Consider the following 144,179-nt stretch of genomic DNA (forward strand, 5'->3'; position numbering starts at 1 on the left):
CAACTTTAGAACAGATGACGGATAATCTTCTAAGTCACCTGAAGTGGACGATGTGTTTTTGTTATTTAGATGACATTATAGTGTTCTCAGAGACATTTGATGGACATGTAAAAATACTGAGCGCCGTCCTTAGGTGTCTCCAACAAGGCAGACAAACTTAATCCAAGAAAGTGTCTCTTTGGAACAAAAGAAATCAAAATACTTGGACATCTTGTGTCAAACGAAGGTGTGCGGCCAGACCTAGAAAAGGTGAGATCTATAACGGAATTTCGTATTCCTAAAAGTATTAGAAAAGTGAGAAGCTTCCTCGGATTATGTTCTTATTATTGTCGTTTTATCAAAGGCTTTTGTATCAAAGCCGGCCACTCCAAGAGTTGTTAAAATCCGATGCTAAATTTATCTGGGGTGGTTCTCAATAAAATTCTTTCGATGTGCTGTGAAAAGCTCTGACGACTGACCCTGTAGTTGGTCTGTATGATGAGAGAGCGTCACAGAACTACACACAGATGCCAGTGGGTATGGGATCGGTGCTGTTCTGGTGCATATTTCGGATGGAAAAGAGAAGGTTATAGCCTATACTTCTAGGACACTTACAAAAGGCGAGAGAAACTACTCAACTACATCAACAGAATGTCTTGCTGTGATCTGGGCCATGTGCAAATTTCGACAGCATCTCTATGGAAGGCCATTCACAGTTGTTACAGACCAAAATTCACTTAGTTGGTTGACAGGTCTTAAGGATCCAACAGGACGACTCGCCAGGTGGGCACTATGTCTTCAAGAGTATTACATTTCCATAGTATACAAAAGTGGAAGAAAACACCAAGATGCCGACTGTCTCTCAAGAAACTCTGTGCAAAACTATCAAGACTTTGATTAAGATAGTGACTGTCTCGCTGCACTCCAGGATCTCTCTGCTGAGCAGAAGAAGGACGCCAAGTTATTTCAAATTATGCTTGCCTTAAATCGGTCAAAGGATGTAATGCACATGCGCTGTTCTACAGAAGTTCCATGACACACCTGAGGCCGGACATTTGGGATTTATTAAGACACACAATAGGATCCGCAATAGACTTTTCTGGCCAAATTTATTTAGGAGTGTCCGTCGCTATGTGTCGCACTGTCGAGAGTGCCAGAGGAAAAAGGCAATTCCTCAGAAACCAGCTGGCCGACTCATACCAAATCCACCAGCCGAAGCGCCTTTCTAGCGTGTTGGGACTGACTTCCTCGGATGATTTCCAACGTCTGCTAGTGGCAGTAGAAGTTTGTTTGCACTGATTATCTGACACCCTATGCCATTAAAAAAGCCGTGAAAACAGCCGAAGCATTGACGCAGCCAAATTCATAGTAGAAGACGTTGTATTAAAACACGATGCCCCAAGGTGGTTAAATACGGATCGAAGGAAAGTTTTTCAATCGAATCTTGTGACAGAGATAAACCGTCGGTGCAACGTAACTCATCACATGACGACTGTCTATCATTCGCAAACTAACGGGCTTACTGAACGCCTTAATAAGACCTTGGCCGACATGCCATCAATGTTCGTCATGTTGAGCAGAGCAACTGGGATGAGGTGCTACCTTTCGTGACGTTTGCCTACAACACCGCCAAACAAGACGCCACAGGATTTACGCAATTTTTCTTGGTGCATGGGTGTGAGGCGACTACGACGATGGACACTGTGTTCCCGTTACATCCTGATGACGTGGACGACGACCACATCGGCCAAGTGTTAACCAGAGCTGAAGAAGCTCTGCAGTTAGCTCGACTCCGCACAGTGCAGGCTCAAGAAAACGATCGCCGAAGGTATGACGCGAGCCACCGCCCTGCTGTCTACCGGCCTGGTGACCTCGTCTGGATCTTCACTCCTGTTAGAAGTTCCTCAGGTGCTACTTTGGACCTGTTGTCTGATGTTACTTATGACGTTCGACCCGACACAAGACGACAAAAGATCACAGATATGGTCCAAGACCTTTGAATGAAGCCCTATAAGGATTCTGCAACCCAGGGTAAATTCGAAGCTGGAGCAACAGGCAACAAGCGGAAAGGTGACGAAGAGGTAGCGGCAATGGAAGTTCTAAGAAGATCACCGCCAGGGCGAACATCAGTCTTCGGGAGTCGGAGTATGTAGGAACGATGGTTCGTTGTCGGACTAGGATTGCGTACACCGAGACGCTGAAGTAGGGAGCAATGTCGCAGAAGAAGCTTAGTAGCAGTCACCGTGGTGTAATGGTTATGCTACTAGGCTGTTGTATGGAAATTTTAATTTCTATATTCGGTTCGAGTACATTCTAGAAGTATCCACAAATGTCAAGAATCATCGTACTGGAATGTTCTGTAACTGTATGTATACCGTATGTGTTCTGGTCGGAGGCAGTTCGCTCCGCGCTCTTGTATGTAGAAATGCTGTATAAACATTCGTTAAGTGAAATTAGTGTTCGTCATTCATCCAATTACACCTTCTTCTACGTTACAATATTCTTGTGGCAGCTTATTGAAAATGGATGCAACAGAATATTGCAAACATTTCTGCACAAGACAAGGCACTGCATTCGAAGAACAGTTTGGAATTTTGCTTAGTACTATTTAAGTGAAAGCTGTTAGCTGTTAGGACTAAGCTGATGTTGTTAACTACAAAAGACATTAAAGAAAATATCTATTGAGAGACCATGTCAGAATTTCCCGACTACTGAACATGGAACAAGAAATTCGCTAACTTACAACACATATTGTTCGATCCGCCCGTTTCTGAGCCAAAGAGTTACCAAAAAAATAACTCCATACAGCATAAGCGAATGAAAATAAGCGAAGTAGACTATTTTTCGTTTCGAACTATCACTTATTTCAGTTACTGTTGTAATGGTAGATGAAGTAGCATTGAGTTTCTGAACAGAATCCTGAACATGATATTTCCACGACAGATTACTAATGTATCTGAGCACCACGCATCACAGGATTTTCACTCCGGTTTCAAATTCGAGACCGATCGATAGTTTAAATCAGAAATCGCCCTCGTACGAACATGGTATCCATTTACAAGCCACTGGTTCTGATGTAACTTGTAACTGTCATGTGGTAATGGTATCATGTGACGTACCAAACAGTTAACGAATTACACTAGAAAAACGATATTGTCTTTCATTTGATTTATTTTCTCCCATTGTTCAAATGGCTCTGAGCACTACGGGACTCAACTGCTGTGGTCATCAGTCCCCTAGAACTTAGAACTACTTAAACCTAACCAACCTAAGGACATCACACACATCCATGCCCGAGGCAGGATTCGAACCTGCGACCGTAGCAGTCGCACGGTTCCGGACTGCGCGCCTAGAACCGCGAGACCACTGCGGCCGGCATTCTCTCCCATCTTCTGTTACCCTTTCTGCAGAACCAGGTCAATTCTGGTGATAAGTCCAATGGCTATCTTGTCCAGCATGTTGTTGTTATCGGCTTCACCAATGCCTCATGGAATTTAACCAAGAGTTGGCCAGGAGTAGGAGCACAAACATCAACAACCCACTCTTAGCTTTCTGATCTCCATTACACACGTAACTGACATCATATGTCTTCACAGTTAGGAATCTAAAGGACTGCTGTGGCTACTCCACTGTGCCTCTACAACATATCCATCTCGTGAAACCGGATATCCAAGTAGGCCCAGGCTTCTATTTTGTAATGAGATGACGCAGCAGTGCGTTGAAAGAAATCTACACTCCTGGAAATTGAAATAAGAACACCGTGAATTCATTGTCCCAGGAAGGGGAAACTTTATTGACACATTCCTGGGGTCAGATACATCACATGATCACACTGACAGAACCACAGGCACATAGACACAGGCAACAGAGCATGCACAATGTCGGCACTAGTACAGTGTATATCCACCTTTCGCAGCAATGCAGGCTGCTATTCTCCCATGGAGACGATCGTAGAGATGCTGGATGTAGTCCTGTGGAACGGTTTGCCATGCCATTTCCACCTGGCGCCTCAGTTGGACCAGCGTTCGTGCTGGACGTGCAGACCGCGTGAGACGACGCTTCATCCAGTCCCAAACATGCTCAATGGGGGACAGATCCGGAGATCTTGCTGGCCAGGGTAGTTGACTTACACCTTCTAGAGCACGTTGGGTGGCACGGGATACATGCGGACGTGCATTGTCCTGTTGCAACAGCAAGTTCCCTTGCCGGTCTAGGAATGGTAGAACGATGGGTTCGATGACGGTCTGGATGTACCGTGCACTATTCAGTGTCCCCTCGACGATCATCAGAGGTGTACGGCCAGTGTAGGAGATCGCTCCCCACACCATGATGCCGGGTGTTGGCCCTGTGTGCCTCGGTCGTATGCAGTCCTGATTGTGGCGCTCACCTGCACGGCGCCAAACACGCATACGACCATCATTGGCACCAAGGCAGAAGCGACTCTCATCGCTGAAGACGACACGTCTCCATTCGTCCCTCCATTAACGCCTGTCGCGACACCACTGGAGGCGGGCTTCACGATGTTGGGGCGTGAGCGGAAGACGGCCTAACGGTGTGCGGGACCGTAGCCCAGTTTCATGGAGACGGTTGCGAATGGTCCTCGCCGATACCCCAGGAGCAACAGTGTCCCTAATTTGCTGGGAAGTGGCGGTGCGGTCCCCTAAGGCACTGCGTAGGATCCTACGGTCTCGGCGTGCATCCGTGCGTCGCTACGGTCCGGTCCCAGGTCGACGGGCACGTGCACCTTCCGCCGACCACTGGCGACAACATCGATGTACTGTGGAGACCTCACGCCCCACGTGTTGAGCAATTCGGCGGTACGTCCACCCGGCCTCCCGCATGCCCACTATACGCCCTCGCTCAAAGTCCGTCAACTGCACATACGGTTCACGTCCACGCTGTCGCGGCATGCTACCAGTGTTAAAGACTGCGATGGAGCTCCGTATGCCACGGCAAACTGGCTGACACTGACGGCGGCGGTGCACAAATGCTGCGCAGCTAGCGCCATTCGACGGCCAACACCGAGGTTCCTGGTGTGTCCGCTGTGCCGTGCGTGTGATCATTGCTTGTACAGCCCTCTCGCAGTGTCCGGAGCAAGTATGGTGGGTCTGACACACCGGTGTCAATGTGTTCTTTTTTCCATTTCCAGGAGTGTATAAATATCACATCTTCAGACTGAAGCGGCTGCAGCACATCGTCTAACAGCTCCAGATAATGGGCTGCTGTTAGTTTACCCTGAACGAAGAATGGTCCAGCGGTACGAGAATCCCTTATTCCACACCACACCATCACTTCAGATGCGAAAACTGTCTGTCATGGGTGTATAGTGTGAGGGCTGGATTCTGACCAGCATCAGTAGTTCCGTTTTACACTGCTGACTAACAATAATGTGAGCACGTGTCAGAAAAGTGCGGAAGAGTGTGACTGATTTTCTAGAAGATAGCGAAAGGGATGTAGTGACAAGCCAACTGCAGCGCAGTGGTCAGCTGCGCTTGTTTTCGCGGTTGATGACTCATGATGGCCGGTCTGGGTGGCCGAGCGGTTCTAGGCGCTACAGCCTGGAACAGCGCGACCGCTACAGTCGCAGGTTCGAATCCTGCCTCGGGCTGATGATGCAAACAGTCCGATCGAGCTGGTCCCACAGATATATGATATTGTTTAAATTCGAGGAGTTTGGAGGCCAGGGGAGTGTACTAAACGCATAATGGTGCTGTCCAATCCACTCATGTAGATTGCAAGCTGTTTGATGTGTTGCATTATCCTGCTGGTAGATACTATCGTGCCGATGAAGAACCAACTAGATGTGTGGGTGGACAACGTTCCCACTCAGTCCACTCGGTCGGCGTCCAGTTACGGTATCGGCTCACAAATTCCAAACTCCGCCGCCCGTGAACAGCTGTCAGCATCGATGCATAACTCGGACGCCTAATGGTGAAGTCCATAGCAGCTGCATTCACTACATTCGCTGATCAATTCCAGTCATTTCACTACGAAGGAGGTACACGGCTCATGTTACCTGTTGTTCAACCATGCCTACCGCTTTTCGATCGCGTCCGCATTGTTACTTTTTGCTTGGAAGGGCTCTCGACAAGGAAAGGGTCCAGGCGTCTCGGAGTGAACCAAAGCGATTTTGTTCGGACATAGAGGATATATAGACAGACAGGAACTGTCGATGACATGCCTAGTTCAGGCTGCCCAAGGGCTACTACTGCAGTGGATGACCGCAACCTACGGATTATGGCTCGGAGGAACCCTGACAGCAACGCCACCGTGTTAAATGTTGTTTTCCGTGCAGCCACAGACATCGTGTTATAACTCAAACTGTGTGCAATAGACTGCATAGTGCGAATCTTCACTCCCGACGTCCATGGCGAGGTCCATCTTCGCAGCCACGAGAACGTGCAGCGCGGTACAAATGGGCCCAACAACATGCCGAATGGACCGCTCAGGATTAGCATTACGTTTTCTTCACCGATGAGCGTCGCATATGCCTTCAACCAGACAATTATCGGAGACGTGTTCCGAAGCAACCCGGTCAGGCTGAACACCTTAGACACACTGTCCAGCGAGTACAGCTAGGTGGAGGTTCTCTGCTGTTTCGGAGCGGCGTTATATGGGGACACCATACGCCACTGTTGGTCATGGAAGGCGCCGTAATGGCTGTACCATACGTGAACGCCATCCTCCGACCGATAGTGTGCAACCATCCTCTGACTGACAGTGTGCAACCATATGGGCCGCATACTGGCTGGGCATTCATCTTCATTGACGACATTCGCGCCCCCATCCTGCACGTCTTGCGAATGACTTCATTCAGGATAACGACATCGCTAGACTAGTGTGGCCAGCATGTTCTCCAGACATGAAGCCTATCGAACACGTCTGGGGTATATTGAAAAGTGCTGTTTATGGACGGCGTAACCCACCGACCACTCTGACGGACCTACGCCGAATCGCCGTTGCGGAGTGGGACAATCTGTACCAACAGTGCCTTGATGAACTTACGGGTAGTATTCCACGACGAATACATGCCTGCATCAATGCAAGAGGACGTGCTACTGGGTATTAGACGTACCGATTTGTACAGCAATCTGGACCACCATCTCTGAAGTGCTCGCTGTATGCTGGTACAACATACAATGTGCGGTTTTCATAAGCAATAAAAAAGGCGGAAATGATGTTTATGTTTATCTCTATTCCAGTTTTCTGTAGAGCTTCCGGAACTCTCGGAACCGAGGTGATGCAAAACTTTTTTTGATGTGTGTACATTCGCACTGCATGTGCGAAGTGTGCAGGTACACCATCGTGTTGGTACCGCATTTGCTGTCACACATTGAGTGGAACATGTTCCAACAACTCTGGAAGGGTTTCTCGCAAAAAATATTAAATATCTGTTGGTATTCAATTAGTGGGGAAGAAATGTTTGGACCAATCAAGCTATCGCCTACTAAGACGGTCCAAATACTTACTGACAAGCGACTTTGATGACAACGAACCAAGGCGGCGTGCGGATTTTCCCACACGTGTTGATTGTAGTTGTTGTTCATACTCTCTTCAGTAAAGAATGCCTTATCCATAAAACGTACACGGTCCACAAAGTCAGGTCGAATGTCATACTTTTACAAAAACAACTGGGAGAAATCTGTTTGAAAAACAAAACGTCTCTGCTAAGGGCGTGAAGCTTCTGAAGGCGGTAGTAATCCAAATGATCTTCATGCCACACAAACCAAATTGTGGAATGGCTTACATCCATTTCACGTGCAGCACGGTGAGAGCTTCTTGAGGGTGTGTATTCCAGCTGTGGTAACCCCTCCTCTTCAAGCCCTGGTGTATCCACTGTGGGTTGTCGACCGCGTCCTTCATCCTCTCACACCTGCTGCGCAAAATGAATACTGTCTCAGCATCTTCTTCCTGTCGGTTAAATTTCGCGTTTCTAGCACGTCATATTCGTGGTGTAGCAATTGCAATGGCCAGTAGTGTACATATGTAACATTTCGCATTCGTAGCGTTGTTTTCGGCTGAGAAAAAAAAAAGTGGTGCATTGATTTCTGGGAAACCCTCGTAGATTACGCTACCTGTAAGAAGAGAGAAAAAGAAAAGAAGGAGATTCTGTCAGAGCATAAAAACTTCTTGAGCTAATTTACCTTTTGTAACGAACTACATTGCTGTATATAGAATAGTTCTTTAGAAAAAAATTTTTTTAATCGTTGATGCTCATCATGTACATTCAAGGAAGTTGCAATTCGAACGTCGTCCGTTGTAGGGGAACTCACCCAGTGCCACGTACATCGTTCACGTGGGACACTCATCAACATGAATACTCTGCATATCACATTCAAGTGCCGAAAGTTAAGCGGCGGCGATCGCACGATGGGGGTGGGACGCCGCCTGTGGGATTCTCAGCTGACGTGGCACGCGGCTGTATCTCGTGCCCCTGGACTTCGCTCCCGCGGTGACGTCACGAGAAGCGACGCCCGTGAGGTCTGGCAGAGCCGCGGGCAGTCGCTTCTTGGAGCAGCAGAAGCTCGCAACTGGCCACACGTGCAGTAGTTATCAGCGACAGCGACAGGTATGCGACATAGCGCGGCGCTGCTGCAGCTGCCAGCAAGCGTGTCGAGGCCCAAACGGTTGCGGGCGGTTCCCGCAGTCGATACCTGCATTGCTAATCCGGCAGCATACAAAAAGCCTGCCTCGCACCGAAGTCAATGGAGGCATACACAACGAACGAGCATTTCCAGACAGTACGCCGGTGTTCGCTACCGTTCATTACAATCTGTGAATTAGCGTTTACAGTATCGCAGTGGTTTTAACACCTGAGTGCAATCTGGTATTAGCAGCACTCCCCCCTCGCCAGCCGCTTTTTAAAACTTTTAATTTTCAAATGACGAAACTCAACTGGTCGAGAGCAGATGAAAGGGAGGCGGGAGGAGGGACCGATCGTCCCCCTTCCCTTCCTCAGGAGTTGAAACTAAATTAAAATCAGATGGTAATTTCGGTAAATATGCGCCAAAGTTAAGCAGGCAAATTTAAAGTCTTGGACAGTGGATTGAGTCATTTAATTTAGTATTCTCTGAGCCACGTTAATTTGTCTGCCCGAGAGAATGTACTACTACCTGCACCAGTACCTCCTCCTGTTCGAATTGTGGGCGCCAAATCGTGGCAGGGCTTCCCCATCTGCCCCTGCTTTGCCCCTATTGTTCTCATTGCTGCTATTGTTAGACTGCCTGCCCAGAATTCAGAGGCATATCCTAACAGGTAGGGCGTCTTCACTTTGTAATGGTTCTTTATTTACGTGACCATTACGGCGCTCCAACTCCAGTTCTCGATACCAGTAATATCGTATTACTTTTCTCCGAAGTAACAGACATATTTTTGTGACAATATACACATATCGTTAATGTATAGGTACTCTAACGTATCGATATATAACAGTGATAGAGTTTTTGCGTGTATTCATTTCTGTGAGAGTGTCACATTCTTTTGACTTACTTGTAACCGTTTTGGCGCGAATGCTCACAGAGCAGTCTTTGCAGAAGTTAAGTTGTTATTTCCCTGTGTAAAAGAGCAGTCAAGAGGAACTTAAATATATGAAGATTGATACAAAACTGTTTTCTTGATGATGTGACAATTAAGAAGAAATATATGTGAATTTAAGAGAAGTTTAATAAAAATGTGGATCGTGAACACCAAGTCAAAAATTATTTCTACAATACCATTGTTCTGACCTGGGATTGTTTGATCATTAAGAATTTCCTGAAAAACGCATTTGTTAGGCCTACAGATATTGCTAAAATACAGATCTGGACCTTCTAGCAGTCAAAGTGGAATCACCCTAGAGTCAACAAGATGAGCCGTAACAACTTCGACGAAATCTACGTGGGAATGCTTTCAACATAAGTGCCAAGATTAATGACTTTTTTACAGTGACTTTATTATTTCCATTCTGACGATACCATCCACAGTCAGTAACTTTGTTGTTGCGTGATAAAGCGAACATATGCTGAGTGAGCAACATTATTAATCTGATTACTAACCTACTTTACAAGTGGTGGTATTGTTAGAACGCGAGAAGTGCTTTTCTGCAGCGCCCGCGCCTTAAACACAGCGTGACGCGGTACGCCGCCATTGACAACAGTTGCCGCTTTTGCTGCGATCAGCTTTTGATGCTACCGCGACCGCTGTTGATCCGTAGCTGCTACTGCTATGCTGACGTCACGTGCCGACTTTTCATAAGCGAGAATACGAGGCGTGGTCTCTTAAATGCGCCACCGAGTGGTGTCATGTGGAGGCCGCTGTTGGAAACAACGTTCCGCCAGCGGTAGCTCAGTGTGAAGGGGACTTTCGTCTTGACAGTCTGGAGTTTTTCATATTAGTGCGACATGAAACAAGTTTCAAAATTATCATCTTTCTTCTCTAAAAAACAGAAGACAACATGTCACTCCTTCCCTATTATGGTGACCAGTGCTTTTTGTTTCTATATTGATTAATTTCGGAATTAATTTTAGTAAAGTAACATTTCTCGTCCATGGTGGGCTGTTTTTGTCGCTGCGACTGTAAAGTTAAATTAGGAAGTACAGAGAATTTGTAAGGTGTCAGGCAAATCCAACACCTTCCATGAAAACCTTGACATGATAGCAAATACGGCAGTGTATCACATTAAATTAACCAAAGTAATACGATCAACGAGTGAGCAAATGGAATACCACAGACTAACACAACAATGCCTAAATGCATGTCATACCTTCCCACCCTGAAACAGACGCAGTTCCGAGGGGAGAAAACGAGAACAGGAGCCTAGAGTAGAACTGTGTTAAGCTAGAAAGCCCTACGATAAAGGACAGACACCCACATCGCCAGCCGACCGCCAAGACCACCCTCAGCCCATGTTAAAAGACAGAACCCTCCAGAAGAACAGTATAGATCTTACGATAACACTAAAAGGACCACACCAGCTGGAAGTTTTAGCGTGAGACTATACTCGTCTCTGTTATGTTGCAAACGTTAAAAACATTGCCCCACCACGAAAAGTATAACATTTTTCATTGGATAGCCAGAATTTTTGTAGGTGGAGCTTAAGGTTAACTTTGAGACTCTGATTGGTCAGTTGAAACCACAGCTAGATCGCTTTTCTTAAACCAACTTCTGTAAATTGTAGTAAGGAGAAGTTAGAAAGAGTTGCTACCGAGACGGCGAGGTGTGTGGAGCTGCTCCGCCCGCCGCCCCCTGACGCTGCCTAACCACCGACAAGGTAATAGACGTACGCGACGCCGCATAAGAGTCATAAGGATTCACTCAGAACTGTAGAAGTCTCATCTGTTACGCCCCCTTTTTACGTAATACTAGTGTCGATCGTCAATTAAACTTCGTGGTATTCACATTTCCTATTAGAAGTTAAAAACCTGAGACGGGATGATTTTTCTGTTATATAATTATTGAGAAGCCACATCAGCCACTGTAATTTACGACAAGTTAAATAAAGTAATTAAAGATAATTGAGGGTCACTGTAGACTATTTTGATAGTTTTCTCTTTTATGAACCTTAACTTAAACTTAGATTATAGATGTGATATGGCATAGGTCATCCTTAGATCCATTGTAGAACTTGGAAACCGATTCAGGGAATATTAGTTCACATTTTTGTTGAACGCAGTTGGATTTTATCATCCTGTATTAAAATATTTCCTTTTATCAATAGTGCAATTTATAAACAATGTTTTGTGAGTAGAATAAAAATTCCAATGGTAAACTTTACTACTTTCTCGATGTTATTTTACCAGCTAATTAAAAACAGGAAAGCCTTGAACCCCTTCCACTAAATTTAGTCAGTATTAAGATTCTTTTACATCGAATGCAGTGGAGCTGACGCTGAAATCATTAAGCATTTGATTATATCATCGCGAGTCTCAATGAACTCATCTGAACTCTACATGTCTACATGGCTCCTTACCAGCAACAGGTCCCAGGTTCAAACTAGGCAATTCCCTAAAAAAAACATTCTCAGAGCGTCGTTGCGTAGAATGTTAGTTATTTTGTACATTAGTCTTTTTACTTGATAAGCACGAAGTATTTTGATGTTCACCCATCATCTTCAGGTAGTAAATGGATCAAACTAGTTAATGAATCTAAGTTAGTTTTACTGTATTTACTTAGGCAGCGAAAAGTGTGTCTTCGCGGATAGACGTAGTACTTCATGAACTGAGTCGTCTTGAGCGAACGGTAGTGTATATTTCCTTGAATTTTTCTGAACGTGTGCACCTGGATCAGAATTCCAAAGTGCTTTGACAGCGAAGCAGAGTCGATAGTGGAGGGGCGATGTCGTATTGAGTTCGCTTTACACGCTTTACAGGATCGAAATATCCTTCTGCCTTGACAAACGCACTCCTGCTTTTAATTTGTTTATATACTCTGTGTTAACTAAAGACTTCATGAGCTTGTTGCTATTACCAATTATAGAAGAGAAGTTACTCAGAAAAAGTCAGTGAATGCTACACATTTCTAGAATTTTAAAAATTTTCTGTCTAAAATAAAACATTTTTGGAATTGTCTCATATTTTTGAAGATCAAAACAGCTTAAAACAGTGGTTTTTAAACATCTTTAACTTTCAAGGAGAGTACCCCTGGCCTCCTTTCTCTTCTAGGCCACCGCCCCCACCCACAAATTTCACTAATCTGCCCCTGTATGAGATATTTACTTTTTGTAGGAGTTTTATTAAACCACGAACTAATGTATCAATGAGACAGTTTGTACTGCTTATCTCTAACCACGCTCCAAGTCCATTCATTTCGTTCTTTCTGTTTCCATTCTTATCATAGACAAAAATCTACTTTCACATCAATAACTCTTGAGTGTCACGTTTCATTTTCATGTGTTATATTCGAGTAAAACGGATGTTAGAATGAATAATGAAGTGACTCTCAGTATACAGTGAGTGGTACGTACAACTCTTTGTCAGAAAAGAAAGCTAACTGTCCACAGTGAGGATAGATACTTCGTACAAAACGTATTTCCTCTGCACTACTCAGGCATCTCCTAGCGGCAGTTGCTTCATCCAGACCTGCACCCGATTTAAAATGAACCAAGTTCAAATATATGTTCTATACTTATTGTTTGTAAACCACTTGATTGCTGGATTACTTACTTCTCGATTGGCTGAATTGAAAGACTTCAGATTACTAACGCTTCGTGTTTGACCACTGTCACTAGTAATACACTACCGGTCATTAAAATTTCTACACCAGGAAGAAATGCAGATGACGAACGGGTATTCACTGGACAAATATATTATACTAGAACTGACATGTGATTACATTTTCACGCAATTTGGATGCATAGATCCTGAGAAATCAGTACCCAGAACAACCACGTCTGGCCCTAATAACGGCCTTAATACGCCTGGGCATTGAGTCAAACAGAGCTTGGATGGCGTGTACAGGTACAGCTGCCCATGCAGCTTCTACACGATACTACAGTTCATCAAGAGTAGTGACTGGCGTATTGTGACGAGACAGTTGCTCGGCCACCATTGACCAGACGTTTTCCGTTGGTCAGAGATCTGGAGAATGTGCTGGCCAGGGCAGCAGTCGAACATTTTCTGTATCCAGAAAGGCCCGTAGAGGACCTGCAACATGCGGTCGTGCATTATCCTGCTGAAATGTAGGGTTTCACAGGTATCGAATGAAGGGTAGAGCCACGGGTCGTAACACATCTGAAATATAACGTCCACTGTTCAAAGTGCCGTCAATGCGAACAAGACTTGGCCGAGACGTGTAACCAATGGCACCCCATACCATCACGCCAGGTGATATGCCAGTACGGCGATGACGAATACACGCTTGCAATGTGCGTCCACCGCGATGTTACCAAACACGGATGCGACCATCATGATGCTGTAAACAGAGCTTGGATTCACCCGAAAAAATGACGTTTTGCCTTTCGTGCACTCAGATTCGTCGTTGAGTACACCACCGAAGGCGCTCCTGTCTGTAATACAACGTCAAGGGTAACCACAGCCATGGTCTCCGAGCTCACAGTCCATGCTGCTGCAAACGCCGTCGAATTGTTCGTGCAGGTGGTTGTTGTCTTGCAAACGGCCCGATCTGTTGACTCATGGATCGAGACGTGGCTGCAGAATCCATTACAGCCATGTGAATAAGATGCCTGTCATGTCGACTGCTAGTGATACGAGGCCGTTGGGATCCACCACGGCGTTCCGTATTACCCTCCTGAACCTACCGATTCCATATTCTGCTAACAGTCATTTGATCTCGACAAACGAGAGCAGCAAAGTGGCGATACGGTAAACCGTAATTGCGATAGGCTACAATCCGATCTTGTCAAAGTCGGAAACGTGATGGTACGCATTTCTCCTCCTTACACGAGGCATCACAACAACGTTTCACCAGGCAACGCCGGTCAATTGCTGTTTGTGTATGAGAAGTTGCTTGGAAACCTTCCTCATGTCAGCTCGTGTTAGTTTATCCACCGGCGCCAACCTTGTGTGATTGCTCTGAAAAGCTAATTATTTGAATATCGCAGCAAATTGTTCCTGTCGGTTAAATTTCGCGTTTGTAGCACGTCATCTTCGTGATGTAGCAATTTTAATGGCCTATAGTGTAGTAATTAATTATAACACTGTTTACAGCAATATAGTAGCAAATATGTTGTTACTGTTGTGTTGTGTTTCAAAGTACACATAGTCAATAAAGAAGCGATTTTTGGTGCACTGCTGGAATACCAAGAATGTGGAGAAGAAATTGTCAGAAGACATTTAGCACTTGGTACGTGTCTCACCCTTCCTGCCATAGATGCATGGTGCAAAGTATAAAGTATGTGTTTAGGGGGTGGGAATGTGAAGAAGATAACGTTGATATTTCCGTCTTCCTGTAACTTCTACTGCATGGCATCACTCACTAATAATAGAATTTGAAGAGAAGTAATTATTGTTCTTATGCACTCAGTATTAAGAGCCTTCAGTATTTACGAAAGTAATAACAATCTTTTAAAACTAGTTTTGAGACTGACGCACAAGGGAACCCTCTTGGTTTCTGCCCCTCAAAAAATTTCATTTTCTAGTTCAGGAGACGACTATCCCCCAGGTTGGTAACTGCCGCACGACAGGGAACGTAATAGAACACGTTGTAAATAACAGAGCCTGTGAGCACTGCGTTACTGTTTCTCGCAGCTAATAATCGGCAAGCAGGACGCAACACACGCACAAACAGACAGTTTCAGTTTTCCTTTTTCGATTTCTGCTGGCAACTACATTCCAGTCGAAGCAACCAAACGAAAGCACACTTCTAAACGAAACAGCAATCGGACATGGGAAAGCACCATAAAACGTAAACTACGAGTATCCTACTAATAAGAGGCACAGATGTTGGTGCTTTACTTACAATGATTAGTATTTGTTGGTTAGATGCTGGTGTTAATTGTACTGCACTTTACACACTTAGCCACAGGTAACACGTTACACATGCTTTACAAAACGTAAATAAACAAAAGACTATGGCTAAAAATACGTCAAAGATTTGGTATTAGGACAGAGATTCTCTTTCTTCAGCTTTCGTAATATATACTGGTGTCAGTAAGTATGTATATATTTCTCTATTGTAAAATAACAGTCAGTTTGTAAGATAATACAACTACAATTTTAGCAGCGCAGTTTCGACTGATATTTCATTTGTCTTTTGCTTAACTAATATTGATCATCGCTTATGAAATTAACAACAAATCTAGTTTTGTAGCCCACCTAGCACAAAACAATCATTCTGTTATAAACATCAAAACAATCCTCCATATCCTACACATGGCACTCAAAATAATAAAAATGGATCTCCTTGAACAATTACAAATATTTGCTAATAAGAATATATCTCCCCACACCATCTTAAATGAACAAACAGGTTTAGCACATACTCCATTCTTACAAAATTTCAAAGAATCATTACATTTGAAACCCCAAATAACTCAAGAAAAAAGAAAAAAAACGAACTCCGCCCTCCCCTCTCTCTCTCTCTCTCTCTCCCTCCCACATTGGTATACCTCGTCAGCACTGTCTTTCTCCTTCTAGTACACACACCCAATGTCCTCCTCTCACAGACAACCCAGCTTAACAGTTCTTTATTAAGAAAATAAATAACTAAAAAGTAAAATTAAAAAATTAAAAAAAGTATTGCTATGATGTTCATTGTTAATTTCATAAATGAAGATCTATGCTAGTTAAACAAAAGAAAAATGAAATTTCAATCGAAATTGCAATGCTAAAACCGAAGTTTTATTATCTTCCAAACTGATTGTTCAATAGATTTTATAAATATCACATGCCAATTTTTCCTTATTACTACGTGTTATTTTACAATAGAGAAATAGATACATACTTACTGACGCCATCATATATATTTAGAGAGCTGAAGAAAGAGAATCCCTGTCCTAACACCAACTCTTTGACGTATCGTTAGCCATACTCTTTGGTTTATTTACGTTTTGTAAAGCACGTGGAACGTGTTACCTGTGGATAAGTGTGAAAAGTGCAGTAAAATTAACGTCACTGGAAAACATTCATTATGTTATCCGGAATACTGTGTACACCAACATCCAACCAACAGATAGTAATCGCTGTAAGTGAACCAACAAAATCTGTCTCACAATGTGAATAGTTTTAGCCGTACTCAGCGTTAACATGTTTCGTTTATACATCTTTCCACAGCTGCACGACTCCCACACTGCTGCAGAAACTTAATGTGTGTGCCATTTGATGATGGATAACTAAGCAGTTCAAAACCGGTAGCGGAATAATAAAAGGTTGAAGGACAAAACGAAAGGAGACTGACTACAGTAATTTCAAGAAACCTACGTTATTTAGTATCTGATTTAAAGTATACAGACAACTATTAGTAGAAATTCATCTACATCTATATCGTACTCTGCAAGCCCCCAAATGGTGTATGTCGGAGGGTACTTTCGGTACCACTAGCTAATCCCTCCAATCCTGTTCCACTCGCGAATAGTGCGTGGATAGAATGATTGCCTGTCAGCCTTTGTATTGGCTCTAATTTTTCGAATTTTCTCCTGGTGGTCAATATGCGAGATATATGTGGGGGGAAGTAATATGTTGTCCGACTCCTCCTGAAAAGTGCCATCCTGAAATTTCAATAGTAAATCTCACCGTGATGCACAAAGTCTCGCTTGTAGCGTCTGCCAGTGGAGCTAGTTCAGCATTCCCGTAATTCTCTCTCGCCAGCTAAACAATCCCGTGAGGAAACGCGCCGCTCTTCGTTGGATCTTCTCTGTCTCCTCTATCAGTCCTACCTAATAGGGATACGAGATAGATGAACAATACTCAAGAATCGGGCGAAGGAGCGCCTTAAAAGCCACTTCTTTCGTGGATGAGTTACATTTCCTTAAGGTTCTTCCGATGAATTTGAGTCTGGTATCTGCTTTTCCCTCTATCTGTTTTATGTGGTCATTCCACTTGAAGTCGCTCTGGATAGTTACGCCAAGATATTTCACGGCAGACGACGTCTCCAGCTGTTTGTCATCAATAATGCAGCTGTACAGTAGTGGATTTCTTTTTCTGTGTATGCGCAATATGTTTCATTTATTTACGTTCACGGCCAACTGCCAGACCCTGCACCATTCATCAATTCTCTGCAGGTAGTTCTGCAAATTCTTACTATCTTCTGGCGTTGCCACTTTGGTATAGACAACTGCATCATCTGCAAATAGCCTTAAAGTGCATCCGACGCTTTCTACCAGATCATTTATATACATTGTAAACAGGAACAGTCCTATGACACATTCCTGTGCTACTCCGTATATTACCTGTACATCTGTCGATTTTGTTCCGTTAAGAGCGACGTGTTGAGTTGTGTCTGCAAGAAAGTCTCGAATCCAATCGCAGGTATGCTTCGATACTCCGTAAGCTCGTATTTTTTCCATTAAACAGCAATATGGGACCGTGTCAGATGCCTTACTGAAATCAAGGAACTCGGCATCAACCTGAGCGCCCTTGTCCACTGCGCTATGGATCTTATGGAGGAACAGACGAAGCTGAGTTTCGCAGGAACTCTGTTTGCAGAATCCATTTGGATTTTTATAGAGGAGATGTTCATTTCCCAAAAACATCATAAAACATGTTCCGTAATGCTACAACAGATTGACTTCAACGATATAGGTCTATAAGTCTCTTACGGCTTTTCTTAAAAACGGGAATGACCTGCGCTTCTTTCCAGTCGTTGGGTATCTTTCGTTGCTCAAGCGATCTACGATGAATTCCCGCTAGAAGTGGAGCAAATTCTTTCGCATAATCTTTACAGAATCTTATAGGTATCTCATCTGGCCCTGACGCCTTTCCACTACTAAGCGATTGTAGCTGCTTTTCAATTCCACGATCGGTTATCTCACTATCGGCCATTTCTACGTTCGTACGACGATTGAAAGGAGGGACAATGTTACGATCTTCCGCTGTGAAACAACTTCGGAATACGGAATTCAGTATTTTGGCCTTCTCTCTGTTATCTTCGGTGCCGGTGTGGTCGCTGAGAGAATGAATAGATGGTTTCGACCCTCTTGCTGATTTTACGTACGACCAAAATCTCTTTTACTCAGGTCGGTTGACAACGTCTTACTTTCAAAATCAGTGACCGCTTCTCTTCGTTCAGCTATTGTTTGTCAGTTGGGTTTTTACTTCTCTTGAATCTGAGATGAAGTGCTCTTTGTTTAGGTTTTCTAACGCTGCTATTAAACCGTGATGTATCTTTCCATCCCTTTTAATTATGACCAACCAGTATTTGTTTACGTGTATGTACAATAAAGCCGATGACCCTCGAGATGTGCGACATTCCAACACCGCTGCGAATCGCATGCGGTTGATCGTGATCACGAGATTGACGCTTGAAATCTGTCTCGTATTTGCTGGATTTATAACAATATCAGTTGTACCACGAGCATTTTGTTTCTGTAGTTGCCATCACACTGCATTCGCTGACACTTTTCTGTAGATGAATATTAAGCACAGCGGTCGGTTCCGGTTGGTTTCTTGTATTTGGGTGAGAAGTTATCTAACCATCGCTGTACGCTGTACTGGCGTTAGATATAGCAGATTTAGACACTGGTCATGGGCACATGAAGCAGGTGAGCACAAAATATGTCTGATTACCTATCAATAACACTTGCAATGCCGTCGACGCCTGACGAGTAAGTATCTCTCGGGAGCAGAAACCCATTCCTGTCGCCCGATATCACGCTGCCTGCGAGCTGCGCTAGAGGCAGAGTTTGTTCCTCAAACACTGTCCCCAGACGGCCGTCCACATCAGTCGAGCACCTTACCAAAGTAGACCGCACGAGTTTGGACGTAAAGCGTTCCCTCCTTAGAAGGCACTCGACAGTGTCCACAGTGACTAGGGTCGTTCGAAAAACGTCGTCATTGTTTTCCGTTCGTCTTATCGTCATGTAGGAACAAGCCTCGCGTGACATTCGTCTTTTCTTTTGCTCACTGGCCAAAACTAACCAGCACACGTATGTTCCACATCTCGACGGTTTACGCTTAAAACGTTTCATGCCATTGCTCGTCCAGTGCTTAGATTCCATGGATCCATTCTTTTTAGTTCAGTGCATGTGATCCATTATAGAAAAATGACGCTATCGATCTACGTTTATACTCCGCAAGCCACCTTAAATGTATGGCGGAGGTTACTTTATGTACCAGTAACACTTCTCCCCTCTCCTGTTCCAGTCATGAATGGTTCGAGGGAAAAACGATTGCTGGTAAACGTCAGTATGAGCTCCAAACTCTCTAATTTTACCATTACGCTGATGATCCCTTACGACAGGGGGGAAGCAGTATATTGGTTTTCTCTTCTAAGAACATACGCTCTTGAAACTTGTAGAGCAAAACAGAGGGTGATGCAAAATGTCTCTCTCTCTGCGACTGCCGCTGGAGTTGCTGAGAATCACAGTGACGTTTTGGTGTTAACCAAATGAAACTGTAACAACACGTGCTAGGTCTTTTTCACATGTTCTGAAAATTTGTGATCCTCTAGCACTCAGCTAGGGCACGCCCGAAGCTACTTTTACGTCTGCAGATTTCTCTACATTCAGAATGACATGTTGCGTTCTGTTTGCTAGAAGTTTTTCGGTCCAACCACACCCTTAACCTTTGTTCCAGACTCTCGTATTTCGTTCATTATGCAGCAGTGTGGAAGTGCATTGCACGCCAGGTCCAGCGGCTTTTCCTATATTGAGCTATTTCAGTTCCTTTTTTTCCTCATGGTCACTTATTTCGATATTTAACACTTTGAGATTCCAGTACGACCTTCCTCAATAAAGCCGTTCTGGAGTTTAGAACCGCGGCCTCCTCCGTGTCATCCCTCCTGTAGAGGCAATTACAGTTGTAAGGTGGCAGAATAAATGGTCAGATTCGCATCTTACATGAGACCTCTACAAATCACAATGAGAAGGTGAAGAGGACACCTAACGTAAATCGACGGTTATGGGAACATTTGCCAGCAGTATGTAATGCAAAAAGGGATGACAGTCATTTGACTGTAATTAACACATTATTCCTATACAATGCAAGTCTCTGAGTGGAAGGTAGAACAGGGAACGCGAGTCGAGTCGCTTTTAGTTTTGAAAAGCCAGCTCCACAATGGCATACCGAAACGTGCTGCCGGAGTTATGTCGGCGACCACTTAAGTGGGAAACAGGAAAGAGGATAGCTACCCTGGGCCAGGTGATTCAAGCTGGAGAACCACCTGTAGCGAGGGAATCGGTACAATGGCAGAGAAGAAGCTTTAGAAAACTGCGTTTCGTAATTCCAACGGGAGACGAACAAAAGCAAGTGACACATTTTCGTCCAGTGAGTGCGACACACGGAAAGGTCAATGTACTTTAGGCGTCTAGAATGGGGACAAAACGTCCGATTGGCGGAAATACACTAAGATGGAGAAAACTACTGAAGTTTCGATGCAGTTTGATAGAAGGGACGTTGCGATTCGTAGAGGGTGTTTCTACAAAATGAGAGGAACGCTTCTATTGGACGGAGAAGCTGTGGCGTGTAAAAGGAACCCAAGTGGAGGGAGGCAGTTCTGCCACGAGCAGGACAAGAGAGAATTTTTGAATGTGGACTCTTCTCTGAACTGGCGTCAAGTGTAGAACGCTCCGTACGACGTAGAGAAGAAATTGGTGTGGACACTACGTTCACAGCGGCTGCACTCCAGCTAAAATTAGCTGCAGCAACATTTAGCTCCAGTTGTGGAGAAACGAACCGGCGAAATTAGTTAATTGTTATTGCGAGAACTGAGAGGGCACTATAATATGCACGCTGCTCCAACCATGTGCGTGTATATCGCCACATAAAAAGACTAGGGCTGAGTACATGTTTTTTCGCATAATGAGAAACATAGGGAAAGTTTCTGCTGGAAAGTTCAGCAAAGGCCAGATTCGTTTTGTAGGAATTTCAGTGGGAGAAAGCGCAGCTTAAGGTAAATACCGCATACAGAGGTGTAAACTTTGCTGGTTCACCAGCTTGCGTCCACTGTAAACTCGAGTACCTTGGGTAATCTTGCGCACAAATTTGTCGCTTGACTAACCATCCACCGTAGACTTGATTGTCATCCTAAATAGTACCGAACTTTGAACCGGAATCGGTCGATTTTCGTAGTACTGACCAACACCATAACGTATGTGTAGTAGCAATTTTGTCAAGAAACGTCCAATTAAACCTTCATATTATTGTGCTTAGGAGTAACGTAAAGAAACTTCCATTTAAACTTTCATAATATTGTGCTTAAGATTAATGTTCTTTCTGAGAGTTAATATTTAACATTGTTGTGTATAAACTTATTTCATTTTTTGATGATGGCAAGATGCGTTATCAATTGCGCTGTTTTATGTTAGCGAGTTAAAAACTGTGTGAAAAACTGTAATTTGTTGAAAAAAAAACCGGCAACCTTGTACAGTCATAGACTGTCTGGATGGAAGACTTCGACTCGTTTACTGATTTAAAGACCAAAACTTAACGTCTTATTTTCTCAGACAGATGTTCGATGAACGCAGAGGAATAGTGCACAGTCTTCGTTGGACCGGAACAATGCATTTATCAAACAGGCTGCCACGAGAACAATAAAAATTGGAATTATGTTCTCTGGTCACGTCTGTTACTCTTCCGTATGAACATTTACAGTCCCAGTAGGGCATACACGAGATTCTTCGAGGTCTGCTGTTATGTCTTCTTGATACATCTACACTCATATTCCTTAAGCCACAGTCCGGCGCACGGCGGAGGGTACTTTGCGTCGCTGCCGGCCGTAGTTGCCGTGCGGTTCTAGGCGCTACAGTCTGGAGCCGAACGCGCGGTACGGTCGCAGGTTCGAATCCTGCCTCGGGCATGAATGTGTGTTATGTCCTTAGGTTAGTTAGGTTTAAGTAGTTCTAGGCGACTGATGACCTCAGAAATTAAGTCGCATAGTGCTCAGAGCCATTTTTCTTTTTGCCTCCCTACCAGTCGTTTCCTCTTGTTCCACTCGCAAACGGCGCGAGGGAGAAACGGCTGTGTACTCCCTTATGCTTCAGTACGACCCCAATTTGTGATATCACCTCTTCGGGTCCTTACGCGAAATGTACGTTGGCGGTAATAGAAACTTTCTGCAGTCAGCTGTAAATGCCCCTAGTCTAAAGCTTCTGAATAGTGTTGCGCGAAAAGAACCTTAACAGGGATTCACGTTTCGCTTTACGGAGCATCGAATCTACCTGTCACAATTCTAGCTGCTCGCCTCTGAATTTCTTCGATGTATTCCTAAGACGGCTACTGAGATTGTCTCCTATGCCGTTAATATAGATCAGGAACAAGAGAGGGGCTATAACACTTCCTTGGGGAAAGCCGGTTATTTATGTTTTACTCGATGACTTCCGTCTATTACTACGAACTGTAGCCTTTCTGACAGGAAAGGTAGCAGCACCGCGGCTCCTGACTGAAGTGCCTAGAACTGCTCGGCCACATCGGCCGGCCATATGTATTTCATGGGATCTATTCTTTCTTATGCAGTTCACCTGAGGATGCTGTTTTAATGCAGCGAAAACGGTTGTGGCAATAAACACATCACCAATTACAACTGCGTTGTGTTTCACTTTACTTCCATTCATCATGGCTTTGATATCGAACGGGAAATCCCAGTAAACGACATAGAAAGCAGACATCTGGAGTGTGCCGTTGCTGCAGAGCTACTCAGTGTGGTCTTGATAAACAGAACCAGTTCTGCACTGGCGTCACGAAGAAGACAAACTGAGAAATTTTTTTTGAAAAAGACAGCCCTCAGTCGTGAACACAATTAATTTGTAACCTAGGTTTCGGTGTCACAAGGGACATCTCCTGCGGACAAAATTAAAACTAAATGTTACACCATAACGTACCAAAAAATACGAAAGCTGCGGTCATACCTGACAGCGTCAGATAGTCAGAATTAAAATAAAATGCAACAGAGGTGCAAGCCACTAGGCGCTGCCATGTGTCCTCTGCTACAGGCAACACAAAACTGAAACATCATGTGACTTGTGCGTCACGGCAACTTCAAGACAATACCGCCATCTGGTGGCTAACTGGTAAAACAAGCTATTTTGTAACCATCTCTCGTAACTGTAGAGAGGGAAATAGACAAACACCTGAACGGTGTACATGAAGTAATTACAATAGCGGGGTACTACATGATATAAAATACGACAAATGAATGACTGGCTGTAGTTCAAAAATTCCAGAATAAATGCGTAGAGAAGACATATACGAAATAATTAAATGTTATTACTGCTTGCTATAATAGATACGTTATAAAAAACCAAAAAAGTTTCTTTTATTTACGTATATGAGCCGTAAAAAGTAGAAAGAAAAGGTATCTCTCAATCTGCAAGAAGTAGTTGGTACATCAAAGTGTTAGATCTCGTCAAGCAGCGGCTTTATACCACTGAAGTAACTTCTCCCGCGCAACTGCATCTGCTCGCTGAGAAAAAGTCCGTCATTCGAAAGTAAATGTCCGTTGTGGCACCGAAACCAAGGTTACAAATTAATTGTGTTCGCGACTGAGGGCTCTGTTTTTCAAAATTTTGTATTATACAACAGTCGCTTATTGACAGCCATGTTAAAAGCCTGCAATCCGAATGGTGCTGAGACGGTGCCCCGTGTTGCAGGATGGACCCCTCTGGCAAGGTGGCGCTGATCACGGGGGCGGCCGGCGGTCTGGGCAGAGCCTTCAGCAGGGCGCTGCTGGCTGCAGGAGCCAAGGTGAGTCTCTGCTTCCTCTCACACCTCACTTACAGCTGCAGCCTGAGCACTGTATGGCTAAAGCTATCACTGCCTTGTTGTACCACCTGCTCTATGTCATTGTCCTCTTAGATCTCTTCTTTGTCGCTAATGTTTCCAGGGGCAAAGAAAATCTGTCAGAATGTTTGCTTAGAAGTAAGAGAGAGCTTGGAGCAGCTAATCTTGACACATAAAATACCAGCGCTCATATATAAAAAAAGAAAAATACGGGCAAGTACGAGAAGGACTCGCACGCCAAGGGTTTCGTTCAAACATAATTACGTATACAGACAGTTCAACCATTCCCGGAACCGAGAATGTCGACGATTTTTGCTTGTTATCGGTACCGAAAAAGACAAAATAATGTCTACCATCGCTGAGGAAAAGGGGTCTTAACAGACGGAGAGAGAAAAGCAGTCAGATAACAAATGACAAAAACACTTTGCTTCGTATGATATAATTATAAATCAAAAATTTTCCGATTTTACTCTTTTACTTGTACTGCGAGACTTGTCTTTTATCCAAATATGATGACTCAAGGCCAACGGGAAAACCCCCTACAGGTTTTGATGAATGGTTTCTTGAGTATGGAAGTAACAGTATCTTTTGATTGCGTTGACTTAGAAGCTTACATTTATTACACCGCCAAGGGACAACAGACCTTAGTATCTCACATAAATGTCAACTCCATACGTCAGTCCGTTCCTGAGAAGAAGGGTCTTAACAGACGGACAGACTGACAGATAAAAAAATGACTTATTTGTGTGTCATATAATTACACATTGACAGTTTCTGAATTTCTTTCCTTTTGTTGTACTGTAAAACCTTGATTCCTGCAGAATTTAACTATATGGGTTTCAATGAGTTTGAGAGCATCAAAATGTGTGAATTAAATGGCCGCATCTTTCGATTGCATTGACTTAGAAGCTTCATCTTTTTACACTGCAAGGGGCGATAGACCTCAGTAGGCGACATAAATTTCAAGTTCCCTGGTTAAAAGGGTTTTTAACAGACAGGCAGACGGAGGGGTGGCCAGTAAAATGACACTGTCGGGGTTCTGTTTTTACCGATTGAGGTCTGGATCCCTAAAAAAGTAAAGAAAAAAGAGCATGGAGACTATGATGTGCCAAGGGAAACAATTAAAAACGAAATAAAAGTAAATAACATGAATTTACTTACTGGATGTATGCATGAATTACTTACAGAATATATTCGATGGCAGGATACAAAGGAGAGTGCTTACAAATCGTTCGTGTGCTCCATGTTAGAATATTACTAAAACTGTGGAACTAGAACCAAATTATACTGACGTCGGACACTGGGCATATACGAAGAAACGTGGCCCGTATGGTCACAGGTTTAAAATTTCCAAGCAGAAAATGTGGAACAACCGCTGACGACAGGTGCCAGCTATTCCGTGAAAGCCTACCCACAAACTTTCAGGAAACAGTATTAAGTGAAGAGTCTAGGTATATTATCAGTCCTGTACGTATCTTGATCGCGAGAACAGAGGTATCTAAGCAGCCATTCTTCCCACGCTCCATATCGTAAGTAGAACGAGAAGAAACTTCAACATGAAATACCTTGCTAAGGAAGAGGAGGAGGAACTTAGTGTTAACGTCCCGTCGATATCGAGGTCGTTAGAGACAGAGCATGAGCTCGGATTAGGGAAGGATGGGAAAGGAAATTGGCCGTCTTCTTTCAAGGAAATCATCTCGTTGTTTGCCCCAGGTAATATAGGGAAATCGCGGACAACCTAAATCTGGATGTACGGATGGGAGTCTAAACCGTCGTCCTCCCGAATGGGAGTTCAGTGTACTAGCCACTGCGCCACCTCGCTCAATATTACCATGCTAAGCGCCCTCTTCAGTGTTTTGCAGAGTACGGATGTAGAAATATATCCATAGGAAGACAGTTCCTGAAAATTAGAACAATACTGTAAGTTTTCTGCTTCACAAGATCGTGGATAGACGTGACTATATGTCTGTCAGTCTCCCCTCCCATATGAAAAGCATATAAAAGACGTTATACGAAAATCCAGCAAGGGAAGAGAAGTGAATGTAGCACTTTACGGGTGGGAACTTTTGTGTTGTATGGTTGTCACTGTAGTCTTGCACCATGTGAAGCAAGGATAGCATTTCGTTTGGTGGCCAGTATCCCCTTGCTATAACACAAACACATACATGTGTTAACAGGGTTCTTTATTAACTGAAACAGGAAGCTACTTAACTTGAGATAGTCGAGTAGTTGTGGTACAAGCTCTTCCGTAATACTCCACGTCAGCCTTACTGCTGGTTGTAATGGTACTTGAATTACGTAACCGTTACGGCAGCTCACCTGAACCTCTCGATACCAGCAATAATCTACTGCATTTCTGTAAAGTAGTTAACATATTTCTGAGATATCATTAAGATTTGATTTCATTAATGTAGAGGTACTTTGATACATCGATATGCTTATGTTGCAATGATATAATTCTTATGTGTATTCTTTCTTTTGCCACTATGATCTTTGATGAACTTCTAACTCTGATTTTTGGGCGCGTAAGCGATTATTAGTTAGTTAGGTAGTAGTTAGAGAGTCGGACCTAGAGAAAGTCAAGTCTTGGACCTCATGTTGGAAAGACGGACATTGTAGTCAGCTTATAAAATGTGAACTTTAACAGTGAGGAATATGTTTTCAAGTATGTTTTGTACTGTGAAGTGATGTTTTGTGTGTTACGTGATACTGCAGCAAGAGTAATAAAAAAGAATTGTAACTTAAATTCGACGTGCTGATTATTTTTTTACATCACCATTGTCCTGTAAAAGTATAATCTTCAAGAATGGTTTGTGAAACACATCTATAAAATTTTTGAATATAGCAGAATAAAACCTAGACCTCTTTGCATCTGAGGTTAGAATCATCACCATCTAGATTTTCGACGATTGAGCCATGATTTTACAACGAGATCAGCGTGGGAAACACGAAAAGATGAGTGCCTAATTTATTAATTATTACATGAATTGACTTTATTGACTGTGCTCTAATGACACCTGCCACATAATAACTTTGTTGTTGTCCGAAAATGCAGTATTTAGCAGCGTGAGCAACACCACATTCATTATCAAATTTTGACCTTTGTTGTGGTAGGGTTGTTAGATGGTGAAGTACACTTCTGCTGTGCACACTAATCTGCTCTCTATGTGCTGCCTGAGACTGATTGACTGTCTGCGACTGCACTGCTCCTGGTGACTCGGTGACTCACTGGATGGCTGACTGGGCCCTCCGATCCATGGCGGCCACCTAAATACTGGCGGCCGACAGGGCGTTGGCGGCGTGTTTCTTGCGAGTCTGTCTTTGGCCTCTCTCCTGACAGTCGTATGTGCTGCCTGAGACTGATTGACTGGCTGCAACTGGACTGCTACTGGTGACTGGACTCGGTAACTCACTGGATGACTGACTGGACCCTCCGATCCGTGGCGGCCATCTAAATACTGGCCCCTGACAGGGCATTGGCGGCGCGTTTCTTGCGAGTCTGTCTTTGGCCTCTCTCTTGATAGGCGCGTTGCTTGCGCCTCCTATCCATCTTATAGCAACCTTTTTGCCACCTGGTGTGCTGGCTACAGCTTGTGCCAGCACATCCCCCCCCCCCCCCCACACCAAAACGCCGCACCATTGTCCTGTAGTGAGGCTGCGAACGATAGCAGAGAGGGAGGCAGGCAGGACGTGGTGCGTAGAGAGAAGCCTGAGCCGTGGCTTTGGCGGACGACGTTCACCCGACCACACTCCACCATCTTGCTTGCAACAGGAACATCCTCCAAAAAACTACTTCCAGGGCTCACGTTCAGGCCTGAGGGTGTTTCCTGGGGCGACGGCGACGACGGCTTCAGGTCCATTGGGTCGGAGAGCAGCGACGGCGGGGGCGAGGGCGCATCGTCCATCCGCTCCTCCTTGGGTGCCCTTGTGGCAGCAGCAGGCGGCTGCGAAGGCCGCGCGGAACAGTGAGGCCGTGATTCTGGGGGAAGAAAAGCTGCAGAATCACAGAGCAAGTGACATGCGCGAATTTGTTCTGGTGGCGGCGCTGCGAACCATCCAGACCTGCAATCGAAGTGCCAATGCGTTCCTGGATCACGCCTCTTTCCCTGCGCTCACAGTTGTCGTAAACCTGGAAGAGAACAACATTGCGTGGCGAAAGCGATACTTGCGGATCATATTGTCGGCGTCGGATGCTGCGGTGGATGTGTCTAGTGTAGCAGCGTCCGATGACAGCTGCCAAGCAGAAGTTCCGCTGGTGATGGTCGTGTCGTGGATCGGAGCGATAGGAGGCGAGAAGGAACTGCAGTGCCTGTTCCCGTGTGTGGGTGGTGCAAAGCTTGGCCATCTGTTGCTTGAACGTGCGTACGGAGCGTTCTATGTTGGACTGCGGGTGAAACGGAGTACTTGTTAGATGATGAATGCCGTTGTATTCACAAAACTGGTCAAAGTCACGTAAAGTGAGCTACGGTCCGTTGTCTAACACAAGTATTTCTGGCAACCATTCTATGAAAATATTGAGGACAATACTTGAATGGTGCTATATGATGTGGTAGAGTTCATAGGCACCGCAAATGAAAACTTGCTGAAAGAGGCTAGCACTACGAGCAAACGAATGTTTCAAAATGGCCCTGCAAAGTGAATGTACACTCGTTACGATGACGCTTGAGTCTCAGGCCGAGCTGAGAATGTCTGTGGCGGAGCGGATTGATTCTCCGAGCATGCGTGACACTGACATCTGTTCAATGTTTGCGTCAATGACCTGCCAAGTACAATGCCGTCACGCTAGCTGTTTCGTGCGAACCATTACCCAATGTCCTTGGTGCAGCAATCGCATCCTTCTGCAGCACTTTGGGAATAAACACATACGATTCTTCAGTGCCATTTTGAACTAGAATCGCGCCCTGTCGAACTGAAAGCTTACGCCGACATGCAAAATATCGGCGTAAACTGTTCTGGATATTGTTCAATGAACGAGGTCAAGGCGTGCGAATGTAATGCAACAAAATCTTCAGATCACGATCTGCCTTCGTGACATGTGCAACTTTTCTGTTGTTCAAGGGAAAGTTTGCAACAATTCAGAGTCCTGCACGTCGATTTGACAAGAAAATGCGGCAGATGCATCAAAATCAGAGTGTCGGCCAGTCGGAAGCCGAGATAGGGCGTCTGTATTGCCATACTCTGCCGTAGGTCTGTACACAGTTTCATACTGATACTACGAAACCAAAAAAGTCCAACGTTGCAATATTTGAGCAGTGCGTCTAGGAACCGGCTTTTACGGATGAAACCAGGACTGCAAAGGTTTGTGATATGTCACTAAATGGAACTTGCGACCGTACAGATAGTGATGGTATTTTGTCACACCATACACAAAAGCGAGAGCCTCTTTACTCATTTGACAATTATGGCATCGAGTTTGAGTTAACAACTTTGAAGCAAAAGCAATGGGTCTGTCTTGTGTTCCAATTCTGAGCGAAAGCACAGCGCCAATTCGTTAGGCAGAAGCGTCGACATGAAAAACTACTGGCTTGGCAGGGTCTAAATGCACTAATCATCTGTCACTAAGCAAAGATTTTTTGAGTTTCTGAAATGCTTGTTGACAATCTTTAGTCCACACAAAAAACACATTTTTCCGACGCAAGGGATGCAATGGAGGTGCGATTTGAGCGGCTTTCGGTATGAACCGAATGTAGTACGTCATCTTGCGTATTACTGACTGCAGTTCAGGCATATTACGAGGAACAGGCAGTTCACGAATCGCAGTCAAATGAGATTAGAGGGGATGCAAACGCAGACTATGACTTGACCTAAATACCATAGTTCAGTTCGAAAAAAGTGTCACTTTTTGAGACGACACTTGAGTTCTGCTTCTGACAACACTTGGGAAAGAGTATGCAACATGGCAATGTGTTCCTCTGGTGTACGACCTGAGATGGCAATATCGTCAAGGTTCTTTGAACAAAACGGCACTTTTGCAGTCAACTGTTCCAAGTAACATTGAAAAATGTTGGGTGCGGGTGCACTGACGAAGGGAAAACGCAAATACTTGAACAGTCCTAAGTGTGTATTTACAACAAACACTTTTGTGATATCATCCAATAGAATTCGCAAGTAGGCATGACGCAAAAATATATCTTAGAAAACCGAGCGATGTGGCGCAGTGGTTAGCACACTGGACTCGCATTCGGGAGGACGACGGTTCAATCGCGTCTCCGGCCATCCTGATTTAGGTTTTCCGTGATTTCCCTAAATCCTTTCAGGCAAATGCCGGGATGGTTCCTTTCAAAGGGCACGGCCGATTTCCTTCCCTGTCCTTCCCTAACCCGAGTTTGCGCTCCGTCTCTAATGACCTCGTTGTCGACGGGACGTTAAACACTAATCTCCTCCTCCTCCTCCTGTATCTTAGAAAAGTAACGTCCTGCGCCAAGCCTATCCGTGGGTTCCTCAGGACGTGGTAACGGATAAGTCTGTTCTGTGAGTTGACTGTAGACGTGAAGTCAACACAAATGCGAATGCGACCAGAAGGCTCAGGCAACGAAGTGAGAGAACTTGCCCACTGTCTAGCTTGAATGGAACCAATTACACCATTATCTTACAATTCTTAAACGAATTGGAACGAGGCGGGCCCGAGAAAACGTAGTCTGTTTATTGCCTTTCAATGAAACATGCGCTACCAAGTTATTAGCAATTCCCATTCCGTCTGAAAATACTTCAAGAAGTTCTTTAAGCAAGCTAGCGACACTGTCTTTCGGTGCAAAAGCCAATATGGAAAGTACATCCTCGTGGATGCTAAGTCCAAACAAATCAAAGGTATCTAAACCGAAAATGTTCTCACTGTCTCTGGATTTCAACACAGTAAAATTCGCTGTCCTAGTGTGAGATTTATAAGTGACGAGCAAACTGAACTGTCCAAGAACTGCAATTTCATGTCCGTTGTAAGCGGTGAGGTGCCTGCTAGATTTAGAAATGCGTGGTGGACCTAACTGTTCGTGCGTGGCACGATTAAGCAAAGTTAGTGAAGCACCTGTGTCTAACTGAAGGTTCACATGCTGGCCAGCAATTCGTAATGACACAGCATTGGGGCGAGAGGTAGGCACAACCTTAATCTTACTTTTGTGAGAATCTGTTGTAGGTTTAGAAAACACAGCGTTCACTGCGTGTGCAAGAGCCTGTTTCTTCTGGGAGCGGGCAAATTTGGCGTTTTTGTGCCACTGCAAACAAACTGCCTGGACATGGCCTTTCGTTCCACACGTGTAACGCGTTGCATTACGTGATGTGCAATCCTGTCTTTTATGGCGAGCAAAACATCTAGGGCAAGGCTTCACCAAGTTCACAGGTGTTTTCGCCTGCTTACGTGGCTGTTCGCACACTTGTGGCTGCTTGGGGCGACTCGACCCGGCAAATCAGGGCCTGGTCAAAGCTATCAGCCGCTATGGCAGTCGAATCGTATTGCTCTAAGATTTGCAAGACTTGGGGAAGTGATGATGATGTTTGGTTTGTGGGGCGCTCAACACGCGATTATCAGCACCTGCACAAAGTTCCAATTGTTACACAATCCATTTATTTCACAATCCAATCTAAACGCTGTTGTGATGAAATGAGAAGGAAAATGCAAACACCCAGTCCCTGGGCAGAAGAATCCCCCAACCACGCCGGGAATCGAACCAGGGATCTCATGATCCAGAGGTGGCACTTGGGGAAGTGATGGATGAGAGCATTCCAAGATCTGTTACCGTACTCTGCTATCTGGAACATTGAATGTTATTGCATCACGAATCATTAAGTCACTGTAAAACTTGCCACAACTAGACTTAGATTTATACTTGCTAGTCATGCTCGTTAGTTTTGTGTACCACTGACGGTACGACTGTTCCGGCTTTTTCTGCTGCAAGCGAAAGAACTGATATATGGCTGCAGCTACTTGGACTTGCTGGTCATAGTACTTGGTTAATGCAGCGATTACTTAGTTAGATCTGAGTTCGTCGGAAGAAGCAGCTGGAAACAGTTTCTGTATTAACTTGAACGCTGGGGACTTCCGAATCGAAAGAAAGTATTGTAGCTTTACAGAACGTTGAACTCGATGGGGTTCACAATGTGCTTGGAACTGTCTCAGGTACTCGGCCGTTGCTCTTCCGTGTCGTTAAATTGCTGCCACGGTGGTATGCTGGTCGGCGGCACTTGTTGAGTTGGTCGGTTTGTCTGTTGTGCGGCCGACGCGGCATGTGGAGCCAGTAGTTGTTGCACCGTCCTCAGCGAGGTAGCGATTTGTTGGCTCTGAAACTGAAAAAATTGTTTTCGATCCATCGCATTGCCCGCCTGCAGCTGACGCGCGGGGGGCAGCGGGTGGGGGAGAAAAGAGAAAATTGATTAGTTCTGCAGCTCCCCTCCTGGAATACATGCAAGAACACGACAATAAATTAGCAATTAGAAACGAGCACACCTGCAAGCTAAAACTCAACAGAAGCAAGCAAAATCTACTGCAGTGAATTACACATGTCGCCAGTTTTTGTATCGTCTGGTTGTCACTGTAGGGTTGTACCATGGGAAGCAAGGAGAGGATGGTGTTTGGTGGCCAGTATCGTCTTCCTATAACACAAATGCATGCATGTGTTTACAGGGTTCTTTATTAACTGAAACAGGAAGCTACTTGAGATTGTCGAGGTGTTGTGGTACAAGTTCTTCCATAATAGCCTCACTGCTGGTGAAGTACTGCTGTGCACGCTAATCTGCTCGCTACGTGCTGCCTGAGACTGGGAGTCTGACTGTCAGAGACTGGACTGCTACTGGTGACTCGACTCGGTGACTCACTCGATGACTAACTGGACTTTGTGGTCCGCAGCGGCGATCTAAATACTGGTTGCTGTGAGGCCGTTGTCGGCGAGTTTCTTGCGAGTCTGTCTTTGGCCTCTCTCCTGACATACTTGCTTCAGCCTACTATCGATCTCCTCGCAACCTCTTTGCCGCCTGGTGTGCTGGCGGCAGCTTATGTCAGCTCAGGAAAGTAGTTATAGAACGGATGACTGAATGTATGTTACTCCTCTGGTAATACAAGACTCTGAGAACACTCTTGAGTCAGAATAAAAAGAATGCTGTACTTACGGACATGGACAAAGAAAGCATTGATCATAATCTAGTTGGTATGTCGAAGAAAAGAGGTGACGACTGAAGTTTTATCCTCGGCATCATCATACTGGGATTGTGTTATCAAGGAGGCCACATATATCTGTACTATAGACATTCTTTTCAACAGGGATGCGAGATTTCGTCTAAGCTCAGCCCGGGTTCCAGCATGGAGCGCCATTAAATTAAAACGGGAGAAACAGGAACTTCCGATTTCTGACGCGTCGCACTGCATAGCAGGAATCGATTCAGCAGCACCTGTGCACGTGCAGAAGACCTGTTTTCGACTCCCGGAAGGGGACTCAACTATCGCTTCCGTCATCAATCTGTGAGCGCTTCTCCGCGCTTGCCGGATCTCTGCTTGTGACCCTGAGTACCGCCAGTCTGATCCTACAGCAGTGACGGCAGCAGCTACCACCACGTCATGGTGTGACACCGTTTCTTCGGTGAAATACTGCACGACCTGCAGAGTGTTGTCTGGCGGCATACCCGAGAAATTCATTTGCAAAAATATATACCTCACTTATACAGCTCGCACAAGACTTCGCCAGGACAGCGAAGAATTCGAAAACATGATTCAGGCAAGGAGATTTCGTGCCACCATGACTATTCTCAGCAGTACTAGATCAACTTTTTTAGAACTTAAGACTGAGCAAAGAATGAAGGAATATGGATTCGTGTAAATAGATCTGAAAACACCATCGTTCTCCAAACGGCATGATTCTTTTGCCTCTAGTGCAAATAAATTTCAAAATGAATGAAAAAGCTTAATAGATCAATGAGTACGTCATGGAATTGAAAATTTATGTCTAATCGAGACTGGATTCCGAATTTCCTGCTTTACATGAGCGCTCGCTGTTAAGTGTTGGATTCTCTGAGCACACTTCCAGGTCACCATCTGGAGACAAGATGGTACACTCAGCGATGAAACATAGCCAGAAATATCTACTCTTAGAGTATGTGTCTAATAGTGTATTTTAATACGACAGTATGCAATCTTAGGCAATTTATAACACTTAAAACACCTGATAATGGGACTTTGAAGCCGAAATCATGATTGTGTGAGTGTAAATGTAACACTGTAAATAAACAACAGTGTAATGGCGGTACTGACTTTGAAGAAATATATTAAGACTTTTCCCCCCCGCATTATGAAAAAAATTATTATTTGTTGCTTTAGTTGCAGCTTGATTTCCTATTGATAGATTTGATTGTTGAAATATATACAGACACGAAAGATTTATAAATCTGTCGTTCTTGAGTACAGTGTCTATTCAGAAGGTGTCGAGCCCTGGCCAATATGAAAGTCTGGAGATGTTGTTGAAATGGCAAACACACAAATAGAAGCTCTGTGCATGAATGTTTGACCAGCCGCTGGAGGTCCGGAAAGGGGATGCTTGCACCACATCGGCAGCGGCGTAACTGTCCGTGGCAGCGCCCTCGCGTCGCGGTGGCGGCTGTAGGAAATGCGGGGCCGTAACTGGCGGCGCGCCTATTTTGAAGTGCTGCAGACAATGAAGTACACTACTGGCCATTAAAATTGCTATACCAAGAATAAATGCAGATGATAAACGGGTATTCATTGGACAAACTGACATGTGATTACATTTTCACGCAATTTGGGTGCATAGATCCTGAGAAATCAGTACCCAGAACAACCACCTCTGGCCGTAGTAACGGCCTTGATACACCTGGGCATTGAGTCAAACACAGCTTGGATGGCGTGTAAAGGTACAGCTGCCCATGCAGCTTCAACACGATACCACAGTTGTGTCTGGCGTATTGTGACGAGCCAGTTGCTCGGCCACCATTGACCAGACGTTTTCAGTTGGTGAGAGATCTGAAAAATGTGCTGGCCAGGGCAGCTGTCGAACATTTCCCGTATCCAGAAAGCCCTGTGCAAGACCTGCGACATGCGGTCGTGCATTATTCTGCTGAAATGTAGGGTTTTGCAGGGATCGAATGAAGGGTAGAGCCATGGGTCTTAACACATCTGAAATGTAACGTCCACTGTTCAAAGTGCCATCAATGCGAACAAGAGGTGACCGAGACGTGTAACCTCATACCATCCCGCGGAGTGATACGCCAATATGGTGATGACGAATACACGCTTCCAATGTGCTTTCTCCTCGATGTCGCCAAACACGGATGCGACCATCATGATGCTGTAAACAGAACCTGGATTCATCCGAAAAAATGTTTTGCCATTCGTACACCCAGGTTCGGCGTTGAGTACGCCATCGCAGGCGCTCCTGTCTGTGATGTACCGTGAAGTGTAACCGCAGCCACCGTCTCCGAGCTGATAGTCCATGCTGCTGCAAACGTCGGCGAACTGTTCGTGCAGATAGGCGTTGTCTTTGAAACTTACCCATGTGTTGACCCAGGGATCGAGACCTTTCTGCACGATCCTTTACAGCCATGCGAATAAGATGCCTGTTATCTCGACTGCTAGTGATACGAAGCCGTTGGGAGCCAGCACGGCGTTTCGTATTACTCTCCTGAACCCACCGATTCCAAATTCTGCTAACACTCATTGGATCTCGACCAACGCGAGGAGCAATGTGGCGATACGACAAACCGCAATAGCGATAGGGTACAATCCGGCCTTTATCAGTCATAAACGTGATGGTACGCATTTCTCCTCGTTACACGAGGCATCACAACAACGTTTCACCAGGCAACGACGGTCAGCTGCTGTTTGTGTATGAGAAATCGGTTGGAAACTTTCCTAATGTCAGCACGTTGTAGATGTCGCCACCGGCGCGAACCTTGTGTGAATGCTCTGAAAAGCTAATCATTTGCATATCACAGCATCTTCTTCCTGTCGGTTAAATTTCGCGTCTGTAGGACGTTATATTCGTGGTGTAGCAATTTAATTGGCCAGTAGTGTAGCACTAATGGCCATAGTTTTGCTGTACTCGTGAGAGTTCGACACAGGGATGCTGAAGAAACTGAACTAGTGAACACCTGAAGATGGGTGCAAACTGTCCCGTGGGAGCCTACTCGCAAAGTTTCAAGAGCTAGCTTTAATTGATGAATGTACACATATACTACAGCCGCGCGGGATTAGCCGAGCGGTCTACGCGCTGCAGTCGTGGACTGTGCGGCTGGTCCCGGCGGAGGTTCGAGTCCTCCCTCAGGCATGGGTGCGTGTTTGTTTGTTCTTAGGATAATTTAGGTTACGTAGTGTGTAAGCTTAGGGACTGATGACCTTAGCAGTTAAGTCCCATAAGATTTCACACAGATTTGAACATTTTTGAACATATACTACAGCTTCCAACTATCACGGGCGTGGTGACCGCGAGGACAAGATGGGACTAATTATAGTTTCGAGGCGTCCGAACACTCATTCTTCGCGCGCTCCATACCACAATGGAAAAAAGAAGCCCTATTAACTGATACTATGGCAAATACCTTCTGATATTCACTTCACAGAAGTCTTCAGAGCAAGTGCGTGTGTTTTAACATTAACAGCGGCAACTATTTATTTACAACGTACACAAAATTGGTACGTGTTTCAATGTCTTACTGTCCTTCACCATAGTCATCAGCGCTGGGTATAACCCGTTGCCAGCGATGTGGGAGTCGTGGGAGATCCTTAGCAGCGCCAGCTGTGTTGATGCTCGAATGTAGCGGTGTGTTGCCTGACGAATCTCTCAAACAGTTCTGAAGCGAATGGCATGAAGTTCGTTCTTCAATTTAGGAATCAAGTTGAACTCACAACGGCTTATGTGTGGCGAGTCCGGTGGGTGTGTAGCACTTCCCACCGCCATCGATCGAAAAATTCGGCCACAAATTCCGCTGTATGAGTCCGAGCAGTGTAATATAAAATGAAGTGCGGCTGTTGCACAACGTGTCGCCTCTTCTTTCTGTTGATTGGCAGCAGGCGGTGTTCCAAAAATGAAGAGCGTAGAGAGAGAAGCCGCCCAGCCTTGTGTAGGACGATGCTCGGGCGCCTACGATCTGGCTGATTTGTTCGGTCGATGACGCTGTACCATCAGCCAAATTCCCCAAACGTAAGCCCTTGTGACTTCAATCTGATTCCTAAACTGAACGAAACTGAGCAAGGCATTCGCCTCAGAACGGTTACAGGAATTCGTCAGGCAACAGACGGCTGCGCTCGAACAACCCAGACAACTGGCGGTGCTAAGGGTATACCACGACTTCTGCGTCCTTCACAACAGGTTATACACTACACCTGTATGCGTGTCAGTTGTTAACAAATAGTTAGCCCTACTAACGTTTAACTCTCGTGTGTACATGTAGATGTAAATGGAGATCAGTAACAATGAAAGTTAGTCAGGTCTGGGGTTTTGCTCACATAAACTAATGACTGAGCCGGCTGCTTGGGTGCGGCAGGAAATCCAAATTAGAGTTCCGATGCTTTCTGCTTCGCGCTAGAAATCAACTTTCTTTTGCAGATCGTGGCGTCAGACGTTGACGAGGCGGCGGGGAAGAAAGCCGTGGAGGAGCTGGAGAAGCTGTTCGGAAAGGGGAAGGTCGTCTTCGTCAAAGCTGACGTCACCAACAGCAACTCGCTGGAAGGTTAGCGCCCCCTCTCTGGAACTACTGGAGGTGTCTTCCAGGAGGCCTCCAAGGCTCTTCCTCTTACAGATTCTACTGCTCACTCTGCATAACGCTAGCATAGTAAACTGTCCTATCTTCCAGTTTGGCTGCTAAATAACATTTGTCAGCACTCTAATTGTTTTTCAAGTGGGACAGGCTAGGTACACAAGTGTAATTCTTTCGATTACTTCTAGCTACCCATGCGGAAACCATTACCTGTGTGATCTTCTATCCAATTCCTATATAACAACTTTTTTTTCCACGTCGTGTGCTTCTACTTACTGTCGCTTACTGAGGTCGTGATCAATGCCAAATGCAACGCAACCTCTTCCCTAGTGTGTTGGAAAATTACATTTAATATTTTATAAATGTTTGTTTTGCAACAGTGTGGTTAACAAGGGCAAGCAGGAAGTCTGATGCAAAGTCGGGATACTGCTGATACAGTAATTACGGTAGTAAAACAGTCCCTCAGCGACACACAGAGCTCTCCTCAGTATCAAACAGTTCATAAAGTTCGCAGCTACCTTACGGTTTACCGCACGAAAAAGGTACTTACTCTGCCACTGAAAAATTGCACCGTAGAGAAAGGAGGACTGACTGCTGCAGAACTCCAGCGTGCCAACACAAGAGAATACTACCTCGAGCGACTTCAGGCACACTTCGCTGCCCTCTGCTTTGTACAGGGCGGCCAAAATAAAACAGGCCTGGAAAACATTTTTGGAACCCAACTCAAAAAGCGCGGATGATGTAAGTTGCCAAAACTATTTTCCGACCCGGATGCAGGTGACGTTGTCTACCTTACGGCGCATGACACACACTGGTGTGCAGATCTTAATGACGAAAGTAACTTCCGCTTGATGTGTCACTGCCGAATAACGTAGCTCCATGAATTTCGACCACTCATAGATAGAAAGAATTGCTACAGTACAGCAGAGAAGGTAACTGAAAGAAGTAAGAAATGCGACGGGGGAAAATGACATTTTTCTTCAAGACAATAATTTCACTGAAGTCACTACGATTCAAGATGGTCCCGTGACATTATGGACTGTTGTTGTGGTCTTCAGTCCTGAGACTGGTTTTATGCAGCTCTCCTTGCTACTCTATCCTCTGCAAGCTTCTTCATCTCCCAGTACCTACTGGAGCCTACATCCTTCTGAATCTGTACAGTGTATTCATCTCTTGGTCTCTATCTGCGATTTTTACCCTCCACGCTCCCCTCCAATAATAAATTGGTGGTCCCTCGATGTCTCAGAACATGTCCTACCAACCGATCCCTTCTTCTAGTCAAGTTGTGCCACAAGCTCCTCTTCTCCCCAATTCTCTTAAATACCTCCTCGTTAGTTATGTGAGCTACCCATCTAATCTCCAGCATTCAAAAGCATTTCAAAAGCTTCTGTTCTCTTCTTCTCCAAAATATTTATCGTCCATGTTTCACTTCCATATATGACTACACTTCATACAAATACTTTCAGAAACGACTTCCTGACACTTAAATCTATACTCTATGTTAACATATTTTTCTTCTCCAGAAACGCTTTCCTTGCAATTGCCAGTCTACATTTTATATCCTCCCTACTTCGACCATCGCCAGTTACTTTTCTCCACAAACAGCAAACCTCCTTTACTACTTTAAGTGTCTCATTTCCTAATCTAATTCCCTCAGCATGACCCGACTTAATTCGACTATATTCCACTACCCTCGGTTTGCTTTTGTTGATGTTCATCTTATACCCTCCTTTCAAGATTTAGCAGAATGTGTGATCTGTACGGACGACAATGCAACGTTCTCCTCTACGAGTGACGAGGTTGGTCAGGAGTTCTTGTGGTAGGGCGTTGCTATATCCTTCCACCAGTGTTTTGCAACTGCTGCATGCTCGCTGGTGGATGTGCAGGTCCTGCAGTGGGTCTCCGAAGCGCATCCCACACCTGCTCCGTGTGATTAGGAAGAGGGAACGGGCAGAACAGGCCATTCACCGATTAGCTAAGATCTCCGCCATATGGGCAGTACGATGCAGTCTCACATTCTCATCCATGAAAATGAATTCAGCATCCAATGCAGCCCTGAAGAGACTACACGAGTAGGCCTATGCAAGCTGAACGCTGCAGTCTCCCCCACTGTTACTACCGTTACTACAATTATTACTCCCACTAAAACCACAATACGCCGCCGAAGTTGTCGTCACATACATAAAATTATATATTTCCAAAATAAAATGCTTTCGGCTGCATATGAACTTTTACAGGCAAACGAGATTTCAAATCAGATCTTCAGTCGGACGTCTACAAGACAGGAAACGCATACTATGTTAACAAAAGTATCCTGACACCCCCAAAAACATACGTGTTTCATATTAGGTGCATTGTGCTGCCACCTACTGCTAGCCACTTCACATCAGACACCTCAGTAGTCATTGGACATCGTGAAAGGGCAGAATGGGGCGCTCCGCGGAACTCACGGACGTCGAATGTCGTCAGGTGCTTAGGTGTCACTTGTGTCATACGCCTGTACGCGAAATTTCCACACTTCTAAACATCCCTAGCGTTACTGTTTCCGATGTGATAGTGAAGGGGAAACGTGAAGCGACACGCACAGCGCAAAAGCGTGCAAGCCGACCTCGTCTGTTGACTGACAGAGACCGCCGACAGTTGAAGAGGGTCGTAATGTATAATACACAGACATCTATCGAGACCATCACACACGCTTTCCAAACTGCATCAGAATCCACTGCAAGTACTATGACAGTTAGGCGCGAGGTGGGAAAACTTGGATTTCATGATCGAGCGGCTGCTCATAAGCCACACATCACGCCGGTAAATGCCAAACGACGCCTCGCTTGGTGTAAGGAGCGTAAACATTGGACGATTGAACAGTGGAAAAACGCTTTGTGGAGTGACGAATAGCAGTACACAATGTGGCGATCCGATGGCAGGGTGTGGGTATGGCGAATGCCCGGTGAACGTCATCTGCCAGCGTGTGCAGTGCCAACAGTAAAATTCTGAGGTGGTGGTGTTATGGTGTGGTCGGGTTTGTTATGGAGGGGCTTGGACCCCTTGTTGTTTTGCGTGGCACTATACCAGCACAGGCCCACATTGATGTTTTAAGCACCTTCTTGCTTCCCACTGCTGAAGAGCAATCCGGGGATGGCCACTGCATCTTTCAACACGATCGAGCACCCTTCATAATGCAAGACCTGTGTGCGGAATGGTTACACGACAATAACACCCCAGTAATGTATTGGCCTGAACAAAGCCCTAACGTGAATCCTATACAACACCTTTGGGGTGTTTCCGAACGGCGACTCTGTGCCAGGCCTTACCTATCGACATCGATACCTCTCCTCAGTCTGGCACTCCGTGAAGAATAGACTGCCTTTCCCCAAGAAACCTTCCAGTCCCTGATTGAACGTATGCCTGCGAGAGTGGAAGCTGTCATCAAGGCTAAAGGTAGGCCAACACCGTACTGAATTCCAGTATTACCGATGGAGGGCGCCGCGAACTTGTAAGTCATTTGCAGCCAGGTGTCCGGATACTTTTCGTCACATTATGATAAATAAGTATCTGTCCTAACTATCTACTCTCTATAACAACCAATATGAAATACTCACATGTCAGTAAAACAATCAAGTCCTGATGCAGGAAGGAGACGTGTCGCAGAATCCTGTACTAATGCCCCGGGAACGGAAGCATTAATTCTGAGTATTGCGATATTGTGGTACCGTATGAAGACATCATTTCAAATAGGCCGCAGAAAAAATAAAATAAAGTGCGCATGGGCTTCCTGAAATAAACCGTTAATCACTATTTAGCAAGTATTGAGAAAAAAGAATTTTTATTTACTTGAGATAAGATGAACTTCTTAGCCAAGAATGCTTCTAAACAACCTTCATAGTTCATTATATGTTTTGACAAGCATGGCTACAATCTTCAAATCTCGATAGCAGGTGATTACATGTCGCCTATACCAGTTGTACAAGTTGTTGTTTTTGTGGTTTTTAGTCTTAAGACTGATTTGATGCATTTCTCCAAGCTACTCTATCCTCTGAAATCCTTTTCAACAGCTACTGCGACCTACACCCTTCTCAGTCTGCTTATTCGATTCATCTCTTGGTCTCTCTTCTCTCTCTACGATTTTTATCCCCCACACTTCCATCCAGGACTACGTTGGTGATCCTTTGATGTCTCAGTATGTGTGCTGTCAACCTGTCGCTTCTCTTAGTCAGGCTGTGCTACAATTTTCTTTTCTCCCTAATTGTGTTCAGTGCTTCCTTAATGTGATCTACCTATCCAATCTTCAGCATTCTTCTTTAGCACCTCATTTCAAAAGCTACTATTCTTTTTCCAAACGGTTAATCGTACATGTCTCACTTCCATCGATGGCTACACTCCATACAAATACTTTCAGAAAAGACTTCCTCATACTTAAATCTATAATATTAACAAATTTCTCTTCTTCAGATGCGCTTTTCTTTCCATTGCCAATCTATATTTTATATCCTATCTACTTCGGACGTCAATAATTCTTTTTCTGTCAAAATAGCAAAACTCGTTTCGTAATATAATTTCTCAGCATCACCTGATTCACTAAGACTACACTCTGTTATCCTTTTTTTTGCTTTTGTTTATCTTCATCTTACATCCTCCTTTCAAGACACTGTCCATCCCCTTAACTACTCTTCCAATTGCTCTGCTGTCTCAGACAGAATTACTACGTTTTTATTTCTTCTCCCTGGACTGTAATTCCTACTCCAAATTTTACTTTGGTTTGCTTTACTGCTTCTTAAATGTACAGACTGAATAACATTGGGGTTAGGCTACAATCCTGTCTCAGTGCCTTCTCAACCACTGCTACCCTTTCATGCCCCTCTGCTCTTATAACTGCCTTCTGGTTTCTGTACAATTTGTAAATAGCCTTTCGCTCACTATATTTCACTCCTACTATCTTCAGAATTTCAAAGAGAGTATTCCAGTCAACATGCTACACAAGTACTCCTTCTAAAACATTGTTGGGTGTGTGAGGCACGAGATGAACGATGCATGGGCTAGTCTAGGCTAAAACCACAATAAACATAGTCACTCGCCAAATGCTCGTGTCTCATACCACTCACTACTGTGCATTTCATCGCAGGCAGGACACGGCTAGACTCGCCAGACAGGCTGCAGTGAAGTATGTGGTATCAGATACGAGCTTTCTGCCAATTACTTTGTGTATTGTGAACTTGACTTGCCGCTGCATCGTGCAGCTCGTCCCTCACATACCTGGCAATGGTTTAGAAACAGTACTTGTACAGCTGGTACAAGAGACACGTAAAAACCCTTTATCGAGATCTGAAGATGGTAACCATGATTACGAAACCCCATAATCAACGACAAAGGTTGTTTACAAACTGTCTCGGCTAAGAAGTTCACCTTCTTTCAAGTAATTATTACAGATCGTCCCTTACAACTCAAGATGACTAAACTAAGGATTTTTTAATTTCATTATTAATTCACAAACAATTGTTTCCTCTAAGGAACTGTTACGCTGCAGTAATTAACTAATGATGATGTCTAGAAAAGCTTAATGCATAACTGGCTAGTTAATGGATTATTATTTTTAGTAATAAAAAGAAGATAACTAATATTGTTGGTCTTATATGGTTTTGGCAGTCATCACTTGAGCAAAGTTATATTTTATAAAAAAACATCACTAATAACTGCAATCAGTATAACCAATAACTTTTTTAGATCATTAAATAAATTGAAACGTTGAAGAAGTTATTTTTCCCTGTACTTTATAAATCTGCGTCATGTCCTCTACACTATGTTCAAGAACTCTGTCGATGTGTGCTAATGAAGTATAGGAAGAGACTTTTTTCAAGACTGATATTTCTCAGGAAACACTCCCTTTTGCATAACTTTGTTAGGCACTTCTTTTTCGTGTCACATATTGGCATAATCTCACGATAAAGACCTTGTTAGTCAATATTTATGTATAATTTATGATCTAATGAGTTCTAATCTAATAATTTATGATCTAATGAATGATTCTAACTGTACTCGAACACTCCTGGTTTGTATTTTTGGCATAAAAAACATTTCATTTTAGCCAGTTAACTTTATCTCCCTGACTGCTAGTATTTCTGTTTTAGCAGTGGAAGCAGAAGATTTATAGAAATTCTTGATTGTTATATCAATCCAAGCATAGCACAATGCATCGTATGGCTCACGAATTTTATACATAGTGAGACTGTATGTACAAATTTTCAAACTGAAGTTCATAGGACTTACTTCATTTGAAAGTATTTAAAAGATGGGTTGTAAATAAATTGTGAGATACTTACATGTATTGCCTACTTTACATTATCGTTTAACCGCAGCTTGTACGTGATGCATTCATTTTTGGATGGAATATGATCATTATGCTCTGTCTCCAGTGCCTGATTTTCTTCATTACTCCTCACTCACACGCTTCTGACAGTAATACTTTGTACATTAGTAGAATCTCAGAATGTAGTTGAGACAGAATATTCTTCTGTAAGTTATTTCACTGAATGGCTTGAAATATTTGTATTCTTCCTTGTACATACTATATATTTTAGACATCCTTGGTTTGAGGTCTAAGTCCAGTCGTTTTGTGGATTTCCTTCAGTAGTAAGACTCCATTGTAGAAACTGTTTCTATGTGTTCTTTAGCTGTCTGTGTAACACCTGATTTTTGCCTTTCTTGCCATTTCCTATCAAAAGTCTTCTCTCACCTTTTCCTTTATGTACAGTACCAATGACATCAGCTAATATACATAAAGTTAAAAAAAATACTTCTTGCAGACCCTGACTTTCTTATTATTTTTATTTGAGTACTATACAATAGAATCTTTACGTTGTTTCAGTGGCTGATCACTAATTCACTTCATGCCAGAGGAACACTCATTGTATCACCAAGCATAAAATCATCTGCCATATATAATCGCAGTCGCAGAAACTGCTACAAAAGGAGAGGCACATTTCGTCTGAAAAACTTTTGTTGCCTTTGTATCTACATCTTTCATACAGTTAATTGGCACTGGTTTTTAAATTTGAGTTTTAATTATATTTTTTTCCATCTTTTGGGATAACTTTTTTCAAACTTTTAGCGTTGTTACTCTCTTTTACAGCATTGATTTGTTTACTCAAGAGATGTGTATCACTGCAACTTGGTTCATAGTCAGGATCCTAGACGGAGCGATCAGAGTCAAAATGGTATTCTTCTGCACTGTGCTTATCATTCCACTAAAACAATCCCAACCCTGTCCCTCCCCCCCCCCCCCCCCCCCCCCCCGCACCCTCCCTTCCCTCCTCCATACTCAGAAGATACAGTTTCTGCTTTGATTTGTTTTCGGCTGTTGTAGGGGGCCTTAATCGTATACTCCGCTTGTGAAATATGCTCTGCTTTCAATTGATACATTTGAATATTCACAATCATTTCCTTGAAAGAAAAATGCGAAATAAAAATGATTTATGCATATTTAAAATATCAAAGTATCGTAAGAATTCAGTTCGTGTTTAGAGTAACATTTTGTTGATTACTACCAATTTTGTCTATTGTGGGTATCTTTCTCTTGCCCAATGACACATGCAGGGCTCCTGTTGAAAACATTTTTCCCAATTATACGCAGTGTGAGCTACTGGCATGATGCTACTGCACTCGCTGAACTCTCAACGGCTTCTGTTCCAGTGGGCGTTCTGCTATTCGTGCATGTAAACTAAAATAATGTTACTGATGTAATATTGTTCAAGTAATGGACATTATTACGTGACAACTTTAGATCACCTGCATTGTTGCTGACTGTTAAGAATACGATAAACAGATTTACCAGTGCCTGTTAATGATCTTTATCCTAGATCTCTTTCAAATTACATGCAATAATATTTTTATCCATCTGTTTAGGTATTGTAATATTATTGAACATCAATTTTAGATCATTTTTCTGGTAGCTGAGGCTAAGGAACACTAGCTTACTGCAGTCTACTTATAAAATATATTTCCGTCGTAGAGTGTATCTTTTTCAGCTGGTGTCCAATAAGTTCACGTCATGGATTATTGTTGTTCAAATGATTTTATCAAGCCTATCAGCAACGTGCACGGAAAATCGTTTAAGTGAACCTAAATAATTTTTTCTGAGCTGTGTTCAACTATGCACTTAACAGATTACTGTCACGTCTCTTTAACTTCTTAGAGTGAAAATTGTACTTCACTAGTTTTTTCAGGATGAAACATACTCATTTTCTGATATGGAATGGATCAACAACCCAAAATTGACTGAATCTGCACTTAACTTTCTCTTGCAGTAAGCCAACATCTGTTGTGTTTGTATGTCAACATGTCGAGACTTTTTTTAATGGTGTCCGTTTATTGTTGTTGCAGAGGCCTTCAAGGCAGCCAAATCCACATTCAACCGTCTGGACATTGTTATCAACAATGCAGGCATCATGAGAGATTCGGTTTGGGAGAAGGAAATCGACATCAACGTGGTAAGTGGGAGGCACTGAAGAAGGACCACTACGCAGAAGTGGTGGACTTTACAGAGTATGATTTCTACACTATGTGACCACACATAAGGAAAACGGACATTAAGGAACATGTGAAAAATGTTGCTGAATGTTTCATTTCTTTACAGCCACATTTTTTTTTTGTATTTGCACATACGGGTTAAAACATTATCATTACCTGCTTAACAGCATGCTGGTCCACCTTTGTATCGCAATACAGTAGCGATTCGGCATGGCACACTTTCTACATGCACTCAGCATGTTTCTGGAAGTATGTCACACGTGATGTCTACCAACAGGTCACACAAATCCTATAAATTGCAGGCTGGTGCTTTATGAGCACGGAGTAGGCGAGTGATAACATTCCAGGTATGTTCCATCAGGTTCCGTTAAGAGGAATTTTGTGGCCGCTTCACAAGCCTGCAGCCGGCCAGTGTGGCCGTGCGGTTCTAGGCGCTTCTGTCTGGAACCGCGTGACCGCTACGGTCGCAGGTTCGAATTCTGCCTCGGCCATGGATGTGTGTGATGTTCTTAGGTTAGTTAGGTTTAATTATTTATAAGTTCTAGGCGACTGATGACCTCAGAAGTGAAGTCGCTTAGTGCTCAGAGCCATTTGAAAAAAATGTTTTTGCACATGCCTGCAATGCTTCTAGACGGTGGTCATGATATTTAGCCTCATCAGCGTACGTAGTTACTAGGAGGGTACTGTCGCATCGTATCTCTGTTTCTATACACTATAGCAACCATTGCCAACCTTTCGTGATCCACGAGGCTGATTCACATACTTATGCTCTAGGGCTGCCTAGTCACGTGACGCTAAAGCAGCGCTCCTAACTCATGAAGACAGAACCATAACATTCGTGAATAATTTTTCTTTTTCGTGGTAGGGGAAAGTCGTGCAGTATAGGTCAGGCTAAGTTTTTTAACTTTACTGCACATCTGTTGTCACTAACCGCAATTTCAATGCACTTTTGTCTTACCAAAAGAAATGAATAGCACAGTGTAATGCTCTTTATTTTTTATTTATAGTTCTTAATTACATCGAAAGTAAAAGAGCTACAATCAGAAGGCGTGTAGAAGGTGTCTTGTAGTATCGGCTATTGTCTTTTCTGTGATAATATCATTTGTTAATTATACACTGAAATCATACTAAAACAATATTGTTATTGTTATTATTTATGCTCAGTTTATCATTGTTTAGCTCATTGTTGTACGGACATCACAAATGAAATACAAAACATTCTCCTGATCCACACATCCAACATGTGACCAGCTTCTACTGTACATTTGGCACATACTTGTCTAGGTAATGTATTTAAGTAATTAACATTGCAACATAGCGAGATAAGCCATTGCAAATGTGAAGTGGTAGTAGATTAATATCCAGTGTAACAGACAGAAGTTTGAATGCAAACATGCATTGTGTTGCACCGGTGCCGAATGCCAGTTTGTGGACTGGAGTTCCTTGACCACTGCACTTGGTCTGTCAGTACAGGGTCGATGAATGCTGTTTGTGGATGATGCTAGAGTTGTCGGCTGATGAGGTCTTGTATCTGCTCGACTGGAGAGAAATCTGGTGATCGAGCAGGCCAGAACAACATATCGACACTTTGTGGAGTATTTTGGGTTACAACAGTGGTACGTCGGCGAGCGTGTTGGAAGCTCCCCTTGGAATTCTGTTCATGAATGGCAGCGCAACAGGTTGAATAAGCAGACTGGCGCACAAATTTGCAGTCGGAATGTATGGGACAAGGGTGCTCCTACTGTGATACGATATCGTGCCCCAGACCATAACTCCACGTGTAGGTGCAATGTATGTAGCATGGAGACAGGCCCTCAACTTGCCTCCTTGTAACCAACATACGGCCATCACTGACACCGTGACAGAACCAGCTTACATCAGAAAAGACAACAGACGTCTACCCTCCCCTACAATGAGCTCACGCTTGACGCCACAGAAGTCGCAAATGGCGGTGGCAGTGGAACACATGCTACAGTGCGTCTGGCTTGGAGCAGTTCTTGAAGTAACCGATGTGTAGCAGTCTGTTGTGACACTGTGGTGCCAAGCGCTCTTCAGATTGCAGCTGCAGATGCAGTAGTATGCACCAGAACCATTCGCCAGACACGACGCTCTTCCTTCTTGGTAGTGCAACATGGCCATATGTCTTTTTGCGTCCATACATTCTGGTGGCTACCGATGCCAGTAATGTATAGTGGTTATTTTCCTGCTAAGTCTTCCTGCAGTATCACAGAAGGAACAGCCAGCTTGTCGTAGCTCTGTTACATGACCCCGTTGAAACTCAGTGAGGTGTTCCTGACGGCGTCTTTGTCGCCTAAAAGGCAAAAGATCAACTCACCACGTTCAGTCTTAAATGTAACAAACGCTCACTACCGTTACAACGTGCATTTAAAGCAAACCTGATTTGCATCCTCATAGTGGCGCTACCAGCGCCTCTTTTATGGGACTGGCGAGAAATCTGAATGTACGTCATCTTCCAGATGTGGAAACACGCTTGCCAACTTTCGTTTATGTTGCGAAACTCGTCCTCAGAGACACGAATATTTTCCGATAGTGTAATCTCTATAATGGTTTTTTAATGATCTGTCTGTTGCCAAAAGTAAGTTTATTTCCGACAACCGTCAAAAGTAAGAAATTTGATTTCATAAAATATTTAATGTTTTCAGAGATGAACTGAAAATACAAAGATATGGATTATCAAGATATAATGGGAAAAATGTAATTTGATAAATGATATTTCGACTGATAGTCGTCATGTACCAGAGTAGTTCCGTAAACTTCCTTTCCTGCGCTAACCTCTTCATCTCAGAGTAGCACTTGCAACCTACGTCCTCAATTATTTTCTTGACGTATTCCAATCTCTGTCTTCCTCTACAGTTTTTGCCCTCTACAGCTCCCTCTAGTACCATGGAAGTCATTCCCTCATGTCTTAGCAGATGTCCTATCATCCTGTCCCTTCTCCTTATCAGTGTTTTCCACATATTCCTTTCCTCACCAATTCTGCATAGTGCAACGTAAGGTATACAAACTTCAAAGAAACATCGAGAGAAAGAGAGTGGTATCGAAAGGTCCAGGTGAAATAGCTGTATCTTCATGTGCTTCTAAACGGATGTCACAAAAGTATACATTCGTTTCAGAGCCCAGATATCTCTAGCCTGCCTATGTTTGTTTATTTTACTGCTTTATATATTTCTTTAATTTTTCCTTCTTTCGAAAAACTCTGACAATAATCTGCAGTCCACACTTTAGTAAAAGATGATTATCAAATGTAGAGTAATACGGAACTACACCGTGCTTCAGAGAACTTGGCACCATCTTCCTGCTGTCAGCTGAGCAGTCTGTGCCTCGCCCTAGAAACCTCTCAACCCTCCCCCCCCCCCCCTCCCTCCCCAGGGGCTGGAACAACTAAATTACAACACTAGAACTCCTTGTCCAGTTCTACAACACTTTCGCGGTGACCAAACAACCCCCTGGCAAATCGTAGAGCTCTTGTTTGAATCCTTTCTATCTCTTGAATTAATTCAATTGGTAAGCGCTGCAGATAGCCTTACTCAGAAAATACCAAGGCTTGCTAGCAATCAGAATTCAGTACACAACAGTCGCAGATCGACGAACATTACCCAAAAGTTGTCAAACAAGGTTTTTGTGGGCGGGCTCTTTCGTGAGCCCACTGTGCTTCTTTAGGGTTCTTCCAGAGACGGCATTTGCGTTCTCAGCGACTAACTTGTGTAGCCGGTCTGTCTTAAATCATTCAAGACAGAAACCACATTTATACCTCAATCCATACTCTGAAAATCACTACGAAGGACATGGCAGAGGGTACTGTGCGATGCATTGCGTCTCTTTCATGTATGGAGCGCAGGAAGAGTAAATGATTGACTGCTTTGCAAATAGCCTAATTCTCTCTTTGCACCCCCTCCGCACGTAAATTTAGTCTATGCACCAAAGAAGGCCTCTGAAACATGCCGAAATGTCGGATATACGTTACTATTTGCACGTCTTAAGTATTTTATAAGATGATGTAGCAGTACGCCAAGAAGGGTTTTATACAGACTGACACTGCCTGCCTATTCATTTACATCCCTTGACGCTTTAAGAAATCTCATTTCAATTCCTTGTATTTTTCTGGTCTTCTATTCAATACGCAGGATTCAATTCCATATAATACGATTCGCAATGCAACTGTTTTATAAAATTCCAGTCTTGTTTATTTTCTTGTTTTATGATTTAAAGCTCCTGTTGCGGAACTGGTCTCTGCTTTGAGGAGGACTGGTACTGGCCTGAGAACATACACACTTTTCGAAAAACGTCTTTAGTTTCCAAATGGCCATCGAAAGGAGAAAAAATACAATTTCGCATCCAGAGGGTGAAGCTCAGTCCCACTCACAGATACACATAATACATCCACCCTCTTGTTCAGACAGTAGCAACACAATTAAGAAGAAAATACATGTCAGTCTAAAACAATCACTGTCCAAGCTCATGCCTCAGTTAACATCAACCGGCACTGAAGATGCCCACACATAATTCTTACACAAACGTCTTTAATTCAAAGCAGAGCGCTGGTCAAGCTCCAGCGTCAGTCACAACAAGGTGCGTGTCGGTATTGGTGGTGTAACTTCAGTCACTATGAACCAGTACAACACAACCACTGTCCTAGGTTCAGAACCAATTACTGTTACTACCAAGGAACGAGGTGGGGCCAACGGATGCAACACGTAAACAAAACATAGACATTCTCGAGACACGACTACTCGCAGCTTGTACTGGCCCACATGCTCACACGATCGCCGGACATCGGTTTACTTCGACAATTTCTGCATGTCTCCCTCCCACCCCACCACCCCTCCTTCCACCCCCACCAGGCCACAAGTCTTCATCAGCTAGTCTCATTCGGCCTCACTAACAATCTTAACGCTTCTTCTGAAAACAGTGCTGACCCAAGGGACAAATTCAGGCGGCCTCTACAGCAGCCCATGACATGCACCTCAACTCTGCTCCACCAGGCTGTGTCCGCACGGCCACCGTCTCCGAAGCGACGTTTTCAAGTCACTGCAGACGCCGCAGATCACCAGCAGAACACGGCAAACGCCATTACCCAGTTTCTCAGGAACTTCGCTCGGTGGAAGAGGAGTCAAAATAAGCGAACACGTTTCTCGACTTATCCGTAGATACTCGACCGTTTCTGAAAGGAACGACGGTCAAAGATTTCGAGGAACGTTATGTGTCTTTTTCCGCAACGATATTCTCAGACCGAATGATGGCTCAGCGGGTACCGTCGTCGCTTCTTCATTTTACACCCCGCGATCGAAACCAGATTGTTATTTCTACTTTTGTATTTCATTTATATACCATCTTCGTAGAAAGTTACCTCACGATGTTTTTTTAAGTGTCTATAGGTATAACGTTGTCCTTATTCGTCTAGCAATTGTATGTCAGATTAATGACTTTTTAAAAAAATTGTTTTCGGTAAAATTCCTGTAGTGTATCTTGACTAATAATGAATTACAAGTGCCAGTTTTCTGGAAAGTGATTCGTTACGCGTGATTTGCTTCGAAATTGTTGCCAAAACGTGGAATCGGACGGACTCCAATATGGACGACACAGTAATAAGCACCCCTGGAGTAGGGAAACAACTGAGAGATTTGAAAGCAAATAAATCATCAGGTCTGGGTGACCTCCCAGTTCGGTTTTACAAAGAGTACTCTATGGTATTGTCCCCTTACCTAGCTTGCATTTATAGTGAGTCTCAAAGTCACAAGCTATTGGAAAAAAGCGCAGGTGACTCCTATAGCCGGCCGCTGGTGGCCAAGCGGTTCTGGCGCTACAGTCTAGAACCGCGCGACCGCTACGGTCGCAGGTTCGAATCCTGCCTCGGGCATGGATGTGTGTGTTGTCCTTATGTTAGTTAGGTTTAAGTAATTCTAAGTTCTAGGGGACTTTTGACCTAAGCAGTTGAGTCCCATAGTGCTCAGAGCCATTTGAACCATTTTTTTTACTCCTATAAATAAGAGTAAAATAAACGACCCGTAAAGTTACACGCCAATATGCTTAACCCCGGTTTGCTGCAGAATTCTTGAACATACTCCAAGTTCGAATACAATGAACTTTCTTGGGACTGAGAAGCTTATTTCCACGAATCAGCATGGTTTTAGAAAGCATCGTAGTGCTAAACTCAGCTTGCTTTCATCTCACGCGAACTGCGGATGAAGGGCAACATGCAGGTTCCATATTTCGAGATTTATGGAAAGCATTTGACACGGTGCCCAACTGCAGGCTGTTAATGAAGGTACAAACATACGGAATAAGAGTTCTTAAGCAATGTAACCGAGTAAGTCGTCCTCTGCGACGAGTGTTCAGCAGAGACAAGGATATTGTCAGGAATGCCCCAGTGAAGTGTGAGAGGACCACTGTTGTTCTATATATACACTCCTGGAAATGGAAAAAAGAACACATTGACACCGGTGTGTCAGACCCACCATACTTGCTCCGGACACTGCGAGAGGGCTGTACAAGCAATGATCACACGCACGGCACAGCGGACACACCAGGAACCGCAGTGTTGGCCGTCGAATGGCGCTAGCTGCGCAGCATTTGTGCACCGCCGCCGTCAGTGTCAGCCAGTTTGCCGTGGCATACGGAGCTCCATCGCAGTCTTTAACACTGGTAGCATGCCGCGACAGCGTGGACGTGAACCGTATGTGCAGTTGACGGACTTTGAGCGAGGGCGTATAGTGGGCATGCGGGAGGCCGGGTGGACGTACCGCCGAATTGCTCAACATGTAGGGCGTGAGGTCTCCACAGTACATCGATGTTGTCGCCAGTGGTCGGCGGAAGGTGCACGTGCCCATCGACCTGGGACCGGACCGCAGCGACGCACGGATGCACGCCAAGACCGTGGGATCCTACGCAGTGCCGTAGGGCACCGCACCGCCACTTCCCAGCAAATTAGGGACACTGTTGCTCCTGGGGTATCGGCGAGGACCATTCGCAAGCGTCTCCATGAAGCTGGGCTACGGTCCCGCACACCGTTAGGCCGTCTTCCGCTCAAGCCCCAACATCGTGCAGCCCGCCTCCAGTGGTGTCGCGACAGGCGTGAATGGAGGGACGAATGGAGACGTGTCGTCTTCAGCGATGAGAGTCGCTTCTGCCTTGGTGCCAATGATGGTCGTATGCGTGTTTGGCGCCGTGCAGGTGAGCGCCACAATCAGGACTGCATACGACCGAGGCACACAGGGCCAACACCTGGCATCATGGTGTGGGGAGCGATCTCCTACACTGGCCGTACACCTCTGGTGATCGTCGAGGGGACACTGAATAGTGCACGGTACATCCAAACCGTCATCGAACCCATCGTTCTACCATTCCTAGACCGGCAAGGGAACTTGCTGTTCCAACAGGACAATGCACGTCCGCATGTATCCCGTGCCACCCAACGTGCTCTAGAAGGTGTAAGTCAACTACTCTGGCCAGCAAGATCTCCGGATCTGTCCCCCATTGAGCATGTTTGGGACTGGATGAAGCGTCGTCTCACGCGGTCTGCACGTCCAGCACGAACGCTGGTCCAACTGAGGCGTCAGGTGGAAATGGCATGGCAAGCCGTTCCACAGGACTACATCCAGCATCTCTACGATCGTCTCCATGGGAGAATAGCAGCCTGCATTGCTGCGAAAGGTGGATATACACTGTACTAGTGCCAACATTGTGCATGCTCTGTTGCCTGTGTCTATGTGCCTGTGGTTCTGTCAGTGTGATCATGTGATGTATCTGACCCCAGGAATGTGTCAATAAAGTTTCCCCTTCCTGGGACAATGAATTCACGGTTTTCTTCTTTCAATTTCCAGGAGTGTATGTAAATGATTTGACGAACAGGGTGGGCAGCAGTGTGCGGTTGTTTTCTGACGATGCTGTGGCGTCCGGCGAGGTGCCGAAGCCGAGTGACTGTAGGAAAATACGAGACGACTTAGTCCAAATTTCCACCTAGCTCTAAATGTGGAAAAATGAAAGTCAATGCCGATGAGTAAGAAGAACAAACCTGTAAAGTTCGGACACAGTATTAGTAGTATATGAAGACAGTAACTGTTCTCGAAAGAACAGACACTATTGATGAGCGTCCAGCTTTCTCTAGAATAATTGATAATTAATTGAAACCCTCAGCTGCCGACAGGTAGTGTTGATATACCTCGACGAGGCCAGTTGAAAATGTGTGCCCCGACCGGGACTCGAACCAGGTACCTCCTGCTTACATCGCAGACGGTCTATCCATCTGAGCCACGTTTTTTGTCGAAGTTTTATTTATTTATTTCTTTAATTTTTATAACATTTTTATTTCATTACAAAGAAAGATCCTACAACTGCCATAGTCGTGCGTCCGAGTCGTGTTCTCGTCTGTTGGGAGGGGTTCCCCCCCATTCCGCCCATAGAGGATCAACATGCTCCAGGATTCTTCATTTTCAGCGTCTCATACCCGGAACGCCCCAGTGAGCAGGAGGATCCGCAAATAATGAACCTAAATAATTTGCGAAACGAGTTCTGTATTTCGGGTGGCGGCTGAAAGCTGCATGTGTTGTCATCAATAGGGACCAAAAGTCGAGTGTGCCTTTGGGAGCATCGCAAAATATGTAGTAAAGGGCCATGCCTTTTAGCCAGTTAACGGCGTTCGTTCTGGTTGATGGAAAGTATACGTCGTCGGGGCGCAATATTTCATCAGGGGAGACTGACTGCGGCAATCGCCGCAAGAGTAACGCCAGCGTGCGCTGCATCAGTAGCCAGGACTCGCTGGTCGCGGCACAAGTCAGGCGGTGTGCATCCGAGTCAGCGACTGAGCATGTCGGACACAAGGGGTCCTCCGTCAGATGTATGCAATGTTGCCTCTGACGAGTAGCGAACTTCCCATTCACAACCACATACCACAATGAACGCACCGTCGTAGGTAGAAAAGGCGTGTGTACCGTTCGCCACACGGTGTTCCAGGCAACTTCAGGATGTCTGTGGACGACCGTACTTAGAGGTTGCCGCTGTTGATAGAGGCGATAATAGTCTTTTGTGCTGGGCTTCCGTGTCGTCGGAAGTTCTGACCGTAAGTAGCTGAAGTCAATCAAGAACTCTCTGATGTGGGTGAGTGCCGGTGAAATGTGTCCTACAGAAACCGGGGGATGCAGAGAGTGTGGTGCCACTTCCGCTATCAGGGTGCCCGTCATAGTGGCGTGGGCAGAGGTCCACTTGCGACGCATAGTGTTGAGATAAAGCGATCGCGCACGGTTATATACATGAATTAAACCGATACCGCCAGCCCGCTGCGGTAGTGTCAGGGTGGCGTATCGGACTTTTAAAACAAGACCGGTGCTTACGAAATGTCCATATGCTGCTTGAAATCTGTCGGCCATCGTAGCCGTCAAGGGAAGGATATGCGCAAAATAGTTCAGTTTTGAGACAAGATATGTGTTGACATAACGTATTCTGAGTAGCATATCCAAGCGACGCAGTTTGTTGTCCTGCAGCAGAGCACGTGTCTGGTGTAGGAGCCGACGGTACGTAGCCGCCGCCGTGCGGCGGACATTGCTATAGAATTGCACTCCTGAACACTTGAGTACGGGCACCTTGTCAAAGGGCACCGCCGTTGTGTGGGAAAGCCCCCCTCCGACATCCATGTATTTTGTCTTCTTCACGTTAATGACGCTCCCAGCGACCGCTCCGTACTGGCGTAGCCACTGTAGCGCCATATGCATTTCATCCTCTGATCTGGCCAGGAACACCACGTCATCGGCGAATGCACCACAATGAAAGGTCACGTCCCGCAAGGAAATACCAGATAATCGCTGCCGTAGACCATGTAAAGCTGGTTCAAGCGCTGCAGCAAATAATATACCCGCCTGATAACCGTTGACCACCATGCGGGAGCGCGCTCCGTGGACCAGTCGAAGGACCACCTGTGCAGACTCCGGAGAGAGGCCCATGTGTTGAAAAACTGCGCGTAAGAAGCCGTGGTCGACGCGGTCGAATGCGTGGTCAAAATCTACGGCGACAAGGGCGCTTCGTATTTTGCAGGTCGCCGTCAAAGCAATTACGTCGCGGTATGCTCCTAACGCCGTATGAATGTTGCTGACACCACCTAAACATGTCTGATAGGTGTGGATGGCTTTCCCGATAGCGGTGTGGAGGCGCGCGCGGAGGATACGGGCGAAGATCTTGTAGTCGTTGTTGAGGAGTGTGAGTGGGCGAAAGTCCTGCCACCTACAACCACCATTCGGTTTCGGTACTGGGATCAAGATGCCTTCTGTGAATTCTGTGGGGACAGTGAAATCAGGGCGGATCAGGTCTTGAAACATTTGGAGCCACTTGTCACCCATTAGGTGGTAAAAAAGTGAGGTAGAATTCCAGGGGTAAACCATCCTGTCCAGGCGACTTGTTCGGTGCTCCACGTGCCAAGGCCGATGTCAGCTCGTCGGGTGTAATGGGCAACAGCAGACTATCATCGGGCGCCACGTCCCGAGGGGCGGGAAAATCGTGCAACAGCTCGTCATAATCACGTACATTTCGCGGATCTTCCATATACAAGGTCCTATAATGTCTGGCGAACGTGTGCTCGATGTCCGTTTGTGTCACTGCGCGGCCGCCCTCCTCCGTGTTTACCGCCGTAATGAGCTGACGTTTGCGGTGGCGCCTCTCGCACACAATGTGATAAACTGACGCTGTTTCGTTGGGGATACAGTCTTGCACTCGCGCACGGATGCGGACACCTTCTAGCTGCTCTGTCCTGATGCGAAGTAGACGAGCTTTGATGCGTTGTACGGACATCTGACGTTCGGGAGACGGTGGTTGCGTCGCCAGCTCACGTAACGCTGTATAGTAAAATTCCGATGTTGCCCTTTGCCAGTTCGATCTGTCACGCCCGTAGACCATCAAGGTCTTTCGGAGTGCAGGTTTGACACATCCCAGCCACCACAGCAACGTGGAAGCATACATGTGCAGGCGCCTGATACATCGACGCCACGTGTCAGTGACTGCTCGCCGACACACTTCCTCGCGAAGGAGGGAGGCGCTCAGCGTCCACGGGCCCCTGCTGCGTCTTGTGTGTTGTCGGGGCAAGGTGACAGTGCAGATGTACGTGAGATGGTCCGTGAAGGCCGTCGGCCAGAGTTCTGCATCACGGGTTGCTGTGCACAGGGCACGCGAGACGTATATCCAGTCCAGATGACTGGCAGAATGGCTGGTAAAGTGCGTATATCCACTCTGGGTCCCATGATGTAAATGTGTCGTGGAGCGCGAGGTCATGTACAAAGCTTGTAGAGCCGGACATGGGACGTAATGCGGTATCTGGTCCTCGGGCCGCAGAACACTGTTAAAATCGCCGCCCACTATGTAATGGTCCATATTTCATTGCAAAAGTGGGGCTACCTCCTCCGAATAGAAGACATGCCTGTCACCTCGGTGCGAATTACCGGAGGGAGCGTAGACGTTAATGAGGCGGACTGCGCCAAGTGTGAGTGCGATGCCTCGCCCGTTCGGCAAGTACGTCGCGTCCGTCGCGTCTATGCCATCTCGGAGAAGGATGGCCGTTCCTCCTGCCCCATCGCCTACAGGTAGGCTGTACGTGGTGTAGCCATATAGGTCTAAACGCAGCTCGGACCTCCTGGAGAAGGGCAAGGGTCTTGACAGTGGAGTGGACACCATTTACATTGACTGTTCCCACACGGTATGACTGAGACATATCAAGTGGCGGAGGCAGTGTGCCGGTGCAAGCCCATAGTGATCTCACACACCACACAGCCATCCATCAGCACGCTGTGCATTACTGTGCCGTATGAGTCCCTGACTGGCAGAGCCCTCTGGGCTCAATGTCAGCCATGGGCTCTGGTGGAGATATCGATGTGTGCTGTGCATCATCTGCCTCCATATCGTCTGCCCAATCACCAAGAGACGATTGTGATGTCATTGGGTGCTAGTCGCTTTCACAGGAGCCCACATTTTGGGAGTCGACGCAATGCGGCTCGTTTTCTGGGCCACCAGATTTAGGAGTGTGTTCCTTGTCTTCAGGCACCTTCTGGTGAATGATGCCACTGGAGTCCGTTGAAATTCTTGGCGAGTCAACGAAGTCGATGTTTTCCGCCGGCTGCACATCCCTGTCCTGTTCTTCAGCTGACAATCGCCTCTTCTTGTGTCGCTTGGGTGATTTTTGCCTTCGGATCCGAGATTCGACATCCACTGGAGGGCGGGGCTCGACACAGTCTCGGTCGCTAGGAACCCCTGTGTCCGATCCCGACAGTGACGGTGGCTGGGCGCCCACGACGCTGCGGTGGCCAGAGGCTGTAGGAACCTCTACACCGTTGGGGTGCGTCGTCGTCGACGGCGCTGACTCTCAAACGGAACTGGCAGCGGCTTGAGGAGGTAGCATGTGTTGATCATTCATCACATCATGTCGTGGCGCCTCCACATACGTTAGCGGGAGAGAGGTCATAGTGGATCGTTGGGGAAGTTCATTGCGGGGCACCTGAACGAGGCGTCGCTGCAGACACTCAGTTCTAACATGGCCCTCCTGGCCGCAGCCCGAGCAGGTCCTCGGTTGTCCATCATATATAACAATTGCGCGGCAGCCACCAACGAAAACAAACGATGGAACGTGCTTCTTAAGTTCTATGCGCACTTGTCGTACCCCGTTAAGGACAGGGTACGTTTCGAATGTGTTCCATTTCTCCTCTGTGTGACTCAGAACTGTGCCGTATGGCCGCAGCGCATCAACGACTAGGTTGGCAGGAACTTCGAACGGTAGTTCAAAGATCCGCACGGTACGCACCCCCAGACCAGCATGGTCAACTCCTACCACGCTCACGTTACCGTCTGCGTGACAGAAGCGAAAGCCGTTTGCAGATCTTTGAAGTAATCTGTCGCAGGCCGCTTCGTCAATCAGTTTGAGGTACACTGTGCTGGTTACAATAGACAGATGAATTCCTATCAGTTCTTGTGGTTCTATGTGCATGATGTCTCGTAGAAACCGTTCAATTTCATGGGCCTTCGGTCTCGTGTACGATGCGTTGAACGTTAGCTTGATTGTAGCTTTTCGATATGAGAACGCCATGTCGGGTGGGTGCAGGTACTATACGGCAAGAGAACTACGCGACCGCGCGCTAGCGGGTAAACAACAACACCTGCGGAGCACTGCCCAGCGCGCCGAGCCCGTCCGCACGATATCAGGGCTGACAGCCGACTGCCACTGGTCAATAGTACATATTCCTTCGAAAACAGTTACTGTCTTCATACAGGGTGTTTCAAAAATGACCGGTATATTTGAAACGGCAATAAAAACTAAACGAGCAGCGATAGAAATACACCGTTTGTTGCAATATGCTTGGGACAACAGTACATTTTCAGGCGGACAAACTTTCGAAATTACAGTAGTTACAATTTTCAACAACAGATGGCGCTGCAAGTGATGTGAAAGATATAGAAGACAACGCAGTCTGTGGGTGCGTCATTCTGTACGACGTCTTTCTGCTGTAAGCGTGTGTTGTTCACAACGTGCAAGTGTGCTGTGGACAACACGGTTTATTCCTTAGAACAGAGGATTTTTCTGGTGTTGGAATTCCACCGCCTAGAACACAGTGTTGTTGCAACAAGACGACGTTTTCAACGGAGGTTTAATGTAACCAAAGGACCGAAAAGCGATACAATAAAGGATCTGTTTGAAAAATTTCAACGGACTGGGAACGTGACGGATGAACGTGCTGGAAAGGTAGGGCGACCGCGTACGGCAACCACATAGGGCAACTCGCAGCTAGTGCAGCAGGTGATCCAACAGCGGCCTCGGGTTTCCGTTCGCCGTGTTGCAGCTGCGGTCCAAATGACGCCAACGTCCACGTATCGTCTCATGCGCCAGAGTTTACACCTCTATCCATACAAAATTCTAACGCGGCAACTCCTCAGCGCCGCTACCATTGCAGCACGAGAGACATTAGCTAACGATATAGTTCACAGGATTGATGACGGCGATATGCATGTGGGCAGCATTTGGTTTACTGACGAAGCTTATTTTTACCTGGACGGCTTCGTCAATAAACAGAACTGGCGCATATGGGGAACCGAAAAGCCCCATGTTGCAGTCCCATCGTCCCTGCATCCTCAAAAAGTATTGGTCTGGGCCGCCATTTCTTCCAAAGGAATCATTGGCCCATTTTTCAGATCCGAAACGATTACTGCATCACGCTATCTGGACATTCTTCGTGAATTTGTGGCGGTACAAACTGCCTTAGACGACACTGCGAACACCTCGTGGTTTATGCAGGATGGTGCCCGGCCACATCGCACGGCCGACGTCTTTAATTTCCTGAATGAATATTTCGATGATCGTGTGATTGCTTTGGCCTATCTGAAACATACAGGAGGCGGCGTAGATTGGCCTCCCTATTCGCCAGACATGAACCCCTGTGACTTCTTTCTGTGGGGACACTTGAAAGACCAGGTGTACCACCAGAATCCAGAAACAATTGAACAGCTGAAGCAGTACATCTCATCTGCATGTGAAGCCATTCCGCCAGACACGTTGTCAAAGGTTTCAGGTAATTTCATTCAGAGACTACGCCACATTATTCCTACGCATGGTGGATATGTGGAAAACATCGTACTATAGAGTTTCCCAGACCGCAGCGCCATCTGTTTGTTGACAACTGTAACTGCTGTAATTTCGAAAGTTTGTCTGCCTGAAAATGTACTGTTGTCCCAAGCATATTGCAACAAACGGTGTATTTCTATCGCTGCTCGTTTAGTTTGTATTGCCGTTTCACATATACCGGTCATTTTTGAAACACCCTGTATATACAGTTAAAGGCTACGCAGCCATTGGACTTCGTCTGTGAGAATGCGCACAGTTTGCCCGAACTCTTACGGAAATCGCCAAAGTGTGCTCGAGTAATGAATGGATGGGCAAATATTTACTAGGTACATTACATAGGTAGAATTGTGGACAGTTGGGAATGTGGGTCTCACGGGAAGCGTGCAGTGGATAAGTCTCTGCAGTCCCGCTATTCATCTGTGTCCTCGGTGGCTGTGATGGATAAAGTATCTGTCATGTAAGCACGAGGTCCCGATTTCGAGTCCCGGTCGAAGCACACATTTTCAGCTGTCCACAACGAGGTATATTAACACCACCTGTTTGCATCTAAAGGTTTCAATTAATTATCAAGTATTAGTACTGTTCTGTTTGACACAGCCCAGTCGTTTAAATATATGGGCGTAACGTTGCAAAGCGATATGAAATCGAACGAGCGTGTGAGAACTGTGGTAGGGAAGGTGAATTTTCCACTTCGGTGTATTGGGAGAATTTTAGAAAAATGTGATTAAAGGAGGCCGCTTGTAGGACGCTGGTGCGGCCTATTCGAGTGTTTGGGGACCGTAACAGGTCGGATTGAAGGAAGATATCGACGCAATTCAGAGGTGGGCTACTAGATTTCTTAACCTATTGGTAGGTTCGAATAAGACGTAACAGCTGAGAACATGTTTCGGGGACTCAGATGGGAATCTCTGAAGGGAAGGCGACGTTCTTTTCGAGAAACGCAATTGAGAACAGTTAGAGAAGCGGCATTTGAAGCTGACTGCCGAACGATTGTACTGCCGCCAACATACACTGCTCGTAAGGAGCATGAAGATTAGATACAAGACATTAGGGATCATAGAGAGGCATATAGACAGTCGTTTTTCCCTAGCCGTATTGGCGAGTGTAACAGGAAACAAAATGACTAGCAGTGGTACTGAGTACCCTCCGCCACACACCGTACAGAAGCTTGCGGAGTATCTACGTAGATGTAGGGGTAGGTCTTCAGCAATGTTAACGACGTTTCTTTCCCGAGTAAGATTTGCAAGGAGAAATGTCACTTGGCAAACCTGCCTTGGCGCGGCGCTCCTGATGTTCGAAAGACACTACTGCCATTAAAATTGCTACAACTCAAAGATGACGTGCTACAGACGCGAAATTTAACCGACAGGAAGAAGATGCTGTGATATGAAAATGATTAGCTTTTCAGAGCATTCACACAAGGTTGGCGCCGTGGCGACGCCTACAACGTGCTGACACGAGGAAAGTTTCCAACCCATTCCTCATACACAAATAGCAGTTCACCGGCGTTGCCTGGTGAAACGTTGTCGTGATGCCTCGTGTAAGGAGGAGAAATACGTGCCATCACTTTCCGACTTGCTGCTCACGGTGGTCGAAATCCAATGACTGTTCGCAGAATATGGAATCGGTGGGTTCATGAGGGTAATACGGAACGCCGTGCTGGATCCCAACGGCCTCGTATCACTAGCAGTCGAGATGACAGGCATCTTATCCGCATGGTTATAATGGAACGTGCAGCCACGTCTCGATCGATGAGTCAACAGATGGGGACAACAACCATGTGCAAGACAACAACCATGTGCACGAACAGTTCGACGACGTTTACAGCAGCGTGGACTATCAGCTCCGTGGCTGCGGTTACCCTTGACGCTGCATCACAGATAGGAGTGTCTGCGATGGTGTACTCAACGACGAACCTGGGTGCACGAATGGCAAAACGTCTTTTTTTCGGATGAATCCAGGTTCTGTGTACGGCATCACGATGGTCGCATTCGTGTTTGGCGACATCGCGGTGAACGCACATTGGAAGCGTGTATTCGTCATCGCCATACTGGTGTATCACCCGGCGTGATGGTATGGGGTGCCATTGGTTACACTTCACGGTCACCTCTTGTTCGCATTGACGGCACTTTAAACAGTGGACGTTACATTTCAGATGTGTTACGACCCGAGGCTCTACCCTTCATTAGATCGCTGCGAAACTCTACATTTCAGCAGGATAATGCACGACCGCATGTTGCAGGTCCTGTACGGGCCTTTCTGGACACAGAAAATGTTCGACTGCTGCCCTGGCCAGCACATTCTCCAGATCTCTCACCAACTGAAAACGTCTGCTCACTGGTGGCCGAGTAACTGGCTCATCACAGTACGCCAGTCACTACTCTTGATGAACTGTAGTATCGTGTTGAAGCTGCATGGGCAGCTGTACCTATACACTCCATGTAAGCTCTGTTTGACCCAATTCCTAGGCGTATGAAGGCCGTAATTACGGTCAGAGGTGGTTGCTCTGGGTACTGATTTCTCAGGATCTATGCACCCAAATTGCGTGAAAATGTAATCACATGTCTGTTCTAGTACAATATATTTGTCCAATGAATACCCTTTATCATCTGCATTTCTTCTTGGTGTAGCAAAATTCATATGACTTTAAGCACTATGGGACTTAACTTCGGAGGTCATCAGTGCCCTAGAACTTAGAACTAATTAAACCTAACTAACCTAAAGACATCACACACATCCATGCCCGAGGCAGTATTCGAACCTGCGACCGTAACGGTCGCGTCCTTCCAGACTGAAGCGCCTAGAACCGTTTGGCCACTCCGGCCGGCTGGTGTAGCAATTTCAATGGCCAGTAGTGTATTTGTGTTTCGAGTGTTTCTACGATCGACACTCAAGAGAATGCAAGCAAATCTTTCTGAACAATAAACGTATAAATAAAATGTAAGAATTATTATAAGAAATGATATGAGGTTTGAAATACCAGAATACGAGAATTTAAACAGATTGCAACCACTCAACAGACCACACATGCTCGTATATTATATAATTTTTGTGAAATATGATTGACGTCGAAATCTTTGAGCATCGATTTTCCAGAAATGGTCGAGCATCTAGGGAAAAAACCTGGACAGGGGTTCGCTCGTTGTGACCCCTCTTCCATTGAGCTATAGTTGCATGGAAACCCCTGATATGGCACCTGCCGTCTTCTCGTTGTCAGCTCCAACCGACGCCTCTCCAGGTCCGGCCATAGCGCTACCAACGGTTACGGCGGCGGAGGCATCAGTTACAGTCGCTAGCTCTTCAGACGAAGCCAACAGCCACGGGAATTTCAACTTAACTGCGTTCGTGGTGACGGGCTGTACCGTCACAGTTCTGTTAACTGTTTCACATAAACTTCTACACCTACTCAATCTGCATAGCTTCTTCGCATTCATACCACATTTTACATCCAGTATAGTTAAAGTTTTTCCAGAGCGGTCTAAGGCGCTGCAGTCATGGACTGTGCGGCTTTTTCCGGCGCAGGTTTGAGTCCTCCCTCGGGCATGGGTGTGTGTGTGTGTCCTTAGGATAATTTAGGTTAAGTAGTGTGTAAGCTTAGGGACTGATGACCTTAGCAGTTAATTCCCATATGATTAAATAAAAAAAAAGTTTTTCACATGTTCATTTGTTTTTTCATGATGCTCTTAGCTCTTACTGAATATTTTCTACAAAACGGACTTTATTTAGATTTACTAGAAGGCGTTGTGATACTCCTCTATATTTAATTACCTCTGCTCTAATTCTATGTCGTAATACTAATCAAACGCGTTACATACTTTTCTGTATTATTTAATGTTTGCAAAGATTTATACGCTATCTGCCGGCCGCTGTGGCCAAGGGGTTCTACGCGCTTTAGTGTGGAAACGCTGCCGCTACGGTCGCAGGTTCGAATCCTGCCTCGGGCATGGATGTGTGCGATGTCCTTAGGTTAGTTAGGTTTAAGTAGTTCTAAGTTCTAGGGGACTGATGACCTCAGATGTTAAGTCCCATTGTGCTCAGAGCCATTTGAACCATTTATACGCTATCTGCTGATGGCCAAGAATATCATATTCTATGTTAGTAACGTATTGGTCCCATGCTTGCTGCCGGGCTCTGTTCATTACCCCATTAGTGCCATCCCTGATCTGTTTATAGATTTGTTTATTTTCCACGGTAGGCTTTGGAAGATAGGCTGTTTGTTTTTCTTGTATTGCTTCGGAAATTTCTATTGATCAAATTTTTAATCCACGGCTTCGACGATATTTCTGTTAATTTCCAAATGATGCATTTGTTCCTTATTTGTTACGTTTTCATTATTTCTCCATTCTTCTACAATTGTCTGCAAGACAGCTAATTATTCTAATTCTTTTCTTGATATATTGTGATAGAGACCCTTAATGCTTGCTGGCCGCGGGGGTCTCGCGGTTCTAGGCGCGCAGTCCGGAACCGTGCGACTGCTACGGTCGCAGGTTCGAATCCTGCCTCGGGCATGGATGTTTGTAATGTCCTTAGGTTAGTTAGGTTTAAGTAGTTCTAAGTTCTAGGGGACTGATGACCACAGCTGTTAAGTCCCATAGTGCTCAGAGCCATTTGAACCATTTGAACCTTAATGCTTACATTGTCGAGTCAATACCCTTTGTAGATATATTCTTGCTTCTGTATTGTAAAAGCTTTCTTCTGCTTCCGTTTGACATATGACAAGATAGTGATTACTCCTGATATCCATACTTGGTGCATAGTCTTGTATCTTTTACTTTACTTTGTATCATTATCTGTACTAATAATGAAATTGTAAAACCGCTCGTATTTCCAAAACTACTAGAACAATTTTCATGGGCTTGTAGAAATATATACCATCAGTCGTTATTTTTGAAAATTGTAGCTTCTTCCTCAAGCCCCACTACATGGAACGTCCACGGTATTCCAGCCACATATGTACATATCACAGGAACCACTGTAGTAACTGGAATCCGCAGAAGTTTTTCGGACAGTGTGTGTTCACCGCACAAGTAGCAGCAGTAGAAAAGATTTTCATGAGATTTTCACAGGCGGCGCCAGTGTAGGTTGAGGCATAATGTTTTCTAGAATTTTACTTGAATTAGAGAAATACAGGGTGATCAAAAAGCCAGAATAAATTTGAAAACTGAATAAATCACGAAATAATGTAGATAGAGGTACAAATGGGCAAACATGCTTGAAAGGAGATGGGGTTTTATTAGAACAAAAAAAAAGTTCAAAAAATGTCCGACAGATGGCGCTTCATCTGATGACAATAGCAATAATTAACATAACAAAGTAAGACAAAGCAAAGATGATGTTATTTACAGGAAATGCTCAATATGTCCACCATCATTCCTCAACAATAGCTGTAGTCGAGGAATAATGTTGTAAAGCATGTCCGGAGTTATGATGAGGCATTGGCGTCGGATGTCGTCTTTCAGCATCCCTAGATATGTCGGTCGATCACGATACACTTGCGACTTCCGGTAACCTCAAAGCCAATAACCGCACGGACTGAGGTCTGGGGACCTGGGAGGCCAAGCATGAAGAAAGTGGCGGCTGAGCACACGATCATCACCAAACGACGCGTGCAAGAGATCTTCCACGTCTAGCAGTTTGGGGTAGTTCTAATACAACCCCATGTCAATTTTTACCATTCTATCTACATTATTCCGTGGTTTATTAAGTTTTCAAATTCATAGTGACTTTCTGATCATCAGGTATTTTTACCCTTCGAAGAAACTAATTATCCTTGAACTTTATCATATTTTTCAACTGCTTTTATCGATCGACATGCTGTAGATAATACGATTCAACATTACGAATATAATGCTTATACAACCCTCAGTGTGTTTAATGCATATATCGACAACATAACGTAAGAAACTAACGGAAAAAATCACATCGCCTATGATAGTTAATTTAGAGTTGTGAAATTTCGGGAATAAATTTCTCTAGGTACCACATTTACGTGGTTAACATTGCAAGATCACAGGTTAATGTAAGCATGGGATAAGACACGGTAAATGTGAAATGCTAGTACTTTAATAATGGTGTAACGACCACAATGTTGAATGCCAGCAAGCAAAAGTGCCGGGTGTCAGTTTGTGGGGTGGCGTTACATTGCTGTTACACTTGGTCGGTCAACGCAGGGACAGTAAGTGTTGATTGTGGACGATGCTTTGGTTGTCGTCCGCTGATGTCTGATATGTGCTCCACTGGAGTAAATCTGGTGATCGAGCAGGCAAAGGCAACAGGTCGACACTCCGTAGAGCATTTTGGATTACAACGGCGCTATGTGGGCGAGCATTGTCCTGTTGGAAAGCATCCCCTCGAAAGCTGTTGATGATGGCAACACAACACGCAGAATCAGGAGATTGGCGTACAAATCTGCAAGTAGGATGTGTGAGATAACCACAAGAGTGCTTCAGACCGTAACTCCAGGTGTAGGTCCAGTGTGCCTACAGACAGATTGGTTGCAGGCCCTGAACTGACCTTCTTTTGATCAAGACACGGCCATCACTGGATCCGAGGCAGAACCAGCTTTCATCAGATAATACATCAGACCTCCACCCTGATCTCCAATGAGCTCTCGCGAGATACGACGCAAATGGCGGTGGTGTGGAGTCAGTGGAATGCACGCTACAAGACTTCTGGCACGCCGCTGTCCCAGAAGTAACCGTTTTGTAACAGTTCGCTGTGTCACTCTGGTGCCACCTGGTCTTGAAATTGCTGGTGCAGGAACAAAACGATGCGTCTGAGCCACAAGCTGAACACGGTGGTCTTACCCTCTCGCAAGTGCCACGTGGCCATATGGAGCACGGTCTGTATGTGACCGTACATTCTCGTGACAACCGCTGCAGCAACCTCTGAAATAGTTACACTCCTCCCAAGTCTTTCAGTAGTATCGCAGAAAGGTCAGCTTCTCGTAGCTTTATTATGTAACCCCCCAACAAAAAAATTCCGTAACCTACCAATAAAAAATGTGACTAACCTCCTAATAAAAAAATGTGTCTGATATATATAAACTTTCAATAATTAAGTGACTGTGAATCTAAGCTGGTAAATTTGGACGTCAGGAGTGCTGCATCATGGCCCTGAAAGATCATTCTGAATAAATTGAAAATTCTTACCTCAATAAGGTGGCCGGATAACGCGTATGTATTTGCTCCTATAAGAAATTTTTCTGGCTCAGCCCAGTGAAATGCTGGCCGATATATTTTTCATGTATAAAAAGAACAACAGATTTTTTTTACAATAATCGGGGTGACCATGGATTGGAGAAATTAGTAAATTCTTTAAACTGAGATGAATGATTATCAAAAGTTATTTTTTTATAAGAAAGATTATTATTAAGAGATTTTTAAAAACATTTACATGGGACTCGATATAACAATAGTACATATGCGCGAGGCTGCTTTTACCTTATACTACAACGCTCAACCATCGCCATCGCTCGTTACTACTTACTCCTACTGCTACACAGTTCCTACTGCAGCCAACACTGCTCTTCGGTCTGAGATTCTCTTATAGCTTACATATCGCAGGCAGCGTGTGAGCAATCCATCGAAATTACATATGGTCGAGTGCGCTAGCAATAAATTCCTTAGTCATGGACCTCTTACAATTACACAACCTCGTTCAAACTCAGTGTGATGTTGACAATGGCTAGTTTGTCGCCTTAAAGGCGCTGTGTCTAATATCAACTCACAAGTCCAATCCCAAAGGCAACTATCGTTCATAACCGTTACAGAGCGTACTTAAAGAGAACCTGATTTGCGTCCTCGTAGTGGTACTATGGCGCCTCTCTTATGCCACTGGCGAGATATTTTAATGGACATCGTCTTTCAGAAGTAAACACACGCCTACAGACTTTCGTTTATGTCGCAGAACTCCTCCTTGGCGTTGCGAGTTTTATTCGTCAGTGTATATGCGGCAGTTAATCTATCACGTTTTCAGTTCTAAAATGCTGAACCGATTTTTATGAAATTTGTTATGGAGAAATCTTGAACCCTGAGGAAGAACACAGGCTACTTTGAAAAGTAAAAGAAAATGAAAATTCGACGCTTAAAAGGGTGATGTAGGGGATGAAACACGTCCTTTACGTCAGTGAACGACTTTACACCATGTTAAAATGTTATTAAATTTGTTGCCTACTGTACACACTGTATAATGTCTAGCTAGTTCAATATCACAATGCCTGGATGAACGCGCCTGCACACGTCCAACCGGCCGCTGCGGCCGAGCGGTTCTAGGCGCTGCGCGACCGCTACGGTCGCAGGTTCGATTCCTGCCTTTGGCATGGATGTGTGTGATGTCCTTAGGTTAGTTAGGTTTAAGTAGTTCTAAGTTCTAGGGGACTGATGACTTTAGATGTTAAGTCCCATAGTGCTCAGAGACATTTTGCACACGTCCGCCTGCATGTACTCCGTCGTGTGTTCTGGTGGTTGTAGGGGTTGGGGGGAGAGGGGCAGGTGTATCGTGCTATGCTTACCCCAACTGGCACACACGGAGAGCCGCTGACGCTATTGCAAGTGTAGTAGTCTACTTACTCAGCATCACTCAGCACAACAAAACGAATGATATACGAGTGTAGCTGGCAGTAACAAATAGTAGCAAATATTTGTGGCCGTCCTTGGATTAGTTCTGTGGGTATTGGCAGGTACGGCGGATGCTGGTTTTACAGGTGCCTTCTCCAAGATTCTAGGGTACAGTAGTTCCGATATTGCCTGAGTGTTTTAGAATGACAGAAGAGATCCTGTGCGGTTGAACACGTTTGGTGTTTTGTATGCTCCTACAGAAGGGCGTGGTGCACGGCATCCTGCTGGCGTACAAGTACATGGGCAAGCAGAACGGGGGCGCCGGTGGTCTGGTGGTCAACGTCTCGTCCGTGTCAGGTCTCGACCCCGTCCCCAATATGGCCATCTACTGCGGCACCAAGCACGCCGTGTGTGCCATGACGCGCTCCTACGGGGTGAGTACGCGCAGTATATGTACAACTTCTGAGAGTGAATACTTTTGACATTTACTTTGCAAGAATTGAACTACCTCAAAGGCAGGGCTAATAAATTTCACAGTACTGCTATGTGTATCCAGCATGCCACATTCAAACATTTTACAGTTAAGGTGGCCATGTTTTCTATGGTGTGTCTAGGAATTCTGCATACTCGGTTGGCTTGACAAACAATCAAACAACTAGTATAAATGAGTTTTATGATAACAAGACATATAAAATACACTCCTGGAAATGGAAAAAAGAACACATTGACACCGGTGTGTCAGACCCACCATACTTGCTCTGGACACTGCGAGAGGGCTGTACAAGCAATGATCACACGCACGGCACAGCGGACACACCAGGAACCGCGGTGTTGGCCGTCGAATGGCGCTAGCTGCACAGCATTTGTGCACCGCCGCCGTCAGTGTCAGCCAGTTTGCCGTGGCATACGGAGCTCCATCGCAGTCTTTAACACTGGTAGCATGCCGCGACAGCGTGGACGTGAACCGTATGTGCAGTTGACGGACTTTGAGCGAGGGCGTATAGTGGGCATGCGGGAGGCCGGGTGGACGTACCGCCGAATTGCTCAACACGTGGGGCGTGAGGTCTCCACAGTACATCGATGTTGTCGCCAGTGGTCGGCGGAAGGTGCACGTGCCCATCGACCTGGGACCGGACCGCAGCGACGCACGGATGCACCCCAAGACCGTAGGATCCTACGCAGTGCCGTAGGGGACCGCACCGCCACTTCCCAGCAAATTAGGGACACTGTTGCTCCTGGGGTATCGGCGAGGACCATTCGCAACCGTCTCCATGAAGCTGGGCTACGGTCGCGCACACCTTTAGGCCGTCTTCCGCTCACGCCCCAACATCGTGCAGCCCGCCTCCAGTGGTGTCGCGACAGGCGTGAATGGAGGGACGAATGGAGACGTGTCGTCTTCAGCGATGGGAGTCGCTTCTGCCTTGGTGCCAATGATGGTCGTATGCGTGTTTGGCGCCGTGCAGGTGAGCGTCACAATCAGGACTGCATACCACCGAGGCACACAGGGCCAACACCCGGCATCATGGTGTGGGGAGCGATCTCCTACACTGGCCGTACACATCTGGTGATCGTCGAGGGGACACTGAATAGTGCACGGTACATCCAAACCGTCATCGAACCCATCGTTCTACCATTCCTAGACCGGCAAGGGAACTTGCTGTTCCAACAGGACAATGCACGTCCGCATGTATCCCGTGGCACCCAACGTGCTCTAGAAGGTGTAAGTAAACTACCCTGGCCAGCAAGATCTCCGGATCTGTCCTCCATTGATCATGTTTGGGACTGGATGAAGCGTCACCTCACGCGGTCTGCACGTCCAGCACGAACGCTGGTCCAACTGAGGCGCCAGGTGGAAATGGCATGGCAAGCCGTTCCACAGGACTACATCCAGCATCTCTACGATCGTCTCCATGGGAGAATAGCAGCCTGCATTGCTGCGAAAGGTGGATATACACTGTACTAGTGCCGACATTGTGCATGCTCTGTTGCCTGTGTCTATGTGCCTGTGGTTCTGTCAGTGTGATCATGTGATGTATCTGACCCCAGGAATGTGACAATAAAGTTTCCCCTTCATGGGACAATGAATTCACGGTGTTCTTATTTCCATTTCCAGGAGTGTAGTTAATTTTGAATCAGTCTTCTTCAGAATAGACAAACACAGGTAATACTTCTGAGACTGCTATTAACAAAAGTCTAGTCAACTGAACTATAGTGACTGCTGATCTCTAACTGAGCTACGTAGAGATTCTAATGAACAGGCTACGATGCATCAGCTAACGTTGAAACTGTTATCAAAGTGGGTTGCAACCAGTCGGTCACGGCGCTTATGTCCTTTTCATCTACATCCACATTTATACTCCGCAAGCCACCCAACGGTGCGTGGCGGAGAGCACTTACCTCCCTTTTCTGTTCCAGTCACGTATGGTTGGCGGGAAGAACGACTGTCTGAAAGCCTCCGTGCAATAGATTCGATACCTCATCCAGAAACGCACCCTCTCGAAACCTGGACAGCAAGCTACACCGCGATGCAGAGAGCCTGTCTTGCAGAGTCTGCCACTTGAGTTTGCTAAACATCTCCGTAACGCTATCGTGCTTACCAAATAATCCTGTGACGAAACGCTTATCTGGTACGGATCCCACAGTGATGAGCAATACTCAAGTTTAGGTCGAACGAGTGTTTTGTAAGCCACCTCCTTTGTTGATCGACTACATTTTCTAAGGACTCTCCCAATGAATCTGAACCTGGTACCCGCCTTACCAACAATTAATTTTATGTGATCATTCCATTTCAAATCGTTCCACGCGCGTACTCCCAGATATTTTACAGAAGTAACTGCTACCAGTGTTTGTTCCGCTATCATATAACCATACAATAAAGATCCTTCTTTCTATGTATTCGCAATACATTACATTTATCTATGTTAAGGGTCAGTTGGCACTCCCTGCACCAAGTGCCTATCCGCTGCAGATCTTTCTGTATTTCGCTGCAATTTTCTAATGCTGCAACTTCTCTGTATACTACAGCATCATCCGCGAAAAGCCGCATGGAACTTACGACACTATCTACTAGGTTATTTATATATATTGTGAAAAGCAATGGTACCATGACACTCCCCTGTGGCACGCCAGAGGTTACCTTAACGTCTGTAGACGCCTATCCATTGAGAACAACATGCTGTGTTCTGTTTGCTAAAAACTCTTCAGTCCAGCCACACAGCTGGTCTGATATTCCGTAGGCTCTTACTTTGTTTATCAGGCGACAGTGCGGAACTGTATCGAACGCCTTCCGGAAGTCAAGGAAAGTAACATCTACCTGGGAGTCTGTATCTAATATTTTCTGGGTCTCATGAACAAATAAAGCGAGTTGGTTCTCACACGATCGCTGTTTCCGGAATCCATGTTGATTGCTACATAGTAGATTCTGGGTTTCCAAAAAGGACATGATACGCTAGCAAAATACATGTTCTAAAATTCTACAACAGATCGACGTCAGAGATATAGATCTATAGCTTTGCGCATCTGCTCGACGACCCTTCTTCAAGACTGGGACTACCTGTGCTCTTTTCCAATCATTTGGAAACTTCCGTTCCTCTAGAGACTTGCGGTACACGGCTGTTAAAGGGGGGGGGGGGGCACGTTCTTTCGCGTACTCTGTGTAGAATCAAGAATCTAGGCGCCCCTGCTGCTGCGTTGTCGTCTTGGAGAGAGGTCGGTCAGCATGCGAATGGCTGGCCTCTTCTCACAGCCATCTTTCCTCTGTCGTTCGCGACTGGGATGCCGGCGCTGACTTTACACTGTAACATTCCTCTCCCCCCCCCCCCCCCCAAGCGACGGACCGTCACCTTATATGGAACACAATAACGGGAGGGGGGTAGGAGAGGGGAAGGCGGGAGAGGCAGAGTCGTGGATGGACCGGAAGCAGTGACTGCAGGGGACCTTAGACTTCCGGTCGTACCCGCCATCCAGCCTTCGCTCTGGTGGAAACGTCCCCTAGAAAAACCACCTGAGGCCCATAACCAGATGTAGAAGGCGTCGGCTGCTGCCGCGTGGGCGGGTCCAGCTCCAATGGTAGCACGGGAGGAGGCGAAGGCTGCGTCTCCACGCGGTTCTCTCGCGGTGTCGTGATGACTCCCTCTGGCGGCTGCTGTAGCAGCGCTGTCCTCTGGATCCGTGAATCTGGGGTAAGAGACACAGAAGGGTCACCGTGCACATGACAGTGGCGAGTTTGAGTGTGATGCCGGCGCTGCAATCCACCTGGGCCTGAAATGAGATACATGCGAGCGCCAAGTCGACGGACGATCTCGCCTCGCGCCCACTGTGTGCTGCCGGAAAAAAACCCTGAAGTACACAATACCATTCGGCTCGAAGCGATACTTGCGGCCTTCCTATTGGCGCCGGTTGCTGAGGAGCGTGAAGCAGGTGGAGTAGTGTCTAATGGCAGCGGCCCTGAAACAATTCCGCCGTCGATTGTCCATCTCGTGGGTGTGAACGATAGGAGACAAGTAACAGTTGCAGTGCTTGGTCCCTTGTGTGTGCGGTGCGACGTTTGGCCATCTGCTGCTTGAAGGTTCTCACAAAATGTTTCTCTTCGCCCTTTGACTATTTTACTTTTTAATACCTTTTCTTAGAGAATTTACTTTATTTGCTAGCGATGCATCAAGAACATTAACACGTTTAATCACACTATGTGGGCGTAGAAGTAGTTGCCAATGGCTAACTGATGAACAAATTTAAAAAAAATTTATAAATGGAAATTTTAGTGCCAAAAGTCATTTTTAACAGATTTAAAATTATAATCAATAAGCACCCTGTAAATATTAATTTACAATTTATTCAGAGGCAGAAATAGCAGTTTTTTTATATTATGAGCTTATGGGCCGAGAAGCTTGCCGCTGCCTTTTAACACGGCCGTATTCACGACCGCTCACAACAACCTCTGAAAAGTACACTGGTGCAAATCTGCAAGACACAAGTTTACTTTAAACTAAACATTTTTACAACTCACACAAACACATAAACTATGCACCCCGCAAGAGGGATGGAAATGGTACAAGACACTCACATTAAAAATTATTTCCCACCGTAAGTGCAACTTATTTTTAAAAGAATTCTTATGGTGGAAGGGTGGCAACTTTATATACTAAAATGACCATTTAAATAAAGTCCATGAAATGCAGTTTTACATAAAATGTACCAACATGCTCTACATTTCACATATACCACCTCGCAATGTGATAGACAAGATAAAAACATATTCAGGAATTCGGCCGTTACCCCTCAAGCAATAAATTCGTTAACATCGAATACGACAAACATGACAGAGGCAGCAATTAACTTACGGTAGACCGCCAGACAGAACTAACTGCCTAACAAATGCGGACGAGAGACAGACGAGCAAGCTGGGTACAAGAGACAAACCAAGAAAACAAGTAGAGTTTAACAACTAAACGAAACAACGTATCACGAATCACTTCTAATAAACTGCGATGTTTGGCGAAGACCTGGCGCAGAACCCCCAAAACGCTCTCCCGAACCGTCCGCTGCCAGCCGCTTTAACGGACGCAGGAAGGCGCGCCGATCTCCAGTCTCACGGCGTCGCAGCTCGCACCGACCAGCGTGGGTTGACTCCTGTTACTCTCGTGTGGGCCGCGAAGTCTCTACCCCTCGCTATACGGCGCGGCCCACTGGACTCACGTGGCGACCTCACATGCGCCGACACTCAAGACGTACAAGTCATCTAGTATCTCAGTGCGCGACCGACCAACCTATCAATCCAACCGCCAATGACCGTTGCCTGAGCAACTCGAGCAGACTGGCGGCCTAACACATACTAGCACTCCGGACGACAGACAGACACTGACTGTCCCACACTTACCCGGTTGACCAACTGACCAGACTCGCCGACTCAGACTGACCCCTTGCCCAGCTGATAGCGCACCTTAAATGCACGCGAACAGATAACACCAGAGGGAGACACCAAAGCTGCGATTGCCAAAGCGGCTCCACCGCCAGAAACAGAGGGCGACTGCTTTACACTACGCGCTGCGGCGAGCTCTTCAAAACAGCATATTTTACCACGACTCAACTATGGATGGTACGGTGCACTTCTTAGATGCTGTATGCCACTGCATTCACAGAATGTTTCGAATTCATTTGACGTGAACTGAGAGCCGTTGTCCGACATTATGTCTTCAGGCAAATCTTCGAGGCAAAACATTGACAACGCCTGAACTGTAGTACGTGACGTCTTTGAGTTCATTGGCACACCAAAAGGAAACCTGCTATAAGCGTGTACCACAATCAACCAACGAATGTTCCAAAAAGGACCCACAAAGTCTATGTGCACACATCGCCATGGTGATTGCGACTTAGGCCAAGCAGAGAATTTTTGTGGCGTAGCGGACTGATTTTCGCACATGCGAGGCTCTGTGTGTCATCTGTTCTATTTGGGTCTCCATACCCTGCCAAGTACAGTGTCGACGCGCTAACAGTTTCGTACGAACAATCACCCAGTGGACACAGTTGCTGAAGTTGTCGTGTCCTGACATAGATGGGAGAGGGAGAAAAGGGGTTACTGGTCAGTCTGAGCTCCCGAGCGCTACAGAGTAGAAGTCAGAAGGACAATTCACAGTGAAGGCGTTTGATTGTTTTTTCTATCTGAGCCAACACTGTATAATATAATAAAATAATGAAATGGATGATAATAAAATGTTGAAATGCGTGGCTTTTTAAAATGTATTGAATTACTGAGGTTAATTTTCCGGCATGAATGACAAGCACAATAAGCTGAGGTATGCCTGGAAATAAGTCGTATTAGTTCATATTATTTTGCAGTGTGAAGTAGTTTCTTTATCCGCTGTAGATTTGTGCTTACCATTCTTTATAATGCTACGTTTTGTCGCCGTGTTCACCTTTGAAGTCTTGACCGTGTTCCCATAAAGCTTATCGGATCTTCGTGATTTTTCAAAGTACACAGGTGGGCTTCAGTTCTTGTAATTATTGTACTATTTGAAATAACAACTCACACGACCTTCCTGTTAATAAAACAATACTGTATGTTTCTAAACGGTGCACATATGAAATACATACTCCTCACTTATTGATAGCGACCCTAAAATGGCGGTCTACAATTACTCGCTAGAAATGGCGTGCTTCTCACTCGTTCACTAACTGAGCGCGAATCCTGCCTTCCTCCTACTGGCACCAGAAAAAATCCTCTGTTTTTTAACAACTGAAAGTCAAAAATATATGACGGTAGGCATAGGCTCTGTGATGGGCTACCGCTTCATTTTCTCTCTTTGCCTTTAAAGAAGACGAAAACATAAAGGAAATGCAAAAGGTTTATCACAACTGGTACAGGCATTTACTAGAAATGCAGGTGATGAGACTTGTTAGGGAACTCGTTGTGGAGACTCTTTCACAAACAGGATTTTGAAATAGTTGTTTTTTCCAGACAGGACTAACTGATACACTGGAGGCTAGTTCTAAGGTTAGAAACAACACGAATAACACTGTCACAACAGAAGCCAGTGCAGAAGTACCAGGAGTGGATGCTAGCCACAGTAGCAAACACTAGCAGCATCTTAAGGCAATAACTTAGTTGCAAAACAAAACGTACTGAATGTGAGACTGTTCGCTGAGGCACTCCAAGTGAGAGAGCAGACCTACGCGGAGCTGGACCGAGGCAGGAGTCAACGGACGCGGATTCGGCGCACAGATCGTCTGACTGGGAACTCCGCCAAAATGCGGAATCTCTGGGTTTTAAAGAGTAGCGTGGGGGCACTGCTTTTCCCACTTAAAGCCACCCAGCCAATCCCGTAGGTCTCTTGCAGGTGCCTGCCAATGGTGGTTTAGTTAGGTCCCCTCTACTGCTCCTAAGGCAGGAATGTTAATGCAGTTGCACTAAGTCCGTATTTGGTATCAATATTGTTCAGCTGAAAGCTAAACGTAACTGCTCTGCCAAATAAAGCTTGCAACATTATTGTCATACGTCATTTAGCCCCGCCCCTCGGGCTCCCCGGAGTAAGGACAGCTAGGTCAACCGTTTTTTGGCGTTTTCGCTCTCTTTCTAATCCTTGTGAGCCTAATGACGTTGCTGTTCTCAGGGCTGGTATCAAGCTGGCTTTATACGCTAGTACGTGCCTGTTGGTTACAAAGTTCCACTGTGGCAATCTACCACAGCGTCTAGACGACATATGAAGTTACATGTTAATTTCTTGAAGAGTAACTACCGCCCTGGGACCGCGTCTGGGGGCGTCTGCATTTTCGCAGGGCTCTCTTCTTAAGGTTTACTTCATGTAACAATATCTCTCCTAGTTCCGTCTGCCCTCAGCATCGTCTCTGCTTACGCGCCTTGGAGCGCCTGTGTTCCTTTCTCACAGCTTCAAGATAACATTAGAGTAGCAACACTTCTTTTTCAAAGCTTTGGGAATCAACACACGTTACTGTCCAGTGTCAGGCTGAAAAGAATCACTACTTACCGTATAGCGAGGCTATGCTGACTTGCAAAGTATCGGCGCACTGCAGATTCCTTTGTGCTATGCAATGAGCGAGGACAAGATGTGAGGATGTATTTTAACAAGATGTTTAAATCTGTATCAGCTTCCGTGGCCTGTGCAATTTTACTGTAGTAGAGGAAAAGATTGAAGTAATTCAGAATCTTGAGAATCGATATGACAACAAGAAAGCAGAAGCTTCAAAGTCGGTTATCAGGGCAAATCTGAAGACGTGGAAGTGCGTCCGCTTAACCACGTTGAGCTGTCGGGCGATACATAATCTCGTACTGGTATTGAGACAACAACAAATCTTTGCAATTTTTGGGCAGTTCGTACAGGAACCGGCTTCATCAGATGAAACAAGGACTGCAATGGCTTGTGATCCGTTACTAAGCAGAATTTCTCCTATACAAATAGTGGTGGAATTTGATGGCACCATACACAATAACCAACGCCTCTTTCTCTGTTTGTGAATAGTTACACTGAGCTTTGGACAACACTTTCAATGGGGAAGAATATGCATGTCTATATCACCAAATCTGTGCGAAAGCACTGCACCGATTCAGTAAGAAGAAGCAACTTGCAACCCAACTGATTTGTCAGGATCAAAGTGAACGAAGCATCGATCACTGGGCAATGCATCTTTACGTTTTTTGAAAATCTTCTTGTCACTCATCCGTCCAAAAAAAGGGGACGTTCTTGCGATGCAATGGAGCAGCGATTTGTGCAGCATTCGGTATGAGCCGAATAGAATAGTTCATTCTCCCTACAAGTCACAGCAATTATGTGACATTGAGAAAAACCAGCAGATCACGTATGGCTAACAAATGTGACTGAAGAGAATGTACACCTGGACCGTTCATGACATGACCAAAATACTGCAACTCAGGTTTAAAAACATCACACAGTCTACAGTTTAGTCCCGCATTAGATAACACACGAAACAAGCACTGAGATTTGTAATGTGTTCTTCAGGTGTACAACCTGCTACGACAATATCGTCCATATAGTAGGAACAGTTGTGCAGTCAACTGTTCCAAATACCGTTAGGAAACAGCAGTGGCGGAAGCACTGCCAAAAGGCCAACGGAAATATTTGAACAAGCCACACACTTTTTGAGATTCTTCATCGGACAGTATTTGAAGATACGCGTCCCGCAAAACAATCTTTGAAAAGTAGCGTCCGGCGCCTAATTTATTCATAAGAGCCTCTGTGTGTGGCAATGGATAATTACAGTTTATGAGTTGACCGTATACCTAAAGTCAACACAGAGGCGAATGCGAACTGAATATTTGGGGAGCAAAACCAGTGGACTTGCCCACTGACTAGGTGAAATGGGCGCAATAACTGCGCTATCTTGCAACTCTTTAAGTTCAGCAGCAGCTTTGTCCCATTGCTCGCCAAAATTTCGGTTGAGCATTTTCTGTCAGCGTAATGCGTGCAACAAAATTGTTAGCTTTGCCCAAACCTTCAGAAAAGGGTTCCGGGAAGTCTTTCAAAAATGATTCAAATGGCTCTGAGAACTATGGGACTTAACTCCTGAGGTCATCAGTCCCCTAGGACTTAGAACTACTTAAACCTAACTAACCTAAGGACATCACACACATCCATGCCCGAGGCAGGATTCGAACATGCGACCGTAGTAGTCGAGCGGCTCCAGACTGTAGCGCCTAGAACCGCTCGGTCACCACGGCCGGCCGGAATTCTTTCAGCTAGCTAGGTACACTGTCTTTTGCATTGAATGCAGACACTGAGAGAACATACTCCTGAATGTTAATGCGAAACAAAGCAAACGAATCAAGACCAAATATGTTCTCACAATCGCGTGAGTGTAGCACAGTGAAAATCACTGTTCGCGTATGCTAGCGATACGTGGCATGTAAAGTACATATTCCGAGAACGTGAATGTCTTGTCCATTATAAGCTGTCAGTTGCGTGGTTCTTTTAGACAGGCATAGGGAGCCTAGCAATTCATATGTGTTTCGATCAGCACTGCAACAGAGGCACCCATGTTCAACTGAAATATCTCACGTTTTTTTCTCTTAAGATGCAAATGAACAAAAAGTTTGTTGGAATGGTGTAGCACTGAAGAAACTGTTTGCTTGGTAGTTTTGCTAATGCCTGCAGCACGCTTTGAATGCACTACATTGATGAGATGGACTTGTGACTAGATTTTCGTGAGCGGGCAGAATTCTTATGTTTCTTCTGTTGCAAACATTTGGTTTGTACGTGATCTATCTTCATGTACATCTACATCTACATCCATACTCCGCAAGCCACCTGACGGTGTGTGGCGGAGGGTACCCTGAGTACCTCTATTGGTTCTCCCTCTATTCCAGTCTCGTATTGTTCGTGGAAAGAAGAATTGTCGGTACGCTTCTGTTTGGGCTCTAATCTCTCTGATTTTATCAAGCTCTCTTCGCGATATATATGTAGGAGGGAGCAATATACTGCTTGACTCTTCGGTGAAGGTATGTTCTCGAAACTTTAACAAAAGCCCGTACCGACCTACTGAGCGTCTCTCCTGCAGAGTCTTCCACTGAAGTTTATCTATCATCTCCTTAACGCTTTCGCGATTACTAAATGATCCTGTAACGAAGCGCGCTGTTCTCCGTTGGATCTTCTCTATCTCTTCTATCAACCCTATCTGGTATGGATCCCACACTGCTGAGCAGTATTCAAACAGTGGGCGAACAAGCGTACTGTAACCTACTTCCTTTGTTTTCGGACTGTATTTCCTTAGGATTCTTCCAATGAATCTCAGTCTGGCATCTGCTTTACCGACGATCAACTTTATATGATCATTCCATTTTAAATCACTCCTAATGCGTACTCCCAGATAATTTATGGAATTAACTGTTTCCAGTTGCTGACCTGCTATATTGTAGCTAAATGATAAGGGATCTTTCTTTCTATGTATTTGCAGCACATTACACTTGTCTACATCGAGATTCAATTTCCATTCCCTTCATCATGCGTCAATTCGCTCCAGATACTCCTGCATTTCAGTACAATTTTCCATTGTTACAACCTCTCGATACACCACAGCATCATCTGCAAAAAGCCTCAGTGAACTTCCGATGTCATCCACCAGGTCATTCATGTACACTCCTGGAAATTGAAATAAGAACACCGTGAATTCATTGTCCCAGGAAGGGGAAACTTTATTGACACATTCCTGGGGTCAGATACATCACATGATCACACTGACAGAACCACAGGCACATAGACACAGGCAACAGAGCATGCTCAATGTCGGCACTAGTACAGTGTATATCCACCTTTCGCAGCAATGCAGGCTGCTGTTCTCCCATGGAGACGATCGTAGAGATACTGGATGTAGTCCTGTGGAACGGCTTGTCATGCCATTTCCACCTGGCGCCTCAGTTGGACCAGCATTCGTGCTGGACGTGCAGACCGCGTGAGACGACGCTTCATCCAGTCCCAAACATGCTCAATGGGGGACAGAACCGGAGATCTTGCTGGCCAGGGTAGTTGACTTACACCTTCTAGAGCACGTTGGGTGGCATGGGATACATGCGGACGTGCATTGTCCTGTTGGAACAGCAAGTTCCCTTGCCGGTCTAGGAATGGTAGAACGATGGGTTCGATGACGGTTTGGGTGTACCGTGCACTATTCAGTGTCCCCTCGACGATCACCATAGGTGTACGGCCAGTGTAGGAGATCGCTCCACACACTATGATGCCGGGTGTTGGCCCCGTGTGCCTCGGTGGTATGCAGTCCTGATTGTGGCGCTCACCTGCACGTCGCCAAACACGCATACGACCATCATTGGCACCAAGGCAGAAGCGACTCTCATCGCTGAAGACGACACGTCTCCATTCGTCCCTCCATTCACGCCTGTCGCGACACCACTGGAGGCGGGCTGCACGATGTTGGGGCGTGAGCGGAAGACGGCCTAACGGTGTGCGGGACCGTAGCCCAGCTTCAAGGAGACGGTTGCGAATGGTCCTCGCCGATACCCCAGGAGCAACAGTGTCCCTAATTTGCTGGGAAGTGGCGGTGCGGTCCCCTACGGCACTGCGTAGGATCCTACGGTCTTGGCGTGCATCCGTGCGTCGCTGCGGTCCGGTCCCAGGTCGACGGGCACGTGCACCTTCTGCCGACCACTGGCGACAACATCGATGTACTGTGGAGACCTCACGCCCCACGTGTTGAGCAATTCGGCGGTACGTCCACCCGGCCTCCCGCATGCCTACTATACGCCCTCGCTCAAAGTCCGTCAACTGCACATTCGGTTCACGTCCACGCTGTCGCGTCACGCTACCAGTGTTAAAGACAGCGATGGAGCTCCGTATGCCACGGCAAACTGGCTGACACTGACGGCGGCGGTGCACAAATGCTGCGCAGCTAGCGCCATTCGACGGCCAACACCGCGGTTCCTGGTGTGTCCGCTGTGCCATGCGTGTGATCATTGCTTGTACAGCCCTCTCGCAGTGTTCGGAGCAAGTATGGTGGGTCTGACACACCGGTGTCAATGTGTTCTTTTTTCCATTTCCAGGAGTGTATATTGTGAATAGCAACGGTCCTACGACACACCCCTGCGGCACACCTGTAATCACTATTACTTCGGAAGACTTCTCTCCATTTAGAATGACATGCTGCGTTCTGTAACCAATGAACTCTTCAATCCAATCACACAACTGGTCTGATAATCCATATGCTCTTACTTTGTTCATTAAACGACTGCCACAAGCACAACATTGTGCTTGCCTGGACGGGCAATCTTGGCATTTGTGCCGCGAATAGTGGTGGTGGTGTGTTCGAAGACGGCAAAGCCACTGTTCAAACAGCCACATGGTATAGGACTGGTTTTGTAAGCATGAGTTTGAATTGTGGCATCCTTCTTGGCCACCACAGTTACCAGATATCAATATTGCTGAGCCTTTGTGACCTCCTTTGTACATAAGCATGCGTGGTGACTATCCACGTCTGGTATAAGATTCCCTTGAAAGCTGTACAGGACCTGTGTTTAACTATTCCGGGACTACTGGTTGCTATTTTGAATGCCAACAGTTTTTATGCAGTGTAATAGGTGTGCTAATATGTCGTGCTCTTGGAGTTCCCGTACTTTTGCCCACTCCGCTGTACGTCAACTCGTGAGATTGCATGTTTGGTGTGCAACTTAATCCACAATTCTGGAAGTTGTATCACCATTGACAGTGTGCATGACTGTACACGAGGGTGGGCCTGTGACGTGTTGTGTTGTGTTCCAGGACGAGCTGCACGTGAACCAGTCGGGCGTGAAGATGGTGGCGCTGTGCCCGGGACCCACGGACACGCCGCTGGCGAGAAACGTGCACCTCTACTGCCTACACGAGTACGCCAAGGAGCCGCTGCTCGACGTCATGGCCGCCTTGGGTACCCTCTGCACGTACGTACCACTTCGTTATTCAATTTTGTTGGCGTTCGTGGTACCTACACGAAGCTAGCGCCATGTTACATTGATAGAAAGTATGATTTTGCCATTAAACATACATTAGCGCGTACAAAGTACTTGTTAATATGGTCTCCAGTTGCGGGTGAGATTTTTCATCTGTGAGTAGCAACTGCAACTGATATCCACGTGTATCTGTTAACTCTACTCAAGCTTCGGTCTCCCTCTAACAGTTGTTCACCTCCACCCATTCCTCCATTTCACATCAGGTGATGACCCCTCATGGTGCGACAGGCTATAAAACACTGTCCACGCCATACAAACCTGAATACCACACCGTTGCTCGGTTACTGATGGAAAGGCTCCTTCGTGATGGACACCGAGCAATGAGGCCCTATGGGGTTCTAACATTCATGGTGGTGTCTGTTTGATCTATATCGTGTCTCCCTACCACTTTCGCGCAACGACGCTCTGAGCGTGTTTTTTAGGGAATTGACTAGTTTCAACCTGGGACCTGTTGCTGCTAAGGAGACGCCAGACCACACATGACATGTAGAATTCAGAAGAGTTCAGTGAGACTAGCGATTTTATAACCAAATACTTAATGATTTCAGCGTCAGCTCCACTGCACTCCCTGTAAAAGAATCTTAATACTAACTAAATTTAGTGGAAGGGGTTCAAGGCTTTCCTGTTTTTAGTTAGCTGGTAAAATAACGTCGAAAAGGCAGTTAAGTTTACCACTGGAAATTTTATTCTACTCACAAAACATTGTTTATAAATTGCAGTATTGATAAAGGGAAGTGTTTTAATGCAGGATGGTAAAAACCAACTGCGTTCAACAAAAATGTGAACGAATATTCCCTGAGTGGGTTTCCAAGTTCTACAATGGATCGAAGGATGACCTATGCTATATCACATCTATAATCTAGGTTTAATTTTTCACAAGAGAGAAAACTATCAAAATGTTCTACAGTGACCCTCAATTATCTTTAATTACTTATCTAACTTGTCGGAAATTACAGTGGCTGATGTGGCTTCTCAATAATTATATGACAGCGAAATCATCGAGTTTCAGATTTTTACTTCAAGTGGCAAATGTGAACACCATGAGCTTTAATTTACGATCGACACTAGTATTACGCAAAAGAGGTGTAACAGATAAGACTTCTGCAGTTCTGAGTGAAGCTTTATGCGCTGTTATGCGGCATCGCGTGCGTTCATTACCTTGTTGGTTGGGCGGCCGGCGCAGCAGCCATCCAGCTCGCCGTCTCGGAACTAACTAACTTCTTCTAACTTCTCCTTACTACCATTTACCGAAGTTGGTTTTTAAAAAAACTATCTGGCTGTGTTTTCATCTGACCAATCAGGGTCTCAATGTTAACCTTAAGCTCCGCCTACAAAAATTCTGTCTATCCAATGAGAAACGTTATACTTTTCGTGGTGGGGCAATGTTTTTAAAATTTGCAATGTAACAGAGACGCGAAAAGTCTAGCCCTAAATTTTGCAGCTGGTGTGGTCCTTTTAGCGTTATCGTAAGACATGTACTATTCTTCTGGAGGGCTCTATCTTTTAACATGTTCTGGGGGGTGGTCCTAACGTAACAGATACGCGAAAAAGTCTCACGCTAAAACTTGCGGGTGGTGTGGCCCTTTTTGTGTTATCGTAAGATCTGTACTGTTTTTCTGGAGGGCTCTAGCTTTTAACATGGGCTGGGGGTGGTCCTTGACGTAACAAAGACGCGAAAAAGTCTCACGCTTAAACTTGCATCTGGCGTTATCTTAGTGGTTAACTGGCGACGTGGGTGTCCAGTCTGTCCCTTATCGTAGGGCCTTCCAGCTTAACACGGTTCTGCTCTCCTCTTCTGTTCTCGTTTCTCCCTTCGGAACTGCGTCTGTCTCACGGTGGGAAGGTATGACACGAATTTAGACATTCTTGTGTTGGTCTGTGGTATTCCATTTGCTCACTCGTTACTCGTATTACTTTGGTTAATTTAATGTCACGATTTATTCGGAGCTATGGTACATATTACGGGATTTGCTTATCATGTCAGGGTTTTCATGGAAGGTGTTGGATTTGCCTCACACCTTACAGGGTGATTATGCAGGCTTTCCCGCCGTAATAAGTCTTGAAAGTCTCTTCGGGTTTCCGGCCGATCCTAAAATCTACTTGACTCGAAATTTCGGCGATCAAACTGGTCGCCATCTTCAGGAAATGCTGCTTCTGCTGATGAGTCCCGCTGAGAACTGACGCCAGGTTGCAAATCGACGTCCTATATAGGCCACCGTTCAGTACACGGCGCATGCGCCGCCAATCATGGTTGCTGCCCTCCAAGACAGGGAGGTGGCGCCGCCCTGACTGAAACTCTGCTGACAACGATATATCACAATCAAGGCCGCACCGGGGAACGTTCAGTTTTGATGCGAGATAATACAGGATTCCACGTCTTGCTAAGAGGAAACCCATTGTCTCTGCTGATTAAATTATCAGCCAACCTAATTTCAACCCCCTCTTTATAGACACTGTTCCAAAAACCGGAAATGTTGGCAACTATCAGAGTTTCATCAAATTTCATACTGAGTCCCTTATTTCGGCAGTGTTCTGCTACCGCCGTTTTTTCCAGCTGTAGTAGTCTCGTATGACGGCGATGTTCCACACACCTGTCATGCACTGTGCGAATCGAACGGCCAATGTAAGCTGACACGGAATTTTGTACACACCGGGTTTCCTAAGCCCCAAATCATCTTTCACATAGCCGAGCAGAGCCCTAACCTTAGAAGGTGGACGGAACACGCTCTTAATGTTAAAATTCCTTAAAATTCGTCCAATCTTAAACGACAAGCCTCCAGCATAAGGAAGGAAGGCCACAGGTCTATGTTCCTCTCCACACACCTCCGGAGATGGTCCAAACACCATAGTCCGACGAACCTGCTTCTCGGTGTATCCATTTTCCTTGAGAACAGCCATCAAATGCTCAAGTTCTTGAGTTAAGGTGTCTGTGTCAGAAATGGCATATGCTCTCCGTACCAAAGTCCTAAGGACACCACTGCGCTGATGTGGTGGATGACACCTCTTAGGATGCAGATAACAACCTGTGTGTGTCGGCTTTCGGTGAACACTGCGTCCCAAAGTACCATCTGTTTTTGTTTTTTTTATAAACCATAACGCTTAAAAATGGAAGCACCCATCATTTTCAACCTCCATAGTAAATCTGATATGGGGATGAAGACAGCTGAAGTGGTCCAAAAATCTGTTAAGAGCATCACGTCCATGCGGCCAGACGAAGAAGGTGTCGTCCACGTATCTCCAGAGACCCAATGGGATTCACGTGGATGACTGGTTGTGTACACAGAAGGTTCCCAACACAGGAACTTCCTTGACTGTTTGGTCATATTTTCCATTCGAATCTTCAAGATGCACCTTTCCCCTAAGTATACTGTATTTTCCCCAAACGTTCACGTGATGAAGCTCTTTCAGGGCAACCAATTTCTCATCTGCTCCTATTCCCTTAGTGCTCTACAATCGCTGTAACACACGTACCCAGAAGGGAAAATACTCCACCTCATACATGACCAACTGTACGTCGTACAGCGGCAGGGTAAGATGTAATAGTTCTGATCACCGGGGCACATGGAAATTCAGGGAAATGAATACGCAGACAATACCGTTAAGGAGACCTGCAGGGACTGTGACGTTACACAGTGCCCCATTCCCCTGCAAGCTGTGCGTTTGATGGCGCTTGGAGATCCACGCTGTTGTGGGAGGAGTAGTGTCTGTCAGAGGCGAACAATAAGCAGCGGTTCTTGAAGCCAATGATCTAGCCATTGCTTTCCTCACATCGCTCACTGCCCACCTCTGAATTGGGCAATGCGGCACGTCCTCTAATGCATGGATTTTTACACTGTCAAGAGAGCCCCCAATATTATTCACTGTACGGCACATTCTAACTGAGTTTATTTTATTTTGTGACAGTGAGAAAGATGTAACTTTAGATTGGGGTCTGCCCTCTGTTTTGGTTGATAAGATGAGTGTGGTGGTTTTAAAGTTTGTGACGTGCCTGGACTCCAGTCTAAACTTTCTGGCTCGAGATTTTAACCTGTTGCAGAGTGGCTGGCTCTTCCCTATTCTTTCTACTACATTTTTCTCTTTTTATTGTATCTGACAACGTAATTTTTGTTGTTTTGTGTGTAAGTGGGTTTGTGTGGGGGTGTGCGCTTTGTGTGACTGTGTGTGTGTGTGTGTGTGTGTGTGTGTGTGTGTGTGTGTGTGCACAGTTTTAGGACGTTCTTTATGGTTTTATCTACAATTTCCGGTTTAATTACTTTTCGACCTATGTCCAAAGTTCTCTCTTTAAATTTTAGCATGGGCGCTAAATACCTTGCCATCGTGTGACCACACTACCACACCATCACCATCATCGTCTCTTCCGTTCCGTCCAGTCGCACCACACATTTAATTTACTTACCGATTCAGTTCAGTACTCCTGCACTGGATATGCGCTGTGCCTTTCTAACTTCAAGCATTCCTCTGGAATACTGCATTTCTCAGCCTTCTTTTCTCGTCTTGTCAGTACTGTTTATCGTCCACGTATTGCTTGTTTATAAAACTGATTTCTAAACGAAAACTTTCAGGGAAAGTGTTCCAAACACTTCAGTTTATGTTAGATTTTAAGAAATTTCTCTTTTTAAGTTTTCCTTGTCTCCAGACTAATAGATTCTACATACCAACTTGAATATTCGTTTGGTTGCAGTCTCATAAATTCTGCGCACAAACTGCAATACTCGTTTGCTACCAGTTTACTGTGAGAAGAATATCAACAAAAACTGAGTGCTAGCGAGACCGGATAATGCGACAACTATCGCACAATCAGCATAACATCTCATCGATCCAAGTTGCTGACTCGAATAATACACAGACGGATAGGAAGAAGCTGACGATTTGTTACATAACTGCGTCCTTAAGGAAGATACAGGCACCAGAGTGGAAGTTCTGACGTAACGATTGATAACGGTAACTAGACTAGAAGTCAAGAAACAAACATCTCACTGAAAGCAGCATAACTTGGAAACTACACAACTAGCCATTAAAATTGCTACACCACCAAGATGACGTGCTACAGACGCGAAATTTAACCGACAGGAAGAAGATGCTGTGATATGCAAATGATTAGCTTTTCAGCCGTTTCACACAAGGTTGGCTCCTGTGGCGACACCTTCAACGTGCTGACATGAGGAAAGTTTCCACCAAATTCTCATAGACAAGCAGCAGATGACCGGCGTTGCCTGGTGAGAAAAGTTGTTGTGATGCCTCATGTAAGGAGGAGAAATGCGTACCATCACGTTTCCGACTTTGATAAAGATCGAATTGTAGCCTATCGCGATTACGGTTTATGGTATCGCGATATTGCTGCTCGTGCTGGTCGAGATCCAATCACTGTTAGCAGAATATGGAATCGGTGGGTTCAGGAGGGTAATACGGACCGCCGTGCTGGATCCCAACGGCCTCGTATCATTAGCAGTCCAGATGACAGGCATCTTATCCGCATGACTATAACGGATCCTGCAGACACGTCTAGATCCCTGAGTAAAAAGATGGCGACGTTTGCAAGACAACAACCATCTGCACGAACAGTTCGTCGACGTTTGCAGCGGTATGAACTATCATCTCGGAGACCATGGCTGCTGTCACCCTTGAAGCTGCATCACAGACAGGAGATGGTTCAAATGGCTCTGAGCACTATGGGACTTAACATCTATGGTCATCAGTCCCATAGAACTTAGAACTACTTAAACCTAACTAACCTAAGGATAACACATAACACCCAGCCATCACGAGGCAGAGAAAATCCCTGACCCCACCGGAAACCGAACCCGGAAACACGGGCGCGGGAAGCGAGAACGCTACCGCACGACCACGAGATGCGGGCACAGGCAGGAGAGCCTTCGATGGTGTACTCAACGACGAACCTGGGTGCACGAATAGCAAAACGTGATTTTTTCTGATGAATCCAGGTTCTGTTTACAGCATCATGATGGTCGCATCCGTGTTTGGCGACATCGCGGTGAATGCACATTGGAAGCGTGTACTCATCATCGCCATACTGGCGTATACCCGGCGTGATGGTATGGGGTGCCATTGGTTACACGTGTTGGTCACCTCTTGTTCGCATTAACGGCACTTTGAACAGTGGACGTTACATTTCAGGTGTGTTACGACCCTTGGCTCTACTCTTCATTCGATCCCTGCGAAACCCAACATTTCAGCAGTATAATGCTCGACCGCATGTTGCAGGTCCTGTACGGGCCTTCCTGGATACAGAAAACATTCGACTGCTGCCCTGGCCAGCACATTCTCCGGATCTCTCACCAACTGAAAACGTCTGGTCAATGGTGGCCGAGCAAATGGCTCATCACAATACGCCAGTCAATACTCTTGATGAACTGTGGTAGCGCGTTGAAACTGCATGGGCAGCTGTACCTGTACACGCCATCCAAGCTCTGTTTGACTCAATGACCAGGTGTACCAAGACCCTTATTACGGCCAGAGGTGGTTGTTCTAGGTACTGATTTCTCAGGATCTATGCACCCAAATTGGGTGAAAATGTAATCACAGGTCAGTCCTAGTATAATATATTTGTCCAATGAATACCCGTTTATCATGTGCATTTCGTCTTGGTGTAGCAATTTTAATGGCCTGCAGTGTGCTAGAGGTATTGCGTCCTGGGTTATTGCAAAACGCTTAACAGTTGTTAATGTTTGCTTTTTGTTATGCTAGAATTTCACTGTGTGTCCCACCTGTCACTCACAGAGCATTAAGGCGGCATGAGAGCTATGCAACGTACAGGTCAGTACTGCGGCGTCAACAGTTTTGCTTCATTGATTCGTGCAGGAAGAGTAGCTGTGTCACTGACAAGTGTTGTGTACACGCGCGCCTTGATGTAATCCCACGAAAAGAAATCTGTAGCGTCACATCTATAGGACGCAGAGGATATGCGATTGGACGACCCAGGTGGCTCTCAGGAAACGCGTCACTCAGCACACTCACACCTTGAATCGTCGAATAGTCAATGTGGGGTTGCGCCATCATACGGGAAGACGATACATGGCCGCAGCTCATCGAACTTTGAAAAGCGATATCCATTGCAGCATGCCTAAGTAAACGTTTCCTATACCATTTTCTCTGTGAAGAAAAAATGGGCTTAACCTGTCATGAATTAGGACCCACCAAACACTAACCGATCTGTTCACGTGAGTTGCGTGCGTTTCTGGAGCCCCAAATCCGAACGTTGTGATGATTCAAATGTTTACAAATGTGGAACGTTGCTTCATCTGGGAAAAGGCACTTTTCCAGGTACTCATTGTCAGCCTCTGTAGGGAGCAGCTTGGAACACGCTAATGCGTACCGCAGAGAACCATCGTTTGGCTGCAGTGCATGGGGCATTTGGATTTTGTAAGCAAAGGCGTAACGGCTTTTGTAAGACGTTATGGACAATTGACCGTGCTTTCCTTATTTCGCGTGAAGCGCAAAGTAGTGACTTCTCCGGGCTGCGTGGAAATGTAATTTGCCCTCTGTCGACACGTGCTTGAGGCGCTGGTGATGCCCACTTAGAGGAAGATGTTGCACGGTGCCTGTCTCTTTTAAAGTGTTTCAACCACCACATTGCGCTTGTTTCTGACTGTGGTGTCTTCCCATACTGGTGTTGATAATTCCGCAAAATCGTTCTCGCAGACCTGGATTCAGCGTACCAGATGTCACATTGCGCCTTATACTAATCTGTCTCCTTCTTGATGCAGTCCAAGTCAAATCTGCCGGAAATTGCACAGAAATAAAAAACTTTGAGAGCTGTTAAACGTTGTGCAGCAAATTACATTTCTCTATCTCTAATAGTTTCCAAGTTATGATTTTTTATAAAATGGTAATGGGACTTTATGAACACCCTTGTATAACGTGTACGAGAGCGAAGAGGGAACAATACGAAGATCAACAAAGAAGTGGTCGACTTAAAAAGTAAGGTTGCACTTCTGTCATGTTCTCCTTACTGTTTCACCTATATGTATACTGGTGAAGCACTGACGGAAATTAATGACAATGTCACCGCATCTTCCTGAAGTTGAAATTCCGGTTGACAGTAGACCAACGGTAAGATTCGCTGAAAGTGTAGAACATAGTTGACCTGTTGATTGGGAAGAACGGTCTACTGAGTGCAGAATATGGCTTGAGAGTAAACCACAGAAAGACGGAACTAGTGAGGGCTAGTAGCCGGAGCATGATTGGCGATAAACCTAACAATAAGAACTGGGGACTGCGTTGTACACGCATTTAGGAACTCTGCTACCATGAAAGTAAAATACGGCAACAAAGCGCAGAAAATTGCCCTGCACTTGTCACTCTTAGTGGTCCGATATTAAGTGAGGAAAATACTTCGAAATGTTGTTAAAATTAATCTTGCGAACCAATTTCTCTGATAAAGCTTAGCGTTTATGACGTCAACAGTATGAAATTGTTTAGCTTTGCCCGACATACAACGTACACTATCGAGAGAGATTGTCAATACAGACGCTCACGTAACGAAAAATTATTGTACTGAAGTAATTATTATTTGAGCATCCAGAATGAAAAAACCTCGACTTCGGTTATCTGTTCAGTGTTTGTCTTCAAGTTCAGTTTTCGTGTAGCGAAATCGATCCGATTGGAGCATTTTATTAAGCAAGCAAACACAAAACTATTCCAGTTCGGAGCATGGAATGGCAGATAGGCTAAAAAACTTAAGAAGGGAAATGGATAGGTTAAAGTTAGCTATAGTGGGAATTAGTGAAGTTCGGTGGCAGGAGAAATAGGCTTTTTGGTCAGATGAATACAGGATTATAAATACAAAATCAAATAGAGGTAATGCAGGAACACGGATATCTGTTATGAACAGCATAGCATACGCATTATTGTAGCCAAGATAGACATGAAGACCACACCCACCACAGTAGTACAAGTTTATATGCCAACTGGCTCAGCAGATGAGGAGGAGATTAAGGAAAATGTATGATGAAATAAAATAAATTATTCAGGTTGTTAAGAGAGCTAAAAATTTAAGTCACTGGATACCGGAATTAGACACTAGGAAAAGGAAGAGAAGGAAAAGTAGTAGGTCAATATGGACTGAGTGAAAGGAATGAAAAAGGAAGCCGCCTGGTAGAATTTTGCACAGAGCTAATTTAATCATAGCTAACACTTTGTTTAAGAATCAAGAGGGAAGGTTGTATACATGGAAGAGTCCTGGAGACAGCGGAAGATTTCAGATTGATTATACAGTGGTTAGTCAGAGATTTAGGAACCAGATTTTAAATTGTAAGACGTTTCCAAAGGCAGATGTGGGTTATGACTACAATTTATTAGCTATGAACTGTCGACGAAGACAGAGGTTTCAGATGGTTTTTAAGGCATCATAGGGTACGATTGACGAGAACAAAGGACAGGAATAGACTAGAAGAAGAATGGGTAGGTTTAAGTGATGGAATACGGAAGGCAACAGAGAATCCAGAAGGTAAAAAGACGAGAGCTAGTAGAAATCGTTGAGCAAAGGAAGAGATATTGAATTCAATTGATGAAAGGAGAAAATATAAAATGCAATACATGAAATGAGCGAAAGGGAATACAAACGAAATCGACCAGAAGTACAAAATAGTTAAGTAGGAATGGTTAGAGGTCAAATGTAAGGATGTAGAAGCACGTATACTGCCTACATGAAAATTAAGGAGTCTTTGGAGAAAAGAGAACCACTTGTAACAATATTAAGAGCTCAGATGGGAAACCAGTCCTAAGCAAAGGAGGGAAAGCAAAAAGATGGACTGAGTATATAGAGGGTCTGTACAAGGGAGATGTACTTAAGGGCAATATTTTGGAAATGGAAGAGGAGATAGGGGAAGATGAGAAGAGAGATATGATACTGCGTGAAGAATTTGACAAAGCACTGAACGACTTAAGTCGAAACAAGGCCCCAGGAATAGACAACATTCTTTCATAGTTACTGATAGCCTAGGGAGAGCCAGCCATGACAAAATTCTTACATCCGGTGAGCAAGATATATGAGGCATGCGAAATACCGTCAGACTTCTTGAAGAATATAATAATCCCAATTCCTAATAAAGCAGATGCTAACGGGTGTGAAAATTACCAAACTATCAGTTTAATAAGCCTCTGCTGCAAAATACTAACACGAATCGTCTACAGAAGAATGGGAAAACTGGTAGAAGCCGCCTTGGGGAAGATCGGCTTGGAATCTGGACAAATGTAGGAACAAGTTTGTTCTCGTAGAAGATAGGTTAAGGAAAGGCAAACCGACGTTTACAGCATTTGTAGACTTAGAGGAACCCTTTGAAAATGTTGATTAGAACACTCTCTTTCAAATTCTAAGGCTTGCTGTGGTAAAACACAGGGAGCGGAAGACTATTCACAATTTGTGCAGAAACCAGATGTTGGTTATAAGGGTCAATGGGCACAAAAAGGTAGTAGTGGTTGAGAAGGGAGTGATAGAGGAGTCTAGCCAATCCCTAATGTTATTCAATCTGTGTATTAAGCAAGCATTAAAGGAAACAAACGAAAAATTTTGAGTACGAGTTAAAGTCCAGGGAGAAAAACTAAAAACTTTGAGGTTTGCCAATGACATTATAATTCTGTCAGGGGAGCAAAGGACTTGGAAGAGCAGTTGAATGGAATGGACAGTCTGTTGAAAGAAGGATATGAGATGAACATCAACAAAAGCAAAACGAGGATAATAGAATGTAGATGAATTAAATCAGGTGATGCTGAGGGAACTAGATTAGGAAATGAGACACTTAAAGTAATAAAGGAGTTTTGCTATTAGGGAAGCAAAATAGCGGATGATGGGCGAAGTAGGGAGGATATAAAATATAAACTGGCAAAGGCATGAAAAGCGTTTCTGAAGAAGAAAAATTATTTAACATGGAGAATAGGGTTAAGTGCCAGGAGGTCCTTTCTGAAAATATTTGTATGCAGTGTAGACATGTATGGAAGAGGAACATGGACTATAAACAATTTAGGCAAGAAGAGATCAGAAGCTGCGGTAATGTGGTGCTACAGAAGAATACTGAAGATTAGATGTATCCATCATGTAACAAATCAGGAGGTACTGAATACAATTGGGGAGAAGAGAAATTTGTGATAGAACCTGACTAAAAGAAGGGCTTGGTTGGTAGGACACATTCTGAGGCATCAATTTAGTACTGAAGGTAAGTGTGGGGGGTGGGGGTGGGGGGGTAAAATCGCAGAGGGAGACCAAAGAATGAATACAATAAGCAGCTTCAGGGGCATGTAGGTTGCCATAGTTACTCAAAGGTTTGCTCAGGTTATAGTATTATGGAGAGCTGCATCAAACCAGTCTCTGGATTGAAGACAATAACAACAACTGTGAGACTTTACGGACACCCTGTATAACATGTATCAGAGTGAAGAGGGGGCAATAAGAAGACCAATAAAGAAATGGTTGGCTTAAAATGTAAGTAAATTTGCATCCCTGCCTTCTCTCCCTCACTGTTCAACCTCTGTGTTGACGAAGCAATGACGAAACTGAATGTCAGGACCATTTCATGGGAGACCACCAATAAGATTCCCTGAAAGTGTGGAAGACTTATAAGACCTGTTGATTGGGATGAACAGTGTACTGAGCACAAAATATGGATTGATGGATTGAGAGCAAACTAAAGAAACACTAAAATAATGAGGAGTGACAGGGATATGAATGGCGATAAATCTAACATCATAACTGGGGACCACATTGCACACGCATTTAGGAGTCCTGCTACCTTGGAAGTAAAGTAGTAAAAGTAAATAATGATTAACTTCCTTGGGGGATTGGTTTCAGTGCATGGACTATTACCTTTGTGTTTTGTGCTACAACAGGAACTAACATACACACATAAAAAAAAAGTTTCGCATCACCCCCGATCCCAGAACTCCTGAAGATAGACGTTATCTATGGACACTGTATCACAGACACAGTCCCTTTGACTGCTCAGAGATGTCACTAAACCATGATGTAAACAACCATGCATGACCAGCGCCTATTAGATGGAGGGGGTCCGACAGTCGATTAGTTCCAGTCATTCCACCACGACGAAGTTACACGGCTCGTGTTGTTTGTGGTTCAACCATGCCTAGACGGCCAATAGCGCGGTTCGATCGCGTCCGCATTTGTTACTCTGTGCCAGGACGGGCTCTCAACAAGGGAAGTGTCCAGGCGTCTCGGAGTGACCCAAAGAGAAGTTGTTCGGACATGGAGGAGATACAGAGAGACAGGAACTGTCCATGACATGGCTCGCTCGGACCCACCGAGGGCTACTAGTGCAGTGGATGGCCACTATGAGGTGCATTCAAGTTCTAAGGCCTCCGTTTTTTTTTTTCTAATTAACTACTCACCCGAAATCGATGAAACTGGCGTTACTTCTCGACGTAATCGCCCTGCAGACGTACACATTTTTCACAACGCTGACGCCATGATTCCATGGCAGCGGCGAAGGCTTCTTTAGGAGTCTGTTTTGACCACCGGAAAATCGCTGAGGCAATAGCAGCATGGCTAGTGAATGTGAGGCCACGGAGAGTGTCTTTCATTGTTGTAAAAAGCCAAAAGTCACTAGGAGCCAGGTCAGGTGAGTAGGGAGCATGAGGAATCACTTCAAAGTTGTAAAAACGAAGAAACTGTTGCGTAACGTTAGCTCGATGTGTGGGTGCGTTGTCTTGGTGAAACAGCACACGCGCAGCCCTTCCTGGACGTTTTGTTGCAGTGCAGGAAGGAATTTGTTCTTCAAAACATTTTCGTAGGATGCACCTGTTACCGTAGTGCCCTTTGGAACGCAATGGGTAAGGATTACGCCCTCACTGTCCCAGAACATGGACACCATCATTTTTTCAGCACTGGCGGTTACCCGAAATTTTTTGGTGGCGGTGAATCTGTGTGCTTCCATTGAGCTGACTGACGCTTTGTTTCTGGATTGAAAAATGGCATCCACGTCTCATCCATTGTCACAACCGACGAAAAGAATGTCCCATTCGTGCTGTCGTTGCGCGTCAACATTGCTTGGCAACATGCCACACGGGCAGCCATGTGGTCGTCCGTCAGCATTCGTGGCACCCACCTGGATGACACTTATCGCATTTTCAGGTCATCATGCAGGATTGTGCGCATAGAACCCACAGAAATGCCAACTCTGGAGGCGATCTGTTCAACAGTCATTCGCCGATCCCCCAAAACAATTCTCTCCACATTCTCGATCATGTCGTCAGACCGGCTTGTGCAAGCCTGAGGTTGTTTCGGTTTGTTGTCAAACGATGTTCTGCCTTCATTATACTGTCGCACCCACGATCGCACTTTCGACACATCCATAACTCCAATACCACATGTCTCCTTCAACTGTCGATGAATTTCAATTGGTTTCACACCACGCAAATTCAGAAAACGAATGATTGCACGCTGATCAAGTAAGGAAAACGTCGCCATTTTAAGTATTTAAAACAGTTCTCATTCTCGCCGCTGGCGGTAAAATTCCATCTGCCGTACGGTGCTGCCACCTCTGGGACGTATTGACAATGAACGCGGCCTCATTTTAAAACAATGCGCATGTTTCTATTTCTTTCCAGTCCGGAGAAAAAAAAAAATCGGACGCCTTAGAACTTGAATGCAGCTCGTACTTACGCATTATGGCTCAGCGGAACCCTGACAACAACGCCACCATATTGAATAATGCTTTTCGTGCACAATTGGTTGCATGATGCGCAACTTCACTCCTGACGTCCATGGCGAGGTGCATCTTAGCAACCACGATACCGTGCAGCGCGGTACAGATGGGCCCAACAAATTTCCGAATGGACCACTCAGGATTGGCATCACGTTCTCTTCACCGATGAGTGTCACATATGCCTTTAACCAGACAATCGTCGGAGACGTGTTTGGAGGCAACCCAGTCAGGCTGAACGCCTCAGACACATTGTCCAGCGAGTTCAGCAAGGTGGAGGTTCCCTGCTGTTTTCGGGTGGCATAATGTGGGGCCGACGTACGCCGCTGATGGTCATGGAAGAAGCCGTAACGGATGTATGATATGTGAATGCCATCATCCGACCGATAGTGAAACCACATCGCCAGCATACTGGCGAGGCATTCGTCTTCATGGACGACAATTCACGCATCTATCGTACACATCTTGTGAATGACTTCCTTCTTTTCGCTCGAGTAGAGTGGCCAGCATGTTCTCCGGACATGGACCCTATTGTAACGTGCCTGGGGTGGATTGAAAAGGGCTGTTTATGGATGACTTGACCCACCAACCACTCTAAGGAATCAACGCCGAATCGCCGTTGTGGAGTGGAACAATATGGACCAACAGTGCCTTGATGGATAGTATGTCACGACGAATACAGGCATACATCAATCCCTAGAGGTACCGGTGTGTACAGCAATCTAGACTCGCTGAATTGTGGTACAACATGCAATGTGTGGTTTTCATGACAAATAAAAAGGGCGGAAATGATGGTGATCTCTATTCCAATTTTCTGTGCAGGTTCCGGAACTCTCGGAACCAAGATGATGCAAAACTTTTTTGATATTTGTATTTTATTCAGTTTACTTCCTTAGTTAGCCCTGTTAGGTTTTTTAAAACTAAGTAATATCACAGCCTGTTAATTTGTGGTGCACTTGAAGATGGTGAGTTTTCCATCTCTAAATGTAACCTGATGCTCTCTAACCAGAAACTCACGCCAAGAATTATATACATAAGATATGAAATAAATTGTTATAAGCAGTAGTATGCCAGGTGCTGTGCTGTGATTATTGGTCATCTTTGTCCATTATATATAGTTATACTGCACTTGGCGGTAGCACATTATTAACCTTCATCTATTGCTGATTACTGCTGTGTCACTTTTGTAGCATACACTCTACAGCAATAAAATACGAGTAATTTCACTGGTAATTCCCATCTAGCACCTAATTTCATGTGGAGCTTGGAATTACAGATATTATTACTTATTGCACTCTGTTCTTTTGGAACAATGTGAATGAAATGTGTGTGTGTTGTCTTCACAGGCCTGACTTCATCGCTGAAGGTTTGATGACTGCCGTCCGGGAGGGCAAGTCAGGGTCCGTCTGGATGGCCGACAACAGCAAGATCAAGGAGATTGTCTACGAGCGGCTCGTTCAATAAGGACTGTTCTACATGCCGTTTTGTACACATCTCATTATCGTGAATAAAGTATACCTCATTCGAGTGATGACTTATACAGTAATAAGAATCACTCTAAATAGTTGCCACCCACAAAACAATTTCCTTTGTGGGAATCGTTTCCTACAATGCGAAACGGTATTTGAGGTTAAACTCAGTCACAGAGGTTATTCTTTCAAACGTACAGTCTTTTGAGGCTGAAATCAGTTTCCATAAAATTGTTGGCTGTTGCAAAATGATATTTCAGGGTTTTGGCCAGTATTTCAAGTGGCCATCATAATATGACACAATGACTAATATGTCAATAAATTATTCAACAGTAATTCAGATAATGTTGGAAGATAAGAAAATGTTAATACTTGGGGAGAAATTACTAAGGGATCACTCACAGTGTTGAATTTTGAGCCCGCTCCAATTTATTACAAGTGTGAATCACCTTAAACTTTATATTCATCAGGCAGAACTGGTACTTTCTGCAGACGATACCAGCGTTACAGTTTTGTCATATGACATACGGTATGACAAAACTTCAATTTTGGCTACAGCGACAACCCTTTGGGACTCCATTAACAAAGAATTCGTTCAAATATTAATTGCGGAAAATCTAATGAACGGTGATAGTGGTTACCAACTAAATAACGCTTGGAATGCCGTCATCTCCGAAATTTGTTCGAGACGAAGACGCCAAAAGACTTCGATGCTGCGGGCAAGAACAATACCGACGGCAGCTCAGTCTTGCAGTTCCACCAGCTGGGGCGCAGCCGCTGGGCGGTGTGGCCCTTCTGTCTCTGTGACTTCATCGCATGCGCGGCAGTACCATCAGCGCACTGTATAAGACGGAGCGGAGAGCGTCAGTCGTCGTTCGGCTCACCTGAAGATGGTTGGCAGTTGTCCAGCCGAAATATCGTGCAATGAAGTTTACGACTGAGCCGTGGCGCTCGTTACTGGCGCCAATTATCTATCCCTCGATGTTTCTTATCTTAGCTTATCTTGTTGTATTCTGCATTCGCGGGCCGAGTGGCAGTTGACGTTTGCTCGGGCTACCTGCTGAGACGCCTCGAGGTACGAGGTGGAAGCAACCACGTATATGTGGAGTCGGCTGTACGCGGTCTGCCGGTTCAGGATGGAGGATATGTGTTGGCTGACTGCCTGTCTGCTCTCCTGATTTTGCTCGCCATGCCTTGCGACCGTATAGCTTGGGTTGCTGCCTGGTGTATCCTACACGAGCCATACCGGACGTCCAGCAGAAGCCAGCAGAAGCAGCCTTGTGTTTCTTTAAAGAAAAGGAGCAAATGTATAAGACCTTTTGTAACCAATTTTGGTGGTCTCCTAAGTGTGGCCTTCGCGTTAACACTGCCTTTGGGGAGAGATAATTCTTTTAAATTTAAATAGTTGGGGTTTCCTGTCCTTTATAATCTTTTGGGGGTTTTATTTGAATTTTCTTTTTGGGGTTCCTTCCTTGTGCTTGGTTAAATGTTTACTTGTATAGCGGGAAGTGACTCCTGGATAAAACTCGGAGAAGGTGTTTGATGTTACTGCCGCTTCCAGCATTTGTCTTTTCAAGTAAGTGTTGTCATCTCTTCAAGGGACCTGGTGTCACTCACCGTTAATCAATGCTAGTTTATGTGTACTGAAATTTGAATTGGCCATTTGAATTTATATTTTGGAGAGCAGTATAGCACTAAGGCAACCTCATTGTATACCACCTTGTGCCCCGGTCTAGTACCTTAATTTTCAGTGGCACGAGTTAGCTCCACTACCGGTTTTACTGATATGCTACATTCAAAATCTTGTCTTGTTTGCCCCATGTCTGTCTGGGAACACAGAAATGAGCTTCAGTGTGACATCAATGCAAGTCAGTTAATGGGATCTTCATTTGGGTTTGGCTTCCACTGGAGATTTTGAGTGGAGCGTAGTGTGTTTGATTTAATTACTGTAAGTTTGTTTATTTAATGGGGAGCAAGACATTTAAAGACTGTTGGTATTAACTCCCCTAGTTGCGGGGTGTTGCTAATTCGTTCCAAATGGACTACTACTTATTCAATGGCAAGGTTGTTGATTAGTTGGTAACTGCCAGTACATATTCACGCTATTTATTTGTTACCGAAATTATTGAAGTGTCTGTATCGTGATTCAATCATTAGCTACGTGTTTGAGCTATATTGATATAAACCTTAGACTGCCTCAAAATTTGTTGCCATCAGAAACCCTTAAGACAACTAAGTTTTGTCACTGCTTATGTTAACCTTCACTGGGAGCAATATTTCATGTAGTTAAATTTTGTCTTAAGAGGTGTATTTCTCTTATGTAATAAACGAGTGATAAAAGGAAAAAGAAAAGGCGCCTGCTCCTTTCCATTGTGCCCGGTTTGTAAGAGGTATCATTATTGGAACTGCCACTCGCCCTGCGAATGCGCGGAAAACAACAAGGCAAGCAAAGATAAGAAACATCGAAGAATCGATAGTGGACATCCAAGAGACTGGCGCGCCAGTAACGAGCGCCACGGCTCAACGAAGACCGGGTGCAATACCGAAATGTCTTTGTGGCTAATGAGCAGCCGCTCGATCGTGAAATCCAAGTTCTCTGACCTCCCGCCTGTCATAGTACTTGCAGTGAACGTGATTCAGTTTGGAATTCCTGTGAGATGGCCTGGATAGATGTCTCCCTGTTACACATTACGACCAACTATCGGCGGTCTCTGTCAGTCAACAGACGAGGTCGGCCTGTACGCTTTTGTGCTGTACGTGTCCCTCCACGTTTCCACTTCACTATCACATGAGAAACAGTGGGCCTGTTTAAGAGTGTGGGAATCTCGCGTACAGACTTATGACACAGGTGACAGCCAACAGAACTCCACGATCAGGGAACTGCATGGCGATTCGAATTCCAAATCTACTCATCAGTCATACAAATACTTGTAACAGGAAAACGGGGTTTCAGAACCATAAAACCTAGTCTATGGAGCACTGTAAGAAAGTAATTTGGTCGGATGAGTCTCGTTTCAAATGTCTCCAACTTCTGGCCGAGATTACGTCTCAAGAGTGACACATGGCGGGGAATCGGAGAAGATTTGGGCAGCCATGTTGTGCAGTTCCCTTGACACCACTGGTACTCTGCAAGATCGCATTTAAACCAATTATTATTTGAGAATTTCGGTCTATCAGGTTCATCATTTGGCAGAATTCTTGTTCCCCAGTGGTGATTCTGTGTTCCAAGGCGAAAGAGCCGCTGTTCCCACAGGTTGCATCGTCCAGGATTGGTTTTGTAAGCACGAGAATGAATTGTCGTATCTGCCCTGGCCACCAGCCACTGGTGGTCATGGAAGGCGCCGTAATGGCTGTACCATACGTGAACGCCATCCTCCCACCGATAGTGTGCAACCATATGGGCCGCATACTGGCTGGGCATTCGTCTTCATTGACGACATTCGCGCCCCCATCCTGCACGTCTTGCTACTGATTTCATTCAGGATAACGACATCTCTAGACTAGAGTGGCCAGCATGTTCTCCAGATATGAACCTTATCGAACACGCCTGGGATAGATTAACAAGGGCTCTTTATGGACGACGGGACCCACCAACCACTCTGAGGGATCTACGCCGAATCGCCGTTGAGGAGAGGGAGAATCTGGACCAACAGTGCCTTGATCAATTTGTGGACAGTATGCCACGACGAATACAGGCATGCATCAATACAAGACGATGTGCTACTGGGTATTAGAGGTAGCAATGTGTACAGCAACCTGGACCACCACCTCTGAAGGTCTCGCTATACGATGGTAGAACATGCAATTAAAAGGCTGAAATGATGTTGATGTTTATCTCTGGTCCAGTTTTCTGTAAAACGTACGAAACTCTCGGAAATGAGGCGATGCAAAACGGTTTTTGCTGTGGGTACATTCGCACTGCATGTGGGAAGTGTGCAGATACACTATCGGGTTGGTACCGCATTTGCTGTCGCACATTGAGTGGAACATGTTCCAACAACTTTGGAAGGGTTTCTCGCAAAAAATATTAAATATCTGTTGATATTCAATTGCTGGGGAAACATCTTTGGACCAATCAAGCTATCGCCTACCAAGACGGCCCAAATACTTACAGAGAAGCGATTTTGGTGACAACGAACCAAGGCGGCGTGCGGATTTTCCCACACTTGTTGGTTGTAGTTGTTGTACATACCCTCGTGAGTAAAGAATGCCTTGTCCATAAAAAGTACACAGTCCACAAAGTTAGGTACAATGTCATACTTTTACAAAAACCACTGGGAGAATTCTATTTGGAAAAACGTCTCTGTTAAGGGCGTGAAGCTTCTGAAGATGGTGGGAATCCAAATCATCTTCATGCCAAAACAAATTGTGGAATGGCTTACATCTATTTCACGTGTAAGACGGTGAGAGCTTCTTGAGGGTGTGTATTCCAGCTGTGGTAACCCCTCCTCTTCAAACCCTGGTATATGCACTGTGAATTGTCGACCATGTCCTTCATCCCCTCACACCTGCTACGCAAAATGAATACATTGTGTTTCGAAGTAGGCCTTAAACGCACATCTACAATTATGAGAACGTGCCAGTGGAAAACGTAACCTCAATTGAAGCTGCCTTTTGTAAGTGCCTGTGGATAGCAGTAAATATGCGTGGATCTGGGATTCGACGATTCTGAAACCGCCGAAGGTACAAACATTGAGCCGCGTGTAGGGATGCCAGAATTTGTTGCTATCAAACTGGGGCATTTCTGTAAAATTAACAAAAAAATCCATAATTTGTGAATCATAAACCGGGAAATTTCGAAACACTTTTCTTAACGTTAAAAAGTGAAATATTTGTCCATATTACTGTTGTATTCAACTGATTTAGTAAAATAAATAAATGAACACTTTATACCGCAATTAATTTAATAAAACCCAAGGGCGGGGGCATTCAAATGGTAATATTATTTTACAATATAAGTACTGGTAACACAACAATTTTTTATTTTGAAACATTAATACGAAATCAAAATTGTCTACTAAAACACTGTATGTTGCAGTGTAAAGTTCACATTATTTGTTATCCCACACCTCACATTTATCTGAATTCTGAGCTATGGACACAAGATTTTGGCGCTGTGTGATGTATTCATAAAACTTAGAGCAACTCCTTTGATAATTAAAAACACATTTACTTATTGCTTTGACTCTTGGTACTTATAATCTGTTTCAATCCTCAGACCACTGCACATTCATGAGAGAAAATTCTCGATCCACGTCTGCATTAGGCCATGGAATACTGAAGACGACTTCACACAGATTCAGCTACTGAGAATACTGTTCTTTGCATATAATCTGTCGAAACAAATAGGTCCATTTCTCCTGACATGATTTACTGTCCCAGTTATCGCTATTTTTCTTGATTTTTGATTCACTGAACTGCTTGAGTAAATAAAACTAGTCAATCAATAAACTATGATCTACTGACAATCCTCTACCTTGGACAAATGTTATTGTCCTTGTGACATTGCTCCACTCAGGTTCTGCATCCAGCAACATCCAATTAAAAATGGAAAAATCGTTGAGATTTGTTGAATATTTTTCTAAATAAGCTCTACACATTTCATGAAATTGTTCTACATCAACATGAAATTTTTGAATTTCACTAGTTAATGCAACCTCTCGCTATTCTGCAAAAGAGATGTCACTTTGAGTGGAACAAAACTTTCTTCTTTACGACGTTCTATGATTCTGCTAGTATTTTCCAAAATCGCAGCTACTTCTGTAACACTGCTGTCTGTTTTCTCAAGTTTAAGTATTTGTCTCTGAAACACGCCCAACTGACTATACTGGAACCACAGATATGTTTCTGTTAACGGATTGAGGAAGAGGCTTGTCAGAAATTTAGGTGCCTTTTCATCTAAAAGTAAGAATGATTAAGAGCATCATACAACTTCAGTATTGTCTCTACAGCAGCAAACAAAGATAACCACCTTATTTTTGTATGTGACAACGATGCATGATACTCCATATCCACAAACTCACAAAACTCCTTCAGACGCTCCGTTCGCACTGTTTATATGGAGAAGTAATTGAAAAGTTTGATTTATAAAGTTTTCTATGTCAACACGCGTCACGTCAGCGGCTGTCTTGGGAGCATTGTGTAGTACGTGAGAAGGGCAGCCAACGCCTAAAAGATATTCGTGTACTTCACTTTTCAGTCTACAAAATACATTGTTTGTACCTGCTCGTCACACCCCTCCAAAATTAGTGTTAGCGTTGTCACCGCAAAATGCAATTCAATTTCTCTTATAAATTTTATTTTCCTCTGATCTAGTACGACTTATTGTAGAGGCGGTTTCATTTGGCAGCGAAACTAATTCAAGTAATTTGACTTGAATGCCATTCTGAGTTGTAAAATGTTTATCAATTAATATTAGTAGAAATATTTCTTCAGCCTTGTGATTACTCACATCTGTAGCTACTGAGTAACAGCGGACCAGTGAAAGGTCATCGCGTATTTGTTTGACTATGTCAGGTGTTTTGATGAGTTTTAAATAAAAAAACTGTCTATTTTTTTAAGTGCTAGCAGATCACTTGTTTGATTTTTGCTCTTGGCTGCCTGAATTGTATGTAATATCTGCCCTTCCTTCATGTGAAGTGGAAACATATCATTTATATATTCCACATTCCGCTTCATAGCCATGTCTTGCCCGTTTGATGAGAGTGCATTCTTCTGTATATTTGTCTTGATAGGAACTCTTTCGCTTTGGCATTTGGAGCTCACTTCACACACAAGCAAATATGAACTAAGCACAATAAGCCTCGGACTGAGATCCATTTAGCTGCAACGTCTTAGCTGAACTGAATCCAAAGACAAAGGTTAATAATAGAAAGAAGCGTTAAGTGCAACAAAGGTCTTTCATAGACGCTGACAGGTACAACAGTGAAACAAAAATCATTATTTTACCTAACAATGACAGTTAAAACACAAATCCACGCCAGCATTTGGGAAGAAGTAGACGGTATGAGGTTACTTTTTTGGCATTACAAAACTGCGACGAAACTGGCGTCCCGAAAAAATTTTCGGGGCAGTCATTTTTTTAAATCCGAAACCGGGACGTCTGGCAACCCTAGCAGCCTGAGCATTTCTATCCGCAGCCCTGTAAGCACAGTGCTTATTTGCCCTTTCCACTCAAGAACGGCGCTCATCTGGCAAACACTTCTATTTACAGTGCCTGAGACACCATTTCATGAAAGTTAGAATATCAACTGAATTCACCACTTCCATGGAGAAACGTCCAGACACTCAAAAGCTCAAGTATTCTTCCACTTGTATGTTCCGTCACTACTCCCTATTAGAAGTTTAATAACACCAGAGAAATGAAAGAGAAGAAAGACTAATTGAGTTCTGTAACAAGTTTCAGCTAGTAATAGCGAATACGCTGTTCAAGAATCACAAGAGGAGGAGGTATACTTGGAAAAGGCCGGGAGATACGGGAAGATTTCAATTAGATTACATCATGGTCAGACAGAGATTCCGAAATCAGATACTGGATTGTATGGCGTACCCAGGAGCAGATATAGACTCAGATCAGAATATAGTAGTGATGAAGAGTAGGCTGACGTTCAAGACATAAGTCAGGAAGAATCAATACTCAAAGAAGTGGGATACGGAAGTTCTAAGGAATGACGAGATTCGTTTGAAGTTTTCTAACTCTATAGATACAGCAATAAGGAATGCGCAGTAGGCAGTACAGTTGAAGAGGAATGGACATCTCTAAAAAGGGCCAACACAGAAGTTGGGAAGGAAAACATAGGTACAAAGAAGGTAGCTGCGAAGAAACCATGGGTAACAGAAGAAATACTTCAGTTGATTGATGAAAGGAGGAAGTACAAACATGTCCTGCGAAAATCAGGAATACAGAAATACCGGTCGCTGAGGAATGAAATAAATAGGAAGTGCAGGGAAGCTAAGACGAAATGGCTGCAGGCAAAATGTGAAGACATCGAAAAAGATATGATTGTCGGAAGGACAGACTCAGCATACAGCAAAGTCAAAACAACCTTTGCTGACATTAAAAGCAACGGTGGTAACATTAAAAGTGCAACGGGAATTCCACTGTTAAATGCAGAGGAGAGAGCAGATAGGTGGAAAGAATACATTGAAAGCCTCTATGAGGGTGAAGATTTGTCTGATGTGATAGAAGAAGAAACAGGACTCGATTTAGAAGAGATAGGGGATCCAGTATTAGAATCGGAATTTAAAAGAGCTTTGGAGGACTTACGGTCAAATAAGGCAGAAGGAATAGATAACATTCCATCAGAATTTCTAAAATCATTAGGTGAAGTGGCAACAAAACGACTATTCACGTTGGTGTGTAGAATATATGAGTCTGGCGACATACCATCTGACTTTCGGAAAAGCATCATCCACACAATTCCGAAGACGGCAAGAGCTGACAAGTGCGAGAATTATCGCACAATCAGCTTAACAGCTCATGCATCGAAGCTGCTTACAAGAATAATATACAGAAGAATGAAAAAGAAAATTCATAATGCGCTAGGTGACGATCAGTTTGGCTTTAGGAAAAGTAAAGGCACGAGAGAGGCAACTCTGACGTTACGACTAATAATGGAAGCAAGACTAAAGAAAAATCAAGACACGTTCATAGGATTTGTCGACCTGGAAAAAGCGTTCGACAATATAAAATGGTACAAGCTGTTCGAAGTACTGAAAAAAGTAGGGGTAAGATATAGGGAGAGACGGGTCATATACAATATGTACAACAACCAAGAGGCAATAATAAGAGTGGACGATCAAGAACGAAGTGCTCGTATTAAGAAGGGTGTAAGACAAGGCTGTAGCCTTTCGCCCCTACTCTTCAGTCTGTACATCGAGGAAGCAATGATGGAAATAAAACAAAGGTTCAGGAGTGGAACTGAAATACAAGGTGAAAGGGTATCAATGATACGATTCGCTGATGACATTGTTATCCTGAGTGAAAGTAAAGAAGAATTAAATTGTCTGCTGAACGGAATGAACAGTCTAATGAGTACACAGTATGGTTTGAGAGTAAATCGGAGAAAGACGAAGGTAATGAGAAGTAGTAGAAATGAGAACAGCGAGAAACTTAACATCAGGATTGATGGTCACGAAGTCAATGAAGTTAAGGAATTCTGCTACCTACGCAGTAAAATAACCAATGACGGACGGAGCAAGGAAGACATCAAAAGCAGACTCGCTATGGCAAAAAAGGCATTTCTGGCCAAGAGAAGTCTACTAATATCAAATGCCGGCCTTAATTTGAGGAAGAAATTTCTGAGGATGTACGTCTCGAGTACAGCATTGTATGGTAGTGAAACATGGACTGTGGGAAAGCCGGAACAGAAGTGAATCGAAGCATTTGAGATGTGGTGCTATAGACGAATGTTGAAAATTAGGTGGACTGATAAAGTAAGGAATGAGGAGGTTCTACGCAGAATCGGAGAGGAAAGGAATATGTGGAAAACACTGATAAGGAGAAGGGACGGGATGATAGGGCATCTGCTAAGACATGAAGGAATGACTTCCATGGTACTAGAGGGAGCTGTAGAGGGCAAAAACTGTAGAGGAAGACAGAGATTGGAATACGTCAAGCAAATAATTGAGGATGTAGGTTGCAAGTGCTACTCTGAGATGAAGAGGTTAGCACAGGAAAGGAATTCATGGCGGGCCGCATTAAACCAGTCAGAAGACTGATGAAAAAAAAAAAAAAAAAACCAGAGGCCCTGCCAGTGGGCAGTATGGAATGTCCTCGTATAGGGAAATAGGATGCTACAGTTTTCAATATATGTTTATCAATCATATTAAGCAGAAAACGAACCAGCGCGTGATTTTTATTTTCTCCAGGACATGTGTCATTGAACAATTTTAAGTGCTGTACATCTTGGAATTTATTATTTTGTTGAATGTAGTCCAGCAAAAAGCTACAGTCTTCATCAGGAGTTCCAGTGACAATTATTTTATAGTAAACATAAAGTGTCAAATGGCCGGTCTGTATGTTCCGTATGAAGGAGGGGACACTGGCGCCTGTCTTAGGTAAAATACTTCTTGAATTCGGCAGAGAAAGGTCGTGCATAAAGTCGAAACACAGTACTAAGGTATGACTGGCAGATTCTGGGTTTTTCTGAAGACTCATCTTTGTCCGCCCTTTGTGAACAAGTAATACTGACACTCTCTACTCGGCAGAAAGGGAACAGTAGTTATTAACGTCTACGACTTTCATGATAATCAACAGCCAGCGAATCATGTTCCAGAGGTTATATGCGTGACCTTTCTGGACATAGCGTAGAGCTACACTCTACCTGCCATTTGATGCAAACAAACTGCTATATATACTGCTATGTACTGCTATATATATACTGCTATATGTATGCTATATATACTTTCACTAATGAGACATTAATTGCTCTGAGTAACCGGAACTCACTCGTTGGGATTTTTTGTGATCTCTCAAAGGCTTTTGCTTGTATAAAGCATGGAGTACTTCTAGATAAGCTCAAGTAGTGTGGTAAGAAGGGGACAGTGCTCAGATGCTTTAAATCATACCTAATTGGAAGAGTGCAGAAAGTTGAAATAAGCTGTTCACATAATATGCAAAAAAATGGTGATTTCTCAAACTGGGGAACAATCAAGAATGGGGTGCTGCAAGGTTCGGTCTTGGATCTTCTGCTGTTCTTAATATATATTAATGACTTACCATTCTGTATTCACGAAAATGCAAAGCTGGTACTTTTTGCCGATGATACAAGTATAGCTATCACACCTAACAGACAAGAACTAACTCATGAAGTTGTAAACGATGTTTTTCAGAAAATCATTAACAGGTTCTCTGCAAATGGACTCTCATTAAACTTTGACAAAACACAGTATATACAGATCTACACAGAAAATGGAATGACACCATTAATTAATATAGACTTGGATCAGAAATCGGTAGCTAAGGTAGAATAAACAAAATTTCTAGGTAAATGCATTGATGAGGGGTTGAAGATCTGCTGAATCTTTTGGGTTCAGCTACTTATGCTATTCGGGTCATTGAAAATTTTGGCGATATACATCTCAGTAAAGTAGATTACCACGCTTATTTTCATTCTCTACTTTCGTATGGCATCATATTCTAGGGTAACTCATCATTGAGTAAAAGAGTATTCATTACACAAAAGTGTGTAATCAGAATAATTGATGGAGCTCATCCAAGATCGTCCTGCAGACACTTATTTAAGAAGCTAGGGATCTTCACTGTAGCCTCACAATATATATATTCACTTATGAAATTTGTTATTAACAATCCGAACGAATTCAAAAGTAATATCAGTGTACATGGCTACAACACTAGGAGAATTGATGATCTTCACTACTCAAGGTTAAATCTAACTTTGGCTCAGAAGGGGGTAAATTATGCTGCCACAAAATTCTTTGGTCACTTACCTAACAGCATCAAAAGTCTGACAGATAGCCATATAGCATTTAAAAGAAATTAAAAGAATTTCTGAATGCAACTCATTCTACTAATTAGATGAATTTTTGGATATAGTAAGTGAGTAATTTCCCCACCCCCCACAAAAAATATTAAGTGTCATGTAATATTTTGTATAATATAATATCTTGAGTAGACACCTTTTATTAACCTGACAAGTCCCACATTATTACGAAGTGTGGTATTCATGATCTATGGAAGAGGTAGTAATCTAATCTAATCAAAAGAAAGTTTCAAATCTTGTTTTTTGCTTTGGGCTACAAAACCCTATTTTTCAACATAATCTCAGCTGACTGTGGTGGCCTTACGCCAACTTACTGGAAGAGTCTGTACACCAGCATAATGGCACTCTGCTGATCGGCGTCGGAGCCAACGTCTTGCTCATCAGTAACCTCCCCATCACCCACGTACTGCTGCCCGCAGAGAGCATCTTTCATTGGGCCAAACAGACGGAAGTCCGTAGGTGAGAGGCCCGGGCTGTCGGGTGGATGAGGAAGAGCAGTACAACGAAGTTTTGTGACCTACTGTTGAGCGAGATCTTACGTTGTCATGGAGGGGAAGTTTTTTCCCAGTTTTGTGGCGACGAACGAGCTCAACTCGTTTCTTCAGTTTTCTGAGCGTATCGCAATACATTTCAGAGCTGATCGTTGCACCATGTTGGAGGACATCAAACACAGTAACCCCCTGATAGTCCCAGAAGACCGTAGCCATGAGTATAATGGCTGTGGTCGCGCCTTTGAACTTTCTCTCCAGAGAAGAGGTGGTGTGGCGCCAATCGATGGATTCCTATTTTGTTTCCCGTTTCAAGAGATGAACTAATGTTTTATCTCGTGTGATGGTGGTCGACAAAAAATTGTCGCAGTCAGTCTCGCAACGAGCAAGAAGTTCCGCACGAATTGTCCTGTGTTGCACTTTATGGTCTACTGTTAGGCGACGAAGAATCCGGCGGGCACACACCTTTGGGTACTCCAACTGATGGCCGAGTGTGACAGCACTACCAACAGCGACGTCCAGTTGAGCAGCGAAGTGTTTGATTGTGATCCGTCCGTCACCGCGAATGAGGGTGTCCGCACGTTCCAACATTGCAGGAGTCACAACTTTGTGCGTCCGGCCGGCTAGGGGAGATCGGATACATTTGCGCGACTCTGAGGCGATGATCACAGACGCTTCGCCCAACAACTCGCCGTGCTTTTGTTCACTGCCGTATCTCCGTAGACATTCTTCAAGTGCCCATGAATATCTGCGAAGCTCTTGTTTCCCGCCAAGAGAATCTCAATCACAGCTCTTACTTGGAACTCATCTCTGTTACAGACGCCCTTTTGTAAACTATGTATATCGCCGCTACGAATCGGAACTATAGTGGCTGAAGTAGGAATATATTACCATGTCCCACAACAAATTGCTGACGTTTCGCTAAGGAAATTTGCCGAGTAAAAAAGTGCTGTACTACCTGTTTAATCTATCTCGTAAATGAACATTATCGTTTTTGAAAAAATGTTGATTCAAAACTTTAATGGTATTAGCGTTTTTATACGATCCTGTTCTTGTGTCTACGATCGCATCTGCGACTGTCCCAAGACCGTCAATGTTTCGGTCGTCCCCTGTCCATCGGTGCCCACCACGTGGAATGTTATCCATCCTCTTAGGTCCCTCACTCCGAACACCTTTACAGGGCGACGTCTTTTCCTCGAAAATGCAAAACATTACGCAGCCGTTGGGAACGGCTAACCAAATAATTGTTAATTTCTCGAAACTAATTATCGATTATAATTTTTATAACAGTGCTGACTCCTTCGACTCCAAGCTGCTTGATGTCGCTGGATAATTAGCAAATTGACTTCAAAAAGCCTGAAACCACATACATACATACATGCATACAAACAGGAGAAAATGTAGCTATTACACTGAACTAAATTACCGATGTGGACAGAATGTTTGAAATACACTCCTGGAAATGGAAAAAAGAACACATTGACATAGGTGTGTCAGACCCACCATACTTGCTCCGGACACTGCGAGAGCGCTGTACAAGCAATGATCACACGCACGGCACAGCGGACACACCAGGAACTGCGGTGTTGGCCGTCGAATGGCTCTAGCTGCGCAACAATTGTGCACCGCCGCCGTCAGTGTCAGCCAGTTTGCCGTGGCATACGGAGCTCCATCGCAGTCTTTAACACTGGTAGCATGCCGCAACAGCGTGGACGTGAACCGTATGTGCAGTTGACGGACTTTGAGCGAGGGCGTTTAGTGGGCATGCGGGAGGCCGGGTGGACGTAAAGCCGAATTGCTCAACACGTGGGGCGTGAGGTCTCCACAGTACATCGATGTTGTCGCCAGTGGTCGGCGGAAGGTGCACGTGCCCGTCGACCTGGGACCAGACCGCAGCGACGCACGGATGCACGCCAAGACCGTAGGATCCTACGCAGTGCCCTAGGGGACCGCACCGCCACTTCTCAGCAAATTAGGGACACTGTTGCTCCTGGGGTATCGGCGAGACCATCCGCAACCGTCTCCATGAAGCTGGGCTACGGTCCCGCACACCGTTAGGCCGTCTTCCGCTCACGCCCCAACATCGTGCAGCCCGCCTCCAGTGGTGTCGCGACAGGCGTGAATGGAGGGACGAATGGAGACGTGTCGTCTTCAGCGATGAGAGTCGCTTCTGCCTTGGTGCCAATGATGGTCGTATGCGTGTTTGGCGCCGTGCAGGTGAGAGCCACAATCAGGACTGCATACGACCGAGGCACACAGGGCCAACATCCGGCATCATGGTGTGGGGAGCGATCTCCTATACTGGCGTACACCTCTGGTGATCGTCGAGGGGACACTGAATAGTGCACGGTACATCCAAACCGTCATCGAACCCATCGTTCTACCATTCCTAGACCGGCAAGGGAACTTGCTGTTCCAACAGGACAATGCACTTCCGCATGTATCCCGTGCCACCCAACGTGTTCTAGAAGGTGTAAGTCAACTACCCTGGCCAGCAAGATCTCCGGATCTGTCCCCCATTGAGCATGTTTGGGACTGGATGAAGCGTCGTCTAACGCGGTCAGCACGTCCAGCACGAACGCTGGTCCAACTGAGGCGCCAGGTGGAAATGGCATGGCAAGCCGTTCCACAGGATTACATCCAGCATCTCTACGATCGTCTCCATGGAAGAATAGCAGCCTGCATTGCTGCGAAAGGTGGATATACACTGTACTAGTGCCGACATTGTGCATGCTCTGTTGCCTGTGTCTATGTGCCTGTGGTTCTGTCAGTGTGATCATGTGATGTATCTGACCCCAGGAATGTGTCAATAAAGTTTCCCCTTCCTGGGACAATGAATTCACGGTGTTCTTATTTCAATTTCCAGGAGTGTAGTTCCAATGAGAGTTCTTTAAGTTCATGAAGCTTTCACTGCAGTAATATGAGTTCATTTGATCCTGCAACCACTGTGAAGCAAGACACGAAGGAATTAAAGACATTGGCTGACAGTGGGCATTAATTTATATCAATGGGTCGCGTTGAAAATTTGTACCAGACCAGAGTTCGAATTCGGGTCTCCGGCTGACTACACAGATTTCCTGACCACTATGTCTTTCGGACACAGTGACCTCTACAATCTCCCTGTCTGCCCTTACACGTCTACCGTCGGACCCTAATTCTCAACTTATTCCACGCACTACTGATACAGTGACCCTGCTAATTAGCTTCATTACTCACAGCATCTCTTTGATTATCGGAACAGTAAAAGCTTGGTGCACATCTTCTCTGAAGGGTTGATTCGCCGCCATTGCCTTGATTCGTGCCTGTTCTTTTGGACATGCCATTAGCAGTGTGTGGTATAAGCTGTGAACATGGGTGTGATGGGAGGAATGCTGGGGTAGTCCGAGCGGTTGTGGTGACCACTGTGACTGGATGGCGTAGTCGTGAGCGCAACTGCCTAGTAAGCGGAAGACCTGAGATCGAATCCTGGTTCAGCACAAGTTTCCAATTTGCAAAATTGATATAAATCAATGCCCTCTGGCAGTTAATGTCTTTAATTCCTTTGTGTCTTAAAATGAGTTCTACTCAGATGGAACTACTTCTGCATGATTACTCTGCAACTCACAATTAAATGCCTTGCAGAGTGTTAATCGAACAGCCTTTAAGCTAATTCTCTGCGTTTCCACTCTCGAACACTGTTCCGGAAGAACGAACATTTAAATCTTACCGTGCAAGCTCTGATTTCTCTCACTTTATTATGATAATCATTTCTCCCTATGTAGGTGGGTGCCTACAAAATATTTTCGAGCTCTGCGGAGAAAGTTGTTGGTGAAATTTCGTAACAAGGTCCTGCTGCAGCCATCAACGCCTTTGTTTTAATCCCTACCGCACCAGTTAGTGTATCATATCCTTCAATTAGAAGTCGTTGTGAGAAACTGTGTCGAAAGCCTTCTGGACATCTAAAAATACTGAATCAATTTGACGCCCCCTATCGGCAGCACTCATTACTTCATGAAAATAAACAGCCAGTTGTGTTTCACAAGAACGGCATTTTCTGAATCCATCTTGGCTAGTTTTCAATACGTCGTATCTTCGAGGTGATTCATAATGCTCGAGCACAGTAGATGTTGCAGAATCCTACTGCAAATCGACATTATTGAGATGGGTCTGTAATTCGGCGGATTGCTCTTTTTTTCTCGCTTGGGTATTGATGTCATTTGTGCAATTTTCTAGTCTCTGGGTACCCACCTCTCTAGATGGCTAAATGGTCCAAATGGCTCTGAGCACTATGGGACTCAACTGCTGTGGTCATTAGTCCCCTAGAACTTAGAACTACTTAAACCTAACTAACCTAAGGACATCACACACATCCATGCCCGAGGCAGGATTCGAACCTGCGACCGTAGCAGTCGCACGGTTCCGGACTGCGCGCCTAGAACCGCGAGACCACCGCGGCCGGCACCTCTCTAGAGCGTGCGGTTGTATATCATTGCTAAGAATGGAGCTATTGTATCAGCACACTCTGAAAGGAACGTGACTGATATACAACCTGTACCTGAAGCCTTGTCTTTCATAAATGTTTTAAGCTATTTCGCTAGATTCAGGACATTCACTTCTAAGTTACTAATGCTGACAGGTGTTCTTCGTTCCAATTCTGGACTATTTCCTTCGTCTTCTTTTGTGAAGGAATTTCGCAAAACCATGTTTAGGAACTGTGCTTTAGTAGCGGCTTTAGTAGCCTGCAGGGAAAAGTATTGATTGCGTCTTCCCACTGGTGTACTTTACATCCGACTAGAATCTCTTTGGATTTTCTGCCAGACTTCGAGACAGAGTTTCGTTGTGGCAACTATTAAAACCATTTCGCATTGAAGGTAGTCCTAAATTTCTAGCCTCTGTAAAACTTCGCCAATCTTACGGTTTTGCTTTCTTTTAGAGACGCTAAAATTCGTTAGATTTTAGATCTATCGAGGAACCATTAGCTGAATAAACTGCTGTAACAACTGCCGACCCGTTGGGCACAAGTCTGTGTCTTCCCAGTACGATGGACAGCACTCAATTCATGGTAGTATCGGAGATGCAGCGCCCTTGGCGATAGCAAGTGCTGCGTAGCGCATCCTCGTCAATTCCTCACCTTCGACGTCCTTTTAATCTGTAAGCCGGAAAGGCGCTTTAAGGTGAGTTTGAAGGCAGATAAGCCAAATGGGATAGCCCAAACAGACTGGTAATACTGTTTGTAACCAGTTCAAAAATTCATTGTTGTCCACTCAACAATTATGTTAACGCATTTGGACACTCCCCCGTGGATACACAAACAGTGAATGTCGAACGAGATTTTAAAACAAACCGCGCGTAACGTTGAATGATTTCCTTAGCATATTACAGTCTTCATACTAGTGCCTCGAGTTAGTTCACTGTATTGTGTAGCAAGTGCTTAAAATATTCTTGGCGTGACCGTTCCATATATAAAGTCAGAATCTGCCTTAGAAAGTGAGCACAACTGAACCGCCACGCCGTTCCCACGCCTGAAGCACGACACACAGACCGTCTTGAATTGCAAAAAACCTTTGCTCTTCCAATTGTGCTCGCGACCCAACGCTTTTACAATCCAGCATATGTTCCCCACATCCGGCACCCCAAAGTGGGACATTCTGCGTGCCTCGCTAAGACGAAAGGTGGTGGTCGGCTGTTTCATATACCTCCTGGGACTTTCATTCAGTTATTATTTTTGTGGTAAACTAGAGCTTTACTTAAAAAAATTTGATATACGTATCTTTACTGCGTTTTTATAACTTACCTTTTAGGTTCCTTACTTTTGTCCCTTTTAATATATAACAGAAATACAATTTACCTGAACCATTCAAATCGGTCTGCCCTTTGTGTCCACCAACCAGTAGGGTGCATAAAACATCTTCTTATTAAGTCATTCCAAAGACAACACAGCATAACTTAGCTGACGCACCGTAACACTGCACAACACTTTACCATCACAGATTTTCTTTTCCTTCGCAACATTACTTGTCAGGCAATTCTATAATGACAATCAGTTGATTTTCGAGGTGGAAAAGATTTTTCAGTCAAATGTAGATTTCTATAACCAGGTTCTGCGCCGAGTTATCCAACGTACGGGAAAAACGTGTAGCCCTGAAAGTTAGATATAGTGGGAATTAGTAAAGTTCGGTGTCAGGAGGAACAAGACCTCTGGTCAGGTGACTACAGGGTTATAAACACAAAATCAAATAGGGGTAATGCAGGAGTAGGTTTAATAATGAATAGGAAAATATGAAAGGGGGTAAGCTACTACAAACAGCATAGTGAAAGCATTATTGTGGCCAAGATAGATACGAAGCCCACACCTACTACAGTAGTACAAGTTTATATGCCAACTAGCTCTGCAGATGACGAAGAAATTTAAGAAATTTATGATGAAATAAAAGAAATTATTCAGATAGTGAAGGGAGATGAAAATTTAATAGTCATGGGTGACTGGAATTCGAGTGTAGGAAAAGCGAGAGAAGGAAACGTAGTAGGTGGACATGGATTGGGGTTAAGAAATGAAAGAGGAAGCCGCCTGGTAGAATTTTGCACAGAGCAGAACTTAGTCATAGCTAACACTTGGTTTAAGAATCATGAAAGAAGGTTGTATACATGGAAGAACCCTGGAGACACTAAAAGGTATCAGATAGATTATATAATGGTAAGACAGAGATTTAGGAACCAGGTTTTAAATTGTAAGACATTTCCAGGGGCAGATGTGGACTCTGACCACAATCTATTGGTTATGACCTGTAGATTAAAACTGAAGAAACTGCAAAAAGGTGGGAATTTAACGAGATGGGACCTGGATAAACTGAAAGAACCAGAGGTTGTGCAGAGTTTCATGGAGATCATAATCGAACAATTGTCAGGAATGGGGGAAAGAAATACAGTAGAAGAAGAATGGGTAGCTTTGAGGGATGAAGTAGTGAAGGCAGCAGAGGATCAAGTAGGTAAAAAGACAAGGGCTAGTACAAATCCTTGGGTAACAGAAGAAATATTGAAGTTAATTGATGAAAGGAGAAAATATAAAAATGCAATAAATGAAGCAGGCAAAAAGGAATAGAAACGTCTCAAATATGAGATCGACAGGAAGTGCAAAATGGCTAAGCAGGGATGGCTAGAGGACAAATGTAAGGATGTAGAGCCACATCTCACTAGGGGTAAGATAGATACTGCCTACAGGAAAATTAAAGAGACCTTTGGAGAAAAGAGAACCACTTGTATGAACATCAAGAGCTCAGATGGAAACCCAGTTCTAACAAAGAAGGGAAAGCATAAAGGTGGAAGGAGTATATAGAGGGTCTATACAAGGGCGATGTACTTGAGGACAATATTATGGAAATGGAAGAGCATGTAGATGAAGATGAAATGGGAGATACGATACTGCGTGAAGAGTTTGACAGAGCACTGAAAGACCTGAGACGAAACAAGGCCCCTGGAGTAGACAACATTCCATTGGAACTACTGACGGCCTTGGGAGTGCCAGTCCTGACATAACTCTACCATCTGGTGAGCAAGATGTATGACACAGGCGAAATACCCTCAGACTTGAAGAAGAATATAATAATTCCAATCCCAAAGAAAGCAGGTGTTGACAGATGTGAAAATTACCGAACTATCAGTTTAATAAGCCATAACTGCAAAATACTAACACGAATTCTCTACAGACGAACGGAAAAACTGGTAGAAGCCGACCTCTGGTAAGATCAGTTTGGATTCCGTAGAAATACTGGAACACGTGAGGCAATACTGACCTTACGACTTATCTTAGAAGAAAGATTAAGGAAAGGCAAACCTACGTTTCTAGCATTTGTAGACTTAGAGAAAGCTTTTGACAATGTTGACTGGAATACTCTCTTTCAAATTTTAAAGGTGGCAGGGGTAAAATACAGGGAGCGAAAGGCTATTTACAATTTGTACAGAAACCAGATGGGAGTTATAAGAGTCGAGGGACATAAAAGGGAAGCAGCGGTTGGGAAGGGAGTGAGACAGGGTTGTAGCCTCTCCCCTATGTTATTCAATCTGTATATTGAGCAAGCAGTAAAGGAAACAAAAGAAAAATTCGGAGTAGGTATTAAAATCCATGGAGAAGAATTAAAAACTTTGAGGTTCGCCGATGACATTAGAATTCTGTCAGAGTCAGCAAGGGATTTGGAAGAGCAGTTGAATGGAATGGACAGTGTCTTGAGAGGATTATATAAGATGAACATCAACAAAAGCAAAACGAGGATAATGGAATGTAGTCGAATTAAGTCGGGTGATGCTGAGGGAATTAGATTAGGAAATGAGACACTTAAAGTAGTAAAGGAGTTTTGCTATTTGGGGAGCAAAATAACTGCTGATGGTCGAAGTAGAGAGGATATAAAAAGTAGACTGGCAATGGCAAGGAAAGCATTTCTGAAGAAGAGAAATTTGTTAACATCGAGTATAGATTTAAGTGTCAGGAAGTCATTTCTGAAAGTATTTGTATGGAGTGTAGCCATGTATGGAAGTGAAACATGGCCGATAAATAGTTTAGACAAGAAGAGAATAGAAGCTTTCGAAATGTGGTGCTACAGAAGAATGCTGAAAATTAGATGGGTAGATCACGTAACTAATGAGGAAGTATTGAATAGGATTGGGGAGAAGAGGAGTTTGTGGCACAACTTGACAAGAAGAAGGGATCGGTTGGTAGGACATGTTTTGAGGCATCAGGGGATCACCAATTTAGTATTGGAGGGCAGCGTGGAGGGTAAAAATCGTAGAGAGAGACCAAGAGATGAATACCCTAAGCAGATTCAGAAGGATGTAGGTTGCAGTAGGTACTGGGAGATGAAGAACCTTGCACAGGATAGAGTAGCATGGAGAGCTGCATAAAACCAGTCTCGGGACTGAAGACCACAACAACAACAACAACAACAACTGAAAGGAGAATACATAGAGGGGCGCTGACACCAATTTTCATGGTCGCAGTTTGGCCTTTGGAGGTGACAATTATCTCACTGCTCGTAGCACAGGAAAACGCGTTACAACGGTATTGCTGTCACAGTGTTGCGTAACACAATTTTGTGCATTTGTCTCCCACGAATTTTTTAGAGTTGTCACACACCTCACACGCGTGGAATACAGACTCATAAACGCGAGATAACGAGATGATTAAACGTAACGCGCGAGACAAACAGCGGTATGTATTATCAACATCCAACAAACAGTATTCAAGTACTAGTGGCTCATCTGTTTAGAGACAGTCTCATTATTGCCTTATCGGTTTAAAGTGGCGCCACTCTTAACCCATTACGCACGAGATAAGTGTGTCTCAGGTAGGTACCCTGGAAGTACAGACATGTACATGATTTTCTGTCATAAAATCCTCTTTATAGGCTCTTATAACTTTCCCTCTTCGCTGTGATATCGCAAATATCTTACAGCAGTTGATATCAACAGATATTTTTCTTTGTTTTTGTTTCATTTCTCCAGGAATTCTACTACCATAAGAACTATTTACATTGTTACCGCTGTTCAATTGAGAGATTTTACAAGTTCAAAAGCTGACCGCAAAATATGTAAGACAGGAATAATTAACAACATCCACATCAGATTGAAAACAGCTCTTATCTGATGACTTATCACACAATTGTCCATAGTGGCTACTCGTGTTACACTGTGCATTTTTGTCCGTGCTAATATTGTCGTGAAGCACTTTGGATATTTGCCAGAGCGGAACTATATTCTGAGGTGACAAAAGCCTTGGGGTACCTCACCTCCTAACACCGTGTCAGACCTCCATTTACCCGGCGCAGAGCAAAAACTTGACATGGCATGGGTTCAAGAAGTCATTGGAAGTCCCCTGCCGAAATATTGAGCCACGCCATGCACGAACTGACCTCTTGGTAACGTCCCGTAAATGTTCGTTGGGATTTATGTCGGGCGGTCTGGGTCTCCAAATCATTCGCTCGAACTGTACAGAATGTTCTCCAAACCAATTACGAACAATTGTGGTCCGATGACATAACGCATTGTCATCCATAAAACTTCCATCGTTGTTTAGGGACATTAAGTCCATGAATGGCTACAAATTGCCTGCAAGTAGTCGAACATAACCAGCGAACCCAGGCCATTCCATGTAAACGAAGCCTATACCATTATGGAGTCACCACCAGCTTACACAGTATCCTTCGATCAGTGTCTTTGTGGGGTCTGAACCACACTCCAACCCTACCATAAGCTCATACCGACTGAAAACGGAACTGATATGACAAGGTCACGGTTACCCAGTCGTGTGGCGTCCAGCCGATAACGTCACGAGGCCAGTGAGGAGCTGCAGGCACCGTGCCGTACGCTCGGCTCAGTGGCCCACGTGACCAAGTGCACCCTTTCACACTACACGATTTCAGTCGTACGGGAGCTGTCCCCAGTGTTATTTCTACTGCGTTCATTTTGGTTTGACGTTGCTATTTTCCGTGTTTTCAGTTTGTGTGTGTCGCTGGCTTATTTTCTCATTATGGAAGGAATTGACGCTGCAATTTTGATATCGCTAGTTGAATCAAAATCTTTATTATGGGACAAAACTTTAGATATTTATAAGGATATAAACGCAACAAGAAAAGCCTGGGAAGAGGTATGTTCAGCCCCCAACCCAGATTTTCATAGCATTAGTGATACAGAAAGAAATGCCTTTGGTAAGTACTACCTATTAAGCAAAGTAAATACTTATTTGTAAATAAGTATTTGTATTATAGCTGAATCTACATCTACATCTACATTTATACTCCGCTAGCCACCCAACGGTGTGCGGCGGAGGGCACTTTACGAGCCTCTGTCATTACCTCCCTTTTCTGTTCCAGTCGCGTATGGTTCGCGGGAAGAACGACTGTCTGAAAGCCTCCGTGCGCGCTCGAATCTCTCTTATTTTACATTCGTGATCTCCACGGGAGGTATAAGCAGGGGGAAGCAATATCACGGTTACCAAATAACCCTGTGACGAAACGCGCCGCTCTTCTTTGGATCTTCTCTATCTCCTCTGTCAACCCGATCTGGTAAGGATCCCACACTGAAGAGCAATACTCAAGTATAGGTCGAACGAGTGTTTTGTAAGCCACCTCCTTTTTTGATGGACTACATTTTAAAAGGACTCTCCCAATGAATCTCAACCTGGTACCCGCCTTCCAACAATTAATTTTATGTGATCATTCCACTTCAAATCGTTCCACAAGCGTACTCCCAGATATTTTATAGAAGTAACTGCTACCAGTCTTTGCTCAGCTATCATATAATCATACAATAAAGGATCCTTCTTTCTATGTATTCGCAATACATTACATTCATCTATGTTAATGGTCAGTTAACCACTCCCTGCACCAAGTGCCTATCCGCTGCAGATCTTCCTGCATTTCGCTACAATCTTATAATGCTGCAACTTCTCTGTGTACCACAGCATCATCCGCGAAAAGCCGCATGGAACTTCCGACACTATCTATTAGGTCATTTATATATATTGTGAAAAGCAATGGTCCCATAACACTCCCCTGTGGCACGCCAGAGGTTACCTTAACGTCTGTAGACGTCTCTCCATTGATAACAACACGCTGTGTTCTGTTTGCTAAAAACTCTTCAATCCAGCCACACACCTGGTCTGATATTCCGTAGGCTCTTACTTTGTTTATCAGACGACAGTGCGGAACTGTATCGAACGCCTTCCGGAAGTCAAGGAAAATAGCATCTACCTGGGAGCCTGTATCTAATATTTTCTGGGTCTCATGAACAAATAAAGCGAGTTGGGTCTCACACGATCGCTGTTTCCAGAATCCATGTTGATTCCTAAAGAGTGGATTCTGGGTTTCCAAAAACGATATGATACTCGAGTAAAAAACATGTTCTAAAATTCTACAACATATCGACGTCAGAGATATAGATCTATAGTTTTGCGCATCTGCTCGATGACCCTTCTTGAAGACTGGGTCTACCTGTGCTCTTTTCCAATCATTTGGAACCTTCCGTTCCTCTAGAGACTTGCGGTACACGGCTGTTAGAAGGGGGGCAAGTTCTTTCACATACTCTGTGTAGAATCGTATTTGTATCCCATCAGGTCCAGTGGACTTACCTCTGTTGAGTGATTCCAGTTGCTTTTCTATTCCTTGGACACTTATTTCGATGTCAGCCATTTTTTCGTTTGTGCGAGGATTTAGAGAAGGAACTGCAGTGCGGTCTTCCTCTGTGAAACAGCTTTGTAAAAAGGTGCTTAGTATTTCAGCTTTACGTGTGTCATCCTCTCTCTCAATGCCATTATCATCCCAGAGTGTCTGGATATTCTGTTTCGATCCATTCACTGATTTAACGTAAGACCAGAACTTCCTAGGGTTTTCTTTCAAGTCGGTACATAGAATTTTACTTTCGAATTCACTGAACGCTTCACGCATAGCCCTCCTTACGCTAACTTTGACATCGTTTAGGTTCTGTTTGTCTGAGAGGTTTTGGCTGCGTTTAAACTTGGAGTGAAGCTCTCTTTGCTTTCGCAGTAGTTTCCTAACTTTGTTGTTGAACCACGGTGTGTTTTTCCCATACCTCACAGTTTTACTCGGTACGTACCTGTCTAAAACGCATTTTACGATTGCCTTGAACTTTTTCCATGAACAACATTGTCAGTGTCGGAATAGAAATTTTCGTTTTGATCTGTTAGGTAGTCTGAAATCTGCCTTCTATTACATTTGACTTTTCCTTATAAGGCGTTACGGCCGTGTGAAGTCGGTCTACCCAGAATTTTACCATGTAGTCGTTAGGTCCGTTAATTTTGTTCACTAAATAATTAAAACATGGGGTATTTATTCTCTTGATATAAGGTGGTCGAGATATAGCTAGACCAACTAAATGAAATTGTATTGAAAGTTTAAAAAAACAATTTATTTCACGAAGGCTACAGAACACTGATTTTCTACCTGCAGAAGAGACACTTAATACAATCTTCTGTTTCACATTTGACAAATTATATTTTAGACATTTGCCAGCGTACACTTCCGACTTCTGACACAAAATATCTGCTACGCACAATTCTGATATTGTTTGCTGCCAAGCCTCCTCTTGGTATTTTCCCCCGACAAATCTTCCAGGCCTGTCGCTGTCGTTGTGTCCTCAACAATATATCCGTCTGTCACGTACATAGTTGTGCAATACGATGCAATCATTGCGAATGAGCACTGAAAAATGTGGTTGCACATTGATAGGCCGTTGGAACATCGCCATTCATTACTCAGAATGCCAAATGCACATTCCACATAACTTCGTGCTCTGCACAGTCGATAGTTAAATATTCTTTTCTCAACTGTTAAGTGTTTTTATCCAAGGGGTCACAATAGGTGTTTGTGTAATCCAAAGGCTTCGTCTCAAACAAATGTGGTATTTTACGACTCTCCATCCCTGAGAGAGGTTGTTCCACAGGTTAAGGTTGAGAACTACTTTCTATTGAACTCCACAATTTGGACCTCTTAAATATTGACGAGTCGCATTCTTTACCATAGCTCACTACATCATCGTAAACAAATCTGTACCTTGCGTCTGCTACAGCTATAACCACAACAGAAAAGTAGTCAAACGGACAAGTCAGTCTTTTATGCTTACCGTCGACAGCACCAATGCCGTATGGGAAATTAGCGATACTTTTAAAGTCAGAAGCGATTGACATCCACGTATCACAAGTTGCTGTTGGAATACACTTTTCTCGCATTACTGACCAAATTGCTGCACATACTTCTTCAACAATTTTCCCAGCCGTTGACATTCCAGCTCTGTAGCTATAGTGCAAGTTCGTAAACGTACAGCCACTCGCCAAATGCCTAACAAAAATTGAACATTAATTATCACATAAGTCTACAATATTAAAAAAAGTTTTCATAAAAAATACTAAGATAATACATTTGTATTTATGCAGGTAAGGAAGTAATCAGAAGGTGGTCCGACCTACGAGACTGTTTCGCGAAATCGAAAAAAGATGAGAAAACTGCCAAAGAAATTGGATCTGGGGCCAAAAAACTTACAAAATACCTGTTTCCAGACCATACTTCAATTCTTAAACAAGATCTACATCGAAAAGGATAGTGAAAACATCCTGGACCCAGAAATTGAACCAGGAACACTAGACGAAGACAGGCAGCCTGAAGGTGCCGGTGCTTCAACTCCGATTTCTACTAACGTAAACGCGCCATACAGTCTTACAGGAGAAAGAAAACATAAGAAACCAGACGAGGTTGAGATGAAAATACTCAAAGCTCTGGAACCTAAAACGCCCTGCAGTAAGATGTTCTTCCTTCAGAATTTAATGCCTCCTTTGACGAACTATTCTAACATTGAATTCCTTCAATTTCAAATGGGAGTGTTAAATGTAACTGATAACATTAACAAAATTAAGCAAACAGTTCCTCATCCTCAACCAACATACTCCTCTTCCATGCCATGTTATCCGCCATTCACTCGGTGTACGCCTCAGTCATCTACAGTTATCCAACCGCGACCATTTTTAAACATTCAACGACCTCCATTTCCACCTCAACAATATGTAGGGCCTAGTTTAGTTTTTCCACTCAGATTACAACTAGCGTAGAAGGACATTCCTTGTATCAGCATAGGCCTATATGTGGATTGCAAAATCGCTCAAAGGCAGCACACCATTCAAGGCCTCTCCAAAAAACTACACAATCTAAACCAGAAACACAGACAACATCACATGACCTGCACGAAATTGTTCACAGTGACTCTCCACAAAGTGAAAATGTTACAAGTCCGTCTATTCCTCCTTGAGGTAATTCCTCATATTTGTTTTTGGAACGTCACAAATAATCTACCAAAACAATAAACACAAGGAAATCCATAATTTGATCAGAAACCTACAATGTTTGTATTTTCCGAATTTTATATTTGTTCATAATTGCATTTTTATTGATAACACAATCTCAAATCCAGCCAAATAAATAAAATCGGTTATTTTAGGTGTTTTATTATTTTCCCTACTACCACAATATCACATTACAGCATAACCATCTCTTCTGTTTGTATGGTACTTTGGTAAATAGAAATATAATAAAAGAATTTTATATGTAGAATTTGAAAAATACCGCAATAAGAATTTATACAAGTATTATTTAGCTTCAATAGCATATCTGCTCAAATACCAGTAATAACAAACCTGTTTTTAAAAACTTACCTTAAAGTCATAGCCATCACTTCAATAGGCTGTATATAGCATCTAAATTGCGTCTTTTGGCGTTGCAGAACATTCTTCAGTTTCCCGTTCAATTCATCGCAGGAGCCAACTGACATACGAAAGTAGTTAAACTTTCGGTGGTCGTTTCTCAGGTCTGCAAATAAGCGTAGAAAACCCCAGCTTCCTCACGTCTCAGATTAATTGGATGAATCTAGTGAAGGCGATTGCACCTTCGTCTTCTCCGACATCGATACAGTGTCCATAACGCAATGACTTGTTCACGATCCATAATAAGAACTGTACCAGATCACACTTTAAAAGGAACTGATGTTCTGGTTTAACGTTCGTTCATTGTGAAAATCAACCGGCTACGATTTAAACCCGTACGAGTTTTTCCCGTATGGGTGAAATCGTGTAACGTGCAAGCAGCCTAAGGGATACTACGTTCGTCGTACGCCCCGCATTGACTTCTGCGGTTGTTTCATGCAGTGTTGCTTGTCTGTTAGCACTGACAGCTGTATGCAGACACTGCTGGCCTCTGTCTTTAACTGAAAGCAGTCGGTCACTGCGTTGTCCGTGGTGACAGGAAATGCCTCTAATTTGTTTTTTTTTTTTTCTGCACTCTCTTAACACTGTAGATCTTGGGCTACTGAATTCTCTATCGATTTCGGACATGGAATGAATGAACCATACGACAAGCTCCAAGTACCATTCTGCGGTCAAATTCTGTTAATTCCCCTCGTGGATCCATAATCACGTCGGAAATCTTTTTACATGAATCACCTGCGCACAAATGACAGTTCCGCTAATGAATCTCGAAATGTTCTTAACCTGTTTACAAACATCAGATTTTATATGATACTGTATTAAACATTCAGACCGACATACACTGTTATATTTTATTGAACAACCCAGTACACGTCTTCTGTCAAAAACAACAGCGAGAAAGAAAATGCTTGGCTGTAAAAATGTGCTGTTTTCTTCCTTTTGTCGCAGCTGGTTTTAACTGTGATTGTGGGGCATTTGAGCACTCAGACAAATTGTTTCTCTCGTTTATATTCTTTTTCATTGCATATATTTTTAAACATAAATTGTACACTGAACAATGTAATGTTTTGTTTTCTTCCGCGATACGGTTTTCCAAACAATGCTCAAGGTCAGAGGGGGGGGGGGGGGAGAAGAGGAGATGGACAGAGGGGTGGGCAGAAATGGTCATAGAGAACGGAAAGGAAGAGATGGAATTCAAAGGGGGGCAGGAGAAGGTGGAGAGCGAGGGTTGAGGAGAAGATGGACAGAGAGAGAGAGGAGAGAAGTTGATGGACAGAGAGGGGATGGAGGAGGGTGTTGAGAAAGTTCGCGGAGGACATTAGCAGAGACAGGGAGGAGAAGGAAATTAGGACGTGTATCCATTCCGTGTACATATTAGAAACGAGTGCATCTTTTCTTTCTTTTCCATTTAACCAGACACAAAACTCTCTGTGATGCTTAACATGATATTGCAAATTGCAAGAATCTATGTAGCATAGCTTTTTTTAACTGTGTTAGGAGGTCAGAGATGTTCGCTGTGGACATTCTGTACAACTTCATAAGGGTTCCCGACAGACGAACAATAATAAAAGATTAGTCGGACGAGGCCCTTATAACCCATCCCTTTGAAGTGTGAACTACATTTACTCAACTTTCATCGAATAAACCAGGCTCTGGCATTTGACTTCCCGATCTACGCAGTCTTTCACCCCTAATCTTTTCAGGCAGGGACTCCACGGTACTTCGAGATTCTCATTGGTGCCAATAAATGTTCTCTCATCTTGTAGTGAAACAATTTAGGGTCAATCAGTATTACATTGGATTTATTTATGTTTAGGGGAGGAGGCCATCTACAGTAGGCGTCAAATAAAACTGGACCACAGAATATTACATTCATCTTCATATAGGCGACCCATGTTAGATGAACCAGCCGAGATGCTGATGATGTCAGGTGCTTTGTCTGTCTTAAGGAGCATGAAATATTTTCTGCGCCATTTTGCCCATCCTGTGTTAGTGAGAAAGCAGAAAGTTTCTACTGGAATTCACCAAAATATTAGATTTTTAAAAAATCGAATTTTGCTAGGTATGCTCTTCACAGATGGAAACAATAGATTTGGTTCTTTCGTGCGCCAACTAGTGCGCAGAAAATGATCTAGTGGCAACAATGATTGTACCGAGTTAGGAGAAAGTTTCATGGTGTAAGACTGTATGGTCCTTGCAGCCAGTATTACTCATATTTGCAGAATTTTATATGAAGACAGTTATGTAAACGTTCTGCAAAATAATTTATTTTATTAAGAAACGTACAGGAGCTTGGGATGGAGACTTTTTAATTTCCTTAAGATATTGCACCCAAGCATGAAGCACATGCACCCCAGGAAAGGTTACTTTGCAATGTATGTCATGAGTTATTATTTCTTGTGCGTTATCAGACATCAGAAACATAGATAATCAGTAGAATATACTGTAGAAAAAAAAGGTGAAGTGCTGATCACGAAATAAGCTAACAAAATATTTGGGAATTTAGGGGTTCTAAAATCTCAGCTTATCTCGTGGTTTCAGTGGTTAGAGGCTCTAACAGAAATAAAAGTATTCGATGTGAGAAGTTGACAGCCTGAAAATACACGCAATGTGTATTTATACCTTCATGTACTCCGCAAGTCAGTCCTGGTGACCAAGTAGCGTCGGAGCAGGAGCTCTGCCCTTTCTGTGAGAAGGTTGGCCACCCTCTGTAATGAGCTACTCAGTAGGGACATCATCGTTAAGATTTTGTGAGGTGTCGTAATATGTCTGCACAGTAGCGATCTCCGCGATGTGGAAACAGATAGAAAGAAAGAAAAAAAGTGATACAACGGGTGCCTGCAAAACGGAAGGTCGTGAGGTCGAATCCCAGTAGGAGCATGGATTGTTTTCAGTCTGACTTTACCGTCGACTACACCTCTCAATGATGTGAGGAATCGCCGAAAACAAGCCGTGGTTCAGATTCCACGTAAAACAATAGGTCCCCTTTGCGCAGCTGGATAACTGTGGAAGTGGCGTCCAACTGAAAGACTTGCACCACGCCTTTGAGAAACACTAAATTACTGTGAACTTAATTTTTGTGAACTCAATTTTTTTCTTTCTTCAGTACCTACTTTTGAAGAGGAAACAAATATTTATATTTTTGGATTTAAAGATAATATTCGTATCTTGCTCTGAAGAGATAATAACGAAGAAATTTTATTTAAATGCAACTCTAGAAAAATATCCCCCCCCCTCAAATGAACCATGAACTTTTCCATTACTGGGAAGGCCTGCGTGCCTCAGTTATACAGATAGCCGTACCGTAGGTGCAACCACAATGGAGGGGTATCTGTTGACAGGCCTGACGAACGTGTGGTTCCTGAATAGGGATACTAGCCTTTTCAGTAGCTGCAGGGTCAACAGTCTGGATGATTGAATGACATCAACCAAAACGGTCTTCCTGTGATCGTAATGAGAATAGGTGAACAGGGGAAACTACAGCCGTAATTTTTCCTGAGGGCTTGCAGTTCTATTGTACAGTTAAATGATGATGGCATCCTCTTGGGTAAAATATTCCGGAGGTAAAATGGTCCCCCGTTCGAGGGAACACTCACTAGGTTGTCGTTATGAGGAGAAATAAAACTGGTGTTCTACGAACCGGGGCTTGGAAAGTCCGGTCCCTTCATTGAACAGACAGGTTAAAAAATTTAAAATGGATGGGTTAAAGTTAGATATAGCAGGAATAACTGAAGTTCGGTGGCAGGAGGAACAGGACTTCTTATCAGGAAAATATAGGGTTACAAATATAAAATCAATAAGGAGTAAATTCAGTTCTATGTTCAGTAATAAATAAGAAAATAGGAGTGCAGGTAAACTACTATGAACAGCACAGTGAACGCATTATTGTGGCCAAGACAGACACAAAGCCCACACCCACCACTGTAGTAAAAGTGTAGGTGCCAACTAGCTCTGCAGATGACGAAGAGATTGAAGAAATGTACGATAGATAAAAGAAATTATTCAGATACTAGAGGGAGACGAAACTTTAATAGTCATTGGTGACTGGAATTCGATATTAGGAAAAGGAAGAGAAGGAAACGTAATAGGTGAATATGGAATGGGGGTAAAGAATGAAAGAGGAAGCCGCCTGGTAGAATTTTGCACACAGCATAACTTAATCATCGCTAACACTTGATGTAAGGATCATGAAAGAAGACTGCAAACATGGAAGAGATCGGAGACACCGGAAGGTTGCAGATTGGTTATATAACGGCAGGAAAGAGTGTAAGTAGGCTGTTTAGGTTTGTTATTGGTAACGCCACATAGCGCTCTGTATAAAAATCACTGGCTGTGCTGTGTGCAGCCAGTGGCTGGTTGGCATTGTTGTAATACTCGCCACTGTAGTGTTGGGCAGCTGGATGTCAACAGTCCGTAGCGTTGCGCAGTTGGAGGTGAGCCGCCAGCAGTGGTGGATGTGGGGAGAGAGAGTTTTGAAATTTGTAAGAATGGATGTCATGAACAGCTATATATATTATGATTATTAAGTTAAATACATTGTTTATTAAAATCTTTCATTCGATAACTATGCCTATCAGTAGTTAGTACCTTCCGTAGTTTGAATCTTTTATTTAGCTGGCAGTAGTGGCGCTCGCTGTATTGCAGTAGTTCGAGCAACGAAGATTTTTGGTGAGGTAAGTGATTTGTGAAAGGTATAGGTTAAAGTTAGTCAGGGCCATTCTTTCGTAGGGACTTTTAAAAGTCAGATTGCGTTGCGCTAAAAAATATTGTGTGTCAGTTTAAGCACAGGCATGTATAATTTTTCCAAGGAGACGTTTCATAATAGATTTAGGAACCATCTTTTAAATTGTAAGACATTTCCAGGGGTAGATATGGACTCTGACCAAAATTTATTGGTAATGAATTGTACATTAACACTGAAGAAATTGCAAAAGGTAGGCAATTGAGATGGGACCTGGATAAACTGAAAGGATTAGAGATTGTGGAGAATTTCAGAGGAATCATTAGAGAACGATTGAGGAGATCAGGGGAAAGAAATAAACTAGAAGAGTGGGTAACTTTGGGAGATGAAACACTGAAGGCAGCAGGGAACAAAATAGGTAAAAAGACAAGTCCTACTAGAAATCCTTGGGTGCACAAGATATACTGAATTTAACTGATGAAAGGAGAAAATATAAAAATGCAGAAACAAAGAATGCGAAACGGAATACAAATGTCTAAAAGTTAGATGGACAGGAAGTGCAAAATGACTAATCAGGAATGGCTGGAAGACAAATGGAAGCATATAGAAGCGTATATCACTAGGGGAAAGATAGACACAGCGTACAGGAAAATTAAGGAGGCCTTTGGAGAACAAAGAACGATCTGTGTGAATATCAAGGGCACAGATGAGAAACTAGTCCTAAGAGAAAAAGGGAAAGCTGAAAGGTGGAAGAAGTGCTTAGAGCGTGTATACGAGAGAGATGTACATGAAGGCAGTATTACAGAAATGGAAGAGGACATAGACGAAGATGAGGTATATTGCGAGAAAAATTTGACAGATCACTGAAAGACCCAAGTTGGAACGAGGCACTGAGCATAGACGAAATTCTGTTAGAAGTAGTGGTAGCCTTGGGAGAGCCAACCATGACAGAACCCATCCATCTGGTGAGTAAGATCTATGAAACAAGCGAAATACTGTCCGAATTAAAAAAGGATATAATAATTCAAATTCCAAAGGGAACAGGTGCTGTCAGGTGTGAATATTACCGAACTATTAGTTTAATAAGTCACGGTTGCAAAATACTTACAAGAATTCTTTACAGAAGAATGAAAAAACTGATAGAAGCCGACATCGGGGAAGACCAGTTTGGATTACGGAGAAATACGAGCAACTCTGACACTGCGACTTATAGCAGATGATAGGTTAAGGAAAGACAAAGCTACGTTTATAGATTTAGAGAAAGCTTTTGACAATTTTGACTGAAACACTGTCTTTGAAATTCTGAGGGTAGTAGGGTTAAAAAACAGAGAGAGAAAGGCTATTTACGACTTGTACAGAAACTGGACTGCAGTTATAAGAGTCGTGGGGCATGAAAGGGAAATAATGGTGGAGAAGGGAGTGAGATAGGGCTGTATCCTCGATGTTACACAGTTTTTACATTGAGCAAATAGTGAAGGCAACCAAACAAAACTTGGAGTAGAAGTCAAAGGCCAGGGAGAATAAACAAGAACTTCGAGGTTTGCTATGTCATTGTACTTCTGTTAGAGACAGCAGAGAACTTGGAAGAGCAGTAGAACAGAATGGGCATTGTCTCGAAAGGAGGATATAAGATGAACATCAACAAAAAAGAAAGCAATGATCAGGGAATGTAGTCGAATATAATGAGGTGACGCCGTGGAAATTAGATTAGGAAACGATACCCTTAAAGTACTATGTGAGTTTTGCCTTTTGGACGGAAAGGTAACTAGTGATGATCGAAGTAGAGAGGATATAAAATGTAGACTGGTAATGGCAAGAAAAGCATTTCTGAAGAAAAGAAATTTGTTTACATCAAGTCTAGATTTAACTGTCAGAATATGTAGCCATGTACGGGAGTGAAACACAGAAGATAAACAGTTTAGACAAGAAGAAAAATGGAAGATTTCCATATGCGGTGCTACAGAATAATGCTGAAGATTAGCTGGATAGATCACTTAACTAATGAGGAAATAATAGAATTCGGGAGCAAAGAAATTTGTGGCACAACCTGGCTGGAAGGTGGGATCAGTTGGTAGCACATATTCTGAGACATCAAAGGAACACCAGTTTAGTACAGGAGGGAAGTGGGGGGGGGGGCGATAAAAATCGTAAAGGGAGACCAAGAGATTTACATAGTGAGCAGATACAGAAGGATGTAGGTTGCACTAGTTACTTGGAAATTAAGAGGTTTGTACAGGGTGGAGTAGCTTGGAGAGCTGCAACAAACGAGTCTTCTGACTGATAATAGGAAGAACTAGAACAACAACAAAGAAAATAATTGCGAAAGCCCGAATGTAAGACTACCTTTCTTTTCCGCTGTAATACTAAAGCATGCCATAATACACACAGAGGTGACAAAAGTCGTGGTATGGGGATTGCACATATCCAAATGGTGGTAGCATATCATACATATGGCATAAAAGGGTAGTGCATTGGTTGAGCTATCATTTGTACTGAGGTGGTTCATGTGGGAAGGTGTCCGACGTGATTATGGCCGCACGACGGGAATTGAGGGACTTTGAAAGCGTAATGATTGATGGAACTAGACGCGTGAGACGTATATTGCGGAAATCGTTAGGGAAGTCAGTATTCCGAGATCTACAGTGTTTAGTTTGGTTATGTCATGTTCCATAGATCATTTTCATTTTTTTTATCGATATGATGTGGAACAAGTCAGATTACAAGATTTATATATAAACACATGAATAGTGCTAATATAAATATTACTGAAATTTTTAGTTCTGCACATCCAACTACATTTAGAGGTACATTTTTTTTTTTTTTTTTACCAGTTCTGAAACAGAAACTCTTGCATGAAATAGAAGGAGATGTTCAAAAGAAATTATTTTAAGCTAGATTTAAAACTTGATCTGCTACTTGCCAGACACTTTATCTTTGGGGTAAATGATCAAAGATTTTTGTTGCTGGATAATATATTCCTTTTTGAGCAACCGTCAGCTTCAATAACAGAAAGGAAAAGTCATTTTTCCCTCTAGTGTTGAACGTATGAACATCACTATTCTTCGCGAATTGAGATGATTTATCTATCTATAACGATTTTCATTAGCGAATATATGTACTCTGATGGTGCAGTTAAAATAACTAACTCCTTGAATAGGTGCCTACATGACGACCTTGGGTGAACACCACAAATTATTCCCACTGCGCTCTGTTGTGCAATCAGTACTTTATGTCTAAGAGGTGAGTTACCCCAGAAAACTATTCCATAAGAAATTATAGAGTGGAAATATGCAAAGTACGCTAGGAGACTGATATGTTTTTTACCAAAACTAGCGATTATACGAAGAGCTAAAGAAGCTGAACTTAATTGTTTGAGAATCTCAGTAATATACTTCTTTCAGTTCAAGTTCTCTTCAGTGTGAACACCCAAAAATTTGGAGAAATCTACCCTGTTAAGTGAGGCCTGTTCATATGCTACATCAATTGCCAGTAAGACTCTATTCGGTGTACAGAACTGAATATTGGGAGTTTTTTAAAAATTATGGGAGATTCAATTTTCTGAGAACCACTTATTAATTCTTTGAAAGACATCCTTAACAATATCTACAGCTGCTTTTCCTGAAATGGGATTTATTATAACACTCGTGTCATATGCAAAAAGTACTAGTTCTCCTTGCTGAACGTTAAGTGAGTGGTCATTCACGTGAATAAGGAACATCAGAGGACCCAAAACTCAACCCTGTAGGACTCCGTGATAACTCCCCATTCACTAGAATTTACCACCCTACCAACAATACTTGTGTTATTCAGCACAACTTTTTGCTTTCTATTCGTTAAGTGTGACTCAAACCAGCTGTGTGCATAGCCTTCAATTCCATAAAACCTGAGTTTCTCTAAAAGTGTGACATGATCCATAAAATCCGAACTGTGTCATGCAGATTAAATTATTTTCACTTAAATGTGAGACTACTCTTGAATACATAACTTTTTCGAAAATTTTAGAAAATGAAGTCAGCAATGATACTGGTCTACAATTATTTAGGTCACTCTTGTCCCCTTTCTTATGAAGAGGTTTGACAACTGCGTATTTCAATCTGCCTGGAAAAATTCCCTGTGCCAGCGAAGCATTACATCTATCACTAAAGACTCCGCTTATTAAATTAGAATAACGCTTCAAAATTCTATTAGAGACTCCATCAACACTACATGAGCTCTTGTTTTCCAGTATATTTATAATTCCCTTAATTTCAGTGGGGATGTTGGTGCTATTGCTAAAGGCCTAAAGTCCTGGGGAATGACATTTTTAATTGCTTCCTCAACTGAACCCTTTATCCCTATTTTTGCTGCTACATTCAGAAAGTGATTGTTAAAAATACGGCAACTTGTGAATTATCACTCACAACATCAGCATTTAGCTTTATTGCTAAGGTATGCTATGCACTGTTAGTCTTCCCCGTCTCCCGTTTGACAGTATTCCATATAGTTTTAATCTTCTTATCCGCATTATTAATTTCTGTCAGAACACTTAAGCTTCACGACTTATTAACGACTTTCCTTAAAAAGTTACAGTATCTTTTGTAGTAAGCAAGTAACGTCGGATCCTGACTCATTCTGGTCTGTCCATATATTTCCCTCTTCCTCTTACACGATATCTTAATTCTCTTGGTAATCCATGGCTTACTTGACTTTGTAATAACTTTTTGGATAACGTTTCAGGAAAGTAACTCTCAAATATGGAGATAATTTTAGGTGGAATAAATTGAATTTGGCATCAGTGTGCCACGAATACGAAATTTCAGGCATAACCTCTCACCACGGTCAACACAGTGACCGACTGGTTTCACTTAAAGACAGAGAGCAGCGCTGTCTGCATAGATTGGTTCAAATGGCTCTGAGCACTACGGGACTTAACATCTGAGGTCATCAGTCCCCTAGAACGTAGAACTACTTAAACCTAACTAACGTAAGGACATCACACACATCCATGCCCGGGGAAGGATTCGAACCTACGACCGTAGCGGTCGCGCGGTTCCAGACTGAAGCGCCTAGAACCGCTCGGCCACTCCGGCCGGCGTCTGCGTAGAGTTGTCACTGCTTATCAGACAGGAAACACTGAATGAAATAACCACAGACGAGCGTATCCCTTAGGACTATGCAGCGAAATATCACCTCTTGAATACTCTGCTTCAGTATCTATAGTGCATATAATTCTCCACGAAAAAAATCTCTCGCCATTATCGATGTGCTCAATGTATACCTCCCTCACTATAGGATACACAGTCATCCTCTCTAGTCATGCCACAACATAAACCATAGTAACTTCATATACAATTTATACACATTTTACACAAACAGTGCAATTATCTTTTGTATCTGTTTAGCACCCGAAAAAATTGTCCTATACCTACACTCACACAGGCTGTATGTCACGATGCTCCCCAGTCCTTGGAAAGCATTGCTCACCTTTTCTTTCTTTCTACAGACGTGACATTCAGCCGTAATAAACTATTTTACACTGATCACCATTTCGCACCGACAACTAAACCTCGCCAAATTGTCTACAGATCATCAGATACATACCAGACTCACAAGAATAGTGGTGCGTGAAACCGATCACCATCCCGGCAATATATCACCGAGTGCCGTGTCGATCTAGTAAACATACGGTTCACATCTCCCACCATACAAAATCACCCCTTTTACATCAGCGATCCGGTCACTCTCAGAACTGTTCTACAAATTTGCGATAGTTTCCCCTCGACACAAATGCGTTACTGTCTGACCTGCTCACTTTTCTATGCTCATCTCCAGACTCGGGGATTACAAGAACACACGTATTTTCGCCATAATATTATGCCATTTTCGCTATACCTCTCGATATCAAGTACACAGCAGTAGCCTCCCGATCGCTAGCGCAACATAATTCCCGACATATAGACTCGAAATCATTTATCTACAAACACGAAACTTCAGCTACATGGAGCATTCTCTAGACCACTGAGTAAATAGAAACAAACACATCAAGAATCATACGAGGGTCAGTCAAAAAGTAATGCCTCCAATTTTTTTTTCTACATTTAATTGTCAGGAAATTTAAATGCAATTACATAGGTTGAAAACCACAACATTGAGGATCATTTTGTCATTTTTCAATGTAATCTCCGCCCATCTCTACAGTTTTGGTCCATCTTTGAACAAGGGCATGTATCCCAGCACGGTAAAAATCACAGCTCTGCTTCCTAAGCCATTGACGCACGGATGTTTTGACGGTCTCCTCATCTTCAAAATGAATCCCACGATGAGCTTCTTTTAGTGACCCGAACAGATGGAAGTCTGATGGTGCCAGGTCAGGGCTGTATGGGGGATGAGGCAAAACTTCCCATCCAATTTTGACAATCTCGTCAGAGGTGTGACGACTGGTGTGTGGTCTTGCATTGTCATGCAAAAGAAGAACATCTGCCATTGATTTTGTTGGGCGAACTCGCTAAAGACGTGCTTTAAGTTTTTTGAGGGTTGTGACGTATTGAACAGAATTTATTGTGCATCCCTGCTCCAAAAAATCAACCAGAATCACACCCTCTGTATCCCAGAAAACTGTTGCCATAACTTTCCCTGCCGATCGCACAGTTTTGAATTGTTTCTTCCTCGGCGAGCTTGTGTGACGCCACTCCATTGACTGCCTCTTTGATTCGGGTTCAAAAAAATGCACCCATGTTTCGTCCCCGGTCACAATTTTTTTCAGAAACTCATCTCCCTCCAAACGGAAGCGCTGCAAGTGTTGGGAGGCTATTGTTTTCCTTGCCTCTTTATCCTGATCGGTTAACATTCTTGGAACCCACCGTGCACAAACTTTTGAGTACCCCAATTGTTTAATAATCGTGATCGCACTGCCTTTACTAAGAGAAATAATGCGACACACTTCATCGGCAGTCACCCGACGGTCACCACGAATGATGTCATCAACTTGCTGAATGTTGTGTGGAGTCACTGCACTCACCGGCCTGCCGCTCCGCTTTTCGTCAGTCAACGGTGTTTGCCCTTCAGCTTCCTTACAACGACGAACCCATCGTCTAACAGTGCTGACATCCACTGTCACAACACCATACACCTTCTTCAGTCTTTCATGAATGCGTATGGGCGTTTCACCTTCTGCATTCAAGAATTCAATCACACAACGCTGTCTCAAACGAACATCGATGTCGGCCATCTTACAAACTTCTGCTGTGCTGTCACCTGTTGACACAGAAAGTTACTACTACAGTGGATTGCAGAAGAAGGTTTGAGGAATGGCGCCAAATTCAAATTTTTCACTTAACTTAATTTTTTTAAGTAGAAAAAAATGGGAGGCATTACTTTTTGACCGACCCTCGTATTTCCGCCCGCGAATACCAATCTCCCTGATCTAACATACTCCAAATCATCCATATAATTTACGAGCCAACTAAGGTCTTTCCCATGTCTAGAGAACAGGCAAACGTATCTTCCACACACCACATTCGATCTTCTCTCAACTAAATGTTGACCCAAAATGTGCACAAACAGTCAATTAAACAATTTACATGGGAGGAAATAACACTCCATCGCAATCATACCATCTTCTCAAGTTCCACATACTAAGTATTAGTTCGGTATCTGGTCGTCTAGAGAAGGGGAAAGTTAACTCACATGCATTCCTACAATGCAAAAGACGTCTGCATTTGCACGGATGCTGCTATTAACAGCAAACGTGAATCATTACCACCACGGACTTTGCATACATGGAATCATTCTGGAAAACCGGTCGCATATATGTTTATCATTATACTTAGAATTAAATGTTATGATCGCGCTCTCAATTGAACGGCGTTTGAGAATGAGAGAAGTATCGGAAATACACCCTCTTGTCGGCAGTGGCTCTGGAAACAGCTGTACCTTCCTTACAACTGGACATACTCCCCCCTTTGCTATCACAATACTCCAAGTCAAATCGTTACCTACCCTACAATAGGGCATAGTCATCTCACTTCCACGAACACACATACTTTATAAACCTGATGCTCAAATGCGAACATATCATGCACCCACCAATATTACTAATTATATTACTTTGTCAATAACTGATTGCCTACAATATCAAATAATACTGCGATGGGCATGCATGTCTTTTAAGTTCTTCTTTCGAGTTCTACCACTGTGTCCTAGAAAGAGACACGAAACCGGCGAGGTGTTAAAGAAAAAACCGATCCCAGCAATTGCTGCACGTTACTGTCACAATCAGTCTTGGTTCTGTAGGTGTACACAAGTATCCATGTTAAAAACGATACCCGCTTTACGAATCGAGGTACGGCATTGCCTCTAAATGAGGTGGTTTTTTCTGGACAAATACCGTGACGGTGATCGTAGAAATACGTATTATCAGCCAACAATGCAGCCTAGGGCTAAAATGACTGAACTTCGGAAGCGATTCAGCTAAGGAACGTGGTATGTAGGCGGTATATGCGACTCCCTCACACCCCCACCCCAACTAGGTTTTTCTTTAGTATTTGTAACGCACTCTGTCTCGACATCATATCAGACTTTCCGCGATATATCCACCGAGTAACAGGCGATGACTGATTGAGAAGTAGTAGTAGATGTTGTGCTGACTGAGGTCGTAAGAAGAAAAATGTACACTAGCTTCTCAGATCTCTAGTGTTACCCTATATGTTCGAAATGATGTCAATCATTTGGAATCACCTTTCACCATTCAAGCACATACCTGCATCGGATTACAACCACCACTCAATCATATTTCTGGCACTCTCATATCTCCAAACGAGGCACCTTTCCCGAACCTAGCTTCTACAGTAAAATTCCAACGTGGTTTTAGTCACCCTCTACACATCGTGCAACTGCTCCCATTTCTACAGCTTCGCGCATGTGATCAGTCCAATTTAATTCTGAATTGAGCAGAAGTCGGGGAAAGACATATCCACCACCTTCAGCAACCTCTGTAGAAACAGAACGCCCTGAATTACTGCAATAGGACTGTGAATTGAACACTCAGTGGAAATGCACGCAATATAGTACGTCCCCAAACTATAAGCAAGTACTACAGATCCATGTCCAATCAAATCAATCAGCCCAACAGATAAGAATTACGAACTATAAAAGCTCATACAATTTAGAAGTCACCAACTCACTGATGCGGGAGCAATGACGCATAGCTGCTGTCGGCCTGCAGCGTGGGGATACAGATTTCACAATTCTTCCTACAACAGCGTAGCGTGCAGCCATCCAAGCATTCGTAGCGGTACAGCCCATTCCTCCCCAGCTCTCACCTCAAACTGCTACTGCTGTAAGTAGGCTGTTTAGGTTTTTTTTATTGGTAAAGCCGCCGCCACGTAGCGCTCTGTATGAAAACCACTGGCTGTGCCGTGTGCAGTCTGTGGCTGGTTTGCATTGTTGTCTGCCATTGTAGTGTTGGACAGCGGCAGCTGGATGCTAACAGCGCGTAGCGTTGCGCAGTGGGAGGTGAGCCGCCAGCAGTAGTGGACGTGGGGAGAGAGATGACGGAGTTTTGAAATTTGTAAGAGTGGATGTCATGAACTGATATATATATTATGACTATTAAGTTAATACATTGTTTGTTCTCTATTAAACTCTTTCATTCGCTAACTATGCCTATCAGTAGTTAGTGCCTTCCGTAGTTTGAATCTTTTATTTAGCTGGCAGTAGTGGCGCTCGCTGTATTGCAGTAGCTTGAGTAACGAAGATTTTTGTGAGGTAAGTGATTTGTGAAACGTATAGGTTAATGTTAGTCAGGGCCATTCTTTTGTAGGGATTACTGAAAGTCAGATTGCGTTGCGCTAAAAAGTATTGTGTGTCAGTTTAAGCACAGTCGTGTATAATTTTTCTAAGGGGACGTTTCATACTGCTAATGCTGCTGTTGTATGTATGACACATTTCTGTTAAATATACAGACAACGCCGATTAGATCACCTATACTCTAGGCGAATTATCGTATGACATGGTCCCACGGGTCCTGTTTAGTTGTCTCGAACACTATTTTCTAACACGCTTTCGTACAACGCCAAACATTTCGTTTTTCTGCGACGACTTCGATGCCTGTCTCATGTTCTAAACTAACATCAAGACCCCTTGATACACGGCCTCTCACAGAAAACTAAACGCCGGTCGGAGTGACCGAGCGGTTCTAGGTTCTATAGTCTGGAACCGCGCGATCGTTACGGTTGCAGGTTCGAATCGTGCCTCAGGCATGGATGTGTGTGATGTCCTTAGGTTAGTTAGGTTTAAGTGGTTCTAAGTTCTAGGGGACTGATGACCTCAATGTTAAACCCCTTACTGCTCAGAGCCATTTGAACCATTTTGAAAACTAGACATCGCACAGTGTAAATCATTTTATTACTGCAATTACCATAGCACGGGACACACAGTGGATGATTTTAAATAAAAGGAAGTTACAACATAACGAAACTAGAAGAGTTTGGCTACGTTGCGGAGAGTTTCCAAACTGATGTCCGAAAGCAAATGACGACCTATACATTTAAAATCATATGTCACAGTGACGGAATAGATGATGGCTCTGCGTTCCATTTCGAGTGATTCCTCATTTTCCGCCCACGTACGCGATCATTGTTTCACTGCTAGCAATCCACGGAAGCTCTCACCCACTCACAAAACTCATTTCCCAACTCAAACAAACGCTTTGTGGTAACCAACAGTGAACCAATGCACGGACTAGATGGAAAAGACACCGCCGGTGTACTGTAATATCAAGCAACTCAGTTGATAGCACGAACAATTTTAGCAATTTTACAGTAACTTCAATACCGGCCATTGATGTGATATCATGTTTCCCTCAATTTCAGTATCACAGCTAAACCATCTATTCTTTACTTTGCGAGCATCAGTGCGAACGTGGATAGGTGCATGTGCAGTACATCCATTGAGTGTTAATTCTTGAACACATAAACGATCAGAGTATAACAGACAGCGCTCTGCATATTTCTACCGCCTCGAGCATAGTGTTTAATTTACGATCTATCTCTTTGCGTATGGGGGTCACAAACCATTCGTGCTGTCTTAGGGTAAAATTAGAGATTGAATGACCCTCATCACAATGCCATGGACCAACCAGCCTTGCAGCACAGTTAGCGAATTAATCGGCAACCGACCAGAAGAAGACGGCTACATTCCACGTCTCGTGAATGAATAGAGTGTTCCGATTCCTAACCCGTGCAAGTGCACGACATTTCTCAAGATATGGGCATCTCGAGGAGCTTACCACTCCTCATCGATGTATACTAACAGATTTCAAAGTGCCGTGATGTAACAGCAGACAATTAAGAAGAACAAGAGAGGAATCGTTTTTATACGCGATCGAACTCCAGACAGATGGAGTTCGGGGCATTTTTACGTAAATCAACCAAGCTATCAACTCTAAAGTGTTATTCTAGAGTCTAGGATCCGTACCTAGAAGATATTCGTAAGAAATAGAACATAAACACAGGCACTCCTAAGGCTACAATGTTCTGCACTTAAAAACGGACTATAATGTTAGATCTCCTGCGTTTCCGACCTATCTGAAGTATCGAATGTAGCGCAGTTAATATTGCATTGTGAGAAATATATTTCAGGCGCATGACATACATCCTTCTTCACGGTTTCTCTACGCTGAACTATCTTATCGAATCGTAAAACGAAAAAACTACTTCCGCAAAACATTTTCTTTGCATGATACGAGCACAATATAGCTTTGTGGAGTTGTATAGCGTGCACTGTTAACAACCAATCGCAATTCAGAAATTATACGATGCTCGCACCAGGCCTGTATAAAATGGTAGTAGCGAGTGATACCTCCTACAAGAAAACAGATGAATGCATAGCAGCAGCATCCGACATGTGAAAATTAGATGTCATTCCGTCACTATCTCTGTAAACAGCACATCTGTCGGTAAATATGTACACAGGGATTGCAGTGCTTCACAAGCTCCTGCCACTAACTTAGGTATTACGCTGAAGTCTCGATTTTACACCCAAGATGCGGCATAGGGGGATCACATAAATCAAAGTTTGTTAGAGGAATGCGTCAAATTTCATCATACATGAGATTGAAGTCATCTGATGACTGACAGGTTTACCGTTAACGATTGCAAGTAGACAGTGCTTTGAAGCACATACGGAATACATATGTAGCTGTATATGAGTAGAATGCAGACTGATGCATCTAGACAGAACACCGGAGAAAAAAATTGACCTGCAGCTAATTCTCCTTCTCTAGAATGAACCAGTCAGCCATTAAATCGTACCTCATTATAGCTCTAACTCAATCGATCACCCTGTCCACTCTCTGTTATCCTTTAACGCAGACCCAAGTAAGTTTATAGCTGAATGGATCTCTGTCTTCCTCAAAAGCACCAAATACAGTAGTCAACTCGCGAGTATCACTGGTACCTCAATAGACATACAGTATAATACTGCCTCAACAGAAAAAATTGACTGCCTCACTGATTCCCTGTGTTTCGATGACAACGTTTTCTTGGATTCCTTTTGTTGCCGCATATTTTTTCCCATGTACATACTGTTCCGAGCAAACCAGAAGATACACAAGCACTTCCTCAATTTCACCGCATTTCGGTGTATATTAGATCAATTTATAACTATTACCTCCTCATTTTCCGCAGTTCTATCGATTTAATGTCGTTATTTCGTGTTCTAACCATCTTCAGTGCACCTAACTCAAATGCACTGATCGGGAGGTGTAATATAGCACTGTACTCGATTGTATCCAGCCATCCCACATTCGGAGAGTATTTTCTCTGTTTTCTGTACGTCCGTGTATATGCACGCCTTGCCGAAGGATCTCATCACTCAGTCCTCTCCTATGGTGTACCAAACTTGAAACATAGAATATGTGTCCGGACGTAACACGTGATTGGTCCACCAGTGAACCATAACGTGAATGTGGTGTGTAGTGTATCCTCCTACGAACATAGCTCCGGATTTATAGTCCACTGCAGATCCTCAATCGAATGCTAACTTGGATGAAAATATATTGTGGATCTGCATCCCAACACCACTTCGTACATTGCGGGTGCCGGATCCATATTCAAACTCTATCCCATGTGTGGCACATTGTGGATTCACATCTGGACGTGTTTCGGATATTATGTGTAGCGGATCCACATTCGAACACTAATGATTCTACTGAGGGTTCTGAGAGCCTTCGGCGAGGCGTGCATATGTAATATATAATAGAGACAAGTCCTTTTTCCCGCCAATTTCTTAGGTGTAGTGCATTATCCTGTTGGAATTTGAACTCGCGCCATTTTTCTGGGGGAGGGGGGCATGGCACTTTCAAATTCAAACTTCCCGCTAAAATCCGCCATCTTGATTGACGTCACAGCTACCATCTTGGATGATGTCATCGCCGCCATTTGGATAACGGTACTTTGTTGGCGTATGCAGGTTGTTCCACTACTCCCATCTAGACCACTCATTGGATCACTAAGTCCTAAAAGAAACTTAGGCGCTGAGTGAC

General features: G+C 44.2%; 1 protein-coding gene across 1 annotated transcript; it reads left to right on the top strand.

Annotated features, from left to right (window-relative positions):
- Positions 1-8,485: 8,485 nt before the first annotated feature.
- On the top strand, positions 8,486-98,810 carry LOC126354463 (15-hydroxyprostaglandin dehydrogenase [NAD(+)]-like). The gene is made up of 7 exons (XM_050004161.1): positions 8,486-8,548; positions 24,155-24,248; positions 37,823-37,946; positions 46,347-46,453; positions 69,914-70,087; positions 83,387-83,544; positions 98,630-98,810. The coding sequence occupies exons 2-7, from the start codon at positions 24,156-24,158 to the stop codon at positions 98,745-98,747; spliced, it is 774 nt and encodes a 257-aa protein (XP_049860118.1). The 5' UTR covers positions 8,486-8,548; position 24,155; the 3' UTR covers positions 98,748-98,810.
- Positions 98,811-144,179: the final 45,369 nt, after the last annotated feature.

Source organism: Schistocerca gregaria, chromosome 3 (assembly GCF_023897955.1).
Source record: "Schistocerca gregaria isolate iqSchGreg1 chromosome 3, iqSchGreg1.2, whole genome shotgun sequence".
Lineage (NCBI taxonomy): Eukaryota > Metazoa > Arthropoda > Insecta > Orthoptera > Acrididae > Schistocerca > Schistocerca gregaria.

Bases quoted from the DNA above. Each gene is read 5' to 3' on its own strand.
- LOC126354463 (XM_050004161.1), top strand. From the start codon at position 24,156: ATGGACCCCTCTGGCAAGGTGGCGCTGATCACGGGGGCGGCCGGCGGT. The intron at 24,249-37,822 runs GTGAGTCTCTGC...TTTCTTTTGCAG, and splicing joins TGCTGGCTGCAGGAGCCAAG to ATCGTGGCGTCAGACGTTGA. The intron at 70,088-83,386 runs GTGAGTACGCGC...GTTGTGTTCCAG, and splicing joins CCATGACGCGCTCCTACGGG to GACGAGCTGCACGTGAACCA.